This window comes from Eurosta solidaginis, chromosome 2, assembly GCF_040869045.1.
Source record: "Eurosta solidaginis isolate ZX-2024a chromosome 2, ASM4086904v1, whole genome shotgun sequence".
Classification (NCBI taxonomy): domain Eukaryota; kingdom Metazoa; phylum Arthropoda; class Insecta; order Diptera; family Tephritidae; genus Eurosta; species Eurosta solidaginis.
In genome coordinates this window covers 259,793,372-259,901,277 of record NC_090320.1, presented here as the reverse complement: position 1 = coordinate 259,901,277, position 107,906 = coordinate 259,793,372, and the positions used below count along the sequence as shown (strand labels likewise).

Genomic DNA, 107,906 nt, shown 5'->3' with positions numbered 1-107,906 from the left:
TAGTGTATATATTTATTTCTAAGTGGTTGTGTTAAAAACTACATATTTGGTAGCTGAAATTAAACAAAATGAAAGGGGCTAAGCCCCCTCATAGAAATAGGTTTAAACACCTAGATCCGGACAAGAATATATCTCTTCCTACAACCAAATCTAAAAGACCAAGGGAAGGGGATTTTGTACCTCTACCGCCAATAGCACAAAATGATAACCATATACCACGATACATCATAGTCACCGCCATCGCCAAAAACAACACTGAAACCCGACCATTACCATCCTATAACGTTCTCCAAATAGAAAAAGGGCTTAAACACATAAGTTCCGAATACTCTGAAGTAACAGAGCTTAAATCTGGTGACCTGCTGAAAGAATTATCAAAGCAACCTATATTGATATTGTACCAGTTAAAATATCCTTTCACAGAAACCTCAATTGAACACAGGGTAGAGTATTTTCGAAAAACATTATCCACCTTACTGAAAAAGAGTTATTGGAAGGCTTAGCAGACCAAAAAGTAATCGAAGTTAAGAAAGTCATGAAGGTAACTAACGATACACCAGCACCAACAGGAGCAGCAATTCTAACATTAAATTTAATCCGGAGACCAGAAAAAATTAGCTTGGGCTGGGAAGTCGCAGTTCAGGAATAAAAGTATTTGACAAAATTCTAGCGATGAAAATTAGAGAACACTACAAACCACACTTTCTCCCAGAGCAACATGCCTTCCTCCCACAGCGTGGAGTACATACATTGTGTCACGCATTAGAAGCAAAAATAAAAGATAATCTTAAAGCAAATAAACACAAGACATAGAAAAGGCCTTTGATAGAGTTATTTCATTTGTTTGTAATAAAAGATCTTTTTTCCTGGGGTGTTCCGGCACTAGTGCTGAAAGCTATACATTCCTTTATGTCGCGTCGTAGAATCACAGTTCGAGTAGACGGTTTTCTATCAAAGTTTCTCAACCTAGACAATGGCCTCCCCCATGGATCTCCACTACCAGTAATATTATATGCTGCATATTGTAATACGCTTATCAAAAATATTAGAAAAATAAATGGGGTGAACTTTATTGGTGTATACGCTGACAACATCTTTGTTGTATCTTCGGGCTCAGCAGAACAAATAAATAATAGCTTGGGTGAAGTAAACACCAAAGTACAACGGTGGGCAGAAGTACCAATTAATAAGGCAGAAGCTATGTGTCTGTCGTTCGGAAGTATCTTCCTCTTATTTTTATTATTTTCTTTTTTTCTATTCGCCATGATGTAGTCTCAGATAGTTTTTAAAATGTTAGTTTATTAATATTAAAGTTCGCCTAGTGGTTGAAATTCAACCACAGGAAAGGAAAGGACAGGAAAGGAAAGGAAAGGAAAGGAAAGGAAGGAAAATCAATGGAAGGGATATGAAAATAAAAGAAATATAATTTGTCATTTTAATATAATAATAGGAACATTCGATGGGTAATATAATGAATAAGTAAGCTCAAAATAGAGAAATTTTATATTGCTCTGGCAGGAAGGGTATGATTTAATCAATCTGCTTCTCGCAAACAAAAGGTAGGAAAAGGAAAGGTAAGGAAAGGAAAGGAAGGAAAATCAATGGAAGGGAATGGAAAGGAAAGGAAAGGAATGGAAAGGAAAGGAAAGGAAAGGAAAAGAAAGGAAGGAAAGGAAGAGAAAGGAAGGAATATGAATGGAAGAGAAATGAAAGTAAAACGAAGGAAACAAAAGGAAAATTAAAGGAAAGGAAAGAAAGGAAAATAAAGAAAAGGTAAGGAAAGGAAAGGAACGAAAAGGAAAGGAAACGAAAGGAATGGAAATGTAAGAAAAGGAAAGCAAAGAAAAGAAAACAAAGGAAAGGAAAATAAAAGAATAGAATGGAAAAGAAAGGAAAGCAAAGGAAAGAAAAGAAATATACTTGATACATGATCAGCTATGTATTTTTGTTTAATTTTTATTGTGTACAAAGCAACTCCTCGCCCATGCTCACGATTCAGCATAGTACACAAGAAGCAAGTACACACACACAGCGTGTCTATAGTATGAATAAGTGCATGTGTAGTGGTGTGACTTTTATGTTAAATTTTTTATATTAAAATGATTTTTCAAATTTTTTTTATTTATGGATAAGAGTGCAGCTCAAAATTTCCTATCAATACATATATAATTTGTATACCTTAGAATTATAGTTTAGCAGAAAACGGTTCCACATTTTTTCATGTTGTTGTTGTTGTTGTAGCGATAAGGGGAGTGTTATCGATGTGATGGTCCTTTGCCGGATACAAATCCGGTACGTTCCGGTACCATAGCACCATTAAGGTGCTAGCCCGACCATCTCGGGAACGACACATTTTTTCATCTTGTCTATTTATATATAAGATATAAAATATCTTTGACTACAGATATTAAAAATTGAAAACCGAATCCATTAGTCAAAAATTTTCTTCTTAAAACAAATGAAATATTTAAACAAGTAAATATATTTTAACAAAATCCCTACAATACTCCCCTTTCCAAACAATCTATTTTAAATAAATTAAATGTAACTCTTTTTCTTTGTGTTGTAATGTTATTAGTGTAAATGTCTGTGATAGGGCAAAGCAACATCAAAATTTTAGAAACAAGTTTTTTCAATTAGAAGTAAGTTTTTCTAAGCAGACAATGATTTGGCAAACGCTCCGAGTGTATTTCTGCCATGAAAAGCTTCTCACTGAATACTAATTATAATCGACTAATTGTAAATATTTTAAATTATCTTCCCTTAAAGAAAAGCGCTGCCACGCTCAATTTCAAAATTTTGTTGAATTTGTAAGTTATTTGTCTCTTTTTTCGAAACTTTAATATCGAAAAGGTAGGCGTGAATATAGATTCCCAATACCAAAATGGTGTGCATCAAAATAACCCATTCAAAAAATGTGGTAAAGATATCTCAGTAGAGTCCCTCAGCCATGATATAAGCTGTTAAAAGCAGGCATGCTTAACGAACGAAACGATATCATTTCGTTACGATAATCAACGCTAATAAACGAAACGAAGTCACTTCGTTTCGTTTTTTAACGTTAAGATCGTCAAATTAACGTTAATTTGTCGTTCTTAACGTTAATAAACGAAACGAAATGACTTCGTTTCGTTTATTAACGTTGATTATCGTAACGAAATGATATCGTTTCGTTCGTTAAGCATGCCTGGTTAAAAGAGTGTTTATATAATTTTGCAAATTTGCTAGCTGAAAACGAACCCAACCAGAATACGATCTTTAAGGCCGAATTGTTTGGTTACCGAACCAAAACTAAATCTCGTTCGGACACTAGCACATTTGTATGTGGAGATTTGTACTATAATTTTTACAACTTTTGGTTTATTTGCCTCTTGAGGTTTGCTAAACACGTACATACTATTTTGTCATACTAGGGCAGCATCAATTGATAATAAATAAGTTAATTTATGTACTTTTATTGCTTCGATTAAGTTTAGTTATTATTTTGACGTTTTTTTGACAGCTAATCGAACTTACCTACATATTGACTTTGTGCTTAAGCGTTTAAACGGTTTTGGCTTTCCAAAAAAAATCGCGCCAGTCATTTTTTGCCACCTGTCGTCAATTCGAGATTCCAAGGGTTCATGAATCGCTCTACTATACATGGCCCTTTCCAATGTAGTGGAGGCCCTACCTCCTACTCCTGATTCTGCTTCTATTGGCGTTTTATCCATACGCAAAACATAGCTTAGCCAACGCAATCGCATTGTTAAATCACCTTCGGTAATCACCGTCGCCAATGCATAGATCTCCATAAATATTTTAAAGAATTTGATGGCTTCCAGGCCTCTGCGCCGTATAGCATGATGGGTACAATAAGTGACTTGTAGAGCTCGATTTTCGTTTGTCGACCGTATAAGCGGAAATCAGGGGCGGGAACTGTTATTCCTTTTATAATATAATTCCTTGCAAAACTATTATAATTGGACTTTTAATATATTTGGATCAAGATACAATTATTTTCGGATTTGTATTACCTGATTCCGATGGAACTAGTTAAACTCGGACTTTAAAAAAAAAGTTAAATACATTTTTTTTAATTCGAATAAGCCGTTTCTTTGTTATCAAGCCGAACTTTTATTTTGGTCTTAAAAAAAAAAATTCCGGATTTAACTTTTATTTCCGGACTTTTATTTTTAAAAGTGCGAGTTTAACTAGTTCTATCGGACCAAAAAAATAAAAATACAGATTTTACTTTTATATGTGGACTTTTATGGAAAAAGTTCGAAAAATAAAAAGGATGCATGATTCGACATGATATTGCTATAGGGATACCTGGGAACTTAAACACTTTCACCTAGGACAATTTTTTGACCAGGATTTTTCGACTCCGAAAAATAAAATTATTATTTTCCGTCCCTGGCGGAAATCAAATATCGTCACCGTATCTGAATAGTTTCGCAAGCCATCCATCAAAACCCAATGCTTTGTTTTTTTTTTTTATCTGGATATTGCTACTCATACCTCGTTATATTCAGGAAACAGGTTCATCATCTACCCTGGGTGCTTCTTTGCTTCCTCAGCTTAAGAAGGCAAAAGGAAAGTACCCTCCATAGTCTACCTTATAGGTGCTTGTTACCGCAACGTACCGGATCTGAATCCGGAAAAGGGGAGTGTCTTTATCGTTTATACAACAACAACAAACGATCGTAAACTTTTTTCGAATTATGGATATTTTTAAACGTTTTTGAGATTGATTTGCTTAGTTTATGTTAACTTTATAGACGTTTTTTCTTAAAGTATCAAAAATAAAAAAATAGAATTTGATAAAAAATTTCCACTGCTATTTTTCTGTTCACTGCTGTAAAACAAAAATTAATATATTTGGCAGAATAGATCCTAAAACTGTCAAACACTAGCAGAAAGCATTGTGAATGATGACTAAGTGTGATATCTTCTGCATAAACGTCAAAATTCCAAAGTGATTGGATCACCTGATTTGTAAATGACTATCGCTGTCTCATCCTGTATTCTGTCACCCGCTGAAGATAGGCGCCGCAATATTGAACAGCCTGTCCAAACACTGAAAAGTAGCCATATTGAACAGCCTGTCAGGCAGTTGACAGATAAGATAACACACTTAGTCATCATCCACAATGGCAGAAAGTATACCAATTGTCTTCAGAGTAACTGCACTACATACGAAACTATTCGTGATTTTCGAATCCGATCAAATTGTTCGAGCTCGAATGTGGATTTAAAATCGAGTCGAAATTTTTTGTGAAAACTAAAACAGGGGGCCTACTCTGTATTGCGATGCGAAAGGCAGTGCGATGCGAAAATAAATTGCGATGCGAAAGGTAATTGGAACTCTGTAGCTCTATCGCATCGCTAACAATGCCGCTTTTTTATTTTTCGCTAATTTTTTGCTTGAGTATGCATCACTGACCAAACGTCAAAGAAAGAACAAAAGAAACAAGGCGATTACAATTTCGGCAAACGATTAGTTTTTGTTGAACAAATTAAAAAATGGATTATGTAGCATTATGGGACGATTTAAATGAAGAAAGGATTGATAGGAGGATTATAAGAGACAACTCTAACATTATGAGTAGCGTTCAAAGGTAATTTAAACGTTACTAAATTACTCATATACTATTGCTTTATGTTCTATTCATTAGTTTTGTGCAGAATTTTCGGCTAATAAGGAAGCCATTTTGTATGTGCTAAATAGCATTAAAAGTGAGTTGAAAACTCCACGGAGAGTAACGGCAGTTCCTGAAATAATAAAAGTTTCTACAACGTTGAAGTTGTTTTCGCGTTAGGTGTTTTATGTAACCCTTTGGTCAAATCTGGGTGTATTGCCATGAAGTCCACTAGGATTTCAAATTGTTGTTTTTGTTTTTTGAGTTGTCCTATATATTTTTAAAAGAATGTACAATGAATATAAAGATATCAATTTATAAAATCATCAATTAATAATTACATATTTGAACAATGCGAATGCCTATTACTTGTAGCAAGAAAAATGCGAAAATGAATGCTGTTTGACATTCGCTTTCGCTATACAGAGTGCTGGCAATGCGAAAAGGGATAAAGTTGCGAATGGGCAAAATGTGAATGCGAAAGTCAAAATATGCATGCGAATGTCAAGATACAGATTACCGATTTTGTGATTTCGCGTATTTTTTCTTTCGCATCGCAATACAGAGTAGCCCCCCTGGCCTTTATAGGTTAGAGAGACTTTGGTTTCTCTTTTGATCTGGAACCTAAGCTATTGAAAGTCACTCATACACCTTGTAGCTGCAATTTGTGTAGTAATTTTTTGTTAAGAATTTTGTAGTTTCTATCGGTGTTTACCAAAGCCTCTTCTTTCGGGATTAAATCCAAAAAAGCTTGCACATTTGCATATACTTTTGCTTGTTTTTTTAAACAAACAAATACCAATGGATTTCTAAACTTTTGATATCACCCTCGTAAGATGTTTGGTCGTATATATATAATTGTGATTGTGGCTTTTCTTGTAATTTATATATTTGGCTAATTTCACTTTCATACGCCGTTTTTTGTACCAAATAAAATATAGTTTCATATACCATAACGTGAATGAAATACACACATGTGGATTAACTGATTGTCATTGTTAAGAAAAGCGTTAAAGATGAGAGGTGCAGGCATCACATCATCATCAGCAGGCAGACTGGATCGATTTATTAACCGATATCGCGCCATCGATTTTCCGATAGGATTTGGGCTCAGGAAAAAAAGGTTCCACTACGCATACCAAAAAAAATAAATTTCGAGCCTCATTTTTTTTTACTTTTTTTCGACTTTGATTTTTATTGTTTTTTTTCATGACATACTAAAAAATTTTCATATGTATCCGACCCGAAAATGTCCACTAAAAACGTTGTCGATAACAGCTTTTTGTAAAAAAAAATATATATATTATCGACAACGTTTTAAGCGGACATTTTTGGGTCAGACAGGGTAAACCTTAAAATCAGAGTCGAAAAAAGTAAAAAAAATTAAATTTCCTTACAGGCTGGAAAATTATTTTTTTGGGTATGCGTAGTGGAACTTTTTTTCCTGAGCACAAATCCTATTGAAAAATCGATGGCGCGATATCGGTTAATAAATCGACCCAGTCTAATATACATACTTGCATGGTATTTGCTATGCCAAAAGACGAACAAGAAAGCAGACACTTATGATGAGAACTCATTTTTCTGATTACGACCATGGATTACGTTTTTGGTATTTTTGTTTGAGGATATGTTTCTGGAATCTACGGACCCTTTGAAGCAATGCTGCATTTGACAGGGACTTACGGTTGCTCTCCGGTAGAGAGGTTGCTTTTCCAAATATGTTTCTGTCATTAGGCTCGTTGTGTTCAATGTTCACCTTGAGGTTCCTAATTTAGGAATCTCCAAGGTCTTACTGTCTCACACGATAGTCTTATGAAATGAGATCAAATTTTCGTTATTTTACCAGCCGGAATAAAGTGTGGCCATGCTAAATCGATAGTTACGTGTAACGGGCACTCTCCTTGTGGAACAAGTCTGTTAGCCGCCGATTTATCAGTTAACTGAGAGACACCTAGCCGCTGACAGCACAGTTAAATCACAGATCCATTGATACATATTGTCGCAGCCAATTGTTCTGCTGTAAGGAGAGCTGCGATACGGCTTGTGATTGTGTTCTTATTGCGCTTCTCTCGCTGTTAAGTTGTAGTCACTCATAACAAAATAATTTTAAAAAAATTTTAAGTTAAACGGTTTTATTGAAAACAATACTTACATGAAGTAATAATAATACTAAAAGCTAGAGAATAATTAGGTAGGTCCTAGGTACTTCTCATCACACTCCTCATCAATCTAGGGCGTTGAACAGACATTTAAATAAAAGCGTTGGGCGCGTGAAATTTCTAAAAATGTGAGGCATAGCATAACCTGATTAAGGTTCAGTTGGTCTTACTTATGACTATCAATATTATAATTATACGCTTCCAACGCTTTTATTTAAATGTCTGTTCAACGCCATAAATTACTAGTACCTAGGACCTACCTAATTATTTTCTAGCTTTTAGTATTATTATTACTTTATGTAAATATTGTTTTCAATAAAATCGTTTAACTTAAACATTTTATTTTAGTTATTTTATTTTATTTTCAAGTTTTTGGTTTTTATTTAATTGCCTATTATTACTCATTCTTTTTAGTTCATTTAGTGACTCATTATTACAAGGACTCTTTCCTGACAATTTGTTACAATATAAGTCCTCAATATACAATCCTCCCAAAGACTTTACTCGACTCTGCGCCACGTATGCTTCCCCTCTTTGAACTCCAAATCGGACATCATAAGTCGCTTTCTATTCATGTATGTATTATGTGTTCCAAATATGAACCAAATCGGACCACAAATAGGATTTTTTGAAATATTTCGATCCATGCGCCATCTATCGGAATTTTTTCTTATTATTGTATTGTCATCGGCTTCTGCAGTATATTCCAAGTTTCAAGCTTGTAGCTTATCGGGTAGTTACTTAAATTTTAATTACAAAATTTGTTCACAACGGCCGTGCGGCCGGCCGGCCTGTCAAGACAAGCTAAATAAAACCGTTTAAAAATTGCCTCGTTTGCGGAAATGCGCTCACAGGTCATGTTGTTCCACACGCGGCATCTGCCCACTAGAAATCATTTGAAAAATAGTATATGTATATATTTTTTCTTTTAAATTATATATAATCAATTCAATTCAATTATATACAATCAATTCAGAAATTCATTTATTTCATATATCATAACCGTTACATTACAAGTTATAAGTTAACTGGTCTAATTAAGTATCATTTGCAAAATTTTACACAAGCGATTTTTTTTTCGGTTGTAATACTCCATGTTTAGATTATCATATTAAAAATGTACAAAATCTTCTCATTCTAAGATTTCTTTTAAGAAAAAATTTTGAAATTTGGGTGCAATTGCTCAACTTAGTTAGACCTTTAGTGATGATAAGTTTATATGATTAATTCTGTAAATATTTCATAAAAGTAAGTATAGTCCATATAATATGCTACATATTAAAATGCTAAAAATTACAAAAAAAAAAAAAAAAAATGCATTCAATATAAACTTAAAACATTGCTTAACACGTCCATTTAATTTACGGAATAACAAAAAAAAAAAACACCAAACTAAATTTATGTTGTCAATTCAATTGTTTGCACTTAAAATGCAATAACATATTTTTTCAATATTTCAATTTACAATAGTAAAAAATTTACTACAATAGTGGATAAGGAATAAGCATACATATGAATTTTCAAGGATTTCACTAGGTTTTTTTAATTTAATTTTTAAATACATAAAATTTTTAATTTATTTATATATATCTCTCTAAGTACAAAATACAGGAAAGTAGAAACGTTATACACAAGAAAACAGTTTTCATTGACAAGTGAAATTAACAGTAACATTAAAAATATATTTATACATCATAAGCTTGTCATGCATGTAGAGGATTTGACTTAGTTTAAAAATAATTTACTGATGCGAGCTGCTGAGCATAATCTTGGGAAGATCCCTGGAAGCTGCACTCAAGGCGATTTAATTTCTGAAAAAAAAAAAAAAACAATTAGCTCTACATATAATAAAATTGTAACAGGATGTCTGTACATTGAAGATATACAAAAAATTAATGCCAGGGGTCATTATTAGAGCAACTCAGTCCAAATCAACAGTTTTTAAAATGTTTATCTGCCTGGGTATCACTCAAAAACTACTGCATAGAATTTAATGCGTAGAGATGGGAAAGGGGTAAATACCCAATTGGTAAATACCCGGTAAATTGGTTATATATGGTAAAAATGGGTAAATACCCAAATATTTACCCAAAGGAAGGGTAAAAATAATCTTTTGGAAAATATGGGAAACAAACACACAAATTCAATCCAAAATGTACCCAATTTGTCCTATATTGGTGGGTAGTTATCCATTACGGTATTGGTTGAATTAGTTTTAATCTGTAATCCAGCGTTTTTCAAAAAATATTTAGCCAATAATGCATGCCGTTGCAAAAATTTAAGTTTACTCAGTAAACATTTTAAGTCAAAAAAGAGTTGGAAAAATATCTAAATTGGAGCGTTTACAGTCGGGTATGTTCTCATTTGCGAGGCCGAAACCAATGTATTTCCTTATTGCAATGGTCGTCCTATATGAGCCTATTAACGTATATCATTTGAGCCTAAATAAGAGTCCGACATAAGTCTTAAAGGCGTTTAAACAGCTCATATTATACTCTACTGGAACTCTCCAGCGTAATTTTTAACTCTAATAAACTCTGATTATCTCACACTTATATGGCCTATTTATTAGACATTGTCAGGGCTTATTGGGGTCGTATATAGTTCAACACACCTGGACAGAGCGTGGCAGTTTTGAGGTCACATTAAAAATGTCGAGAACCGTCCATGAGCGGAAAAACGTCGATGCGTATACAAAAAAAGAATAGCAAGGGTAAAAGTAATGTACAAATGTAATACATTTTGTATTAAAATGAAAAATTGTCGTAACAAAGTTTCAAAATTTGTTCCAAACTCGCTGTGACGAAGATAAATAGTTGATAAATGATAATTTTTGCATGCTAGGTTAGGAGCTTCTAGGATAAATAAAAGGTAAACATTTAATTTTCTTTTACCCTCCTACGCGTTTCGACGCTTTTCTGATTCCTACATTGCCCACTTATTTTGGACTCGTTTCGCATTCTTAAATTATGAGCGCCGTCAGCATGTTTCAGGGGTAGCTTTGTTTGCGTAAATATGTATGTGTACCCTATAAACATTCTCTTACAGTTCTGGAGTTCAATATGGGTCCGAATAACCTGGAATATAACCTGGCGTGGTGCCATCTAAAACACCAACCCAATCGAATATAACCTGGCGTGGTGCCATTCAAAAACCAACCAAACTGAATATAACCCGGCGTGGTGCCATCTAAAAGACCAACACTATAGAATATAACCTGGCGTGGTGCCATTCAAAAACCATTCAAAAACCAATCAAATTGAATAGAACCTGGCGTGGCGCCATATTAAAACCAATAATACTTGAAAATACTAACAATTACAAGAATGAATACCAAACAGCAAGCTGCTACACATGGTTCTGGCCGCTATGGTATTACCATTGTTTATTAGTGAAGCCAACAGTACACATAAACTGTTTTACAACAATCAAAAGAAATAACCACCTGAGATTCAACCTGGCTTTATGGATTAACGTCCGTGCCATTAAACCTAACCAAAAAAAAATATATATGGGTCCGAAAAATATCAGCTTCAAAAATGCTATCACTTTAGAGACTTTTATGACTCCAATTTGATGAAATTATGGACAAAGGAAAAATATTAAAATCAGTAAACTAGGCAGCTCCGGAATAAAAACTCAGAATTTTTTCTGCGACAATTTAATATAAATAAATAATTAATTCAACTAATACTTATATCATTTCTATCTTATTCTCATGGGAGTTTTATCACAACAATTTTCTCCCCTATATTTTCCGCTTCGAATATGTGTCAAAAATTCTTCCTAAAAGCCCTGAAGTAGTGTCATTAAAAGACTCATTCCTTTATAGTTTTAAATCCCAAAATTCTTTTACAAGAGCTATTGTTAAAGTTTTTTAGTCAAAATTCAACAAGACTATGTCTGTATTAAAGGAAAAATTGCCTTCTATTTTTTGGTCCTTTTATATAAAGGTAGTCCTTAAAATTTTTTTATCATCAACCATATAAATTTGTTTTCACAATATGGACATGAGACGAAAGGCACGAGGAAGTGCTTTTGCATGTACCAGCCAAGGAAAATCTATGCAAAGTGGTGACAAATCGAATTCAACCCCATTCGCCGTACAGCAGAATGTGAAATCAAAAAAAATTCAGCATTGATTTTGATTAATTGACATCTTGCTGTACCTAGGCGTTGCGTGAAATCAAAGCGAATCTATACCAGGCGGTGGCAAAGCGAGTTCAACCAATTCGCCGTGCGGATGAATGTCAAGTGAAAAGAAAATGTCCATTGATTTCGATTAACTGACATATTGTTGTACAAGGTTTTGTATGAAAAATTATAGAGAAGAAGCAATCAGATGATGCAATACAAGGCGAATTCAGTATAGGTGGTGTTATCCCATCAGCTGATTGCTTCTTCTTGATAATTTTCCATACAAAGCCTTGTACAACAAAATGTCAGTTAATCGAAATCAATTAAAATTTTCTTTTGACTTGACATTCATCTGCACGGCGAATTGATTGAATTCGCTTTGCAACCACCTGGTATAGATTCGCCTTGGTTGGGATAACAACGCCAGGTACTGAATTCGCCTTGCGTGGAAATTATCAAGCGGAAGCAATCAGCTGATAGGATAACCAGCACTAAAGTTCTTTGCAATTGACGAAGGCGAATTCAGTACAAGGTGGTGTTATCCTATCAGCTGATTGCAAAATTTGGTACAGCAGGATGTTAGTGAAATGAAATCAACGATATTTTGATTCTGATTTGATAGTATGCTGTACGGCGAATTGGGCTGAATTCGCTTTGCTACCTCTTTGTAAAGATTTGATAATTTGACTTTCAAAAAATGCCTACTTCAGCTGGAAATGTATTGAATTTCTGTTGAAGTAGAGTTTTCTATACGAGACGTTCTTCAGCAGAATCCTGAAAGAGAGCGATTCGCCTGAGGGTTAAGGGGCTTAGAATATATGCTCGATAAGACTAGCCTGCCGTTAGAAGTGTCAAAAAATCGTTTTCGTGGCAGTCGCGTTGGTACAAAATTCATACCATGCAAGAGCCTGTCCACATCCTTAATATTCCATAAATTTTTGTGGAGTGTTTTTGCGGTTACAGCATATGGGGCGTTTCGAAATGGCATAAAGTTCCGATAGGAAATTTTTACTCACATAAAACTAGCAAAGTCGTTTGTGGTTTCAAGAGGGGAAAGGTTTGGTTAGAAGCATGCAGCAAGCATACAAAATATATTCGGTGTGCGCACTGAAAGTTTCCTTGGCCTTTGGTTACCTTACAATCCTCTAGGTGGTTCCTACACCCATCTATATAAACATGTTGCAAATTCTTACAGCTTCGACGACATTAAAGTAGTAAATGGAAATGCGGCTTGGTTGACTGAGTAAATGCATACCTCCTGAATACTTAAATCTATACTAGCTGAGTTTAAGAGATGAAACGAGAGCACGAGAGCTAGTGGCATCTATTGTACTTAACCTAAGTGCTCCGATGTGCGTAACCATTTCATAAGTTTTGGTTAAAGATTTAGCTTCTGTTGACAATGTAGACAGTACTAGACTTTCTCCATGCTTCTTTTAATATCAACTTTACGCTATCTATTTCGATGCCAGGCTACTTGGCCCTTGAAGTCGAAATTGAAGTATTTTGGCTTCGTGCTAAAAAATATGGTCTAAAAAGCATATCGCAAGATGTCACCTGATATAGCTATAACAACGTCGTTCATGGCGTATATATGCAAATTTGGCTGTCTCTTCCAGCCCCTTAGAGGAAGTTGACAATTGTCCTAGTTTCTATGTTGTTACATACATTCGCCCAGGCAAAAAGGCCACTTAGATGTTTTGTCTATCGTGATATTTCTAAGGTTCGAGTGCTCTCATGGCTTTTTAGCGCTAGGCTTTTTTCAGCTAAATTACCACTGGACCACCTAGATTTTGGAGTATCACGTATGTGAAACTGCAAATTTTGGAATTTATGCTTTCTATATCTATTATCAAATTTCTCCGAGAGCCTAGAGCCACCACCAGAATTTTCAAGTTCTCCGGATCCTCAAGTGGAACGATAGCGGGCTCTCAACTCACCTTACTCTACTTCTACGTGTCGATATGGTTGTTGAACGTCGTGGTGTAGATGGTGACTTATCTGGTCCTTTATAGTAACGGGACATGGTTTTACTGGCACGTGATGGACGTGTGCTGACACTAAAAAGACAAAAAACAAAGATTTAGTTATCTTTTCGGTTTAGCTAACATTTTTGCAACTCACTTTGAACTGGCAATGCTTTCATTATCATTCTTAAAGCTCGCCTCCTCACCATCGCTTTCCTTATCGTAATCCCGTTCGCTGGGCGCTCTACGTCCATTAGCCGGCGTTTGTCGATTGCGTTGACGAGGTGTACCAGCTCTGTTAGGCGACTCATCCTCCTCGTGGTTATCATAATTATTGACGTTCTTTACAGTTCTGGGCTTAAGCGGTTTATCATCCTCTTCATCATAATCATCGTCCTCGTCGACCATTACTTGCACTTCTTCGGGTTTTAATTTTCGTCTGCGTTGACGGGTAGGTGATACAGTTTTGGCGTTTCTGGTCGCTTCGTTTGAGTGAACTTCGTTGTCGCCTTTTTCGATTATAACAGAGCTGAAGAAGATAGAAGGGAAGCGAAATTAGATATCATAATGGAATGCTTAAAGGTTTGCAACACGAGATGATTTCAGGAAGGTTCCACATGGTCATACTAAATCATTCCCCAGATGGTCTGGCTACTTTCTTAATGGTGCTCTTACTGGAACTACCGGAACATAACCCTCCCCAAAACCTTCGAGGAATGGCTACAAGAAAAAGAACAAGAAGACCCGACGCTAGTGGACTAATAGCAGAGCGTACCATACCAATATCCTCAACTTCGGGGAGAGTTTTCGCGATTAGATGGCACATCAGTTTGCTCCAAAAAAAATTTAACAGGAAAAGATATTTGCGTATAACGTCGACTGTCCTGGAAAGTGATTAATCGGCCCTTGTACCTCCTAATGAAGACAGTCCGCAGAAAGAACTGGCAGTTGTAGTCGGAGCATCGCTGCGTAAACACAGCTAACAGACAACACACCCACAACACGCTCCAAACACGCCGACCTCTATTGGCCAACATGTGGTGAGCTAATTTAAAGCTTGTTTTATTTATATGGCCACTTAGAGACCAGTGGAGTAAGTTCGAGACGCAGGCCCCTCGCCGTCGCACGATCTTATTAGCATAGTTTACTTGCAAAACATTATGGCCCAAATAAAAGGTTCTGTATAGCTCTCATTTATCTGAGATCATTACACCACTATTTTACAAAAGGTTCTTTATAACTTCAGCCTTGGGTATACTTCCAGTGACAGGCATAATTGTCGTAATAAGCGACTAAAATCAACCGACCGGTACGCTCGAAGGTTCATAAAATTCGTTCCCGTGGCAGTCGCCCTATTACTAAAAAAGGCAGTACTGGAACGTACCGGATTCATGGCCGGAAAACCACTACCCATATCCGTAACACGTTTTAAGCCTTCGGGGAGTGTTATAGATGTAACAACAACAACACTTTTACATATCCCTGCCCCAGTTTCCATGGTCTGATAAGCAGTTACAGTTCATATATCGTTATGCACCATGGAAGGAGTGAAATAGCTATATCTTGTGAACAGCCTTTAAGGGTTGTTGTTGTTGTTGTGGCGATAAGGACACTCCCCGAAGGCCTTGGGAAGTATTATCGATGTTGATGGTCCTTTGCCGGATGTAGATCCGATACGTTCCGGTCACAAGCACATGAGACCTTCTAGGCCATCCCGCCCTCCACCCCCTAGAACCATGAGGGTCGCCACAGCCTTGGTTGTTAAAGAAACAGGATTCGCCACGGGTAGGTGAGGCTGATAATTGGGTTGGAGAAGTTATGTATTGCGCTGGCAACCCCTTGAAAGCGTTGCGCTACATAATCCCTTGAATCAATTTGGTATTTTAGTCGCGTCTTACGACAGGCATACCTTCCGCGGGTATATTCTAAGCCCACTAACCCGCCTGGGGGGAGCCTTTAGTGGTTCTAAGCTGTACAGTGCCCTCTTTTTATGGGATTTCGGCTATGATAGGAAGCAATAAAGCACTTATCACACATGATATGGTGCTGAACTTCCATTAACAAAATTGTGCCCTGTGTTGTCAAAATATATTCGAAAAGTCGCAAGACACTACTCCACATTTCATTTGGCATAAGGCGTGCTACCCGGAATCGGATCGATATTAGAAGACTGCAAGACTTCGCTAAGAACTCCATTTTCTTATATTTGGTATGCCTTGGGATATTCCTCGTGATGCTAAGGCGTGATACAAGCTCCTTCACGAGGCTATCCCTCATGGTATTTATAAAGAGTGGGATAACTTCCTTACCCCGCAGAAAAAAGGTCGCATTAATGGCGTTCACTACTGGCGATTTTTACCGCCCAAAGGATGGGCGATACCCGTCTGATCGCAACTTCAGCACAGAGGCTGTTTGCGAAGCATCAATATGACATTCCGAGTCCCGAACTGTCCCTAGCAGAATGTTTGCTTTGCTATAAGCTACTAGGATTAAGAGGAATGGTTTTTTTAAATTAAAACCCCTTTACTTTAATTTATATCTGAACTGACTGTATTTACCGTGCTTCCTTTTCTTTCTCATCCTTATTTTTCCCATCGGCGGTATCTTGAATATCCTCATCATCGAGAAGATCAACAATTTCATCCGCCACCAATACAACAGCCGATTTAGGATTTCGTGTAGCCGGCACCACCTTGCGACGTATGCCAGGAATTTTCGTTGGCGACAAACGCCTACCGCCCTCTTTGATTTTCTTGTCATCCTTCGCTGTGCTGCTCTGCAGAACCAATGTAATTTTATTAATCTCTTCCTCAACATCCAACTCTCCCACAGGCGTATCGGCTGCATGCTTGTTACGCGGCTGCACCACCACTTCTCTAACAATATTTTGATTCGGCACCTCTTCGGTGATGGTTAGCGCTGCTGATTTCTTATTACGTTGCTGTTGTTGTTGATGCTCCTGCGCTTTCTGCAATGATTTCTTCAAGGCACTACGTATTTGTTGTACTGAACCGCGTGACGAGGCTGGTGTGGCTACTGCAGCTGATGCTGCTACTGTCATATCCTTGCTGTTGTTAGTTTCCGATGCGACTTTTTGCAAAACGATTGCTTCGAGTAGCTGTTGGCCAAGTGCTGCTTTGCTAGTGGGTTGACGTCTATTGGAAGCGCTGCGGCTGCGTGTATTAGATCTGCCTTTACCGTTTGGGCCGCTAACAGTTGTTACATTGGATGTAGCTGCCAATGAAGTTACACTTGTTGCTGCTGTAGCAGTCTCAGTTATTGTGGTTTCGGTTGCTTTTGTAGAAATCGGTGCGCACACGACTGCTTCACTTGCTTGTGTCGTATTCGAGGGCGCTTGTGTGCCAATCGAGATAATGTTGGACGGATATTGTGTAGCGATTACGTTGAGGCTTTCAAACGAACGAGTTTTGGACAGTTTATTTTGCGGTGCAGCTGTGGGCACAATATTCGTAACGCTCGTTGAAGTCAAAGATGTTGGTGGTGCTGTTGTGACACTGCTCATCACATTGTCAACTTGTTGTGTAGATGGCGTCGTCGATGTTAGATCTTGTGCATTAATGGCAAGATTCATGCAAGCTGGAGAAGCTTGTATAACAGTTTTGCGTCGCTTGATGATTGGACGTGTTATAATGGGTTGCGGAATTTGTTGTTGTGGCATTGTGAAAACTATATTGCGTTCGCTTGGTGCATTTGTCGACGTACTACCAGCCAACGTAACATTTTCGGTTAAGGTAGTATTTTGCGAGTTTGTTGTCGTACTAACAATACCATCATCCGGTTCCATGAGTATAATATCATCGGTGTCGAATAAGAAATCAGAACCGCTAGCTGGTACTGTTATAATTGAGTTTGCACGCTGACGACGCGATCGAGGCTTTGCTTTCTGTTGCTGTTGTGCCTGATGCATGCGCGATAAAGCTACGCGCTGACGTTGCAGCAATGCCAGCAAAGCTTCATTAGAGCTCGAAGCGCTTAAACCGCTCAGCATACCCAAATGCGCAAAGAGTGAGGCTGGATCTAGATCGACACCAAAATCGGGTGCTGATTTGGAATTCAAATATTGCGAGGTGAGCGCCGAGTTAAGAGTTGCATAGTCATCGTTATTAAATACCGAAGTGCTTCGTCCACGCGTCGAAGACTTCCGTGGCTTTTTGGCTTGCACCGTCTTACCATCTCGAGTCTTTGCGGCATTACGCTTAAGCTTTTGCGAAGAATCGCTTCCTTTCACCACTGCCAAATCTGATGATTCAACGTCTTCGGCATCTGGACTAGCAGGCACCAATTGCACTGAGGTCTCTGCGGGCAGTTTATATGGCAAAGCTGAGGTTATACCCGCCACCTGCAGCTCTGTCTCTTTAGTTAGTGCTGCCGCCGCGGCAGCTGCAGCTGCTATTTGTTGCTGTTGTAATAATTGTGCTGCCTGCAAAACCGGACCCAAGTAAGGACCCATAATTTGTGTAAGATCTGCATCTTGCAGCAAATTTGGATCGGCCATTATGTTAGCGAAGCGTGAGTTACGTAAACGATTCAATTGATCTTCCATGGTATGTTTATTTACAGGCCATTTGAGCGCCTTCAAAATGAGCTTAAGTAAATCGAGATCTTTAATGACTTTCCCCAACAAAATATCATCTGGTATATTTGTTTTTGTATGTTGTGATAAATCGGTTGGTTCAGTTTGTGGTTCCTCGGAAAATACGAGGTCCAACACTTCCACCACCTCGGTTGGTGCACTAGATTGCGGTGGTGGGGGTAGGGGTGGTGGTGCTGGGGCTGCTTGCACTTGGTGCTTTTGCTGCTTTGTAGCCGCAATAATTATTTTCTCTGGCAGCGGATCAACTGTCACATCATCTTCGACCAATAACGTTGGCACCAGCGACGTTTCAACAACTTTTGGCGGTGGTGCTGGTGCTGTTAAATCCTGCCTCAGTTGTTGTTGCTGAGTCGGCGTTGCCTTGTGTGAGCTTTTAAGTAATGAAACCTGACCATCATTCGGCGGCTTACTATTAGACAATGTATTTTTCAAATTTCTACGTTTCTGATGTGAATTCGAGCTATTATTAACTGGTACTGGCGTGGTGATCTCGGTTACCGCTGCATTAGTTGTATTATTTTCAGCTAGTGTACTGCTTGGCCCAATCACATAACCACCGCTCGTGATTGTTGTTACCTGTTGCGGTCCATTTGGAAAAAAGTTGATGACGCCCGATGTGGGTTGATTCTTGCTCGGTGAAGGCCCGGTCGGTGCATTTGGGAAACACCGCTGCGCTATTGATTTAGGTGTGTAGCGTGTATCAATTGAGTTTTGTCGATGTCTCGATGCACTAATAATTTTGTGTTGTGTCTCGCGTGTAAGCGGGTCATTCACCGACACATTTACAATAACATCATCTTTGTGTGTGCATGCGGAGGATGGCGGTGGTGCGTGTGCTGGTGGTGGTGATGCATCAGCGTTTATCACTTGTGGTTCTTCTTTTTTACGCTCTCGCCGTTTTGGCCTTTCTGCCGGTGGCTGCATTGGTGGTGCATAATTTGTTGCTGGTGGTGTTGGTGTGGGTGTCGGTATGAATGATGGTGCACGTACCGGTACGGGTGCTGGGGGTGGAGCTGCAACAGAATTAGTAGCGGCGACCGTCGAAGTGCTATTTTCATTGCTACTTTCCGCTTGTTCGTAGGACTGAAAGCATTAAAGAAATTATGTAGTATGTTAGTCTTGTGGAGTCCCAATATTTGGTTGGTTTTACCTTGGTACTGAATATGAAATCACGAAACACTTTTTGTGTATGTTTAGCGATTTTTGATAGTGAAGCTGTGGCCTCGACTTGACGGAAGCACGCCTTGCACAAGACCTTCGGTAAAATATCATCGTCGGGAATCTGAAAAGAACAGAAAAGTGTTATTAAATATAGAGGTGTGGCATTTAACCTAGGAAGTAAAGGTGACTTATGTTGCGAACGGGGGACTTAAATGGGCAAGGCTTTCTTAAAAATGGTACTATAAATAAAGATTCAGTTGTTAATTTAATTACTTGGAGTTCCTCTTCTTTTCAATGATTGAATACCAGATAAGACGTAGCTTTACTTTCGACAAGTTCTTCAGAGGACCGGGGTCGCCTAGATTGAGCTACTTATGCCACATCATGGCAAGAGCTCAACATACTCTACACAGCTGCAGCAAAAGAAGTTAGGAACTATGTTGAGGCATGCCGGTAGTGCCTTGTAAACACACACTGGGACCGGGCACTTGCCATCATCTGACAAAGAGAAGACTGAAGGCGTTCAGCGTAGCTACGAATTTCCGAGATGATGCTTTGCTCCTGAACCAATATGTTTTTCAAGTGCGAAATCGGGCGAACGGGGCCTTCCTAACAATATTCCAGGCGGAAAAATTGTGGTTACTTGCCCCTATAGGATCTCAGGTCTACCCACAAGGAGGTACTTCACGTGACTTTGCTAACCTAGTTACTATGTGTAGGTAAATCAGGCGCATCAGGAATGACTAAAGGCTCATAAGTTTGAAGTGCTTCAAATATACTTGGGAACTTATTGTTGAATAGCCGAATAAAGTCACAATCTGGCTAGTTTCGGCTGAAATTTACCCGAGATAGGCGCGACGATTCGGAGACAGTTCGGAAAAAAATCTTAAAATTATACCGAAGACAATCCCGAAATGATGCCCAACACAATCTCGAAATAGTCGTCATAAGATCGCAAAGGTCTCCTAGTGATCAAACTCATCTCAAGATGAATAGTCTCGAAATCCCTTAAAAAATCCCGAAATGTTACAGAAATAGTTCCGAAAGCATCCGGTGATAGTCTCGAAAACTATTCCAAAGTGACACTGAAATATATCCCCGAAACAATCGCTAAATTAACTAAAAACAATCAAAAAATGTTCCTAAATGTTTGAAAGAGATCGGTGAGTACTCCCAACATTCTAAAAAACGGTCCCGAAATAATAAATTATAAAATGTGACGGTATCTCAAAGGGAGGTGCGCGGCAATGATAACTTTTCCAAAATAGAAAAGACACCGATCTATATGACCTATATACCAAACAAATATCATTGGTCCGGATAAAATACACTCAAAGTTATGAGTACAGATTTACTATGTGTCCCATCCCTGCAGCGAAAAGGAGGACAGTCACGCATAGCACGAGTTTCGCATTACATGTTAAATGACTACCTTCGAACTGGAGCCAATCAGATGCAGAGCCGGTTAGTTGGTAGCCACACTTGTATCGACATAGCCCTAGTCTAAGCTTATGAATGTCAATTAATTACTCAAAGGCATCTACTATTTCAGAACCGCTTACGAATGAATCAGTTTAGAATGCGTTCAAAAGGTCTGCGTAGGGGAACAATTGCCATGTCGTGGGACATCACAATGTTAAAAGTGTCAGCTAAAAGCATTGTCAGGGGACAAAATTAGAACTATTACCGTCTCTTAATGAGCTAGTTACGCACTGGTTCGGAACAATTGCGATACGCTGCAGGGATGCTTCATGTACGGATACTTTGCCAAAATCTCACATCACTCTTAAATTGTTTAGCATCGTGTAAGTACTTTATATAAAATGATGACATTGACATTGTAAAAGTGCAATACGTAGGTACATAACACAGAAATGAAATAAACGAAGATGCTGTGCCACATTTAAGCACTCCTAACCAGTTTTCAGTGAGAAGATAAATCTTGTGGACCGAAACAAGTGGGCTAGGAGACGATTTACACATAAACCGATGCAGATGTAGATGTATATACACACATATGTACGTACGTAAGTTCATACATATGTATGTACACCCCGTACAAATAAATATTACATCAATGTACATTAGGGTAAGAGCGTAAATTAAAAATTTTAAACGGTACTCGTATTATCAGAGTTGTTAAACCCCTATACACTTAAAGCCATGTTTTGCCATGAAGAATAGGCACAGATACAAATTCGAACTTTGAATATACGATTCATATGGAAGTGCAAAGTAATAGCACTTCCATATGAAGCCAAGGCACTTCGTTATGATATTCAAATTTACACTAACAAATTGACAACGAAAAATTTTTCAAAAATATTGTAGCACTAAGAAAAAATTGTATTCAAAATTTATTCATTATGGGGACCATCAAAATTCTTTAAACATTTAAAATAATTTTTTATACTCAGTTGAGCAGAGCTCACAGAGTATATTAACTTTGATTTGGATAACGGTTGGTTGTACAGGTACAAAGGAATCGAGATAGATATAGACTTCCATATATCAAAATCATCAGTATCGAAAAAAAATTTGATTGAGCCATGTCCGTCCATCCGTCCGCCCGTCCGTCTGTCCGTTAACACGATAACTTGAGTAAATTTTGAGGTATTTTGATGAAATTTTGTATGTAGGTTCCTGGGCACTCATCTCAGATCGTTATATATATAACCACGCCCACTTTTTCGATATCGAAAATTTCGAAAAACCGATAAAGTGCGATAATTCATTACCAAAGACGGATAAAGCGATGAAACTTGGTAGGTGAGTTGAACTTATGACGCAGAATAGAAAATTAGTAAAATTTTGGACAATGGGCGTGGCACCGCCCACTTTTAAAAGAAGGTAATTTAAAAGTTATGCAAGCTGTAATTTGGCAGTCGTTGAAGATATCATGATGAAATTTGACAGGAACGTTACATCTATTACTATATGTGTGCTAATAAAAATTAGCAAAATCGGATTACGAACACGCCCACTTAAAGAAAAAAACTTTTTTTTTTAAGTCAAATTCTAACAAAAAATTTAATATCTTTACAGTGCATATTAAATTATCTCAACATTCGACTCCAGTAATGATAAGGTGCAATAAAATACAAAAATAAAAGAAAATATCAAAATGGGCGTGGCTCCGCCCTTTTTCATTTAATTCCTCTAGAATACTTTTAATGCGAAATCGGTTGAAGCCACGCCCAGTTTTTATACACAGTCGACCGTCTGTCCCTCCGCTCGGCAGTTAACACGATAACTTGAGCAAAAATCGATACATCTTTACTAAACTCAGTTCACGTACTCTCTGAACTCACTTTATATTGGTGTAAAAATGGCCGAAATCCGACTATGACCACGTCCACTTTTTCGATATCGAAATTTACGAAAAATGAAAAAATTGCCATAATTCTATACCAAATACGAAAAAAGGGATGAAACATGGTAATTGGATTGGTTTATTGACGCAAAATATAACTTTAGAAAAAAACTTTCCAAAATGGGTGTGACACCTACCATATTAAGGAGAAGAAAATGAAAATGTTCTGCAGGCAGAAATCAAAAGCCCTTGGAATCTTGGCAGGAATACTGTTCGTGGTATTACATATATAAATAAATTAGCGGTACCCGACAAATAATGTTCTGGGTCACCCTGGTCCACATTTTGGTCAATATCTCGAAAACGCCTTCACATATACAACTACCACCACTCCCGTTTAAAATACTCATTAATACCTTTCGATTGATACCCATATCGTACAAACAAATTCTAGAGTCAGCCCTGGTCCACCTTTATGGCGATATCCCTAAATGGCGTCCACCCATAGAACTATGGCCTACTCCTTCTTAAAATACCCTTTAATACCTTACATTTGATACACATGTCATACAAACACATTCCAGGGTTACCCTAGGTTCATTTTCCTCCATGGTGATTTTCCCTTATTTTGTCTCCATAGCTCTCAGCTGAGTATATAATGTTCGGTTACACCCGAACTTAGCCTTCCTTACTTGTTTTTTTAAGCTTGTTTGTTTTAATGGTGTGTTCAATTTATACTTGTTATTAAGAATTCATGAGCTTAACACCGGCTTATAATAATTTAATATTCAATTATTATGTTTTTCTAAGAGAAATTGAAAAGAAATCTACATACACACAAATTAATAGAGGTAGAATGTCTCAGTTGTGTTGTCAGTGTAGAAATAAGATAAACTGAATTAAGCAAGTAGATAAATACGAGCAGGATAGCATAGTGGTTAAGGCAACTGCAGTTTCACCGTGTAATTCGCGGTTCAAATCTCGGTGAAACCTTTGATAACATTACGAAATTGCCTGACGATGAATTCGTGTCGGTTTTCGAAATGGTACCATCGCAATATGCCAGTAAATGTTTCTTTCTTCCTTTTTTTAATTTAGAAGTTTCAGTGTATATATAGTTTTGTATATGTATCATAATTTACACTTCAGTATAAACTTGGCAACTTAGCCACGATTATACTCCACTTGGCGCATACAAGCTGGCATCATAATCAGCGTTGAAATTTATTATTAAATAAATGTCAATTTGTATGACAAAATGTCAAAATGAAATGGAAACAAACAAGTGGCATCTCAAAATGTAAACGTCACTTAGAACTTACATAGAAAATCAAAATTCAACAGACTTCTAAGTCAAGTTAAGTGTTGCTAAGTTTCGAGTAATCAGTAAAATGCAATGTTCATTTAACAGAACTGTAAGTGACAGTTCTCAAGCCAAGTCAAGTCTATGCTAAGTATCAGTAATGTGCCCTTTAAAAACGAAAAGTTGTCCATTACTGATCAAATTGTTATCGACTTGTTGTAGATGTGTTAGCGAAAGTTATCGACCTATAAATAAAAAAATTATTGATTTGTTATCTTAAAGTTATCAAATAGATTTTTTATCGAAATAATTTTTTTGATTTGCTATCGGACTGTCATCAACTTGTTATCGATGGATCATCGGTTATGAAACAGATAATTACAAAATTTAATTAAATGGATGAAACATCTGTAACCTGTAGATAATAAATCGATTGCTAGACGATATCTTTAAAAAACGCAAGGCGCGATAACCTCCAAGGAAATTTTAGGCCGTTGTGCTAATTTTAATTTTTCCTACAAATTGGCGGGACGCGACCTACATGTTTTATTTCGACTCCGAACGACATCTACAAGGCTATCAATTTTCACTAAGAAGCTTTTCATGGCAGAAATACATTCGGAGTGTTTGCCAAGTCACTGAGACGGGCGACCCCGCTTGGAGAAACTTTTTTCTAAATTTCCGATGTTACTTCGCCCGGGGCTTCAACCCAGAATCTTCGGTGTGGTAGACGGAACACGCTATCACCACACCACGGCGGCCTGTATCGTTTGTTACCGGTAAGAAGCCGACAAAGCTCTTTCAAATGGCCTGAAATTTTTTCTTTCTGGTAAGGTTACTTCTGCTGTGGCTTAACTTCAACCGCTGGTTGAGCTCTAGTTAATTTAAAAACATAAGTTTTTTATACGTAAATCTGCGTGCTTAGACACTGATCTTCGACTACTTTGCACGCAAGCCTTTTTTCCTTATTATAATTTTTCGAACCAGCCCAAAATCCTAGTGAAACTTTTTACCTCTTTTTCAGCAGCTGGACAATTTTTTTTTTTAATTGGAGCTTTCAAATCGTGGTGTTAGTAAAAAGCGTCTCGTATTCATTTTTTCAATTTCGTTTATATTTACTAGCTTTTCGATAGTCCGGGTTTAAGTTCTAACATAGCAGCTTGTGTTAGAAAATGCCTCTTTGGTCTTGCAACGTGCTCAGTCAACTTGTTGCACTCGAAGTTCCTATGATCAGAAGACTGAATTAGTTGAAAATACTACACTCCAAACTTTCGCTTTCACAGAAGTCGAACAACCTCTCAGCCTAGTAGATACAGCATGGTTCACAGCTAACCGTTACTTCATGCTTTATTTTCATAGTATAAGTCCACAAATATGATATATTGGCATGTGGTTCTATACCCTTTCTTTCTAACTAATGTGCGTCTGACAGTCACTCACTCCAGCATTCACTAACGCTAAACCTCCATCGCTATAAATATCTTAAACAGTAAGATGTGTGCAGAAAAGTATGCAACATTTAGTAGGATATGATTACAAGGAATAACAGCCTAACAAATACTCTTAAGGGCCCATTACTGATACTTAGCATAGACTTGACTTGAATTGGCGTAACCTTGGCAACTTAGCCACGATTTTACTCCACTTAGCGCATACAATGTGGTATCATAATTAGCTTTGAAATTAATTTTTAAATAAATGTCAATTTGTATGACAATTTGTATGTTAAAATGAAATGGAAACAAACATTTCAAAATGTAAACGTCACTTAGAACTTACATAGAAAATCAAAATTGAACAGACTTTTAAGTCAAGTTAAGTGTTGCTAAGTTTCGAGTAATCAGTAACATACAATGTTTATTTAACAGAACTGTAAGTGACAGTTCTCAAGTAAAGTCAAGTCTATGCGAAGTATGAATAATGGGCTCTTTAGTCGGGACTTAGGCGGTTGTTCTTTATGACCATATAAATGTTGCACACTTTTCTGAGCACTTGATACTGTTTCAGATTTTTTGGCGATGGAGTTTTAGCGTTAGCGAATGTTAGGGGACGGGCTGCTGCTCTGCGAACGACACAGGGATACAAAGAATCGCTAAAAAAGTAGTATTTAGAAATTTGGAAAAAAATATAAAAGATTTTTGGACAAAATCAGGGATGCACCTTATCGTTAAGCTAATCGTTTATCAAAAAATTTCCACCGTTTCCGTTGAAACACTTCGAAATATTATCGATAAAGAAATTGTCAAGATAAATTGTATCTCGTTTTTAACCGAAACGAAAAGCTTTCGTTAACGTTAAAAACGTTAACAAAAACGTGATACTTTATGTTTGAATTGTGCTGGCAATGCTATAGCCATGGTGAAGCCGTAAGGTGGTAACAACGAGCGCACATACACACACAAACTCCCAGGCATGCTTAACAAACGAAACGATATCATTTCGTTACGATAATTAACGTTAATAAACGAAACAAGGTCATTTCGTTTCGTTTATTAACGTTTATGACGTCAAATTAACGAAATGATTTTGTTTCGTTTTCTGCCATATCAAAACGAAATCAAATCGTTTATGTTGATTATTACTTTCAAACTATGCTGGCAAAGCTGATTGATGGCGGAGTCATTAAAGGTGAAAGCATTAGCCAAGCTGATTGCAACTTTTCTCATGAATTTTGACAGTACGAACATTTCTCAGAGTATTTTTGACATTACCACCAACGAATTACACAAACAAATTACATGGAGTTTGTGTGTATGTCCGCTCGCTGTTACCACCTTACGGCTTCACCATGGCTATAGCATTGCCAGCACAATTCAAACATAAAGTATCACGTTTTTGTTAACGTTTTTAACGTTAACGAAAGCTTTTCGTTTCGGTTAAAAACGAGATACAATTTATCTTGATAATTTCTTTATCGATAATATTTCGAAGTGTTTCAACAGAAACGGTGGAAATTTTTTGATAAACGATTAGCTCAACGTTAAGGTGCATCCCTGCAAACTCCATATAATTTGTTTGTGTAATTCGTTGGTGGTAATGTCAAAAACACTCTGAGAAATGTTCGTACTGTCAAAATTCATGAGAAAAGTTGCAATCAGCTTGGCTATTGCTTTCACCTTTAATGACTCCGCCATCAATCAGCTTTGCCAACATAGTTTGAAATTAATAATCAACATAAACGATTTGATTCCGTTTTGATATGGCAGAAAACGAAACGAAATCATTTCGTTAATTTGACGTTCTTAACGTTAATAAACGAAACGAAATGACTTTGTTTCGTTTATTAACGTTAATTATCGTAACGAAATGATATCGGTTAGTTGGTTAAGCATGCCTGGATAAAATATTTCAAAGACTATCACTTTTTAAATATTTCTCTTCAGCAACCATGCATTTTTTCTTTTGCTCTAAATGAAAAAAACTCTGGTTGAATCGCATCCGCAAATGGTAGAACACGTATTTCGATCAGCTGTGAACGAACAGCCGAAACATATTTTATTTGGAAATCTTGGCAATGGTTATAACCACAAATCATCTACCCAGATTGCGCATTCAAGAGTTCAAAATTGCTTCGTTCTGGACATCTACGTCACAGTTGACCCTTGAGCGAACAGCTAATATGCTGTTCTATAGTTTTTCATACAAAATACAAGAGAATTTAACCAACAATCACACCCAGAAACCAGGCTATATATTTCCGAAGGTTTATGATACGCTGAATCCAAATCTGGCCTCAGAATTGCTCTATCAGCTCTGGTTTATTCTAACCTGAACACCGTTTTTGCCCATATTTGAGGTTACGTATGTAGCATTGCAGATGTTTTCTTTCACCAAAATTAAAGGATGGCATCTTTAAATACAAGTCTTCTTCTTTCAATTGGCGTTTAGTTTGCTCAAATATAATTTTTTTCGCTGAGATATCTCATTTTGAAATGTTCATCTTTCTAAATTTTCCTACACCTAGGGGTCAGGCCCTAACCGTTAGGGGATACGGGATTTGCTGGGTTAACAGTTAAGTTGGTTAGCCCACTTGTGGTGTGAGATATCTAGATAAATAAGACTTATTTTAAGAAAAATATGCGAGTAAAAGCTGTCCCCAGGGTTAAGTGGGTTAGCCTGCTTGCGGTATGATAGGGGTGGTTTCAAGGGGTTAGGGCTGTGTGTGACTCGGTACCCGAGGGCTAGATAGTGTAGGGGTGTGGTGAGTTAGCACACTTATGGTGTGAGACAAAATTTTAAGAAAAATAAGACTCAATTCAAGAAAATTAGTGATCGACTATATCATGTCTACGTTATCTCAATCGATTTTCAGGTGTAGGAAAATTTGGAAACATGAAAATTTCAAATCTATCATATCTCAGCAAAAGAAAATGATATTTGAGCAAACTCAACGCCATTTGAGAGAAGTAGACTTGTGTTTAAAGATGCTATCCTTTAATTTTGGTGAAAGAAAACATCTGCAAGGCTACATAACCTCAAATATGGACAAAAACGGTGGTTTTTGTACTTTTTGTATACATATCTCGAAAACCAGAGCTGATAGAGCAATTCTGACGAGAGATTTGGATTCAGCGCATCATAAACCTTCGGAAATATATAGGCTAGTTTCTGGGTCTAAGATGCTGTCTGCCTGTGTAATTGTTTAACTAAAAGTTTTTTAACCGTAAATGTATCGCAAAATTGTATCGTTCTTATCGGTCAACTCTAATTTTAACATATCTAAACACTATTTGCTAAACGTTGTGTGTGTTTTTGAGCTTGATTGAAGAAGCGAGATGAGTGTAAAACCAGGAAAGTATTGGAATCCAGCTATAGTGGTAAAGCTATCGAAGAGGCTGCAAAACGACTTAAGCTTAATCATGAAGATGGAGACAAAATTCAGCCACGGCTGCACGTCCATTCACGTTGAAAGTATTTGGAGAAACGTAAAAAGAATAAAGTTGCTGAATTAGAGGCAGACCTTTTAGATGATGAATATTCATTTGATGATAAAAAGTAAGTCTTAATAGAATTGTACATTTATTCAATCGATTTACTATACCATGTTACAGTATATCCACACGAGAACGCGAGGAAAGGGAATACAAAAAAAAATGCCCTTTTCATCATACTACACAACCATTCAGTGAAGCATTAAGGAGCTTAATACAGGATTATGATCTACTATTAGCCCTGTTGCAATCAGAACTGAATACTGGGAATTTGATGCTACATAAAATATTATTCTACGTCCAAACCACTCTAAATACAATGGACGTTTTGGCTGGTGCAGTTACGGATATTTTAGAGTAAGAGTTACGTGGCGGCCAAGCTCTGACACTACCCTTCAATAAAATCAGTGCTTTGAAAGGTGATGAGGATTCACAAAAGTTTGTCATACAATTGACGCCATTAGCAGCTGTGCCTTATACGGAAATTTTACTGTTATGGGTACAAAAAGGCATCATTTGCGATCCCCAAAAAGAATTTTTGGTCGAAGACAACGAAGTTATACGACGGGAAGAGTTGCCTGAACATTATTCAGCCGACTATTAGGAGAAGCGTTAAACAATATGAGTAAGACGTATCGTGTTTATATAATAAGACTATTTATATATTTTAATAAGACTATTTATTTGAATAACTGTATTTGAACTTATTTATTTATTTTTTATAATTAAAATAAAGAATCTCTAAGTATTTTTCTCGAAGCTGAGTCACTATCACTGGATTGGGAAGCCACTACTGATCCTTAGGAAAATGGAAACATTTCCATTTGTTTTCACTGTATTTATTGTTGTTGTTATTACACCCAAACACAGTACAACGCATTATTAATATCATTATTTAATTAAAACTCTCACAAATAACACCAAATATGTGTATAAAAAAGCGCGGCTAAACGAAAAGGGTCAATTCATACCTCATCAAAACAGTTGATCTAATGTTCCATACGTATTGCGTTATTATACTCAGAGTGATTTGCACACAGAGTATATTAACTTTGATTGGGTAACGGTCGGGTAACGGTTGGTTGTACAGGTATAAAGGAATCGAGATAGACATAGACTTCCATATATCAAAATCATTAGTATCGAAAATTATTTGATTGAGCCATGTCCGTCCGTCCGTCTGTCCGTTAACACGTTAACTTGAGTAAATATTGAGATATCTTTACCAAACAAAAATACACGAGCTTATCTGGACCGAGAATAGATTGGTATTGAAAATAAGCGAAGTCAGATGATAACCACGCCCACTTTTTGTATATATAAGAAACACAAAAAACCGGATTATTTAGTAAATAATACACCTAGAATGTTGAAATTTGACGTGTGGACTGATATTGAGACTCTTGATAAAAATTTGAAAAAATGTTTTAAAATGTGCGTGGTGGCACCGCCCACTTGTGATAAAATCAATTTTACAAATATTATTAATCATAAATCAAAAATCGATAAACCTATCGTAACAAAATTCGGCAGAGAGGTTGCCTTTACTATACGGAATACTTTGAAGAAAAATTAACGAAATCGGTTAAAGACCACGCCCACTTTTATATAAAAGATTTTTAAAAGGGTCGTGGACGAATAAAATAAGCTATATCTTTGCAAAAAAAAAAGGTTTATATCAATGGTATTTCATTTCCCAAGTGTATTTATAACAATAAATAGGAAAAACTTCAAATTTTAAAAACTGGGCGTGGCACCGCCCGTTTTATGACTAATCAATTTTCCATGTTTCGGGAGCCATAACTCGAAGAAAAATTAACATATCGTAATGAAATTGTGTACAGATATTTTCCTTATAGCAGAAAATATTTCTAGTAAAAATGGACGGGCTCGGTTAAAGACCACGACAACTTAGATATAAAACAAATTTAAAAGTGTCGTAGACTAGAATAATGAGCTATAACTTACTACTTAGCAAAAAATTGTTTTGAATCAATGATATTTTACTTATCAAGTTTTATTGTAAGAGGAAATGGGGAGAAATTTTTTTTAAACGGGCGGTGCCACGTGTTATATGGAAAAGTAATTTACCTGAAATTAAATGTACAATGGAAGCTCACGCTGAGTATATAATGTTCGGTTACACCCGAACATAGACACCTTTACTTGTTCTATTTGAGTTAGTTGTTCCGTTAAAATGTCTAGCTTAGTCATAAATTAAAACATATAATTCACATAAATTGTTACTTGGTTTGTTGATAAAAGACTCGTTGTCTTAATGTACTAATAATGATTGTTAAATAAATAAATATATTTAATTTTTTTTTTTTTTAATGACAACTACCACGCAAGGTGGTACGGATGATGAATCTTTAAGTGTTCATACTGTTTATTGTTATTTGTAGCCCCTGATGATGCTGGAATATTCAGCGAAACGTTGGGCAAGAAGGTGAAATAAAGCGTTTATTTGCACCAAACATAATTAGGTCACGATCCTTACTAATAAATATATTTCATTTTATTTTCGTGAAAAAACTGTAGTATGGAATCATACATTTGAGTTCAGTTAAAGAATCATAAGTTTTTAATTAAATTTGTTCAACTTAAGTAATAAAACTTTTTGCTTTATGAAAAATTCCCTCTTTTGCTTAGTACGCTATGATTCTCGAGTTGAGCCACTGTTTCGAAAATACTCTTGAGAGTTTAGAAGTATGCCTATTTATCAACATGAGCTCTAATGGTACTCAATCCCAAATGCTTGTTGGGTATATTCGACGCCATTTCGAACGAACGGAAATCACCGATAGGTTAACTAGAGTTTAACCCAGCCAGATCGGCCGCTTAATCTCAGCTTAAACTTCAGTTAAACTAGACTGAAAAAGTGCAGAATAAGTTTAAGGGTAGTTTAACTGACAAACTGAGTTGAACACGCACTGAAAAACCGTGCATAAAACAGTAAGAAGTGCGCAGAAAAGTATGCAATATTTAGTAGGATATGATTACAACGAATAAGAGCCTAACACATACGTGGCTTAGGCGGTTAATCCTTATGACCTGCTACTAAATGTTGCACTTTTCTATGCACTTTATACTGTTTTAGATTTTTTGGCCATGAAGTTTTAGCGTTAGCGAATTTTGGAATTTGGGGCACGGCTGCCGCACTGCGAACGACACAGGAATGCAAAGAATCGCTAAAAAAGTAGTGAATTTCTTGATTTTTTCTAAAAAGTTTACAGTGAAGGTGTATTTAGAAATTTGGAAAAATAAAACTGTCGCTAAACCTGAAATATAAAAGATTTTACGATGAAATATTTCAAAGATTTTATCACTTTTAAAATATTTCTCTGCAGCAACCATGCTTTTTTCTTTTGCTCTAAATGAATACAACTCTGGGTGAATCGCCTTCGAAAACGGTAGAAGAACACGCATTTCGATCAGCTGTGCACGGCTGTGAACGAACAGCCGATACATATTTTAGTTGGAATTCTTGACAATGGGTATAACGTCCGAATGACATTTTCGAAATTTTAATAGCACCTAAAAGCATTTCAAAGATGAATGAATTGACTGCCTATTTTAAGGCGCCCATGACATTCAATATTCCTTGTTCATACTGAAGTTTCGGCTTACTCAAAAGGCGATACCGACTGTGGAATTCAGATTTATGCATGTATAAACGTACTTAAGCCGGCTGTAGAGGGGGTTAAGTTAGTTGTTCACTATTACCTATCACGAAAAATATATTAGGAAGGTCCATACCTACTCCACAATTAATCTGATCTGTAGTTTTATATGTACATATATTATTGTCAACATACATACATGCAACATATAAACGTAGTAGTGCATATGCTAATTTTGGATCACGTCAAAAGGCACTCATACAAGAAGACAATATAATCATCACCGAATATATATGTTAGCACAATCGCATTCAACTTTTAAAAGCTTTAGATGACAAAGTAAGCAAAACCATAAAGTGTACCCCGCACTACAACGTCTCTTTCAATAGAAATGAAATATAGCTTTACATATGTATGTATGTGTGTATATATTAATCAGCTTTTCAATGAACTCACGTGCTTCACTTCCATCCATGGGTATGTGCAGTCGCGATAACGCTTTGTTAAGTGAGCGTGTTTATGACATTTTGTTTTAATGTATGCGTGTCGGCATTTGTTTGGATTTGTACGGCGAAAATTTTCTTACACATCGTAAACGCAAACACAAATACATATGAAATGGCCAACACAACCACATTACACAGTTTTACAGGCTTTTTCTTTTGTGGTATGGTTTTGTTGTTGACGTAATTTGTTTTTAGCGACATTCCACTGTGGGGCAGTTGTGTTAGTTGGATGGGTAAAAGTTCGAATTAGGAAACGTTTGTACTAATGTGAGAAGGTTGCTCATACGACCCGTCTAACGGGTGTCTAAATAATACCCACACCATTGGGCCTAAATAAAATAAACGACGAACCGTTTATTGGCTGTTTGTCACAGTGCACCGCAATTGCTCTGAAGAGTAGCGACTTCCGAAACGAATCTATCACCATTTTCAGTTGTAAATGACAAAGCGTCAGTTGAATTAATGTTAGGCAATTTTAAATTATAACCGTCAAATTTAAATGCAAAAGTGTTATATGGAAATAAAAATATCCAATTGTGTATCGACTGTTGAGTACAATATCACCCTAACTCGACTGTCGTTGCGAGAACGCCCTATCTCAGAGGTCGATTGAAGAATGCCCTATCTCAGATTTTGTTTCAAAAACGCCTTATCTGAGCTAGGTTAGATTATGTTGAGGTGGCTGCCCGTCCTACCAGGTCCTTGACATCACCACAACCTGGCTCAGATTATCTAGAAATGGAGCACGCAGAAAGCGCTGACGTGCTACGCTTAGTGCCGGGCAGTTGCAGATGAGGTGAACCACCGTTTCCTCCTCCTCATCCTCTTTACAACTCCTGCAGCATCGACGATAAGGCGCTCCTAACCTTTGTGCAGGCCCAACTATAAGGCAATGACCAGTTGGTAACCCCGCAAGTGTGAAAATTGTCCTGCTTACAGTTGTACACGTGACGGGATCTTTTAGGATCCCATTTTGGCCAGGTTTCCTTCGATATTCGACACCGTGGTGTTTGTGGCCATCTTTCGTCGGATTGACGGTGGATGTGTTATTTTAGCATTAGCTTGCATGTGGCCATGGGCATACCTAAGCATTGTTGGTCGGGAAGAATCTGTCTGGTTGTACCCAGCCTAGCGAATTCATCTGCAATGCAGTTTCCCTCGATGTCCCTATGACCAGGGACCCATGTGAGGTTCTGTTGGGCCATGTCTTGAAGAGATTGGTGGCAGTTAAGTGCTAGTTCAGAATTGAACGAGTAGAAGCCAAGAGATTTTATGGCAGCCTAGCTGTCGCTGAAAATAAAGATTTCTTTGTCGACATTGTGTGTCCCTATCCTAGCTGCGGCTTCCATGATGGCTGAAACTTCTTCTTGGAATACACTGAAGGAGAGCTGGAGGTCAAGGTCCCTTGATTATACTCAACCTCCAAGCCTACCGTTTAGCTTGGAGCCGTCCGCGTATGGAAATGCTGCTGTCAATAGCAAGGCACCTATCCGACTCCGTCCAGTTATCCCTACTGGGAATGTATATCTTAAAGTTGGTTTCCGCACAGCGATCCGTGCTAGGAGGCAGAAAACTGTATTTGTTTATTATATTACTGTGTCCTGTTGTTCCAATACGACAACTCCCTTAGGCGGAGGACTGACGTTGTCGCCGCTCGATAACCTGATCCAATGGAAGGATGTCAAGAATGACCTGCAGCGTTATCTGAGCTAAAACTTAATACATTTTGACATTAGCTGGAGTGAGATAGGACGTTTCTTTAACCGAATTCTGAGATGCGGCTTTTGGAAAAAGTTCTCAAATAAAATTTAAAATTTACTATTCTCATTACCATTTTTGCCGCTTTTAAAATACAACCTAATTTTTTTAAATTTTAGACCGCCTGCATTAAAGCATTTTTCAGCCATATTTTTAATTTCTTTGATTGAACTTTGGGCACAAGAGCAGTTAAACTGACCCACGGTACACTAGCTAGCAAAATAGAAAATATAAACGTTGTGGTGTCATGGTATTTTAAATCGTACATTTTTATGGGTTTTACACAGTTCTTTCCTTCCTGTTATATTTAATAAAGCTTCACATGCGCAAACTTCAACTTTAATCGGTCACACAGACACAAGAAAAGGTCGCCACTATAATCGCTTGTCAAAAAATAGTTTTGATTGACAGAAAAATATACCCAGTTTCCAGTCCAGATATAACCGAATTTCACACAGAGAGTTAATGAAATAATTAGTCAAGTTTTCTTTATTAAAGGCCTTATAAGCTCAATATTCCATACAAATTACGATCAAAAATGAATCATTATGGGTATTCTCTCTGTCTAGAAACATAATAAAATATTTATGTATGTTTGTACTTTATATATGTTTGTTTAATGGTGTGTTCAGTTTATACTTATATTTAAGAATTCATGAGCTTAACACCGGCTTATAATAATTGAATATTCAATTATTATGTTTTTCTAAGAGAAATTGAAAAGAAATCTACATACACACAAATTAATAGAGGCAGAATGTCTCAGTTGTGTTGTCAGTGTAGAAATAAGATAAACTGAATTAAGCAAATAGACAAATACAAGCAGGATAGCCTAGTGGTTAAGGCAACTGCAGTTTCACCGTGTAATTCGCGGTTCGAATCTCGGTGAAACCTTTGATAACATTACGAAATTGCCTGACGATGAATTCGTGGCGGTTTTCGAAATGGTACCATCGCAATATGCCAGTAAATGTTTCTTTCTTTTCAGTTTCTCTTAGAAAACATAATAATTGAAATTCAATTATTATAAGCCGGTGTTAAGCTCATGAATTCTTAAATATAAGAATAAAATACTTTGTTTACGGTTTCTACATTTTCCATACTTAAAACCATGAATAGTTGATTTATTCAATTTATAATTGTTGAAACAAAGGTCTTCATTCTGTATTGCGAAAGACAGTTAAGGCGAACGATTCGCCTCCAAACGATTTTATATAGCAATGGTATTCTCCATCACGTTTCTTACTTTATGTCAAAAAGGAAGGCGGAAGCAGTTGTCAAATGATATCATTAGCCGTGTTTTTTTTTACACGTAAACGTCTATACGCTTGAACATTATATGGGCTGCTAAGCGTCAAACTTTAAATACACCTCTGAAATTGCTGCGCATGTAATGTGTTCTACTAAATTTCAATACGCATTATACTCAGATTTAACTGAAATATGTAATTATGTTTCACCCTCTACACTAATTCTATGTATCCTATGTGTGTCCACAATTCATCGCAACTGATTTAGCTATATGTTATACCCTATCGCCATCAGAGGGTTGTGTCCCCGCTTTTTGGTACACCCTGTGGCTGTAGCTAGTTATTTAACCACTGCCGCTAGATGGGTCTCCTAAGCATTATCTAAGCGAGGATAGGCGTTTTTTTTTTATGCGCAAACGTAAACGTATACGCGTGTATAAAAAAACACGGCTATTGTAAATCTTACCAAGTAGCGCAGCTAACAGCTGATCACACGCACAGTTCTCGACTCAGCTTCAAAATAAAGCTTTAGATTATTTAGCTCAAATTTTAAAGTGAGATAATCCTTACGAATTTATGTATATAGAATACATAAGGCGTTTTTGTTGTTATTAAAACAATATTTTTATTTATATTAAAGCTTTTATCATTTTTTTTAACTTTGAAAAAACTCCGAACACCATTCCTTCATTATATGTCATTCGACTGCCTATTTCACTGCCTTCCACTCTATTCGCAACATAACCTCCATTTAAGGTGTCAAACTATACAGTAAACAATGAATGATATGTTGACATCGTTTTACACGGAGCAAATACACTAGCGATTCGTCTCTTTGGTGAGAGAAACATTCGGTTCGTAAAGAGAATGAGGCCCCAAACGTTTTAATTAAAAAAAAAAAAAAAGTATTTCTGTGTGCGCCAGTTCTGTGAACTTTTTGCATTCATAACATGTACATTATATTTTGAGCTTTAGACGATAAATAAAGCATCAGATCGAAAGGATAGTACCTGGGTAAGTGGGTCGTTCTCTTAAAACGTGGAATATTTTCTTCATCCACTACGCTTCCTAGACTGAGAGAGTTGCTTATTCTCAATAATTTACGAAAAGTAGAAAAACAACAAACATTTTAAGACTTTTATTTCTGCAGCGTTTGCAGCAAAAAATAATACGGTTTTTTTAAAAACAGGCACCTATTTGATTAGGTGCAACATCTATGCATGCTGTTTGTAAGAATCAAATATTCGCAACAAAAATGGTATTTTATTCTATGGCAAAAAAAGCTGTTTCTCAAGTTTAAAAAAAGATAGTCCCAAATATAAACTTCTAATATTGCAGTATTTTTATGAAAATAAATTAAAACATGGCCGATTTTTTTGCAATCCAGTGGAAATAAGATGCTAGGTAGCTTAGTGAATTGCATAGAAAGCAACAACACAACCTAAAGGACCTGGAAAACTTGCCATCTCCATATTAATATAAAGCAGCTGATCCAAACAACCTTTTGGAAATCAATGTAACTGATTAATGGTGCCACGCCATAACCATATCATAGTTGCCTAAGCGGTTCGCTTAAGCAACAGTCGACTAAAATAAAACACACTATTGCAAACGAGCGATTCAAAGGTACATAATAATGTGCAGACAAACGAAAATAAGAGCGTGACGGGTTACATATTGTTACGAATATTAGCAACACTAAGGGGTACTGTCATCTCTAAGCCGATGCTAAGCAGTGACTTGTATGCACATCAATAATTCAATCATTATGTCTACACATATGTACGTACACGCAGCGGAGAAGCAACGCACAAACACATGCAGATATCTTATCTGAAATGCTTCCAAAAGTATGCAATTATAATTGTCGAAGTGTCGCTCACAAATACACTCGCATATGAGAGCTATACACGTACATCTGTAGTTATAATTATATAGCACTAACTAAGTAAATTCTGGAAGAGCCTAGAAGTATGCAAACGAGAAATCACAAAGTATAAAAGGCCGCCACAGTAGAGGCGGGACAATCAGTTTGATTTAAGCATTCCATCTGTCGAGTAGTAGCAATGTTATTTTTGAAAGTACTTTAATAAAGGCCATTTTGCATTATTGAATAGTGGTGTTATTTATTCAACATGTTAGTGATTCGAACGTTAGAAGAAGATTGCAAATAAGGGGAACTGCAGTAAGTTCGTTACAATTGGTGTCAGAAGAGGAATTGTTGAATAAATTCCGAAGACTGGGAATACAACTTGGACATGGCAAAGTTGAGTGAATTTAGGATCCAGCAACTGAAAAAGGAGTTGGAGAACCGTGGATTGAATACAACCGGCAATAAGATCGAACTTCAAGCACGGCTACGAGGTAATGGAGTCGCAAGGAATTGAAGTGGACGAGTATGTCTTTTATCCTGATGGAGACGAGACAACACCAAAAATTGAAGAGAAAAACGAAACATCGCAGACAGTCACGAGCACAGACTTGAACATGATTTTGGCTGCAATATCTGCACAAACATCGACAGTAACATCAATGTCGTCGCAAATGTCATCTCAACTGGAAGAACAGAAGACACATATTGCAGAAATGTCGTCAGAAATAACATCGAAGATTGAAGCACAAGAAACGCGTATGTCAGAAATGTCGACACAGATTGACATTGAAGGGGCCAGCAGCTGAAATTTTACAGACTATTCCAGAGTGCAAACGGAATTGTTATGAAGCATTGATGGGCGCTCTAGAGAGATACGGAACTGAGCATAGGAGACAGATATACCAAATGGAGTTACTGAACCGCTTCCAGAGGCCTGGTGAAACATTGCAAGAGTTTGCGTCGGATCTTGAAAGGCTGGCACATTTAGCGAATGCGGACGCACCCGGGGAATACACCGAAATGCAGAGCTTTATTAATGGAATACGGGATGTCCAAACGAAGCGAGCGACATACGCAAACCCGAAACATACATTCGCAGAAACGGTATCGCAAGCTCCGATTCAGGAAACAGCGTCGCTTCTGTGTAAGCCAGTTTTCAAAGCACGCCGTGTGGAAGTGGAAAGGCCAGAGTGGGTAGGCGCAATTTTGGAAGCTTTAAAAGGAACGCAACAGAAGAATAATGGTGCAATCAAATGTTTTAAGTGTGGAAAGCCAGGGCACATTGCACGTCATTGCAGCACTGGTCCTGGTAGTTCCAACTTGGCTGGTCGTAAACGTAAAGCTGGAGGAGATAAGCAAGAGCGAGTCAGATGTAAAAATCGAAAACTTGCCCCAGCTTGAATGTCCCCTGATATCTGTGTCGCAAATTGGAAGGAAATGAAGCATTCTTACCGTCAGAGGGAATGTGGATGGAAAAGAACGTGCACAGACTGTAGATACGGGCGCATCTCATTCCTTGATTCGATCTCATTTGGTCAACAGGAGAGTAAAACCATTACCTGGAGCAAGGTTGCGTACGGTCACTGGGGAGTATAACCAAGTCCGAAGAGAAGTGATCTGTGGAGTCTTAATTGTGAAGGTCATGGTTCTACACAAATTCGTTGTAGCGGAGATTATTGATGAAGTCATATTGGGAGTGGACTTCTTAGTTGACCATGACATCAGGCTCGACATGCAGAGAAGAATTATGCGTTATAAGAACCAGGATATACCACTTAACTTCAGTTTGGAGAAAGGGTTCAGTAGTAATCGAGTACTGGTGGAGAAGACTCGACAAAGACCACGAAAGTCAAAGTCAAAGGTTGATGGATCGAATAGGCCAAATAAAGCGAAATCAAAAGTGCCTGCGAGAGAAACACTGGCATTGACAAAACAAAATGGACGCACAAAAACGAAGGAACGAATCTCCCAGAAAGAATGCGAGGGTAATTTCAAGCCGGAACGCACTACTGTTTTGAAACGTGGGAACGATACTGATTATGCGAAGCCAATCCGTCAAGCGCAAGCTCTACGAAGTAGTTCATTGGCCAAACAACAGTGTGAGGGAACGGCCCAGGGTAATGAGTAGTAAGATGAAACACAGGTACGACAAGAAAAATAATTCGGAATGTTTCCTGGCGGGAGATTTAGTACTGTTATACAACCCTCACCGGAGGAGAGGTGTTCCATCCGAATTTCGGTGCAGTTGGGAAGGCCCGTACAAAGTTGTGAAGAAGATCAGTGATACCATGTACCGCATACAGACGATTGAGAAACCACGAAATAGAAGAGTAGTATATTTGTAGATGCTAAAAGCGTTTAGATCGAGAGATTTGTCCGATCGGGACGATCAGACTTAGGTGGAGGGCAGTGTTACGAATATTAGCAACACTAAGGGGTACTGTCATCTCTAAGCCGATGCTAAGCAGTGACTTGTATGCACATCAATAATTGTATTCAATTATAATTGTGGAAGTGTCGCTCACAAATACACTCGCATATGAGAGCTATACACGTACACTGTAGTTATAATTATATAGCAGTAACTAAGTAAATTCTGGAAGAGCCAAGAAGTATGCAAACCAGAAATCACAAAGTATAAAAGGCCGCCACAGTAGAGGCGCGACAATCAGTTTGATTTAAGCATTCCATCTGTCGAGTAGTAGCAGTGTTATTTTTGAAAGTACTTTAATAAAGGCCATTTTGTATTATTGAATAGTGGTGTTATTTATTCAACAGTTTAGTGATTCGAACGTTAGAAGAAGATTGCAAATAAGGGGAATTGCAGTAAATTCGTTACAATATATACATACAAACAACCACACGCTCTCCATGTATTTGGTTTTTGTTATTCTCTGGCGGCCACCGTGGTGTGATGGTACCGTGCTCCGCCCACCACACCGAATGCCCTGGGTTCACGCCCTGGACAAAGCAACATCAAAATTTTAGAAATAAGGTTTTTCGATTAGAAGAAAATTTTTCTTAGCGGGGTCGCCCCTCGGCAGTGTTTGGTACGCACTCCGAGTGTATTTCTGCCATGAAAAGCTCTTAGTGAAAACTCATCTGCCTCGCAGATGCCGTTCGGAGTAGGCATAAAAACAAGTAGGTCCCATCCCGCCAATTTGTAGGAAAAATTAAATAGGAGCACGACGCAAATTGGAAGAGAAGCTCGGCCTAAATCTCTTCGGAGGTTATCGCGCCTTACATTTATTAATTTTTTTATTCTCTGGATTAGTGTCAAAAACGTACTGCGCCAGAAGTAGAAATTTCAAGCCAGCTAAAAGAAAGTACCAATTAGATGATTTCCCCCCACCACATGTATGGTTCTGATAAAACTGTTTAGCTAGTTGAAGGCTTTTAATCAAGCCCGCTTGCAAAAAAAAGCAACTATATATTGCATATTCACGTGAGTCTGTTTATGAGGTTATCAGACAATATTCAATTTATAAGGCTTCATCAATTTCACCCACGATTTGCTTATTTCTTAACAATAAACTTTTGGCTTAGATGCTGTCACCGTAGGGAAATTTTTTTTTGGAAATGTTTTTTCTAAAAATTTCTCTAAGGTTGGAAAATACAAACTTCACAAATGATGTTATATATCAACTTGAGAACTCAGAATAAAGAAATTGGAGTATAAGAACTGTTAATTTCTCGAAGGATGCGTTACTATTTTTTTGATGTTCGTTGGGTAGCGAAAGCACTGATTGGCGATTAGCTAAGCGCGGATCAAAAGGATGTTTCTCAGCTGAATATGTATAGTTACATACATAAAACATTCAGTCCCTGGGCAATTAAAACTAACTTAACCTCTCCTAACCTGCCATAACTTAACATAGTTTTACTTTTGGTATCTTATGTTGTATTTAATTATGACGCTTTATGTAAGTTTTACGTTTATAATCTTATGTAAAGTTATTTTATGTGACATTATTTAATTCTCTTTTTTGATGCTGGGTATGTATATCACTTTTATATGCTGCTCCATGTTATGTTATGCTATGCAATGTTATGTCATGTTGCACCATATTGTGCTATGTAATAAGTCTTTATTTTGAGTTACGTCATGTTTGCTGTATTGCTTTGTTATGTAAAGTTATTTTGTTACGTTATTCTGTACCAAATTATGTTAACCTATGCTCTGGTAAGCTCTAATAGGTAGCCTAACATAACATAACACATCTTGGCATCAAACGACTTTACATTACTTAGTATAGCTGAAATTTATTAACTATGTTTCCTTAATTTAAATATACTAAAATGTATAATATATATTAAAATGTCTGTTGAATGAATTATGTAAGTAAGAAATTTAAAAATTAAATAATCTCACCCACTTCTACATGTATTTACATATATACATACATATATCCCCAAATGGGTGTACAAAGTGCGCTCCCATCCCAGGAAAGACTTTTGCACATTTTTCATTACACGTTTTACGGCCGTGTATTAGTGCTGTCAAACGAGATTTTTACAAATTTGTGTTGGTGCATAAAATCGCATTTGCGTTGAGTTATTTTACAAATACATACATAAGTTCATACATAGCACCCATCAAAAATTTTTATTAGCGATTGCAGGATATAATGCACAGAGTCAATGCGGCTTGCTTGAATGGTAGATATACCTTACACTGGCAGTGTTTTTTTTATACCTTTTATGAAAATGAAAGTTTGTACGACTCTCAAAACTGTTAGTCCTTAAAAGAGAAGAGATAGATCCACCATGAAGAATAACGAATTGATCTGGTTTGATTTAGCAATGTACGTCTGTTTGAACGCAAACTAGTCCTCCAAATTTTGAGATATCTTGATGAAATTTTGTCAGCGGGTATATTTTAGTGTCGGATTAAACATTTGTCAGAACCAACCAGATCGGACAACTACAGCATATATCCCTCGTGCAACCGATTTTTCGGAAAAGAGGTTTCTCTATAATATCTTCATCAATTTGTGAGTTAGAAGCTTCAAATTTCACCAAATGCTTTTGTCTAATTAAAAATTAAAGAAAAAACTTTTTTAAAAATAAGCTTTTATTATTGGTTAATAAAATTAACTAAAAAGTAAAAAATAAATTGACTGTAAATAAATATAACACTTTATAAGTTCATTGTAACCTTTAACGGCAATTAGGCTTCTTCATCTGGGACAAAAAAATTCCATATTGTACATAATTATATATTTTTAACATTAAAACTTTACACCTAAATTATTAAATCTTACAGTTTATATCACAGTCCTAATTGTTCTAATAAAAGCGTGTTAAATTGTGATAGCAAGAAAGGAGGTCCTAAATGTTCTTAATTATACCCACAAATTGATGAAGATTGTCGCAGACGAAAAATCCTAATTATTGTTAAAGGTACTTATGAAGTGTTATATTTCTCACAGGTCAACAAAATAAGAGTTTTGGTTTGGTGCAGCTCTACTTGTAACCAAATTTGGTAGTACTCGGTACCCTGATAAAAACTGTATACTTACTTTTTTAATGCTACGTACAGTTTTATATATAGGGTCAAGAACCCCTTTTCAGGAGGTTAAGCCATGTATGGCTCCATAACTTTGTTTCCGTTTATTCTATCAACACAACTTGTATACTGATAGAAGCGGCGAAATTACTCTTTTCAACGACATCAAAACTGTGTTGATAGAATAAACAGAAACAAAGTTATGGGGCCATACATGCCTTAACCTCTTAAAAAGGGGTTCTTGACCCTATCTAGAAAACTGTACATAGCATTAAAAAAGTAAGTATACAGTTTTTATCAGGGTACAGAGTACTACGAAATTTGGCTACAAGTAGAGCTGCACCAAAATCACTGTTGACCAGTGTAATAAAAGCTTATTTTTACAAAAGTTTTTTTTCTTTAATTTTATTTTTTACTTTTTAATTAATTTTATTAACCAATAATAAAAGCTTATTTTTAAAAAAGTTTTTATACCTTTCATGAAAAGGAAATGGTATATTAATTTCGTCACGAAACCCAAAATTTAAGTCCTTAAAGGAAAATAGATAGACCCACCAATAAGTATACCGAAATAATCAGATTGAAGAGCTGAGTTGATTTAGCCATGTCCGTCTGTCCGTCTGTCTGTTTGTATGCAAACTAGTCCCTCAATTTTGGAGATATCTTGATAAAATTTGGTGAGCGGGTGTATTTGGGTGATTAGATATTTGTCGGAACCGGCCGGATCGGACCACTATAGCATATATCCTCCATACAACCGATTTTTCAGAAAAAGATGATTTTTGTAATATCTTACTCAATTTAACAGATTGAAGCTTCAAACTTCACCATATAATTTCGTAATTTGCACATATTGTTGCCTGAAAAAATTAATGAGTTCGGTCGTATATGTATATAGTATATATCCCCCACAACCGATTGTTCAGATAAGAAACTTTTCGTAATTGCTGCCCAATTTTAAGAGCTAGAGGCTTCAAATTTCAACGAATGCTTACGTGTATAGCATATATTGTTGTCTGAAAAAATCATAGAGATCGGTGGTATATATAATCTCATACAACCGATTGTTCAGATAAGAAACTTTGCGCAATTTCTTCCCCATTTTAACAGCTAGAAGCTTCAAATTTCACCAAATGCTTACGTGTATAGTATATATTGTTGTCTGAAAAAATCATTGAGATCGGTAGTATATATAGTATATATCTCATACAACCGATTGTTCAGATAAGAAACTTTGCGAAATTTCTGCCCCATTTTAACAGCTAGAAGCTTCAAATTTCACCAAATGCTTACGTATATAGCATATATTGTTGTCTGAAAAAATCATAGAGATCGGTGGTACATATATTATATACCCCATATAAACTGTATTTTTTTGCCCCTTTTTTACGGCTAGAAGCTTTAAAATTCATAAAATTTCATCAAATAGTTACGTTGACGTCATATATTGTTGAAATACGTGATTCGTAGTCATAGTTTTTACACGCAGACCACAAAAAACCTAAAACTTTGCATCCTCACACAAAGTACCTACCTATTTTTTATTTTATATTTATCTTAAAAATCGTTTAGGTATGTAGATCTGTTCACTATATATTTATTATCTTATACATCCGATTATTCGGAGATTACGAATGGGATAAGATTATTGTTCAGCCCCATTCATGAAAGGTATGAAGTCTTCGGCACAGCCGAAGACAGTCCCGTCCTTACTTGTTTTTTCTTTAATTTTATTTTTGTTCATTATGTTCCCACGAGTATAGGACAAAAACGGTCCATCCCCCAGAGATCCATTGTAGAGGGATAAGGGTTTCAGTACAACGGGGTTCGCCCTGATACCCTGAGGCGCAACGTTAGCGATATGAAATTTTTATACACCCTCATATCATTCAGCCCTCGGCACGTGCTCACCTTGCCATTGGGTCAAAAATACTAATAATAAATCAGAAAAAATCCACATTCATAACCAACAAATTTTCTCTGTGGCAGAGATCGGCATTAGGCAACTTGTTTGATACTCTAATATATCCGCAGCAATTTGAGTATAAGTACACGTATAAAGCAACCAAGCTCAGCTAGCCTGATCTATTCGTTTGCATACAAAAATTGATGTGTAAGTATAAGCTATGATGCATATGGATACAAGCGACAACGGTCTCTCACGAACTATTCTCGTGTTTGGTCTGATTTCGTATGAAATTTTAATTGAATTTCAAAGCGGAAGTGCTAGCTCAGCTAACCAGTTATCAGCTAAGTGAAAGAAATTGTGCTTTTGAAACGATACGTTGGCCAACTGTCAACAACCAATCGATGAAAACGTTGAGTGAACGGAGCGGAAAATTTTTATGCGCATAATTTGTCGTAAAGTTGCAACTGTGCGTTCCAAGAAGTTATCACTAATCAACTTCGCCAGCAGTTGTACTTTTGGAATGCGCCTATGCTTTGATCAACTTATTCAAATGAATTTGTATATATGTGCTCTTGCAACAACAAAACGTTAAATACATACACACATACATACATATGAATATACAGATTTTCGAGAAAACATATCGTATGTGTTTGCCAAAAGTGGCATCTTCGGTTGGCAGGATTAAAAAGACTCTCAACCAAATTACTGATACGAATTAAATAACCCTGACTGAGTATGAGTACACGATTTTTTATATCATGATCAGAATATATTGGGGCATATTCATAATCGAAATAAAATGTGACTAAGTTAGTTGAAGCATTTTTGACAGCGAGCACATATGTATAAAATTGTGTCAAACAGTGTTAACTAACTTAAAATCATATTTTATTGTGACTTTGCCTATGTCGCGTTCAGTTTACAATTACTCATTGCAGATCTCTGCTCTGTGGGTTAAATCTGTTTTAAAATAAAATTTCAACTTTCGCTTAGCTAAAATTCCATCGCCAAAAATCTGTAAAACAAAACCAAGTGCGCAGAAAAGTATGCAACATTTAGCGATAACAGCGTAACTTCTACGTTCGTTGTAAACACAAACAAAGCGAAGTTACCTGCGTTCATGAGCCCATGTAGGTTATTCATCATCCCTCTAAACTAAACAAAGAACATGGAAGTAAGCGTGGGATTCACCACGTGATAAGAAAATTTATTCATATAAAATGGCAAGGTGGAATTGCAATATAAATAAATATCTATGGTTACAAGCAACAATCGCCTAAGTCTCAGACTCCACGGATAGGTCTGGGGCTTAGGCTTTTATTGCTTGTGAGCTCAAATCTATACCGATAACTCTGTTATCGATTAATTTATCGAATTCTCGCAAAGTAATATTGCATTGTTATCGGAGTTATACATGCGTGCAAAATTTCAGCTCAATCGGACACCGGGAAGTGTATCAAAATTAACTTGCAAGATTTGATTACAGACAACAGCCATGTGAAACTAAATAAAAGCTTATAAATAGTTAAATCTAAGCGAAAATATTTAGAATTTCATGCTTTTTTCTTTTTTTATACACCCCATACAAAGCGATTGTTCAGATAAGGAGCTTTTCGTCATTTCTGCTAATTTAACAGCTAGAAGCATAAAATTTCATCACCCTTAAGCCAAAGTTAACTTAACAATCCTTACCGTCACCTTAAACCAAAAAAAATTTTTACATTTTTAAATAACAGATTTTCGTCAACATTAGAATAACACTGAAGGCGGTTGTGGCACTATGGTTATAAGAACAAAGTAGTGAGTGTCGTTGGTTGTTGGAATTACTTATGAAATCAGTTCTTTTAACAGAAGAATTAGTTTCATTCATTATCTCAAATTTTTACAGAACTATGTTAACTTGAGATCAACAGTTTCTGTTCTGCTGAAATGACTTTACAGATTAGTTCTGTTGACAAAAAACTCAGTTGATTTAACCAAACTGCGATTGTTTTTTAATTAAAGAGCACCAAAACCGATTTGTTGATTTTACTAAAGTAATTTCTTTCGGTGTAATGCGGCCCGTCATAGATAGAGAGTAATGTTGAGTACAACTGATATTCTTTAAAAACTTCAGTACTTATGTTATGCGCCTTTACATCACACGAAATAAGCCTTATATAAGCTGGACAATTTCTTGCGGGAGTGTCTATGACTTAGTTGATATATACGTTCGTATTTATATATTTTGTATATGTAAATATGTATGTAAATTCCTTATATATGTATGTTTGTAGTATACAAACTATTTTAGCTGGCTGTTTTTAACAATGTTGTTGTTCGTGTAAGTTTTATTTTTATCAAAATTTTCTTAGGTAGTGTTTTCCTCTCTTTTATTTATTTATGTGTTGGTTACACGAGTTTGCATTTATTATATTTATTGTATGTGTAGGTGTATGTGTCAGATGTTGTAAATTATCTAGTTCGTACGCTTTATTTCAGACTTAATATTCTATTTACCTACACAAATGCAGATAAATAAATTTGCTATTTTTTGTTTGTGATGAGCTGGAATTTTTGGCTGGAAATACATATTTTATAAGTGAGTAGAGAAAAGTTGTGTTATCCTTAAGCAGGTCTAAGCGATGATAACAACAGTCAACGAGGCTGATCTAGCCCTACTAAAACTGCAATCCTTTAGCAAAGTATACCTATACACAAACATCATCACTATATATAAAAAGTTAATATATAAGTTAATAGTATGAAAGTTAATGCTGAGTATTCATAATAGAAAACAAGTAAAGGTGTCTAAGTTCGGGTGTAACCGAACATTATATACTCAGCGTTAGCATCAATTGTAAATTTAATTTCAGATAAATTACTTTTCTACATAACACGTGGCACCATTTAAAAAAATGTCTCCCCATTTCTTCTTACAATAAAAACTTGACAAGTGAAATATCATTGATTCAAAACTATTTTTTGCTAAGTTATAGCTTATTATTCTAGTCTGCGCCCCTTTTAAACTTGTTTTATATCTAAGTTGCCGTGGTCTATAATCGATCCCGTCCATTTTTTCTAGAAATATTTTCTGCTTTAAGGAAAATATGTATACACAATTTTATTCCGATCCGTTAATTTTTCTTCGAGTTATGGCTCCCGAAACATAGAAAATTGCTTAGTCAAAAAATGGGCGGTGCTACGTCCATTCTTTAAAATTTCAAATTTTTCCTATTTATTGTTATAAATCTACTTGGGAAATGAAATACCATTGATATAAACCTTTTTTTTTGCAAAGATGCAGCATATTTTATTCGTCTATGACCCTTTTAAAAATCTTTTATATAAAAGTGGGCGTGGTCTTTAACCGATTTCGTTAATTTTTCTTCGAAGCATTCCGTATAGTAAAAGCAAATTCTCTGCCGAATTTTGTTACGATAGGTTTAACGGTTTTTGATTTATGATTAATAATATTTGTAAAATTGATTTTATCACAAGTGGGCGGTACCACGCCCATACAAAATTTTTTTTTCAAATTTTTATCATGAGTCTCAATATCAGTCCACATGTCAAATTTCTACATTCTAGGTGTATTACATATTTACTAAATAATCAGGTTTTTTGTGTTTTCCAAAATGTTATATATGTAGAAAGTGGGCCTGGTTATCATCCGATTACGCCCATTTTCAATACCAATCTATTCTGGGTTCAGATAAGATCGTGTACCAAATTTGGTGAAGATATCTCAATATTTACTCAAGTTATCGTGTTAACGGATGAACGGACGGACGGACGGACGGACGTGGCTCAATCAAATTTTTTTTCGATACCGATGATTTTGATATATGGAAGTCTATATCTATCCCGATTCCTTTATACCTGTACAACCAACCGTTATCCAATCAAAGTTAATATATTCTGTGTGCAAAGCACGCTGAGTATAAACAAGTTAGGAAGGCTAAGTTTGGGTGTAACTGAACATTACATAGTCAGCTCAGAGCTTTGGAGAGAAAATAAGGGAAAATCACCAAGTAGGAAAATGGACCTAGGGTAACCCTAGAATGTGTTTGTATGACATGGGTATCAAATGGAAGATATTAAAGAGTATTTTAAAAGGGAGTGGGCCATAGTTCTATAGGTGGACGCCATTTCGGAATATCGCCTTAAAGGTGGACCAGGGGTGACTCTAGAATGTGTTTGTAGGATATGGGTATCTTATGAAAGGTGGTAATGAGTATTTTAAAAGGGAGTGATCCTTAGTTCTATAGGTGGACGCCTTTTCGAAATATCGCCTTAAAGGTGGACCAGGGGTGACTCTAGAATGTGTTTGTACGATATGGGTATAAAATGAAAGGTGGTAATGAGTATTTTAAAAGGGAGTGATCCTTAGTTCTATAGGTGGACGCCTTTTCGAGATATCGCCATAAAGGTGGGCCAGGGGGACTCTAGAATGTGTTTGTACGATATGGGTATCAAATGAAATGTGTTAATGAGTTTTATAAAAGAGAGTGGGCCTTAGTGCTATAGGTGGACACCTTTTCGAGATATCGCCATAAAGGTGGACCAGGGGCGACTCTAGAATGTGTATGTACGATATGGTTATTAAATTAAAGGTATTAATGAGGGTTTTATAAGGGAGTGGCTTTTAGTTGTATATGTGAAGGCGTTTTCGAGATATCGACCGAAATGTGGACCACGGTGACCCAGAACATCATCTGCCGGGTACCGCTAATTTATTTATATGTGTGATACCACGAACAGTATTCCTGCCAAGATTTCAAGGGCTTTTGATTTCGCCCTGCAGAACCTTTTCATTTTCTTCTACTTAATATGGTAGGTGTCACACCCATTTTACAAAGTTTTTTTCTAAATTTATATTTTGCGTCAATAAACCAATCCAATTACCATGTTTCATCCCTTTTTCCATATTTGGTATGGAATAATGGCATTTGTTTAATTTTTCGTAATTTTCGATATCGAAAAAATGGGCGTGGTTATTGTCGGATTTCGGCCATTTTTTATACCAAGATAAAGTGAGTTCAGATAAGTACGTGAACTAAGTTTTGTAAGAATATATCGATTTTTGCTCAAGTTATCATTTTAACGGCCCAGCGGAAGGACAGACGGTCGACTGTGTATAAAAACTGGGCGTGGCTTCAACCGATTTCACCCATTTTCACAGAAAACAGTTATCGTCGTAGAATCTATGCCTCTACCAAATTTCACAAGTATTGGTAAATTTTTGTTCGACTTGTGGCATTAATAGTATTCCACGTCCATTTTGAAATTTTCTTTTATTTTTGTATTTTGTTGCACCATATCATTACTGGAGTTGAATGTTGACATAATTTACTTAGTATATACTGTAGATATTAAATTTTTTGTTAAAATTTGACTTAAAAAAATTTGTTTTTTAAGTGGGCGTGGTCGTTCTCCGATTTTGATAATTTTTATTAGCACACATATAGTAATAGGAGTAACGTTCCTGCCAAATTTCAACACGATATAATCAACGACTGCCAAATTACAGCTTGAAAACTTTTAAATTATCTTATTTTAAAAGTGGGCGGTGCCACGCCCATTGTCCAAAATTTTAATAATTTTCTATTCTGCATCGTGTTAACGGACAGACGGACGGACGGGCATGGCTTAAGGAATTTCTTTTTTCGCCCAGATTATTTTGATATATAGAAGTCTATATCTATCTCGATTAGTTTATGCCGTTGCGGATAACCGTTATGCGAACAAAGTTAATATACTCTGTGAGCTCTACTCAGCTGAGTATAAAAAGGTTAGGTATAACTAAACGCTCGATATGAATCCGTGTCAACACGTAACTCAGATTGCTCATCGCTATACTGTCCCATATATGGCAAGATATAGAAGAAACTTAACCCACGGAAACTAGATACCGCATTTTTTTCGTCTGGAAATGGGCGAAAACTCGAATTAAGGATCAGACATAACCTGTTCAATTTTAGGAACAAAATAAGCAGAGAATATTTCGTTGCACTGTGGCAAAATTCGAAGTAGATAGTGTAATGTCACAACATGCATAAAAGTATTTGCAACAGATGCCGCAATCTACCCACAGCCGAATTCAGTTCAAGATGGTAGCATACAAACAGCTGATTACTTGTCGCCAGTAAAACGAAATTAACGACCATTTTCTTTTGATTTGACATTATTTTGTACAGCGTATTGGAATGAATTCGCCTTGCTTTACTCTTGTATAGATTCGAAAATTTTAGAGCCATTTAAAGGAAATAAACAAAGCTTTTTGTTGCGAATAGGGTCTGCAACCGCTTTCTCGCTGAGACAGGCAAATGGTCAATGGATCTATAATCGTACCTATAGCAGTTCTCTAATATGATCTTCTTCTAATATAATTAAAAAACAAAAACGTTTCGTTAAGAAAAATAATATTTTTTGTCTTTTATTCAGCGTCCGGCCGCATAGGCGAATTTCGCCGAATAAGTACAGAAATATCGAGGCAGCGAATTGCAGGAAGTGGTTTTAGCTTGCTTATTACGAATTCAGTACAAGGTGGTATTCTTACCCGAGCTGGCGGCATCCCATTGCTTGTCCAAGCGATTTTCCCGCATTCTGCTGTACGGCGAATTGGGTTGCATTCGCTTTGCTACCAATTTTGCGAATGCCCACTTAATGTATACAAAAATGTCGAACGAAGAGAAAATTGGCTTTTATTTCATTTTAATGACAACCTGTTGTACCACATTTTGCCAGAAAAATAGCAACAACAGGCATGTCGAATTCAGTACCAGGTGTTGTTATCCCAACAGCTGATTGCTTATTCTTGATTATTTTCCCTACAACACCTTGGTATAATAAAATGTCAGTTAATCGAAATCAGTGAGCATTTTCTTTTAGCTTGACACTCTTCTGCACGGCGAATTGGTTGAATTCAGTTTGCCACCACCTGGTATGGATTCGCCTTGACCAAGGCGTTGAATTGAAAATATCAAGGCGAATCTAGACAAAGCGAATTCAACCAGTTCGCCGTGCAGAAGAATGTGAAAACCAAAGAAAATGCTAATTTATTTAGATTACTTGACATATTAAAGTACAAGGCGCTATATGGAAAATAATTAAGAAGAAGCAATCAGCTGTTGGGATAATAACACCTGGTACTGAATTCGCCTTGGCCTTGATATAAAAACATGACAGTTGATCGAAATCAATGACCATTTTCTTTTAACTTAACATTCTTCTGCCCGGCGAATTGGCTTGAATCCGCTTCGCCATCACCTTGTATAGCTTTAGCTTGGTTATACACTGAAAGAAAAAGACTGGTAAAATCAACGGAAATACGGGTCAATTCAACCGAAATTTGTATCCATGTTTAACCATCACAACAAGATGTTGAATCAACTGCGCACAAATCGTTGATTCGTAATTGACCGTTTTAGTAGTCAAATGAACAAAAAAAGTTATAAATAAATGTAAGGCGCGATAACCTCCGAAGAGATTTTAAGCCGAGCTTCTCTTCCAATTTGCGTCGTGCTCCTCTTGATTTTCTCTACAAATTGGCCGGACGGGGCCTTCTTGTTTTATGGCGACTTCGAACGGCATCTGCAAGGAAGACGAGTTTTCACTGATAGCTTTTAATGGCAGAAGTACACTCGGAGCGCTTGCCAAACACTGCCGGGGGGCGACCCCACTTAGAAAAATTTTCTTCTAATTGAAAAACCTTATTTCTAAAATTTTGATGTTGCTTTGCCCGGGGTGCGAACCCAGGGATACGGTGTGGCAGGCGGAGCACGCTACCATCACACCACGGTGGCACTTACTAACCGAACGTCAATTGGGCTACATCAAATATGCTGGCACACATTAAACATTATACACTTTATTATTTTGTTTTATTAAACGCACTTTCCCCAAATTTTATATTTTATAATTTATTTAATTTATGTTTTGAACTTCGCTTTGCAAATAGAAATGAAAATAGTAGTCACAAAACTGATTCTCAATTCTTTCAGTTGCAGCTCAGCACGTTCTCAATTTCTTCTATCGCATGTAGTTGCCACACTTGATTTTTTCGAACAAAACTTGTAGTATAAATGTTTGACATAACATTTTAAATAGAGAACTTGTAAGTTATAGAAAAGTAAAGATTCAAATCGCGGGAGGTAATTAACCACTGGAGTAACTTTACATGTAATTCGGCAAGTCTAATTCTCGTAGCACATTATTTTGAAACGATTCCAAAACAACTCAAACTTTTATGCTGTCGGAAACGTCAACATTAAAAAATAATATTTTTTATTATCTTATTAGATTCGTTCACGTGAGTGAAAATTCGTAAAAATTTGAACAAAATGTTACTAACTTTGGAAAAGTCCTGTTCGCACAAGCAAAACTTTTGCAACAAGAGGGCGCAATTTTGCATTTCGCTTGGAGGAGAAGTTGCAAAATTGTACCCGATTGATAGGTGTCCCGGTATCTCATAATTTTTGCACAGTCAATTCAAAAAAGGGTTTTTTGTTTTGTATTGATAAGTGAAAAACTAGCTTTTTGTTGTTTTCCCATTTTGTGGTTTTTTTCGATTTCATGGTTTTCTTATTTTGGTGTTTTTTTTATAACAAGTGGCACCATCGTCATAAGTACAAAGTAGAGAGCGCAGTGAGCGTAAAATTCTCTTTGAAATTTGCTCATGTATTGACAGTTGAAATTACCTGTCAGATCAGTTGTGTTAACAGAAAAATTAGTTAGATTGACCAGGAATCTGTCAATTTTATAGAATGTTAACTTAAGAGCGACAATTTCTCTTCTGTTGAAATGACTAAACTAATTTGTTCGTTTGACAAAGAACTCGATCGAATTAACCATAATTCGATCAATTTCGCCGAATCTCCGTTAATTCAAGAACAACAGAACCGATTTGTTGATTTTACTAGCATCATTTTTTTCAGTGTATGCATGTCAATCTATCACATTTAAGTCCATGCTATCACCAATTGGAAAGACACAATCTCACACAAACGATTCAAATACAACCAATTCGCCGCATAAAGAAAGCGGCTCTAGCGCTGTCTCTACCACATCGATGATAGGGCGATTCTGTAGATTGTATTTGTGTCGATGTAAAAAACAATTGTCACACTTTTTCGCCTTTCTTGTTTACGTAACATGAAACGATGTTTTAGGCTTATACATATACAGAAAAATTTATGTTCTTCACAAGCTTTTTTAACATATTTCGTAATACTTACGGACTAAAACAAAATTGCATTACTTACCGTTAAATACAAGTATCTCTCAATTTTATCCTTAAGTGCTGGTGTTTTTAATATATAAACACATTCAGCTACAGAATTTTTGCCTTTAGTATTGGCGGCACAAACACGACACAAATATTCGAAAGCTGACGATTGCCTTTCCATATTGTTGCGCTGCTGGTGGATTTATTTTTGACCACCGTTTTTTTTGTTGCTACTGTAATTGTGTTTCGTTTGTTGTTTTACACAATTCTTTCACTATAATACAACTTTTTTTGTTCTCAAATTTTTTTTTTATTGATAATTTCAATTTAGTAGATAAAATTATGAATCTTCTTTTGAATCCTGCAAATTTTGAAACTTTATTTGCATACAATTTTTTAAATAGTTCAATACAATTTAATAACTTCCTTTTTTTTGTTAAATTTCCCACATAAACATTTTTTTCACATCTAAAAATTTATAATGCAAATTTGTTGAATTTCAAATTCAAAAATAAAAATATTACAATTCTATGTGCTTTGACAGTTGCTTTTTCGTGCGATGTAATTTTTTATGGATGTACAAACCAGCTATTTTTGGTAGTATTTTATAATTTCGTAAGTTTTCAGTAAAGTTTTCTGATTGCCATAACGCTTTTATTAGAAATCTCTATATATAAAAATCAAATTCTGTGTGTGCTCCCTATGGAAATTGGGAAGGTTTTTCACATTTCGTAAATAAGAATTTTAAATAAATATTTTTTTTCCAATCTCGATTTTTATTTTTTTTCAACACATCGATTTTTTTTTGTTTCATTTGCTCTGGCATTTAAAGTTGCCATTCGGTTAGTTTCATTGCGATCAGAACGTTGTTGCAGTGTTTCTGTTGCCCTGCGTCTTGCGACTTGAGCTGCTTTTCTTGTCGATCTTCCAAGAGATGATTTTTTTGGTGGCATTTTGTTCCGAACGCTGAATGACTACTTTTCAAATGTTATATGACAACATTTCTTTTAAGAAAAAATATATCATATTAGGAAAATTGTAGACTCGTTATTTATTTTACGAATGAATGGAGAAACAATATTGAACATAGAACGAACAGCTTGAAAGAGCTGCATACTTTAAGGCGCAATATTTGCGAAAAAGGAGAAAGCGCCAGTTCTAGATATGCCAATTTGTTTCCTAGCCCTAGAACCATTTCCGGGTTGTCATCTCTAAAGGGTAGCACGAAATAAAAGAGAATGCAAATTTTATGGTAAATATTGTGAACGCGTATATAGTAATTGAGGATTTATTGTGGACTAGCCTACACCCGTGAATCGAATTACTTTGATATATTCAGATGTGATACTGAAAACATTTCCGAAAGAGTCAAGAAAATACTATTTGAAACAGTCCCGAGAAGATCTCGAAGAAATAGCGCACACAATCGTGAATTCGTCCGAAGTTAAAACCCCTATGATCAATAGAAGGAAGGATATACTGGATTTTGTAAAAAAAAAACAATTTTTAAGAAATATTATTGAAATAGTTGCGAAAGAAAATTTCGATTTGATCCGGCTATAGTTCAAGAATATCCCGCAGTAATCTTTACGATGTGATTCTCCAAAAGCTTTGAAATAGCTCCGAAAACATTCTCAAAACGGTTCCGAAGTAATTTTGAAACCACGAACCGAGAAGATCTCGATCAAAATGGTCAAAGCGGTTAAAAAATCATAAAATAGGCCCAAAAGGGTCACTAAATAGCTCTGAATAAATCTAGAAATAGTCTCGAATCGATTTCGACACAATCCCGAAATAGGCCCTACAAATAGTCTCGAAGTAATTCCGATCATAGCACTGAACTGGCTCAAATAATCCCGAATTTAAACCAAAAATCATCACGGATATGACTCCAAAAATAACACAAAAATAATCCCGATCAGTAGTGGAATTCACTAACTTATAACTATGCGATTTGTCGAGATTTTAATTAAGGATTTTGTCGCTTGCCTTATCGATTGTACTAGTTAGTTTTAACGACTCGAAATAAATGACATTTAAATTTCGTTTTAATAGTAGAAAGGTGGCAGCACAGCTTAACGAAACCTAAAAAATGCGAAAAGCACAACTGAGTGCCAAAAATAAATAAATTCCGTATACTGACTGCTTTTATTATGCAAGTTTTTACCTATTTTAACAAAAGGTAAGTAAATGCGGTATTAATTTCTTTTTTCGGTAATACTTTACTTTAACTCACAACTGCTAAAACTCGTCCAAAAATATCGGGAGAGGTGTCAAAAGACGCGTTTTGATCCCAGGTCAAAAGATATTTCCAAAAATCCGAAAAATGGTCACGAAGGGCTCCGAAACAGGGGGTGGGATCCATAGTATTTTTGCGCGGAACATCTGTCTGCATTGGCGGCCTTCGGCCACGCTTATAAAAAATTACCCTGGGTGGGTCCAACACCGGTTTGGAGACCAAATCTATATCCGCGCAGCACACATTTACCCATAGTTTTTCTTGTGGGTATTACAAAATCATCAAAGTTACAACAACCACTTGAAAATTTTAAATTTTGTTTGCAAATATCTCTGAAAAGTAATAAAATTTCCAATTTCCGCTTTCGGATTCGTGATCCTTTGTCCAAAGCGCGTCTTTTGACACCTCTCCCGATATTTTTGGATTTGTTTTAGCAGTTGTGAGCTAAAGTAAAGAATTACTCTTTTTCTCTCTGTTGATTTCGCAGTTATTCTTGTACCCCTTAATTAACCATCAATTTGAGAAATAATATCATTAGCCAAGTCTGGGGTTAGTCGGTACAGCTTTCGAAACTCCATTGCATTCAAGTGGAATGGGTTATCTACTTCTCTAAGAAGGTGTCTGTCCACTGGCGATGGACTTAGTAATTCTTCATCTTGTGATAAAACGTACGCTAAATACTCAAATGCCGTTTGATTTATAAATAAAGCTGACTTTCGTGCTTGAAAGTACTCAATTAAAGTTCCGATTTTCTTTTTTAACTAAAATTGCCAGAAATATTAATTTCGTAATTTTTAACGCAGCCAATTTACTTGCCGTTTATTTAACAAAACAACTGATCGTCGTTAAACAAATATTGATACAAAATAGTTACTGAATAACGAAATCGTTATAATTATCGATTCGCAAATAAAGTGATGGCGAATTTCGTTAAAAAAGTTAGTGTATTCCACTACAGGTCCAAAACAACCGGTAGTGACCCAGAAGTAGCGAAACAACCTAGAGAATTCTGTGAAATGATGCGCATATAGAATCGAAATAGATTGCCTTGGGATTATCCAGTAATAGCGCCGAAATTATCTCGAAAACAATTTCAATTACTGATCGTAATTATCTGGAAACAGTCCTGAATCGATCCAGGTAACAATCTGAAATGATGATTAAAATAAAATCGAAATTATACCGAAATTTTACCATAGCAAGCCACGAAAAAAATCCAAAATAGTTCCAAATCGATCCCGAAACGGTCCTTCAAATAATCTCGAAATATTCATCATCACAAATTCGAATTACTTCGAAAATCATCCCTAATAATCCGACGATGATTACGAAGTAGTACAGATATAGAGAAAATTTCCACATGAGATCCTTAATCTAGTCGAACAAACCAAAATACCCCCAAATAATCCCAAAATCATGCCGGATGTGACACCGCTCAATTTTCCATAGTTGATTAGGGCTCAACATAAAAGTGAGCAAGGTTAACTTAAGTAGATAAAACCCTACAGTTATTACAAAAAACCTGAAAAGATACCTGGAATAATTTTACAATGAATCGAAGGGGATCTCGATATGTTCCTTAAAACAGACCGTAAATGATCCCAAAATTGTCCTCCAGGTATAAATTTGAGAGTAATTTTTCACAGGTTCTATTTGTGGAAAAATTAAACCATTGCCGTCCCAAATTTTCACTATTGGATTTCGACATGAGGGCTACAACTCTTTGCAGCTATCACTCATATAGTTTTCAAAACTTTCAATTAGTCATATTTTGAGACGCCTGCCTAAATATAAGGAAATATATTAGGTTTACCCTTAAATCTCAATATTTATCTTTGATATTTTCAAAAACGAAACTTTATTTTTCCAGGTGAAGAAATACAACATATTTTTCCTCATTCATCTTAATGTACAAATATGGGCTACAAAGTTTCAAAGCCACTGTAGTATAACAGCTGTTTATTTAAAAAATTCACTCGTTCTTTTTCTAATCAGCCCAACCGGGTCTATTAACAGCATTTCTCCTTCCAATTCCAATAAGCGCGCGTTCAAATTATTAACAGAAACACGAATTGGCAGCAGCAAAACTTGACATAGACGGCACAGCCGCATCGACACCGCCAACGCAGCATGGAACTATGCAAAAAACAATCAACGTGAAAAAATTGCTATTAAAAAATAGCAAAACACGAAATGATTAAAAAAAAAAACGAGAAATAAATGAAAAACAGCTCTGTTAACGATGCAAACTTCGTTTGAGGCTACGGAATGCGTAGTCGACAACAACATAGAGCTGTATGCTTGTGTGTGTTTTTTTCTATTTGTACCCAGCCAACATTCGGAGTTAAAGTGTATTATTTAACTACACAATCGAAACTACTAAACTGATTAATTTTATTTATACCTATATAGTACTACTTTATTTTCTTGTTTACATTTTTTAGGAGGGATAACCTAATACGGTTTCAGTATTGGTGTAATACCTATATTATTATTTGCTTGTAATTTTTTCTTAAATTTCCCTCCTAATACGTCTTCAGCACCTATTGGTGTAAACGTGTAGTGTAATACCTATATGACACTCCTTTATTTTCTCTTATATTTTTTTGCCCTCCTAATACGAAATACAAGAAAAATACAGTCTACTTCACTGGATTTTTTGAAATTCTGTTGTTTTTTCTTGATTTTTTCTGACAAATCTGCAGCGGGATTTACCAGGTCTGGAGTACCATAGGGCTCTGTCTTGGGTCCACTTCTTTTCATTATCTTTATAAGTGACATTTTTAATATGTGCTCTTATGCTCGACGGCGTGCTTATGCGGATGATGTGTAATTATACATTTCAAGCCATATCAGCCTGGTTCAGGATTTAACAGATAAGCTGAATGCGGACTTACGATCGATTATGGAAAGGTCTAGGTCAAACCTTCTGTGCCTTAATGCTCAAAAATCATATGTTCTTGCAATCTATAAAGATAAGATCCAGATTTCTGTTATCCCATACCTTTACATTGGATCTGCAAGAATTCAGTTAGTCGAAAAAGTACGAAATCTGGGCTTTGTAATCAACTCTAAATTGTCCTGTGAAGACCACGTCAATCAAGTTGTGGCTAAAATCTATTATACATTGTGGTGCCTTAGAGTGTCATCAATTTTCGTATCTTGTGATACAAAGAAAAAGCTTATTCTGTGCCTGGTTTACAAAAAGCCGGGTTATTTGTACGACAAGCTTACGTTTTCCAAAAGCACACGCTCCTCTAATTTTATTCTTCCAAAGTTTAATTATTTAACTTCTTCCAGGCTTTTCTTTGTTAACGGCGTTAGGCTATGGAACTCCATTCCACAGTCTTTAAGGAACTCAATGAGAGAAAATAATTTTAAAAATCTTATATTTGACTATTTTAGTGATCAAATTGCATAACACGGTTTTTATAAATTTTACTATCTCACATTTTTAATTTTTTTATATAAGTATTTACATATACATAAGAGTTATGTTTGTATTGCGCAATAAAAGATTTTAATCTTAATTTGCAAATGTATTAAACTAATAACTAATAAATGAAATGAAATCAACATTTTGTGTTTAGTTTGAAAATTGTCTGCATAATACACAACTAAAATGATTTTTCATGTGAAATAAGTGACCCACCAGAGCGCGTGATAATTTTTCCGTGTTATTTGCATTGTTTTTATTGTTAAAAATGTTAATGAAAAATAAAATTTAAAACATAAGCAAAAACATATCAAACTATTGTGACGAATATTAGCAACACTAAGGCATACTATCATCTCTAAGCCGATATAAGCAGTCACTTGTATCTACATAAACAAATCAATCATTATGTCTACACATATGTACATTCAGCAGCGGAGAGATAAGCTGCAGACATTGCGCTTTATCGGTAACCTTATAACATCTGATTCGACCAACCTTATGGGAATCAATGCAATCGATGGTGCCGCTAAGGTCGTAACCGTATCGTAGCCAACCAATTGGTTTACCGTCGTAACGATAAAAAGCTGATTACGTTAGGGATACGACTACAGCGATACGACATACTGCACCAATGACCACCAATGACTCCCGCTATACTCACAAAAGTATGCAATCATCAGCAAAGTAGTTCTCACACAAACACATGCATATATCTGAGATACTCACAAAAGTATGAAATCATCACGCATATTGCTATGCGAGAAGCTATAAACGTGCATCTGTAGTTTATAGCTGGTGAGTTTATAACTGGTGAACAAGTAGTAAATTCTAGAAGAAGAAATGCCTAGAAGTATGCGAACGACACAGCAGGGAGTATAAAAGGAGCAAAAGCTGAGTAAGCAAAATCAGTTTGTTTTAAACACGCTATCAGTTGAGAAGTGAAGTTTAACTTTGAAGTACTTTCAAAGCAGTCTAATAAATACCATTTTGCATAATTGAATATTGGGGTTATTTATTCAACAATTTAGCGATACGAACGTTAGTAGAAGGTGTAAAATAAGCGGAATTGCCCTAAATTCGTTACAATTGGTGTCAGAAGAGGAATTGTTGAATAAATTCCGAAGACTTCGAATACAACTTGGACATGGCAAAGTGGAGTGAATTGAAGGTCCAGCAACTAAAGAAGGAGTTGGAGTGCCGTGGATTGAATTCAACCGGCAATAAACTCGAGCTTCAGGTATGACTACGAGAGGCAATGGAATTAGGAGTTAACGTGGAAGAGTATGTCTTTCATCTTGATGGCGAGGAGACAACAAAAATTGAAGAGAAAAACGAAACATCGCAGACAGTTACGAGCACAGACTTGAACATGATATTGGCTGCAATATCTGCACAAACATCGACAGTAACATCCAAGATGGAAGCACAGGAAGCACGCATAACAGAAATTTCATCACAAATATCCACAAATATGTCATCACAACTGGAAGAGCAGAAGACATATATGGCATCCCAGCTGGAATCACAGGAGACACGTATCTCAGAGATGTCGTCAGAAATAACATCTAAAAACGAATATCCGAAATGTCGGCACAAATTTCAGCACAGGTATCATCGCAGATCTCTGCACAACTGGAAGCGCGTATGGACGAAAAAATAATGCAGTTTGAGGAAAAAATCGAGGCCGAGGTGGATGCTTTGAGAGGACGTATCCAGGAGTTGCAACTTAATCGTCCGGCTGCTTCAGCGAGTAATACGAAGGTAAAAACTCCATCTTTTGACGGTTCTGTTCCTTTCTAGGTCTTTAAGCTACAGTTCGAGAAGACCGCAGCAATGAACAACTGGAATGCTGAAGATAAAGTTGCTGCACTGTTCGTGGCATTGAAAGGGCCTGCAGCTGAAATCTTACAGACAATTCCAGAGTACGAACAGAACAACTATGAAACATTGATGAGAGCTCTAGAGAGGCGATACGGAAGCGAAAATAGGAAACAGATATACCAAATAGAGTTGCAAAACCGCTACCAAAGAGCTAAAGAGACTTTGCAGGAGTTTGCCTCGGATGTTGAAAGACGTGGCACATTTAGCGAATGCGGACGCACCCGTGGAATATACCGAAAGGGTAAAAATCCAGAACTTTATTAATGGAATACTGGATATCGAAACGAAGCGAGCGACATACGCAAACCCAAAACCTATGTTCACAGAAACGGTATCATATGCTCTGATTCAGGAAACAGCATCGCTTCTGTGTAAGCCAGCGTTCAAAGCACGCCGTGTGGAGGTAGAAAGGCCAGACTGGGTGAACACAATATTGGAGGCGCTGAAAGGATCGAAAAAGCGGAGTGAACGAGTTATCAAATACTTCAAATGCGGGAAGCCCAATGTGACCACGTCATTGCGATCTTGATCCTAGTGGTTTCAACAGCATGGGTGGTCTTAATAAGAAAGCTGGAGGGGATGAGCAAGAGCGAGTCAGATGTAGAGATCGAGAGCTACCTCCATCTATTGAATGTCCTGTGATATCTGTGTCGCAAATTGGAAGGAAATCAAGCAGTCTTACCGTCAGAGGGAATGTGGATGGCAAAGAACGTGTACTGACTGTAGATACGGGCGCATATCATTCCTTAATCCGATATGACTTGGTCAAAAGGAGAGTAAAACCGTTACCTGGAGCAAGGTTGCGTACGGTCACTGGCGAGTATAACCAAATCCAAGGAGAAGTGGTATGTGAGGTCTTAATTGGAAAGGTCACGATTCTACACAAATTCGCTGTGGCGGAAATCGTTGATGAAGTCATATTGGGAGTGGACTTCTTAGTTGACCATGACATAAGAATCGACATGCAGAGAAGGATTATGCGCTATAAGAACCAGGATATACCACTTAACTTCAGTTTGGAGAAAGGGTTCAGCAGTAAGCGAGTGCTGGTGGAGGAGATTCAACAGAGACCACAAAAGTCAAAGAAAGTAAAGCGGGCAAAGGTTGATGGAATGAATCGGCCAAACAAATCAAAACCCAAGGTACCCGCGAGAAAAACACTGGCATTGACAAACCCTAATGGATGCACTAAAACGAACAAAATAATTTCCCAGAATGAATGCAAGGGTGGTTTCAAGCCAGCGCGCACTACTGTTGTGAAACGTCAAGACGATACTGATGATGCAAAGTCAATCCGTCAAGATAAAGCTCTGCGAAGTAGATCTTCCTTGGCCAAGGAACAGTGTTAGGGAACGGCCCAGGGTAATGAGTAGTAAGATGAAACACAGGTACGACGGGAACAAAAATTCGGAAGGTTTCTTGGAGGGAGATTTGGTACTGTTATACAACCCTCACCGGCAGAAAGGTGTTCCATCCGAATTTCGGTGCAGTTGGGAAGGCTCATACAAAGTTGTGAAGAGGATCAGTGATACCATCTACCGCATACAAACCATTGGGAAACCACGAAATAGAAGGGTGGTTCATTTGGAGATGCTAGCAGCGTTTAGATTAGGAAATTTTTCTGATCGGGACGATCAGACTTAGGTCGGGGGCAGTGTGACGAATATTAGCAACACTAGGCATACTATCATCTTTAAGCCGAAGGTAAGCAGTCATTTGTATCTACATAAACAAATCAATCATTATGTCTACACATATGTACATACAGCAGCGGAGAGATACTCACAAAAGTATGCAATCATCAGCAAAGTAGTTCTTTGATTGTACTTTTCCTTATTTTATTTGATACATCAACTTCCGGCGCAGTATGATTTTGACATAAATCCATCGAATTTACAAAAACAAAGTACATGGAACTTTTATTTATGTTTGTAGGCATGCCACCATGCTGCCACCTTGTATGGTTCCGCCATGGTTTTATTGGGAAAAAATTAAATAAAAAAAAAATCAGCTATAACATGTCAAACCTATTTATTTCGTGGGCAATATTGGTTTCTCCTTGCTCTGGTTGGAAACTGTTTTTGTAGTTTGACTTTTCGATAAGGTTTCGTCAGTATTTCGAGCTTGGAACCAAAGCAAAAATATAGTAATGTTATGTAGGTATTAAGGAAAATTCTCACTGATTCCTTATTTATGAATAATAAAACTTCCCCAGGGAGTTAAAAGTTTTCTTTTATTCATTCGTTCGTCATATACATCTCCACCTTGAAGTTTAACTCCTTAACTGTGAATTTTAGGTTAAGGAATCTAACCCCAGGGCGGCTTTCTAGACATTAACATTAAAAAATGTTTTGAGAAACGTAGATTTTAGATATGGAATACTAAAAAGAAACCATGACAACGAAATATTGTGAAATATGGCGTTCTTCAGCTGAATTCTGAAATAGGGTGTTTTTGAAACAATTTCTGAAATAGGGCGCTCTTCAAACGTTTTCTGGAATATGGCCCTATCGAAATGGCAGCCGAAGTAGGGTGATATTCCATGCGCTCGATATACAGAGGACGCTCACAAATTAGAACTCCTTTGATTTTAGGGTGATTCTAATTTCTGAAAAATTCTAATTCCTGGGTGGCAATTTTGTTCTGTGAAAATGTGAAATAAAACAAAATGTTTCATACAAAAACTTATTCAAATGCATGAGAGTTTTTTTTCTCTTCATCGTTTCACAGCACCAAAATTCCCCCAGTGGACGTTTTTTTGTATAAACCTTAAAAATTAAGTAAATTTACATCAAAAAACTACTATGAAATTTTATTATGTATGAATTAAACGGGGATTGCCCTAATTGCTTTTAAAAGTATTTATTTCCCGTCTTCGGATTATTGTTGTCGAGGTCAATGAGTCTTTTGACACCTCTCGATATTTTTTGACGCGTATTAGCGGTCGACACATTGTTCTAGACTATTATCAAATTCTTAAACCAAAGTTCTAGTTTTTTAGTATGTCTGTATGTACCTGCTAATGTTTTTTGCACCAAGGAGACTCAAAGAAGGATGTATGTATGTATGTATGTACATTGGTATGTATGCAGCTTACGGGCTCCAAAACTACCAGGTTAGTTTTTTTCCGGGAAGTGGACCAGTACCCGATGTTTTCGAACAAACTCTATTCACGGTTCGATTTGCCCGAAATTAGGTATATAGCTAACCTTTTGCTTGGATTAGTATTTACGATACTTTTTAAAGATGCCAAAATCGTAGAAAATCTGAAACACCTTTCGCAAAAAATATTGTCAAAAATCATTGCAAATTTTAGAAATCAACTATAACTTGCACTTTATTAGACTAAAATTGATTGGGCTTCACAGCTGCATACTCTAAAAAGTTCAGAAAACATTTTCGAGATTTCTTTTCACAGTTAAGGTTACTAAATTGCTAGAAATATTTGTTTAACAAATCGAAAATAGAATTTTATTGACGAAATTAAAAAAAGAAAAAAAAAAAAATTCTAAAGCAGCGGGGTTTCGTTAATATCTTTTGAACGACCCACAATTTTTATTTTATTATTGTTGCTGACGTCAAAACACGTCTTTTCACAACTCGCGATAAAGTAAAATTCTATGGATACAAAGGTCTTTCTCGCTAAGATATAGCTTATTTTTTTCGTCCACGACCCTTTTAAAAATCTTTTATATAAAAGTGGGCGTGGTCCTTAACCGATTTCGTTAATTTTTCCTCAAAGCATTCCTTATAATAAAGGACCTCTCTGCCGAATTCTGTTACGATAGGTTTATCGATTGTTGATTTATGATTAATAATACATATTTGTAAAATTGATTTTACCACAAGTGGGCGGTGCCACGCCCATTTTTAATTTTTTTTCAAATTTGTATCAAGAGTCTCAATATCAGTGCACACGTCAAATTTCAACATTCTAGGTGCATTATTTACTAAATAAACGGTTTTTTGTGTTTTCCAAAATGTTATATATATAAAAAAGTGGGCGTGGTTATCATCCGATTTCGCTCATTTTTAATACCAATCTATTCTGGGTCCAGATGAACTCGTGTACCAAAATTTGTTGAAAATATCTCAATATTTACTCAAGTTATCGTGTTAACGGACAGACGGACGGACGGACACGGCCCAATCAAATTTTTTTTCGATACTGATGATTTTGATATATGGAATCCTATATCTATCTCGATTTCTTTATACCTGTACAACCAACCGTTATCCATTCAAAGTTAATAAACTCTGTGTGCAAAGCACTCTGAGTATAAACATAATGGAAAATTTTAGGGATCTACTAAATATAACTTGTACTTTATTAGACCAAAATTGATTGGGCTTCATAGCTGCATACTCTAAAAATTTCAGAAAACATTTTCGACGTTTGTTTGTACAGTTAAGGTTACTAAATTGCTAGTATTTAAAAAAAAAAATCGAAAATAGAATTTTCTGGACGAAATTAAAAAACAAAAAAAATTCTACAGCAAATTGGAAAAAGTTTAGAACGCCAGTTTTACGTTAATATCTTTTGAACGAGCCACAATTTTTTATTTTATTATTGTTGCTGAGCTCAAAACACGACTTTTCACACCTCTCACGATATTTTTGACGAATATTAGCGTTCGAACGCTGTCATAGATTAGATTGATACGAATCTTTTGTTTACGCTCTCATATTTTCGCTCTCACGAGGGATTTATCTTCCAGTTGTTGCTGGCAACAATCACAGATAAATCCCTCGCGCCAGCTGAAGCGGGTGCCAGATCAAAAAATGTGCCAGCCAAAACGAAAAACGTGCCAAAAATTTTGGTAAACTTTGGTTTGACCTACAACTGTAGAATAGCGTTCAAAAATTATGTGAAAAAGGATAAAAATACTTGTTTAAGTGTAAGTATTATTAGTTCGAAGGCGGAGGGTAAATATTTTCCCCCATTCAAAAGTTATCACTAAAAACAGGTTTTGTAAATATGAACTCCCGATGCAACCAATCCATTTTGATCACAGAACCTGGAACGCCAGACATGTAGGGTAAACCCTATTCATTAAATAATGTTAACTATTATATCGTAGGTCCGATTTACTGAAATTTCAAAAGAATATATGGTTTTCACTGCGAGTTAAATGCGTTACAATATTTGACTAATTAGTTTAATCGAAATGTTAGTTTTACTTAGATTTGTTTATATTTAACTCTAACTAGTCGTATTATTTTAAAATAACTTTAAAGAAATAAATATTTTACGACTATCATTTTATTAAATTATTGAAACTATAATCGCCGAAATGTATGTCAAAAATCCCCATTTTCAGATCTATTCATTTTTGTTTATAGTGGCATCATTGATAAATGTTATAAAAAATGTGCATTTTGACAGCGCTCTCTCGAAACAAAGAGTTGCAAATCCATTCATCTATGACGCTGTTTGTCTGTAAGCTGCTGTACGTATTTAGCAGTAGAGTATTGCCAGATAGGATAGATAGAATAAGAGACGTCATTTAAATTTTTATTTGTAATATACTTGATTGGCGGGTATTAGAAAATTGCCTTCACATTTTTAAGAAGTTTATATTAATATATATTGTGATTGTTGGAAAGAGGGTGAATTGCTTAATTAATACGATTCTTTAAAACAATCAAAAATACCTCATGAAAATGTGTAGAAGCAAATTAAAATTACCCCTCAAATGGGACATTACAAATAAATCTCGCAAAAAGTATGAAATGACGTCTCTTATTCTATCTATCCTCTCTGGTATTACCAAATAATGTACCGAGCAAGGGCAAATGTTTGAAAATGAAGTTCGCATAAAAGATTCTACAATGAACCTCTTATAAACACACCGAGAATGTTTGCTGGGTTTGACTTAGCATGCGTGTTTTTATTTATTGTTTTTGTTGGTGTTACACTTGATATGCCGTTGCCTTTGGCATTGTTGCTGTTTTTTGACTTGCTCAAAATCTTACTTTTTTAAGCTTTGAGTGTGACTATTTTTTGCAATGCATACTTACATACATATGTACACCTTCTTGTAGATATGTATGAAGATGCAAATATTTTTGATTAAATTGATCACAGGAGGCGGGTGTCGGACGTGCGCTCACAGCCAGCATATCTATGTATGTACATTAATACGTACATACATATGTATTTCGCGATAAAAACCGCAGCTGGCGCCGACTTAAGCATAAACACATGTACATACATATGTACAAACACTTGTATAAAATGCATGTGTTTCACTATTAAAAAGAAAAACTGTAAAAAATTCAATGCCGGAACTACAATCCATTGTATCTTGTTGACATTTGATAAATAAAACAAAATCATATATGAGAAATTTTAAATATGTCTAAGCAATCCAATGAAAATCTACCTGCTAACATCCAATAAGAACCAAAGTAAAAAAAAAAGTAATTTGAAATAACACCGCTTACTATGTAGAGAAATAAGCGGCGCACGCCAAACAACAAGTGCAGTAGCCGTCAACTGTTAAAGCACATAGAAATTGCACGAGCGTCATCTAGCGTGTGCTGTTGACATTAGACACTAACGTAGTCGCAAACAACAAACAATTGTACATACATAAGTACGCGCTGTACAATGCAACGGCATCAAAGTAATGTACAAACAAACATGCCTACATACAAACGTATGTATGTTGTGGGCTTTTCGAACCACTTCCACTTGAATTTGCTGTTGCTCTTTTTATTTTCAAACTTTCACTTTGTTGTTATTCAATAACAAATTTGCACTTCAGTCAAACTGTTTATCTGCATATTGGTATTATAATTGGCAACACTTCGTATTTACACAATTAATTGTCAATTCATTTTATTTCTATGAAAGTTTTCCACTTTAATAAAGACTTAACACACACTCGCGCGTCACCAAGTACAAATGAGAACTGAATTTGAAACAACGAGCGCAACACACACGTTCGCCTCGATTTTAGCATTTTGCACTAACACATGAACAATGAGATTTTTTTTATAAACCCACACGCACACTTTCTCGCATATTGTGTACACACAATTCTACATAGATTTATGTATATTTTCATACGTGTGTGTTTATGCGAGTAGGTAACCACCACATTCACATTTTTACAAACTCGCCGCACTTACTCAAGCACAAATAATGTAGCAGGCTGACGCGGCACAGTGTTTTGAATTGATACAAAAAATTTAATAATATCGGTTATGTTGTCCTGCAGGTGCAGTGTTGCCAGAAAAAATTTCTTTGGAGCTAGAATCTAGAAAAAAAGGGCTAGAAAGAGCTAAATTTCTTCAAGAAAATTCAAAACCCGTTGAAAAAAGAGCTAAAACTATACATATGTATATTTTCAATGTAAGTTTTCACATTTATTTCAAATGAAACTTAAACAAAGTTATAAAAAAGGTACAGTAAAATTTAAAAAAAAGCAATAAGGTACAAGATACATACATATGTAACACTGTTTTTATAGTTTATTTCATATTTTTTAATAACAAAAATATTTTTTTTTTAACTTTTGGTTTGCCATTAGGGGGTAAGGTATCGTTAACAAGTAAGGACGGGACTGTCTTCGGCTGTGCCGAAGACTTCATACCTTTCATGAATTGGGCGGAACAATAATCTTATCTCGTTCGTAATCTCAAAATAATCGGATGTATAAGATAGGAAATATATGTATAGTGAACAGATGTACATACCTAAACGATTTTTAAGATAAATATAAAATAAAAAATGGCAAAAAAACCCTTATCTGAACGATCGGTTGTATCGGATATATATTATATATAGCTCCGATCGAAATGATTTTTGCAGGAAATCTTCTATGATATATTAGAATATATATCACCAAGTTTCACATTTTTATATTGGAAACTAAGGGAGAAATGGCCAAAAATCTTTCTATCTGAACGATCGGTTGTATGGGCTATATATTATACATAGCCCCGATCGAAACGTTTTTTTCATGAAATCGTCTATGATATATTAAAATATATATCACCGAGTTTCACGTTTATACTTTCTAAATTGCGGCAGGAATGACCATAATCGTCTTATCTGAATGATCGGTTGTATGAGAGATATGTATATGTTGTAGTGGTCCGATCCTACCGGATCCGACAAAAATACATCCCTGTGCCAAATTTCATTGAGATATCTCAAAATTTGAGGGACTAGTTTGCGTTCAAACAGACAGACGGACGGACGGACAGGCGGACATGGCCCAGTTCGTCGCCCTGATCAATTCGGTTTACCTAATGGTGAGTCTATCTTCTATATTTCTCAACGTTACAAACATCGGACCAAAGTTAATATACCATTTCATGTTCTTGAAAGGTATAACAAGTAAGAAGTATTTTTCACCCTACTACAATGACGGCACGGCTATAGGTTCGCAAAAAATACGACTTACCAAAATGTTGGCCGAAGAAAATTAGTTAAAATTTTTTTTAATAAAAATTTGTTATAATTTGAAGTTAAAAGGTCGAAACCCTTAGAAGGTGACACTATGCCGTTGCACAAGCTGAAAAGGAAATGTGAAACCTCATGACACAGTTTATGGATTAAAGTTTTTGTTATCACTTGAGTACCGGTTTGCCACATCATTCATAACTAAAGAAATAAAATAAAACTTCGACACACATAAAACACGTTACAAATTTCACAATACATATTGCCGAAATAGCTTTGGAGCCAAAGAGGGGCAAACCTTTTAAAGAGGGCCAAAAAAAGAGTTGGGCTAAACCGGAATTTTTGGAGCTAAACGCAAAAAAAGGACTAGATTCCAAAAGCACCAAAATGGCAACACTGTGCAGGCGTATTGAATTTTATTAAAAAAGAGTTGAAATGGGTACAAGTGGTAAAAGATAGAGAATGATTAAAGAGTCAGAAGCAGCGTAGTCATTTTAGCTTTTTTGAAGCGAGATTTAGCCACTTTTTCTCAGTCCAGCTTGAACAGTTATGAATTAGATTCTAGAATTTTTAAATTTTTGCCTCGGGGCAGCTTGAGTGCAGGCCGTATGTCCATAGCAGTGTAGATAGCGTCATCTCTAATAACGGGCAAATGGAATATGTGGTCCCGTGCCTGAGCTTCAAAAGAGTTCTGAAGGCCACAATTAAGCCAGAGGGTTGGCGTCAGGGTGCATAAATGGCAAAACATACTATACACGTGTATACCGATGATTCCAAAATAACGGAAGGGGTCGAATCTGTCGTTTACTGCGCCGATCCAGAAAGAAGTAGATCTTACAGGCTGTTAGGTTACTGCAGCGTCTTTCAGTCGCGTCAAACTATATATTGATAGTTACGCGGCGATTAAGGCAATAGTCTCACACAGTACTTCATAAAGAAGTGTTCTGGAATGTAAAGAAGCATTGGAAATACTTCGGTCAGTCCGGACCATACATCTCTACTAGGTTCCCGGTAATAAACGAAAAGGCCGATGAATTGGCAAAGGAGGGTGCATCATCAAAAGGAGGCAGGACCTGCTTATGATCCATCAAACATGAAAGACGTGGACAGAAGCACAAGGCTGCAAAGTTTATAAGATTATGTGCAAATCCTATGATATTAGACTCACAAAGTAGCTCATATCTCTGAAGAGAGAAGACTTAAGGCTCACAATGGGCATACTAACTGGACACTGCCTTCTGGCGTCACATACCTATAAGTTAGGCCTCGTCAGTAACAGCAGATGCCGGAAGTAGGAGCTGCAGGAAGAAACGGTTTAGCACGTTTTGTGTTCGTATCCTGCGCTCGCCAGGTCAAGGCTTCAGATACTAGGGGCGGCAGAGTTCCTAGAGGCAGCAATTAAGCTAGGTCCTAGAAAACTTCTAGTTTTTTTGCCAATTGGACGGGGAAAATCAAATTAAATTTTAAGACCCAAAACACATTTATCGCTATTCAAGTGAACAAGTTGTGGCGATCATCTTATTTTCAATACACATTGACTTCGAAAATTGTTAATACCTGGGCCCCTCAAAACAGGAGCTGTGACTGTGTTAGTAAGAGTGTGAAAGCCCCGTAATATAAGATGTCTGATGCAGCATCGTGCGGTTACAGATGAGTAGATTGCATGTATTTGCATGGGAAGCGACAAATAGCGCATACCAGCGCCATCTGACTTGAAAAAGTAGCCAACTTTAACTTTTGTTGCAAGTAAAGCATAAAAAGAAGAATTTGACATGTGTTTTCGCTCTATTAGCGACCTTTAGGCAATTTTTGTCGTAGTGCTTTTGCTTAGCTATATTTTATTAAAATAATAAGTTAAAAATAAACGATTGTGAGCACACAAAAAGATCTATTTGTATTATGGCACTATTGTGAATATTTGCACTGCATTACTGTCAGTTGCTATTATACACTAGATGGCAGCGCAAGCTGTAAGTTTTAATTGATTGATAAAACAACCAATTTTTGTTGATATTTGATTAGAGACTTTTATATTGCTTGCGCAAGATGCGCACGGCTCTAGCTTGTTTATTATATTTACAAGCGCGATTGTGAACATGAAAAATTTCATTGTGACGGGGAAATTATGATAGCACTACTATCGTAACGGCTTAGTCGTTGATCAAAGATCAATGAAGCCAGATGAATAACACATTTGTTTGCAAAATATATTATTTTCAAATGAGCCAATAAACAACAATTTTCTCCAATGTTGCTACTACGGTTATTCAACGCGGACTAATGGCTTAAACAGATGCAATACGTTACTTATGTGGCGTAAAAGAAGAAACTGACAACAGAGTTGGCTGTGTTTATCTTTGTTTATTAATGGTAAACGTGTGACAACTGATACGTTATATTTCGCCAAATTTATACTTTTGACATACTTTAACCACGTCACATATGTTGACTACATTTTTTGCCATTAACATCATGCATCTATATCAATTTGTGTTTGAAATTAAGCGATGCTTTTAATTTACCAACTTTTATTATTTTGATAGTGACATCTACAATTTTATTGGTAAATAAAATTTTTCTGTCAGTTGTTGTTTCTGTAGCGATAAAGACGCTTCCCGAAGACCCTGAGGAGTGTTATCGATGTTGATGGTTCGTTCCGGTGCCAAGCCCGACTATCTCGCGAACGAGTTGTTATGACTACATGCGACCTTCTATTTCGGTCAGTCCTTATGTGTCTTACTTTATGCCACGACAGTGAAAAATGGTATCTGCTTAAGCCAATCATTAACACATACAATAACGAATGACATTTTTATACTCAGTTGATCAGAGCTCACAGAGTATATTAACTTTGATTGGATAACGGTTGGTTGTACAGGTATAAAGGAATCGAGATATATATAGACTTCCATATATCAAAATCATCAGTATCGAAAAAAAATTTGATTGAGCCATGTCCGTCCGTCCGTCCGTCCGTTAACACGATAACTTGTGTAAATTTTGAGGTATCTTGATGAAATTTGGTATGCAGGTTCGTGAGCACTCATCTCAGACCGCTATTTAAAATGAACGATATCGGACTATAACCACGCCCACTTTTTCGATATCTAAAATTTCGAAAAACCAAAAAAGTGCGATAATTCATTACCAAAGACGAATAAAGCGATGAAACTTGGTAGGTGAGTTGAACTTATGACGCAGATTAGAAAATTGGTAAAATTTTGGACAGCGGACGTGGCACCGCCCACTTTTAAAAGAAGGTAATTTAAAAGTTTTGCGAGCTGTAATGTGGCAGTCGTTGAAGATATCATGATGAAATTTAGCAGGAACGTTACTCCTATTACAATATATATGCCTAATAAAAATTAGCAAAATCTTTTAAAAAATTTTTTTTTAAAGTAAAATTTTAACAAAAAACAGTATATAAGTAAATTATGTCAACATTCAACTCCACTGATATGGTGCACCAAAATACAAAAATAAAAGAAAATTTCAAAATGGGAGTGGCTCCGCCCTTTTTCATTTAATTTGTCTAGGATACTTTTAATGCCATAAGTCGAACAAAAATTTACCAATCCTTGTGACATTTGGTAGGGGCTTAGATTCTAAGACGATAACTTATTTCTGTGAAAAAGAGCGAATTCGGTTGAAGCCACGCCCAGTTTTTATACACAGTCGACCGTCTCTCCTTCCGCTCGGCCGTTAACACAATAATTTGAGCAAAAATCGATAAATCTTTACTAAACTCAGTTCACGTACTTATCCGAACTCACTTGGAATTGGTATAAAAAATAGCCGAAGTCCGACTATGACCACGCCCACTTTTTCGATATCGAAAATTACGAAAAATTAAAAAAAATGCCATAATTCTATACCAAATACGAAAAAAGGGATGAAACATGGTAATTGGATTGGTTTATTGACGCAAAATATAACTTTAGAAAAAAACTTTGTGAAATGGGTGTGACACTACCATATTAAGTAGAAGAAAATGGAAAAGTTCTGCAGGGCGAAATAAAAAAACTTGAAATATATAAATAAATTAGCGGTATCCAACAGATGATGTTCTGGGTCACCCTGGTCCACATTTTGGTCGATATCTGGAAAACGCCTTCACCTATGCAACTACCACCACTCTCTTTTAAAACCCTCATTAATACCTTTAATTTGATACCCATATCGTACAAACAAAGTCTAGAGTCAACTCTGGTCCACCTTTATGGCGATATCTCGAACCTATAGAACTAAGGCGCACTCCCTTTTGAAATACTCATTAGCACCTTTCGTTTGATACCCATATCGTACAAACAAATTCTAGAGTCACCCCTGGTCCACCTTTATGGCGATATCTCGAAAAGGCGTCCACCTATAGAACTAAGCCCCACGCCCTTTTAAAATACTCATTAACACCTTTCATTTGATACCCATATCGTACAAACAAATTCTAGAGTCAACCCTGATCCACCTTTATGGCGATATCCCCAATGGCGTCCACCTATAGAACTATGGCCCACTCCCTCATAAAATACTCTTTAATGCCTTTCATTTGATGTCATACAAACACATTCCAGGGTTACTCTCGGTTCATTTTCATACATGGTTATTTTCCCTTATGTTGTCACCATAGCTCTCAACTGAGTATGTAATGTTCGGTTACACCCGAACTTAACCTTCCTTACTTGTTCATATATAATTTTCATAATACTTGCTAAAATATTTTCCCTCCTACTCTTTTGTTAAAAAAATAGTTTTTTAATTGTGTAAAGCGTTGGAAAAGTACTTGTATAGTGTGAAAGCACACATAGTCGAATTCTTCATCTGATGCTGTGAACAAAACAAGTGTGATATCTTATCCGTTAACTGCCTGACAGGATGTTAAAGAGCGATACTTTTTCGCGTTTTGGCAGAGTTTTGAGAGGATGTTCAATAAGGCTGTACATACGGTCGGCTAACTTCAGCGGGTGATAGAAAGAGATACAGGATAGAAAGAGATACATGATAGTCACTTTAAAAATCAGGTGATTGGTTCTATTTGTAATTTTGACGTCTATGCCGGAGATATCACACATATCCGTATACACTGGTTTTTCACATTTTCTCGTTTACTATGATTACTACTGCGTAGTTACTTTTCTCAAACAAGTATTTTTTTAAACAAGGGTTTTATCGAGCCGCGTTTCTCCTACTGCGACGTGTACCATCATTACCATTGTTCCATTAAGGATCCTGACATATATTTAATATGTTTACCTTTGGTATTACCGTTTGAAGGGGCGAGATTGGAAAAATTTGTTTATTTGATTTAAAAGGACGACCCTAATGTACATACATACATATATGCACGTAAAAACATGCCTAATATATTGAGAGCGAACTATTTTATTTCGACGAATTCTTTTATAGGACGAGTGCCTCTTCGATAGCAGTAAGTACCTCATTCACGGGAGAAAAGCTTGCTGCACTTGTTAAAGTAAATTATATCAACACGAGCCGTACCCGTGCGCATTTTGCGCAACCAATATAAAAATCTCTTATCAAATATCAACAGAAATCAGCTGTTCTGTCAATCAATTAAAATTTACAGCTTGCGCTGCCATCTAGCGTATGATAGCAACTGCCGGTAATGCAGTGCAAATATTCACAATAGTACCATAGTACAAATAGATTTATTTGCGTGCTCACAATGCATTTATTTTTAACAAATTATTTTAGCAAAATATAGCTAAACAAAAGCGCTACGACCAAAATTGCCCAAAGCTCGCTAATAGCCCGAATCTCCATCCTTACAACCAAAACTCTATTTATGGATTTGGATTCCAAATAAGAGCGTAAAAGGGACCCGTACACAAAAACAACAATTAGAAATAATATATAGATGAATGTCACTTATACATACACAAATCTCATCTTCCGGAAAAGGCTATTAAAGTATTAAGGACCGAACACATACAATTTTAGATGCAGCGTCGTGCGTTGACAGCTGAGTAGACTGCATGCGTTTGCATGTGGAGCGATAAATTGCATTCCGATACAAATACATGTAATCTACTTATTTGTTAGCGCACGATGCTGCATCATATATCTTATGCGTTCGGACTTTTACTGTCCTAAAATCATAATTATTATATTAACTCGATATCTGGCGAGATTACCTAAAAAAACAGGACTATCAAAAAACAGTGGAATATTAAGTTTGGTCCTAATCTTAAAACTGTAAGTCCTTAAAGAGAAGAGATAGATTATTAAAATGACAACAACGCAAATTTTTGACATTATTTTATTATGAAAGAGGTAAAAAAAATTAAAAAAAAAATATAAATACAAGATGAGATAACCCCCGAAGATATTTAAGGCCGAGCTTCTCTTCCAGCTCCGTCGTTTTTAATTTTTTCCACAAATTGTCCCGTCCCGCCGAGGCGGAGTACGCTACAACGACACCACGGCGGAAGAAAAATTAAAAAAAAAAAAAATAAATGTAAGGCGCAATAACCTCCGAAGAGATCTAAGGCCGAGCTTCTCTTCCAATTTGCGTCGTGCTCCTCTTGATTTTTCCCTACAAATTGGCCGGACGGGACCTACATGTTTTATGCCGACTCCGAACGGCATCTGCAAGGCAGATGAGTTTTCACTGAGAGCTTTTCATGGCAGAAATACAATCGGAGCGCTTGCCAGACACTGCCGAGGGGCGACCCCGCTTAGAAAAATTTCTTCTAATTGAAAAATCTTATTTCTAAAATTTTGATGTTGCTTTGCCCGGGAGTTGAACCCAGGGCATACGGTGTGATAGGCGGAGCACGCTACCATCACACCACGGTGGCCGCCGGAAGAAAAATTACTAAAATGATAAAGAGACATGTAGAAGTTAGACATATTTATATTTACTCACTACTTTCATAATTAATTTATTTTAGAACATTTTAAAATACGAGGAGAAAAAAACGAACGGGATCACTAACAAGTGTGCCAAAAATGAGCGAAATCGGCCGACGCCATCACGAGGTATGAAAAAAAGTGTAATTTGTTGAGGAGAACCAAATAACGAAAAATCCAAATTTAAAAACATTAACACAGTTTTATTACGTTTTTTATGTAAAGCCATAAAAAAATTCAAGCATAAAAAAAATCTGGTACACTTCAAGACCCTGTTAGGAAATTCGTATTGAAGAAAATAGTCCGTTTTAAAAATTTCTGATATCAACATGATGGATAAAAAAAATTGTGGTAACCTTTTTAACCCTGCAAAAATCGCGAGTACTCCATGCATGCATGTATGGAGTATTCGCTATGGACCAAGCGAGTGCTCCAAAATTAACCACAATTCATACAAAAAATATGGTCCAATTAACATTGCGATGTCCTAGGACCGGACCATATACTCCAGCTCCGCATTACATCAGAGTAATCCATGGAGTACCCACAGTCCAATAAACATCGTGTAGTGATTACAATCGTTAAAAACGAGCAATGATCGGCTTACAACATGTTCGTTTAGAAACATGAGTTGGTCCATCGCTGCATTACAGTGGAGTAGAATGGCAAGTACTCCAGTGGACCACATGGTCCAACGATTTTTGCAGGGATATGCACGTAAAAAACAAGCCTAATATATTGAGAGTGAACTAATTTATTTTGTACGAATTCTTTTACAGTATCACGATCAAATCTCATTGGAACGATCCGGGTCATTACTTTGAGAGTTGGCATCATTCAACTAATGCGTACACATAATAGGGTGCCCTTTATTGGCAAACTTTTTTCCCGAATCGCTCCATAAAATTTTACTTAAAAAGTTACAACAATCATGCCACAAATGCCATGTATTTTTCATATAGAATTGTACGGGATTTTGCAATTGAAACAAGTAAGGACGGGACTGTCTTCGGCTGTGCCGAAGACTTCATACCTTTCATGAATGGGGCTGAACAATAATCTTATCTCGTTCGTAATCTCCAAATAATCGGATGTATAAGATAAGAAATATATAGTGAACAGATGTACATACCTAAACGATTTTTAAGATAAATATCAAATAAACAAGTAAGGAAGGTTAAGTTCGGGTGTAACCGAACATTACATACTCAGTTGAGAGCTATGGTGACAACATAAGGGAAAATAACCATGCAGGAAAATGAACCGAGGGAAACCCTGGAATGTGTTTGTATGACATCAAATGAAAGGCATTAAAGAGTATTTTATGAGGGAGTGGGCCATAGTTCTATAGGTGGACGCCATTTAGGGATATAGCCATAAAGGTGGATCAGGGTTGACTCTAGAATGCGTTTGTACGATATGGGTATCAAATGAAAGGTGTTAATGAGCATTTTAAAAGGGAGTAATCCTTAGTTCCATAGAAGGACGCCGTTTCGAGAGATCGCCATAAAGGTGGACCAGGGGTGACCCTAGAATTTGTTTGCACAATATGGGCATCAAACGAAAGGTGTTAATGAGTATTTTAAAAGGGAGTGAGCCTTAGTTCTATAGGTGGACGCCGTTTTGAGATATCGCCATAAAGGTGGGCCAGGGGTAACCCTAGAATTCGTTTGTGCAATATGGGTATCAAACGAAAGGAGTTAATGAGTATTTTAAGAGGGAGTGGGCCTTAGTTCTATAGGTGTTCGCCTTTTCGAAATATCGCCATAAAGGTGGACCAGGGGTGACTTTAGAATTTGTTTGTACGATATGGGTATCAAATGAAAGGTGTTAATGAGTATTTTTAAAAGGGAGTGGGCCTTCGTTTTATAGGTGTTCGCCTTTTCGAGATATCGCCATAAAGGTGGACCAGGGGTGACTTTAGAATTTGTTTGTATGATATGGGTATCAAATGAAAGGTGTTAATGAGTATTTTAAAAGGGAGTGGGCCTTAGTTCTATAGGTGGACGCCTTTTCGAGATATCGCCATAAAGATGGACCAGGTGTGACTCTAGAATGCGTTTGCACGATATGGGTATCAAATGAAAGGTGTTAATAAGTATTTTAAAAGGGAGTAATCCTTAGTTCCATAGGTGGACGCCGTTTCGAGATATCGCCATAAAGGTGGGCCAGGGGTAACTCTAGAATTCGTGTGTGCAATATGGGTATCAAACGAAAGGAGTTAATGAGTATTTTAACAGGGAGTGGGCCTTTCTGGACCAGGGGTGACTTGAGAATTTGTTTGTACGATATGGGTATCAAATGAAAGGTGTTAATGAGTATTTTTAAAAGGGAGTGGGCCTTCGTTCTATAGGTGTTCGCCTTTTCGAAATATCGCCATAAAGGTGGACCAGGGGTGACTCCAGAATGAGTTTGTACGATATGGGTATCAAATTAAAGGTATTAATGGGAGTTTTAAAAGGGAGTGGTGGTAGTTGTATATGTGAAGGCGTTTTCCAGATATCGACCAAAATGTGGACCAGGGTGACCCAGAACATCATCTGTTGGATACCGCTAATTTATTTATATATGTAATACCTGCCAAGATTTTAAGGGTTTTTTATTTCGCCCTGCAGAACTTTTTCATTTTCTTCTACTTAATATGGTAGGTGTCACAACCATTTTATAAAGTTTTTTCTAAAGTTATATTTCGCGTCAATAAAACAATCCAATTACCTTAACATATTTCATCCCTTTTTTCGTATTTGGTATAGAATTATGGCATTTTTTTCATTTTTCGTAATTTTCGATATCGAAATAGTGGGCGTGGTCATAGTCGGATTTCGTTCATTTTTCATACCAAGATAAAGTGAGTTCAGATAAGTGCGCGAACTAAGTTCAGTAAAGATATGTCGATTTTTGCTAAAGTTATCTTGTTAACGGCCATGCGGAAGGACAGACGGACGACTGTGTATAAAAACTGGGCGTGACATCAACCGATTTCGCTCATTTTCACAAAAAACAGTTAACGCCATAAATTCTATGCCCCTACCAAATTTCAAACGGATTGGTTAATTTTTGTTCGATTTATGGCGTTAAAAGTATCCTAGACAAATTAAATGAAAAAGGGCGGAGCCACGCCCATTTTTAAATTTTCTTTTATTTTTGTATTTTGTTGTACCATATCATTACTGGAGTTGAATCTTGACATAATTTACTTATGTACTGTAAAGATATTAAATTTTTTGTTAAAATTTTACTTAAAAAAAATTTTTTTTTAAAAGTGGGCGTGGTCCTTCTCCGATTTTGCTAATTTTTATTAAGCGTACATATAGTAATAAGAGTAACGTTCCTGCCAAATTTCATCATGATATCTTCGACGACTTCCAAATTACAGCTTGCAAAATTTTAAATTACCTTCTTTTAAAAGTGGGCGGTGCCACGCCCATTGTCCAAAATTTTACTAATTTTCTATTTTGCGTCATAAGTTCAACTCATCTACCAAGTGTCGTCGCTTTATCGGTCTTTTGTAATGAATTATCGCACTTTTTCGGTTTTTCGAAATTTTCGATATCGAAAAAGTGGGCGTGGTTATAGTCCGACATCGTTCATTTTAAATAGCGATCTGAGATGAGTGCTCAGGAACCTACGTACCAAATTTCATCAAGATACCTCAAAATTTACTCAAGTTATCGTGTTAACGGACGGACGGACGGGCGGACATGGCTCAATCAAATTTTTTTTCGATCCTGATTATTTTGATATATGGAAGTCTATATCTATCTCGATTCCTTTATATATGTACAACCAACCGTTATCCAGTCAAACTTAATATACTCTGTGAGCTCTGCTCAACTGAGTATAAAAATAGGTAGGTACTTTGTGTGAGGATGCAAAATTTCAGATTTTGTGGTCTGCATGTAAAAACTATAACTACGAATCACGTATTTCAACAATATATGACGTAAACGTTACTATTTGATGAAATTTGTTGAAATTTGTTGAAATTTGAAGCTTCTAGCCGTAAGAAAGGGGCAAAAAATACAGTTTATATGGGGTATATAATATATATTCCACCGATCTCTATGATTTTTTCAGACAACAATATATGCTATATACGAAAGTATATGGTGAAGTTTGAAGCTTCAATCTGACAAATTGAGGAAAAAATCCTCTTTTTCTGAAAAATCGGTTGTATTGAGGATATATGCTATAGTGGTCCGATCCGCCCGGTTCCGACAAATGTCTAATCGCACCCCCAAATACACCCGCTCACCAAATTTTGTTAAGATTTCTCGAAAATTGAGGGACTAGTTTGCATACAAACGGACAGACGGACAGACAGATATGGCTAAATCAACTCAGCTCTTCATCCTGATTATTTCGGTATACTTAATGATGGGTCTATCTATTTTCCTTTAATGACTTACAATTTTGGGATTCGTGACGAAATTAATATACCACTTCATTTTCATGAAAGGTATAAAAGGCTAGAGTACTAACGCTAAACAAAATGTTCGGCAGGTAAACACGTCCAAAAACGTCGGGAGAGGTACCAAAAGAAGCGTTTTGAACTAAATAACTTTCGTACCAGGCTGATATAAAAAATGTTGTCTGTCAGAAGCTTTGTGCAAAAAGCAATTGGATATTATGTTGTAACTCTTGTATTTTTCAAATAAGAAATATATACTTTTTCTATCAAGATTTATAATGAATTAAGTGTAATTATTTTTGGCTTTAATAATTTGTTTTTGGCTGTAAGTGCTACTAGAGATATACGTCGCCGATAAACGCCGCCGCCGTCGCCGATTTTAGTCGTTTTTCGCACGCCGCCGGCGCGGCGGCGGCGTCCGGCGCTTTCCTATATTTTCTACTCGTTTAAGACTGTTTAGGCCTTTTATTGTTCATGTCGAAAATTGGTCGGATATGGCCGAAAGTGATATGAACGGATGCGCATCACTGCCAGTTATAAGAAACAAATTGCGAAATTTAACTCTTTCTAACTGTTCAAAAGTTATTTAAGGTATTTTCGATGTCAGCTTAACACGCACTTTGCATCATCCAATTCACCAAGTTATTAAAACAAAACACTAAAAGAAAAGTTATATAATAAATTTATTTGCTCACTTTGCATATTTTTTTCAAAAAATTAATAATGAACAATGAATTCAAATAAAATGACCCAATGCGAACATGTTTTAAAATTGTCCTCAAGTTGTTAAAAAAAGCAAAGTACCTAAAAAAGGTGCTAATTTTTTTTTTAATTTTATATTGCGATTGGCTGACAGAATAAGCGAAATCAGTGATGCAAAATCCTTTAGTAGGTTCTAGGGGCATAAGCACTCCTTTGAAATTATTCTTACCTCATACTTAAGTTGAGGATATATGTACGTATGAGAAGGGTTTGAAAATTCACTTGGGCTTGTATTCAAACATCTGTTGTTTATTTGCGAACCATACAATAGCGTCTGAAATGTTAATTTTGATTTTCACACTACATGCTTCAACACCCAAGTCTCCCGGTTTGACATTTCCTAAAGTTGGCGGCCCTATTCCAAACTAGCCCCTTGGAGTGAATCACATTGATTATAGCCTATCAACCAAGTTTAAATATCACCTACACGTTGCGGCTCCTTTTACAAATGTAAATACGTAGGCACATATATTTACCATGTGAGGCTTTGTCCTTCTCAACAACATTCAAAGTGGTGAAGCAAAAGCTTTCCCAAGACAGTCGAACTAATGACGGTGTGTGCTACTACCCTAACGTAGTGGACAGACGAAACTAGTCTGAAAACTGAAGCTACGCGGTCATCCATTATGAGCTCTTATATCATAAGGCCGGAAAACAGCAGTTAACATCTTTCAACTTAAAATCGGTCGACTTTCATTCTAAAATATCGTTTTGATTTAACGAAGACCTTTGAGATCGATATTGTGAACACAAAAGTCTGCAAATTTTGCTCTACATTTTAAAAATTTTATCCAGGGTCCTTGCAAAATTTTAATTATGTAGATGCGCCGAAGATTATACAATTTTCACTAATGAGTTATGCAATGACATCCACTTGGACTGCTTATGATTTCGAGGGCGGCATCCTTGGCCGAATAGTCACTCCCTAACGTTTCAAGGTGTTTCTCTGGTGTAGCTAGGCAGCATAGAGCAATAAAATCATACGTTCTAGAGCTTCTAGGAAAGTGATGTCGATGAAAGTATGAGTTTGAAGTCGCAGTTCTATAGCTTCTGGGCTTCTAGGCGTGGTAGCGACTGGTGGTCGGGATTGCTACTGTTCTCACATCGGGAATTGTAGGCCTTAAAAACAGCCGAAAAACTGGAGGCGCCCTGTGCCACGAGAGTCATGAGTATTAATAGACCATTAATAGCAACCGTAAGTTGCCTTTGTGCGTGACCGCAAAGGAGCCACAAATGATTTTAAGAAATAGTGTGCGCGACGATTATTAGGAGTTATCACTAGGTGAAACTAGGCTTTGCACGAGATGTACAGACAAAAATGTGACTATTTTATGTATCTCTATTTCTTTTCAACAGACGCAGCAGTACCAATTCCAAAAACCGGGGTTAGGTTCGAAGCCTGTCTGGAGTAAGCGAAATAGGGACAATCCCTCCACAAGGAGCTACTCCTGAAAATTTTTGAAAGGTCTGCGGGATCTTGCGGCAAAAACCGTGGATCTGTCCGAAATGGCCAACACGTTGAATTCCTTAAATACATACAAACAAAACCTTTCCTAAATATTATTTTATTAAATAGAAAAATCAAGCTTTTTAAAGTAAGAACACCGGCGTACGCCGGCGCACCACCCACGCCGCCGCCGCCGCCGATAAAATGATGGGCGTAAACCTCTAATTGCTACCAAGTACAGAGGGTATGCTGTAAACATTTTTTCACAAAAAACCAAATTTACAGTGCCACCCTGTTGATCCGAAATTGATCCACATAGATATCATGATAACAGCGTTGTTGCATTCGCATGTTACATTGCTATCGGTATCTGGACCAGGTTTCATTGGAACGTAACTATTATACGATTGCGATTAAGAGCTGTTGCAAGAACTATTTTTACACGATAGGGAGTCCGCCTTGTCTGAAGCTGCGATTGATATTGAATATTTCGATTTTCCAATACAAAAAAAAAAAACAATTTTGGGTCTTAACTTAAACCCCGGTGCTACACCCTTTAACCGCACCGATCGGTAACAAAATTTATGTGTGATAGTTTTGTCCTAGGTACATTATTATAGCTGAAAATTTTAAAATTAGAAAAAAAAATCAAGACTTACATGCTTTTTCAATGCCGTTCGCAGTAATGTAATTATTCTATCTTCTAGACCTCACAAACCGCTACCCATCCCTACTTTTACAAATTTAAAGTCCAAGAAATCTATATATATATAAAAGAAGTGTACATTTTGATTGTCACTCCATAACTCGAGAACGGATAGAAAGATTGCCATGAAATTTTTAGGAAAGATACAGGAAGGAGAGATGATGTTTAGTTGATTTTGAAATCCCAAATCGGTTTAGCCATTCTTGAGTTATGATTTTTTTTTAGAATGCGAGCAATTAGGTTTGCTTGAAAATGATGCACATTGGGATTAAACGCTTCACGATGCATCGATTGCTTCTTCCCCACATCAAATACGTATCTTATATGCCATAATCGTGTCAACATGTTTTCCATCAAATCCTCTTGAATTGTGGAATAAATACAAAGATTTTATGGCAGAAGACTATTTGATTCGAATGCGTCATCACACAAGAAACACTGATTTGCTGATTTCATTGGAAATGTATAATGAGGCATTGATAGCGATTGAAGATATGTGCCTTACGATTGCAAATAAAGGATTAGGGCAATTAGGTTTGTCACCACCCAATCGTCCAATGCATAATTTATTTGATCGAGAATTGCAACGTGAACAACAGTATGATCCCAATGAATTGCAAATATTTGTGAATTTGAATGTTCCTAAATTAAATGACCATCAAAAACATGTCTATGATACCATCATACAAGCGGTACAAAATGAAGTCGGTGGATTATATTTTTGGATGCGCCTGGTGGTACGGGAAAAACATTTGTGATATCACTCATTTTGGCAGCCATTCGATTGCAACGAAAAATTGCATTGGCACTTGCTTCGTCGGGAATCGCTGCTACTCTATTGGATGGTGGACGAACAGTGCACTCTGCATTAAAATTGCCATTAAAATTTAATCGATATTAATTAAAATGTAATTATTTTCAAATTAACAGGTGATTGAACATCCCACGTGCAATATTTCAAGAAATTCTGCGATGGCAAAAGTTTTCTAACAAGCAGCAATTATTCCATTTGATGAATGTAAAATGATGCATAAAAAATCGCTGGAAGTATTACACCGTACAATGCAAGATCTACGTCAGAACCAAGACATTTTTGGTGGTGCATTAATATTATTGTCAGGGGATTTTCGACAAATATTGCCTTTGGTTCCACGATCAACACCGGCGGATGAGATCAACGCATGTTTAAAGTCCTCTCTTCTGTGGCGACATGTGCGTTCAATTCCATAACGACCAATCTGCAGATCGGTTCTCGAAGCAATTGTTAGATATTGGCAATGAAAAAGTTCGAGTTAATAATACAAATGGATTGATTACATTGCCGAACAATTTCTGTACCATTCTCCAATCAACCGAAGAGTTGATTGAAAGTGTGTTTCCAAATATTGTTCAAAATTACAGGAATCACAATTGGTGGAGAGAACGCGCTATACTGGCACCAAAAAATTTACACGTCAATGCAATCAATTATCAGATTCAAGAAAAATTGCCAGGTGCAGTGACATCATATAAATCTGTTGATAGCGCAATGAATGCAGATGATGCAGTGAATTATCCAATTGAATTTTTGAATTCATTGGAACCACCTGGTATGCCACCGCATTATTTGAATTTAAAGGTTGGCTCATCAATTATTTTACTGCGGAATTTAAATGCACCAAAACTGTGCAATGGCACAAGATTAGTAGTAAAAAAATTGATGCCGAATTTAATTGAAGCGACAATCTTGACCGGAACAGCGAAACATGCAATTGTACTCATACCACGTATTCCACTGATTCCAACAGACATGCCATTTGAATTTAAGCGTTTGCAATTCCCAGTGCGTCAATCATTTTTCATATCCATCAATAAGGCACAAGGACAAACGCTTCAAATATGCGGATTAAATTTGGAGGAGCCGTGCTTTTCACATGGACAGCTATACGTGGCCTGCTCAAGAGTTGGAACTCCAAATTGTTTGTTTGTGCTCGCCTCCAATGGGCAAACTAAAAATATTGTATATCCAAATGTTTTGGATTGACATTAATAATTTTGAAATACAATGCATTCATTTCATTAAAAAAAATTTATAGTCTTTCATTTCTTTTTTTGGTTGGTTGCTACAAAGTGCAACGGGGGCCGCTAGTCTATATATATAAAAAGAAGTGTACATTTTGATGGTCACTCCATAACTCGAGAACGGATAGAAAGATTGCAATGAAATTTTTAGGATAAGTTAATAGGAACCCGGAGAGTGTTTGTTTTTTTGTTCTGTTTTTTTTTTTTCGGAAAGTGGCCCAGGGACCGATTTATTCTAAACTGTCGTATATATGGCTCGATTTGCCTGAATTTTGGTATGTAGGTAGCGTTATATCTAGAATAAAATGTCGGATAATTTTTCTTCCGGGAAGTGGATCAGGATACATATTGGTGACTAGGGTCTCGAGAAATAGGACAAAAAGTGGACCCGGGCGCCCCTAGAATGTGTTTATACAATATGGATATCAAATGAAAGCTGCTGATGAGTGCTTCAGTACAGGGTAGTTTTCATACCTATTGGTGACTAGGGTCCCGAGATATAGGCCAAAACGTGGACCCTGACACCCCTAGAATGTGTTTATACAATATGGATATCAGATGAAAGCTGTTGATGAGTGTTTTAGTACAGGGTAGTTTTCATACCTATTGGTGGCTAGGGTCTCGAGATATAGGCCAAAACGTGGACCGGGGCACCCCTAAAATGTGTGTGTATTTTGGATATCAAATGAAAGCTGTTGCTGAGAGCTTTTAAGTAATTTTCATTGTGATATTCGATTTAGTCGCATCAACCTGGCAAAACTGATAAATATGCATGCGAAGCCGAAATAAAGACATGAATTAATAATACCTACATACCTATTTACATACGTCCTATTCGATTTGCCTGAATTTGGTATATAAATTTGCTTATATTAGTATTTCCGATGCTTTTTTCCGGGAAGTAGACCAGAGACGGACTGGGACTGGGATTAGGACTGGGACTGAGACTGAAACTCCGAGTGGGACTGGGACTGAGACTCGGAATGGGACTGGAACAAAATACATACCACCCTCTGGGACTGGAAATAAGATATGAAGAAGAATGAGAAAAACTTGAGAGAAGAGAAAAGAGAGAAGGAGACTGAGAAAGAGATAGAATGAGACGAAGATAGATGAAGCGAAAAATATGGAGGGAGAAGTGAATACAAAGATTAGGAAAAAGTGTAGAGGGGCGAGGGAGAGTTAGACGGACAAACCTTATTAAAATGTATGCAGATATACAAATTTAGGGCAGAAAAACGTCTGCCAGGTCTGCTAGTTTTTTTTATAAAAACAAAGAGCAAAAAACAACGTCAATGAAGAATACCATGATCAGAATGATCCATGATACCTAGTGAGAAGTTACAGTGCTATTCATTGTAACGCTTCTTTTTAAGGGCTTGAAAGATATGAAGTATGTTGAACGTATGGAACTTAAGTGTAGTCTGCCCAATCCACAAGAAAGATGATCTCGCAAACCGTACCGCAGAATCAGCCTGCTTAATTTCGCATATAAGGATTTATCTAGCGTACCGTGCGAAACACTGAAACCAACAGTCAACAAAATGACTTGATCACATTTTTCCGATGCGTCAGATCGTAGAGGAGACCCACGACAAGAGTATGCGCAATCACTATTTTTTCGGCGACTTCAAAGCAGCCTTCAACAGCGAGAACAAAAGCTGCTTGTATGTTGCTATGTCTGAATTTAAGTTCCCTGCAAAGTAATAAAGCTCTGTTGAGCAACCACCAACTCCGTAAGGATATGGAAAGACCTTTCCGAGCCATTCGATAGCAAATGAGGCTTCTGAAAAGGCGACTGCTTTCGTGCGATTTTTTAAGCATAATGCTGGAAAAGATACTTCTAGCAGCAGAACTACACCCTGATGGTACAATCTATTATAAGAGCGTGGAATTACTGGCGTATGCTGATGATATTGGTGTTATTGATTTGAACAAATGCGCTTGTGAGTTTTACTTTCCCTGGATTAGATTAAGAAGAAAAACATGTGGGCCTTGCGCTAAATGAGGGCAAGTCGAAGTACTTGCTGTCATACAACAAGGAATCGACACATTCGCACCTTAACTGTCACGTCACTGTTGACGGATATAAATTCGAGACTGTAAAAGATTTCATTTATTTGAGAGCCAGCATTAACAACAAAAATAATTTCAGCTTAGAAATCAAACGGAGAATAACTCATGAAAGCAGGTACTAATTTGGATTGAGTAGGCAACTGACAAGGAAAGTCCACTCTCGACGAACAAATATCACGCTCAAAAAGTTGCTCATGAAAAGTGTCGAGAGAACATAAGATGGTTCATGGAGTATTCAAGACGAAAGTTCTCCGCAATAATGATGAGCTGTACGAGCTTTACGCAAATATGTATGATGATAAGAAGCGCATAAAAACCCAAAGGCTTCGCTGGCTAGGTCATGTTATGCGAATGGACGAAGACAATCCAGCCATGCAAGTATACCAGTCCACACCGCAAGTTGGAAGCAGAGGAAGGGGGAGACATCCAACGAGTTGGGAGAGGCAGGTGGAGGAAGAGTTGATCCAGTTGGCTTTCGGTTATTGCGAAACAGGGATAGATGGCGTGAGTTGTTACGAAACGGTCAAAAACGCTTAAGCAGTTAAGCGCCAATTAATGATGATGATGTTAAGTTTATAAAAATAAGTATACGTAATAAATTCCAACAACCCACTGTGCATTCGCTTCATCTAGTTGTTACGTTAGTATTGGTTGATAAAATCAACAAATTGTTGTATGTATATATGTGCTTATGTGAGTTGCATTCGCCCGTTCACTTCAGAAAGTTTTCGCCATCCAATCTACATATGCATACATATGTATGTATGCTAGTATGTGTATGTGTGTACGTACAAAATAATCCATTTGGGTTTGTGTGCATAAAAATAGAAATATTTTAAAATCACTAATACACGTGCAAAAAATATATTTGTATGAATGAATATTAAATAAAACTGAGTGTTTGCTGATTTTAAATTTCTTTGTTTGTTTTAGGCGTTCTACGTTCTATAATTTGATTAAAATACAGAAGTGTTAATAATATGAACCGGTTATGATAAATAAATACAGTATATTCACCTTTGTATAGACTATATGTATGTATGTATGTGTGATTAATATTTTTAAGACTTTTACCACTACATGCAGCCATCGTCATCCGGCATATTGCAATTTGCTAGACATGAAACCATTTTGGAAAATAATTAATTACGTATTTAAATTTGTATGTGTATATGTATGTATGTGATTACAAAATTTTAGTAGTTCGCCTTGTCTCCGTATGATATAACAAATATATGTACATATCTACATTGTTAGTTGGTAAAGTGTTTTTATATTTTTACACCCCATTCCTTTTATCGTTGCGTTGGCAACACACTTATTTGTAATCAACATTTTCGTGTTTGCGGCTCTTTCACGCACACACACACACGCACACCTTTCGACGCAAATATAATCGTTCTTTTAATTGCATTTGCATGTATTGGTGTATAGATATGCGTTTGTCAAACAGTAAACGGCCTGTAGATCAGGTGCGCTCGCGAAAATGTTTTCAAGGGGGTTCACATAAAATAATCTAAGTAAGAAAGTCTATGTTCGGGCGAAACCAAACATTATATAACCAGCTGGGTGTTCCAACATATTGTGGCGTATTTTAGCATTACTATGCTATTAGTAAATAAAAGCACAACAACATGAACAAATCAATCATCATTTACACACATTAATAAAAGGTAACGAAGAGATAACGTACACAGATGTAGTCATCTGCCGAAGTTGTTACTCACACATGCACACGCATATATGTAGCTCAATTATCAAGCAGGAGATACAGCAGTTCTAGAAGGCGAAACGTCTAGACTTTAGTAGAAATATGCGAATGAAGCAACGGAGAGAATAAAAGTAGCACAAGCTGAGTAGTCAGTAATCAGTTTGATTTAAACACGCTATCAGTTGCGCAGTGTAGTATATTTGTGATACTACTCCCAAAGTAGTGTTGTACTACTCTAAAAATAGTTTAATAAAGACCATTTTGCAATACAGAATATTGGAGTTATTTATTCTACAACTTAGAGATCGAACGTTAGCAAAAGGTTTCAAATTAACGGAATTTCCCTAAATTCGTTACAATATCTAATGGTAGTAAATATTTTCATTTACTAAGAAGTCTTAGATAACCAATTTACAGCAGTTATATCTTTTATACAATTTCATGGACGAATTGTTTATTCTAACACAGGAAGCTGGTAATTTTAATTTAGAGAAAAGGCGATAATTCGACTTTGACAAAAGAGGTTTTTGTTGAGAACTCTACATGAGTAAGTTTTTCTAATAGCATTCGTAAATAAGTTTTAGATGAAGCTGGAGGGAAGTCCGTAGAAGAGAACGCCAGTCTTCAACCTAACAGTCAGAAGGAATACCAAAAACCAGAATGGACAGCTTCGTCAGTGGTATACGCGCAAATCTGTGCGAGGGCAGGCTGCGACACCGAAATATAAATAGCACGTGCACTTATAGGGTATGTAAATATTGCGGAATCTAACATAGCTATATCTTATCCTGTTATTCTAGCAGTGGCAATATACCCATACTGCCAAGAACTTTCTCATAGCCCTATTACCACGCTCATTATAAAGCCTCTTTTTTTAGACAATTCTCAAGGCATTAAGTTTATAATGTGGGGGTGTTTGAGAAAAAGTATACTCCAAAGTTTGCAGTGTGAAGCATGTTGAGAAAAAATGTACCATAAAATCTGCAGTGTGTAGCAGGACGCCCTTGCTGTAAGACGGTGGTTACCCTGCTACATCGGGTATGAGAATTCTCATGCCTAGTGGCATTCATGAAGATATGAACATTGAATGCAAATACCGTTTTGATTAAGAGACTTTAAAACAGCTGTTGTTCCAAAATAATGTTTTACCATATTCAGTTGGCATTGGTGGGAGCATTTAAAGAGTTGTTGCCTTGAATAATTATTTATTTAAATATATTTGTATATATTGACAGGGCTATTCAAAAATGTTTATATTGTAGTGCAAACCATAATACATATACAAAATTATATGTACACCGAAATTGAAGAAAAAAAAAATGTATTGTTTTGATGGTCCCCTTGATCAACAAATTTTGAGTTAAAAATTTTCTCAGTGCTACAATGTTTTTGAAAAATTCTTTGTTGTCAATTTGTTAGTGTAAATTTGAAAATCATAATGAAGTGCCTTGTCTTCATATGGAAGTGCTTTATTTTGCACATTCATAAGAAATTTAGTCACTTTCATATGAATATAATTTATATGTGAGGGCATGAATTTTTTTTTATATTCAAAGCGTGAATTTGTGTCTGTGCTTATTCTTCAGGGCCAAACAAGAATAAAAGTGCTATAAGTGTTTAGGAGTTGAGCAGCTCTGGATATTGAAAAAAAAAAATTGACTTTAAGCATCACATTGAAATCAAATATTTCCGTTGTTTGTATGCTTTGCACACAGAGCATATTAACTTTGGTAGTATAACGGTTGGTTGTGCAGGTATAAAGGAATCGAGATAGATATAGACTTTCATATATCGAAACCATCAGTATAGAAAAAAAATTTGATTAAGTCATGTCCGTCCGTCCGTCTGTCGGTCTGTCCGTCCGATAACGTTGAAAAAATATTGAGATATTTTCACCAAATTCGGTATACGGGCTCATCCGTACCAAGAATAGATTAGTATTGAAAATGAGCGAAATCGGACTTTTTGGATATCAAAAATTTAAAAAATTAGATAATTCTAAAACGAATACCGTTAACCTAATGAAATTTGCTAGATGTACTGGTTACATGACGCAAACAATAAATTCCATAGTTTTTAGAATATGGGCGTGGCACCGCCCACTTTTAATAAAATCAATTTAACAAATATTATTAATCATAAATCAAAAACCGCTAAATTTATCACAATTCAATTGGGCAGAGAGATCGCCTTTACTATAAGGAATGCTTCGAAGAAAAATTAACAAAATCGGTTAAGGACCACGCCCACATTTATATTAAATATTATTTAAGGGGTCGTGGTAGAATAAAATAAGTTATATATTTGCAAAAAAGATCTTTATATCAAATATATTTTTTTGAAAGTTAAATTATAACAAGAAATGGGAAAAACACAAATCTTTGAAATATGCGCGGCACCGCCCCTTTTATGACTAAGTAATTTTCTGTTTTGGGAGCCATAACTCGAAGAAAAATTACCGGATTTTAATAAGATTGGGAAAACGTATTTTCCTTTTAGCAGGGAATATTTCTAGTAAAAATCGACGGGATTGGTTGTAGACCACGCTCACTTTTATATATAAATGATGTTTAAAAGGGTCGTAGACTAGAATAATTAGCTTTATCTTAGCGAAAAATAGTTTTGTATCAATGTTATTCACTTACCAAGTATTATTGTAAGAGGAAATTGGGAGACATTTTTTTTGTTAAATGGGTGGAGTCATGTGTTATGTAGAAAAGTAATTTATCTGAAAGTAACTGGGTATATAATGTTCGGTTACATACGAACTTAGACACTCTTACTTGTGTTTTTGTATTTTTGGTTCATTGGGACGAGTGAACAATATGCAATTTAAATACATTACCTCATATTTTTCCTTAATATTTTAAACAAGCTTTGAATTAAAAAACATGAGCAGTGAATCATTTTCATAACTCTGTTCTTTGCACTCCAAGTCCCCCACTTGGGAGCTGCCTTGCTCTAAAATCATGTTTGTACGAAAATGTGTCAGCGTTGCGGTGCCTATGTATGAGTTAAAAAAAAATTCAATTCACTCACAGTTTACTCTCCACAAGTATTCATTCCACACAACGCCTCACCGCTGCTGTTGGCATTTTTGTGCCTCTCAACGCCCACTTTAACGCCAGTCCGTTGTCTGCCTACATTCATACAAACACATCTACATATGTATTTATCTGTAGTTCGTGTGTTTTTCATTCTACCGCTTTCGTATTTTTTACTTACATCCATTCGTACATATTTATGCATGTGTTTTGTTGATTCAATATGTAGTATGCGTGTGTGTGTGCGCTATTACTTGGCCTGCTTGTCTGTTTTGGGCTGCTTCTGTTCTATGCCTGCTTGTTTGCCAGTTGACTGCTTGATTTCGAGTTTTATCTTCGAATTCATTTGGTTGCATTTCCAAATTATTCTTTTTTTCCACTTGCATGCTTGTGTGTATGATATTTTTATTTTTGTTTTTTCTTATTTAGATTTTGTGTTGCCCGTAATGCAAAATTCGTTTGTTATGCAAGTTGCAATGCTCGATATGATTTACGTATGTATATACCTATATATGTATACATGTGTAAGTATGTACGTAAATGCTCATTTAAAATTAGTTTACAAAAAACAAAAACATACATACATATATACATAAGCATATATATATATACAGCAATAAACACACATCTCCATCTAATTGCCAGCTTTTTGCCATGTGTGCCTCCAAGTCTCCTTTGGCTAAGCCCAGCTCACAGAGTTTGAACACCTTTTGGCATTTGCTTTGTTCTTCATTTCTATGTACATACATATGTAGATCGCGTTGATTATTTGCACACATACTGGCATGATCTGGTTCCGGTTTTGCCTGTTGGGGATAATGGAACCTGAAATGCAACAACCATTGGGTGCATATATATATACATACAAACATGTAGGCACACTATTTGGCAGTGTGTGCAGTTGTGTACCATACAAAGTCCATTCACTTTGGACACTGTGATAATACGAAGTCATATCTACAGTAAAAACGCCCATGCAGACATTCAAGTCAAGCGTTCCATTCTAGGAGAAAAGGAGCAAACAAATTCATTGAGCGTCTGATTCATTTAAAGAATTAGAAAACTTGAATTTCACGACCTCTTTTAGGTATTTTTGGGGCGACCTTGAAGTCTTAAGTGATTTAGATGGAAAAAAATGGAATGCATAGGTAAATACATTCGGCAAGGTGAATCACGGGTCGGTATGTTAAAAAAAAATAGTACAGAAAAGGAGAATTCGCAATCCGTATTTAGGAAACTTCCTATTGAGCTACAGACTTCCCCCTGTGGGTTAGGGGTTATAATATTCCAACGGTAGGTATATCGGTCGTAAAAGGCGACCATAGTACCATGTATATCCAATCCATGAGTAAGGTGATTTTACTCGAAAGGGAGCAGGGTGGACGCTGATCACCCTGTGGGACCATAGGCATGGTCGTTATAAAAACTGCTACCGCGAGAGCAGGAAAAGCCAGTTGTGTCCTGATGTGCATCACACGATGCTTGTATTCAGGTCTCATCTCCTGTCCTGGGATGGGCTCCTTGTGGGAGCATCGCGGTGGCTGTGGTTTCAAATAAAAGTTCACTTTATGACACGCTATAAGTAGACTTGTTTTCGCTTGGGGCGTGCAAACCCAAGGTAATTTGGTCTCTGACCCTGAGGGGCAGACGAAAGACTTGGTCACATCCCATAATTTTGGCAACCTGAGTGTAAACCGTTGAGAGAAGGTGAAACGTATGTCTATCGTCAGCCGAAAACAATCATCTTGTATTTTGAGATGTTTGAAGCTGCTTTAGGCTGCGTTGCGAATAGGAGGCGTTCGCAGAATGGATGGCCACATCTAAAGAATGTGGCAGATTTGACGTTGTCAGATCACTGCAGTGTGGCCGACTGCTATGCGAAGGTGTTTCTGGGGCAGGTACTCGGTACTTACAGATCTGTGAGCGGAAAAGGTTAGACATATCCCTTTAATTGTGGCGGAGTGTAATCGGAGTGTAAAATGGAGCATAATAGCTGCGTAATTGAGTGAAAATTGGAGTGAAGATAATAGTATCAAGAATGGAAGCCAAAATGAAGCACAATATGGCACACAATGTTTGTCAATGCAGTGCGGCCTTTAGCGATGTCGAGAGACATTGCTGTGACAGGCATTCGGTACTTACAGGTCTGTGTGTGGAAAAGGTTGATCACATTCCTTGATTTTAATTGTGATGGAGTGTAAAACGGAGCACAATTGGTGCTCGCTCACACTGTTTGTTAACGTAGTGCGGTCTTTAAGCAATATCTAAGCAAAACCAGCTCCATCGTCAACTATGTACTGTACATAGTTGTGATACTGCAGGACAGAAAAGGTTGATCACATTCCTAAATTGCGACAAAAACACAAATCTCAATCTGATTAACTCGTTATCAGATGTCGAGATTTCAAAATCAATGAAAAGGGATACTGAGGCAAGCACGGAACTCGCGGTGGAGTTGCCGTGCAACCGGGTGCCATTAACCCGAAATGGAAGGGGAGGGTGGATAGTCCTCCCCGGCCAAACCAAGACTGGTCGACTTGAACACCCAGCTCACCGATTGGTATCAACTTTTTGGGCCGAAGATCAACGGACATTGATCTGTGTTTTACACCGTGGGGTAGGTCTTCTTCGATAGGTACCCACGTTAAGCACTTATCGACTGAGCTACAGACTATAAACCTCAGTCATATTGATGGATGTCGCACGAATCGAGAAAGTATGTACGAGACTTGCAACCAATTTTGAAGTGGTTTCTTGGTGAAAGTTGGTCAAGTCCCCAAATTTGGAAAATGATCCAGACACCAATATCAACACAATATTGGGTAGTGTGCCAATGGAAATATTTAAAAAACTGGTTTAAAAAGTGGGAAATTGTATATTCTTTTTTCAGCGTGCTTTGCACAGAGAGTATATTAACTTTGATTGGATAACTGTACAACCAGGTATAAAGGAATCGAGATAGATATAGACTTCCATATATCAAAATCATCAGTATTGAAAAGCAATTTGAGCAAACATTGGGATATCCATCAAATTTGTCATACGGGCATATCTCGACAGAATAGATTAGTATTGAAAATGAGCGAAATATGACGGTAACCACGACCACTTATACGATATCGAAGATTTCGAAAAATGGAAAAAATTAGGTATGTAATTCAAAAACGGATACGGCTAAGCTAATGAAAATTGATAATATAAATTCCAAAAAATTTCGGAATATGGGAGTTGCGCCACCCACATTTATCAGAAGAAAATTTGGAAGTTTAACAAGCCGTAATTCAAAAGCCGTTAAAGATATTACATTGAAATTTGGCAGAGACACTATCCTTGCCAAATAATAGAGACAGAGTGAAGATAATCAAAACTGCTTAAGTACCACACTTACTTTTATATAAAAGATTTTTAAAAGGGTCATGGATGAATTAAATAAGCTATATCTTTGCAAAAAATAGCTCTTTATCAATGGTGTTTCATTTCTCAAGTGGAATTATAAAACAAAAAACAAAAAATTTAAATTTTTGAAAGTTGATTTTATCACCAAGCAATTTTCTATGTTTCGGAAGCTATAACTCGAAGAAAAATTAACGTATCGTAATAAGATAGGGGGCGCATATTTTCCTTATAGCAAGAAATATTTCTAGTAAAAATGGATGGGATTTTTCAAAGACCACGCCTACTTTTAAATAAAAAAGATGTTTTAAAGGGTCGTAGACGAAAATAATACGTTATATCTGCTCGAAAAATAGTTTTGTATCAATAATATTTAACTTACCAAGTTTTATTGTAAGAGGAAATTGGGAGACACTTATTTTTTAATGGGCGGTGCCACACTCCTATTCCGATCAATCATTACTCAACATTTCTAGAGCTTCAAAAAAAATCCCTTGTAACAAAATTCCAAAAAGTAATTTATTTGAAATGAACTGTACAACTGAAACTCTCGCTAAGTATATAATCTTCGGTTACACCCGAACTTAGACACCCTTACTAGTTATTTATAGTTTTGTGTATGCAGTTGTGAAGCCTTATCAGTTGCGGTCAAACAAAGTAGATTGTTTTTTCACAACTTTTTCCTAAAGGGTTCCATATTTTACCCCATAAAAAAAATTACGCAATGCGTATGGAAAAATATTTAAAACACTCTGCATATAAAATTAATACAAATTAAAGACCTAAAAGTTTTTTTTGTTGGGATATCATTTTGAGGGCTAATTGTGTACTCGAAAAAATTCATAAACCACTTAATAAAAGTTTGTAGTTTTGTAAAACTTTCTCGAACTTTTTTAGTTTTTTTGAAAACATGTTTGATATTAATTTGCATAGTTTGAATTACAGAATTGATGAAAGTTTATTCCTAAATTATCAAAATAAAAGAAAGAAAAATTACACTGACCAAATTTGATAAAAATCGCCACTTCTTTGGTTCGCTGTTGCATTAGCTATAGAGATATAATGTACCACAACGCTTAGAACCTTTTCTCCTCCCCTTCGCGTTTTTTTCTTCCTCTTTCTCTTCCTTTTCTCTTGCTCTTCCCCTCCTCTTCTTTCTCCTCTTCCTTTTCTCCTTTTTCCTCTTCCCCTCTCCCTACTTCTTCTTAATTTTTTTTTTTATTTTCCCTTTCCATTTCTCCTTCTTCTACCTCTATTCCTCTTCACCTTCTTCCACTCCCACTTCCTTTCCTTTTTCTCTTTCCTCTTCCTTTTTCTCTACTTCTCTCTTTTCAATTTCCTTTCCCTCTTCCTTCTCTTCCTTCTCTTTATCATATTTTTTCTCTACTTCTTCCTTTTTTTCGTGTCCCCGTTCCTCTTTTTCTACTTCTCCCCCCTCCTCTTCATATTCCTCTTCCTATTCTTCTTCTTACTCTTAATCGCCCTTTACTTTTACCTCTTCCTCTCACTGTTCCTCTCGTCTGCCACCCATCTTGCTGCAACCCCTCTCTTTCTACACCTACATACATTTGGGTGATTATTTGGACGGATTGTAAAAGAAAATGCGCATAAGTTGGGAATAGGCTAAGCTGAACTATCGGTCAATAAAGACCTCACAAAGACTGGATATGTTGACAGTATAACGAGAAGTTGGTAGATGAACAAATGAAAAATTCTGCTGCGCACTTGTACTTACCATATGGCTCGTGATCTAGTAACGGAGCCTTGACTGTGTATTTTTCTGCACCCTACACTTCCTACATCCACTGTCACTAAAAAAGACCAATTAATAAGCATGTGGCCAGTGATCCACGCTTCTGCTGTACCCTCTTTTGTGAAAATTTCGGCCATTTCATTTTCTCTTATTCCTTTATGACCGGGAACCCAGTAAAGACCACTTCTGGATGAAGTGCTATGTCATATAGTCTTAATGACGGCCGTATTTCGTTGCTATGCAGCTTTTGTCATGGATGTGCCTAATTTCTTAGCAAAGCGTATTGTAGGAAAACATTTCTCCTAAGAATTGTGTCCGCTAGAAGAGACCCCACTTTACATACATACACATATACAACTGAAGCTCAAACTGGCTTCGGTTAATTTTTCTTTAGTATACACATTCAATCACATATACATAAGGTGCAACCAGTGGTCAAACTAACTAGGTGTATGATATCTCGCAGCTAGCTAAAGCTCCAACCTAAATGAACTAACAATGGTGCTGAAATGAACTGATTTTTGTTGAACTTGTAGAGTCGTCGCGATGCTCAGTGAGAAAATGTAAATACATGCTTACATTTAGAATACCTAAACATCCTTCGTCTGTTTCTGCTTCAACCTACCAGGTAGTTTCATTATAGGGTAAAGTTATAGTTTGTTCTGCTTGGCAGCACAAGGGTCATACATACGTAAATATTTACCAAACTGTTGTACTTGAAATCGTTACAGCTTGAAAGGTCAATATACATTTCTTAGAGACGCTCTCATAAATGTGTTGCTCTCTTTAAAGTATCAGTTGAGGAAGGACGGTTAGGCAAATTTTGGTAATCTTGGCAGTGATTTCAAAATCCCCGTCAATCCGCTATCTCTTGAGGTAAAATAAAGGGGAAGCATCGGTGCGATCTGAGCTTTTGAAAAGGAATTTTTACTTTAGAAACATGTAGATCTTCCATCTTACTAATATTTTAAAATCAAAGTTTGGTTGAAAAGATGTCCAGGTATTTTGTTTGTGACTCAATCTACCCATGTGAGAAATTCGCAAAGAAAAGTGGGGTCTTTTGAAATTTGGAAAGAGAGGCTTTTGATTATCTTTTGAAACGACTTGCACGACTTTGGCACACAGACTTCTCGATAGTCTAACAGAAGATACTGAGTATGTTTTCTTGTAAATAGGGGTTTCGAAGTGGGTCTCAAGCCCATTAAAATAATTACTTTTAAATGATTTGTTAATCGTTATTACTCTTGGTATTTATGGGGGTTATATAATTTGAGGTCTAAGCAATTTCAGAAAAGTGCGCAGCGCCAACCCTAACCGTTTCGAACAAGTTTTTTTTAACTGTTTTAAGACTGAGTCTACTTAATCTAGAGCAGTTAGTATTTCGTATATGGGAAATTAAGTAAGTGAGCAGACCTCCTGCCCCCTTCCTCCATAGAAACCTTTTTATAAACCGATGATATTTGGTATAAATATCTAGAGTGTACTAATTTCGTGATAAGTGGGCAGTGTCACCCCCTCCCACTGACACTCAGCCAGGATTTGTTTAATTTTTAGATACATTTTTTTGCACTTTTTCGCGACTGTTTCAAGAAGTTTATGCAGCATTATGTTTAATGCGTTAGTTAGGGACAATTTTCGGGGTTTTTTGCTGACAATTCGCTACTACTTGAACAATTTTGGGGCTGTTTGAAGAATTATATATTCATTATTATACCCCTTACCTTTCTCTTTTTCTTTACCTGCTCTATGCATTATTCCTCCGTTCAGATCCTATAACTCATCCTCTTTGTTTTGCTCTTCGCCTTTTCAATACTTTCTCGCCTTGGTTTCGGTGTTGTAAGCAGAACACCAACCACGGCAGCCACTTCACTCACTCTTTTATTATTATTTTAAATTTTCATTCCACTTTTCGTTCAAATTCTAATTTGATCTTCTTGTTCCCCGTCTTACCCTATGTCTAACAGTTCCGCTCTTCCTTCCTTTTTCCCTTCTTTTCCTCTTTTTCTGCCCAATATCCCTTAACTCTTCCTGTCCCTCTTAGTTTTTTCCCCTTTATTCATTCACTAGTTCGCGGTTGCGTAACAAGATATATCAGTTATTTCTGCTGCGTGCTAACTAATGCCAATTGGGAGCACCAAGGCAAACCAAGCCATCCCTTACCTTTTTATTACCTTCTACTGCCTTCTTTTTTTGCTCTCCTTACTCACAAATTGTCAAAAAGCGATCCAGAAAAGTGTTTCAGCTGTTCCCAAAATGACCCCGAGAACAGTCCCAAAAAAGTTTGGAAAATATCTCTAAAACAATCGCGAAATGATCCTCAATGTATTCCATAATGCTCCTGAAATCATCATGAAATCTTGGCAAAAGGCTCCCTAAAACTGCCATGAAATATTTCAAAAATATTCACTATTTGATCCTAGAAGTATGCAGAAAATCTCCAGATTGACCCTAAATTATTCAGAGATAGTTCCAAATGATCAAGATATTATCCTAAAAAAGTTCCGTGATGATGCCGGCTTCACCTCCTCCTTCTCCCTCCGTTTGTCTTACTCTTTCACTTTTTCCCCTTTCCCCCTTCCTTTCTACTGCTTTCCATTTCCGGGGATTCCTTTCCTTGCCTGTCATTCTTCCCTTTTCTTCTTCTTTCATCCTCTTACCTTTCTTCTCTACTCCTTGCCAAAAGCTTGGCTTTGCTTTGCCGCTCATTACTGGCATCATTGAAATATGTTGTAAAGCTCTATTTGAAAGTGTCCTACATTTAAGTCAGATGTAGAACGCCTTTAGATATGCCTCATGTATGAAATGTCATGATATAGAAATCATATAACTCTAAATTAGCCTACATTAAGATGCTTTCAGTTTCAGCAAATTGATTATTACAATACATATACAATATAAATAAAGAGGCTTAAAAAAGTTCCTAGCGCTTGTCATTACAAAATTTTAATAAGTAAAGGTAGCATTAATTGGGGTACACATAGGTATGTATGTAGGTTGCGTTATACACGCATACATACATTTGTAGATATATTTCTACCGCACACACAAATGCTTGATTGTTTCATGCAACTCAAATCGAATGAAAATTTTTGTATGAGCTGCGTTTGGAAATTTGTCTATTAAACCCTTAAGTGCCACATGCAAGCTGAACAAGTATTTCAGTATTGCACATACATAGACATACATATGTACGTATGTAAGTATGAATACTGACTCATGACTTAAAGAAAATGTAAAAAAAAATTCTGCTGCATTTTTTGTTGAATATTTGTATGCGTGCATAAATAAATTCTGTGCGTTTTTTATACAATCATTTTACAACCACATTGAAACAATTTCGCGCCTATCAATGTATGCATACAATGACAACATCTGTATTTGCGGCGAATTCAGTTTTACATGTTTATGCAAAGATACAAACTTGTATGAAGCATTCGTTTAAAAAAAATCTGTAATTGTGTTAGTACACGCGTACACAAAGTTGTTGTAGTGTGGGTGCTGTACGAATGGAAATTTCATATCTATAAATGTGTATGTTTGTGCTCTCATCTACATTCAAGTTTATGTATGAAAATGTAAATTTGTATTGTATTGCTGTATGATTTAGTGCGTGAACAAATTGTACGTGGCATTTATGAACTCTTTGCTAGTTTGATGATACATTTTTTTGTAGTGATTGCTTTAAGTTTTATAACAGCAGGCCTGTGAATAACTGCAATCAAGTTTGATTGCAATCAACAAACAGGCAAATAAATTGCAATCGGTTTTGACTACAAGCAAATATTATTTGTTTTAGTTTATTTTATTTTAATTGAAATTATTGAAATCTAAAATCATTTAAAGTTATGTAAGTGACTGCACTCTCTTGAACAATTTGGGTGCATACAGATTATAATCTGGTATTATTTTGAAGCAATTCATTGATAAATATTTCTCTTTTCCAACTTACTCTTTGTGTTGAAAAAAGATGCATGGAAATTTTGATAAGACCAATCTAATGGTTACGATTGTTTATCGATTGATTACTTGATTCTTTTAATTAAGAATGATTAATTTAGTGCTATTTAGGAGCAGCAAGTAATAGTTATAGAAATAATGTCAATATTTCAACAAAAAATATAAATCAATTTGATCCGATTATAACTGATTATATTAGTTGGTTAGTCTGCTATTTCGTATTTTTTTTTTTTATCAAATAAAGGATAATTGTAACAAAAGTCATAATAGTATGTATATTTATTTTCGTATAGTATTTAGTTATAACTTGCTATTTTTGATTTGAATCAAAGCTAAATATTAATAAAACTAAAAATTTATTTTGGAAGTCAATCGAGTTTCAAACAAATTTTGATTTATTTTTAAAATGATATTGATTATTTTAGAATTTTTTAATTGTAACTAGAAAATAATCATTAAAAGTTATTAACAATGCTAAACAAAAACTGAATTTATCATTTCTTAGAAATTACGATTAATAATCATTTATTTAAGGCTCAACTCCTGCACTGCTTGAGTGACATCGAATATAAGTAATTCTTGACTTTTCCAGTCCAACAAATGCCAACTTGCATATACTTCTTCTTAAGATAAGAAATATTGATTAATAGTCAAGACAGATTAAAATATATAATAATTTCAAAGTACATGATTGCAGTCATTTGCGTATATAATTTAAGCAAATAAAAAAAAAATTACTATGCAATAGCATGATATTTCAAGTCTGTCTATATGCCTTCTTTACTTATTTACTTATTTTAAAATCATTTCAGTATTTAATGAAGTTTCCAAACAAATTTCGATATATTTTTCAAATGATTATTATTCCTTTGACTTTTTTTAATTCTAACTAAAAACTAATAATTATTAACTTATGGGTCAAATCTTGCGCTGTGAAATAATTGGAATTTTTGACTTTTCCAATCAGTATATAAAACTTCTAAAGATTTGTAATATTGATTAATAATTAATATGTAAGATTAAAATATAAAATAATATCAAAGTAAATGATTGCAATCACTTGCAGATTTGATAAAACTGAATAAATACACGACTATACAATGGAATAATATTCAAAGTTTGTCTGTATGCATTTTTCATGTAAAAATGAATTCAATAGTTAGTCCAAACGAATCTCGAATTTTTTTTTAATACACATTTTTTTATTACTTTTTTCATTTGCAACTAAAAACTAATTACTAAATTTTGTTAACATTGTAAAATAATCACAAAAATGCATATCAATATAATTTATTATTTATTATAAATTATGATTGATAATCACAAATTTAAGGCCGGCGCCTGCGCTCCTTCAACGAATTGAAATAAAACTTGCAAAGATTAAAATATTGATTAAAAATAAATGTTGTGATTAAAATGTACAATAATAACAAGTTAAAAGATTGCAATCATTTGAGCTTTGAAAAGCAAAATAAAATTCGAGGGAAAAGCTACGCGAATGTACATTACCATACAATCGCATGATATGTCAAGTGGGGAACACATACTGCCTCATGTATTCACGGTTGCAAGTGTAGTAAGTAGTTAGTAATTTTTGTATCAGCATGTAATTGTTGCTGGCGCTTTCATTACAACTACAAACTAAATTTCATAAAAAAACAAGTAAGGAAGGTAAAGTTCGGGTCTAACCGAACATTACATACTCAGTTGAGAGCTATGGTGACAACATAAGGGAAAATAACCATGTAGGAAAATGAACCGAGGGAAACCCTGGAATGTGTTTGTATGAAATGTGTATCAAATGAAAGGCATTGAAGAGTATTTTATGAGGGAGTGGGCCATAGTTCTATAGATGGATGCCATTTAGGGATATAGCCATAAAGGTGGATCAGGGTTGACTTTAGAATGCGTTTGTACGATATGGGTATCAAATGAAAGGTGTTAGTGAGTATTTTAAAAGGGAGTGGGCCTTAGTTCCATAGGTGGACGCCGTTTCGAGATATCGCCATAAAGGTGGACCAGGGGTGACCCTAGAATTTGTTTGTACAATATGGGCATCAAACGAAAGGTGTTAATGAGTATTTTAAAAGGAAGTGGGCCTTAGTTCTATAGGTGGACGCCGTTTCGAAATATCGCCATAAAGGTGAACCAGGGGTGACTCTAGAATGTGTTTGTACGATATGGGTATCAAATTAAAGGTATTAATGAGGGTTTTAAAAGGGAGTGGTGGTTGTTGTATAGGTGGCCGCCTTTTCGAGATATCACCATAAAGGTGGACCAGGGGTGACTCTAGAATGCGTTTGTACGATATGGGTATCAAATGAAAGGTGTTAATGAGTATTTTAAAAGGGAGTAATCCTTAGTTCCATAGGTGGACGCCGTTTCGAGATATCGCCATAAAGGTGGACCAGGGTGACCCTAGAATTTGTTTGTACAATATGAGCATCAAACGAAAGGTGTTAATGAGTATTTTAAAAGGGAGTGGGCCTTAGTTCTATAGGTGGACGCCGTTTCGAAATATCGCCATAAAGGTGGACCAGGGGTGACTCTAGAATGTGTTTGTACGATATGGGTATCAAATTAAAGGTATTAATGAGGGTTTTAAAAGGGATTGGTGGTTGTTGTATAGGTGGTCGCATTTTCGAGATATAGCCATAAAGGTGGACCAGGGGTGACCCTAGAATTTGTTTGTACAATATGGGTATAAAAAGAAAGGTGTTAATGAGTATTTTAAAAGGGAGTAATCCTTAGTTCCATAGGTGGACGCCGTTTAGAGATATCGTCATATAGGTGGGCCAGGGGTGACTCTAGAATTCGTTTGTGCAATATGGGTATCAAACGAAAGGAGTTAATGAGTATTTTAAAAGGGAGTGGGCCTTAGTTCTATAGGTGGACGCCTTTTCGAGGTATCGCAATAAAGGTGGACCAGGGGTGACTCTAGACTTTGTTTGTACGATATGGGTATCAAATGAGTGGTTTTAGTGAGTATTTTTAAAAGGGAGTGGGCCTTCGTTCTATAGGTGTTCGCCTTTTCGAGATATCGCCATAAAGGTGGACCAGGGGTGACTTTAGAATATGTTTGTACGATATGGGTATCAAATGAAAGGTGTAAATGAGTATTTTAAAAGGGCGTGGGGCTTAGTTCTATAGGTGGACGCCTTTTCGAGATATCGCCATAAAGGTGGACCAGGGGTGACTCTAGAATGAGTTTGTACGATATGGGTATCAAATTAAAGGTATTAATGAGAGTTTTAAAAGGGAGTGGTGGTAGTTGTATATGTGAAGGCGTTTGCCAGACATCGACCAAAATGTGGACCAGGGTGACCCAGAACATCATCTGTTGGATACCGCTAATTTATTTATATATGTAATACCTGCCAAGATTTTAAGGGTTTTTTAGTTCGCCCTGCAGAACTTTTTCATTTTCTTCTACTTAATATGGTAGGTGTCACAACTATTTTATAAAGTTTTTTCTAAAGTTATATTTCGCGTCAATAAAACAATCCAATTACCTTACCATGTTTCATCCCTTTTTTCGTCTTTGGTATAGAATTATGGCATTTTTTTCATTTTTCGTAATTTTCGATATCGAAAAAGTGGGCGTGGTCATGGTCGGATTTCGTTCATTTTTCATACCAAGAAAAAGTGAGTTCAAGTAAGCACGTGAACTAATTTCATTAAAGATATGTCGATTTTTGCTCAAGTTATCGTGTTAACGGCCATGCGGAAAGACAGGAGGACGACTGTGTATAAAAACTGGGCGTGGCATCAACCGATTTCGCCCATTTTCACAGAAAACAGTTAGCGTCATAAAATCTATGCCCCTACCAAATTTTAAAAGGATTGGTCAATTTTTGTTCGACTTATGGCATTAAAAGTATCGTAGACAAATTAAATGAAAAAGGGCGGAGCCACGCCCATTTTGAAGTTCTCTTTTATTTTTGTATTTTGTTGCACCATATCATTACTGGAGTTGAATGTTGACATAATTTACTTATATACTGTAAAGATATTAACTTTTCTTTTAAAATTTGAATTAAAAAAAAAAAAATTTTAAAAAGTGGGCGTGGTCGTTCTCCGATTTTGCTAATTTTTACTAAGCAGACATACACTAATAGGAGTAATGTTCCTGCCAAATTTCATCATGATATCTTCAACGACTGCCAAATTACAGCTTGCAAAAATTTTAAATTACCTTCTTTTAAAAGTGGGCGGTGCCACGCCCATTGTCCAAAATTTTACTAATTTTCTATTCTGCGGCACAAGCTAAACTCATCTACCAAGTTTCGTCGCTTTACCTGTCTGTTGTAATGAATTATCGCACTTTTTCGGTTTTTCGAAATTTTCGATATCGAAAAAGTGGGCGTGGTTATAGTCCGATATCGTTCATTTTAAATAGCGATCTGAGATGAGTGCTCAGAAATCTACACACCAAATTTCATCAAGATACCTCAAAATTTACTCAAGTTATCGTGTTAACGGACGGACGGACGGACGGACGGACGGACGGACATGGCTCAATCAAATTTTTTTCGATCCTGATTATTTTGATATATGGAAGTCTATATCTATCTCGATTCCTTTATATATGTACAACCAACCGTTATCCAATCAAACTTAATATACTCTGTGAGCACTGCTCAACTGAGTATAAAAAAAAAAAATCATAAAATTTTTCAGCGAGCACGCAATAGAAAAGAGCCCACGCATTGTATAATCTTAACGCATTAGGGTGACGCAAAATAATTGGTTCCTTTTTTGAGTTTTGCAAAGATTACAGAATCCCAATCTGGAGGGAGCCGAGCAATACAATAGGAGTAACGCATTCAGTTTATAGTTTTGAATACAGAAAACTAAACAGTTTATGTTGTCACCCATTCAATCCCGA

At 36.3% G+C, this 107,906-nt stretch overlaps 1 protein-coding gene across 8 annotated transcripts; it reads right to left on the bottom strand.

Moving 5' to 3' along the window:
- Nucleotides 1-8,778: 8,778 nt before the first annotated feature.
- On the bottom strand, nucleotides 8,779-69,302 carry dbr (debra). Of its 8 annotated transcripts, none has more exons than XM_067767745.1 (7): nucleotides 68,976-69,302; nucleotides 54,890-55,320; nucleotides 19,656-19,787; nucleotides 16,449-19,588; nucleotides 14,048-14,419; nucleotides 13,864-13,983; nucleotides 8,779-9,597 (listed from the first exon to the last, which is right to left on the bottom strand). In XM_067767745.1, exons 2-7 carry the CDS (start codon nucleotides 55,031-55,033, stop codon nucleotides 9,591-9,593), a joined length of 3,915 nt encoding a protein of 1,304 aa, XP_067623846.1. In that variant the 5' UTR covers nucleotides 55,034-55,320; nucleotides 68,976-69,302; the 3' UTR covers nucleotides 8,779-9,590. The 8 variants fall into 8 exon arrangements, with proteins under 8 accessions (XP_067623846.1, XP_067623845.1, XP_067623847.1 ...); XM_067767744.1 differs by having other exon boundaries at nucleotides 69,007-69,302; XM_067767746.1 differs by having other exon boundaries at nucleotides 54,890-55,213; nucleotides 69,007-69,302.
- Nucleotides 69,303-107,906: the final 38,604 nt, after the last annotated feature.

Coding starts and splice junctions, on each gene's coding strand:
- dbr (XM_067767745.1), bottom strand. CDS start 55,033: ATGGAAAGGCAATCGTCAGCTTTCGAATATTTGTGTCGTGTTTGTGCC. Junction 19,589..19,655: donor ATTTCATATTCAGTACCAAG/GTAAAACCAACC, acceptor TAATGCTTTCAG/TCCTACGAACAAGCGGAAAG. Junction 14,420..16,448: donor GAGAAAGAAAAGGAAGCACG/GTAAATACAGTC, acceptor TATCTTCTTCAG/CTCTGTTATAATCGAAAAAG.